Raw genomic sequence first — 144,179 nt, forward strand, 5'->3', positions numbered from 1 at the left:
CTTCTTTCTCTCCTCTCTTCTTTCCTTCACCATTCCCCTCCCATTTCTCCCTACTTCTCATCCTCTTCTCCTCCAACCTTCATACTTCCTTCCCCCCTCCTTTACTGTCTCCTCTCTCTCTCCTATCCTTTCTTCCCTCTCATCCCTCTTCAGATACAATTCAGGGGTAATGTCCGAGTAACTCCTCTCTCTAAATTTCCCTATCTACATTATATATAATAAGATTGATTTTCTATTACGTTAATACTTCTATTTATCTGACCTTCTCGGTATATACTTCTATAAATATTTATACGACCTGCGGTTATTCAATACTGTGTCACCTGTGTCATCAAATATTTTTCAATTCATGGCAACCACATACAGTAGACAGATTTTTTCCATGATAATCTATCCCTAACCTGTTGTTTCAAGACTTCTAATATTGCATTTATCACCATTATAAATTCATCCACCTTGCTGCTGGTCATCCTCTTCTTTACTTTCCTTCTACTTTTGAGCCTTTTTTCCAGAAAGCTAATTTTTCACATCATATGTCTGAGGTGGAATAATTTGACCTGTCATTTGTGCCTTTGATTTGTTTAGGAATCTATCAGGTAGCTTTCTTGGCTATCCATGGGATTCTTATGGGCCTTCTCCATCATCAATGGTAAAAGGTGTCAATACTCTTCCTATTTTGTTTCCTTAAAGTTCAACTTTTACTTTCATAGACTGTCATCGGAAATACCATAGCTTGCACAATCCTGATTGCTACAGGTATATATACATCACAGTATTTTAATTCCTTTTCCAAGGCCTTCATGGTGTTCTACCATGTGCTAGACTGTGGTATATTTCTTGATTGCTTCTTCCTTTACAGTTGATGGTTGATCATAAAAGGCACTAGCTGTCCATCACTTTCCTATCTTTATTGTCAATTCTAAAGCTGGTTGATCTACTTGTTATCATTACTTTGGTCTTCTTTAATTAATAGTTAAGCAAAATACATTGCTAATTTATCATCTACTTCAATCATATTCATTTTTGGTGGGGGGACTGGATTCATGAAGAGAAAATATTGGTATCATGTATGGGCAGTTTAAGAAATTATCAGTGTTTCATATGTCTAAATTTGCAGATTCTTCAAACATATTTGTTGATAAAAGGAGAATTAATCTCTACTGAATAAGTACTATATAGTGTCTGTGATTCTGTCAAATAATACATCTCTGAGCAACTTCTATGTAGGTCTCTGTTTGCTGATGTTCTGGTACCTATACACCTCATCTTGCTTGTACCCCAAAATGATTTTGTACTAAGATAGATTCAGTGTTTCACTTTACTTTCCAAGCAATATGAATTAGTTTGAATTTAACAGTTGCATTGCTATAGCTGAAATTCATATCAGAATAAATGGGGGGAAATGGGAACTATAAGAAACTAAATAGAATAAGGAAACAGAAGGAGAGATGACAAAAGAATAATGGATATACTATAAGTACATACTATAAGAACAAATGGATTTACAGAATCAGAGTCCCATTAGGATAGGTCCTGAATTCATGCAGTGGTTTGGATTCAGAATCCAATTCACAGATAGAATGATCTCAGAGTTGAAATGTTTAGCTAATGTCCCTGTAATATCATTTAAACCCTGTCCTTTATTGTAGTAATTTTTTGTGGTCTACCCCATCTTCCAATCTATGGAGAAATCATATTAATTTGGTGCAAAAGCACATACCAGACAAATAATTACCAGATTGTGACAGTTTTTAAAGTGTACTGGCATGTGCAAAGGGGCATGTGAGTGTGCATGTATGTGTGTAAAAAATCTGTTTCTTTATATTTCCAAGTTAACTCTTGGTTGTTTTGTTTAATGGTTTTGTTTAATGGTTTTAATCATGTATACAGGTTGAGGATTTTGTTAAGGTTGATTTTGCTAGAGTTACATATTTGGTTGCCAAGATTCAAATATCAGCAAAGAGATTTAAAAAATTGTAATGTTTTGCTGTTGAATAATGGTTATCTGGATGTTGGCAACCTTTACATAGAATACCCATTTTTAAAAGATACTGTGGATTTCTATATTCTTCCATAGCATCACACTTTCCATGGTGGAAGTAATATATTACATATATTATTTCCCAGTCTCTGAAATTAAATTTTTAAATACATGCTGTAATTAATTGTTGCACATAAAATAGTGCAGAGGTATTCAGTTCCTATTTTCATGAGGTAATTAATGTCTATAATAGGAGAAAATGTCAAAAACTGGTGACACCAGGAAATAAATAAAGTATGATAGTAGCATACTGCACTGGGAAAGATAAGGATTCTATTGACCAACTATTAAAGAGTAAGGTAATAGGAATCTTCTGCTTAGAAACTTGATTTTTAAAAAATCTGATAGAATTTCCACATCAAATCAACACTGAAATATATAAAAATTGAATTAAATTGAATGCTGACAAATATATACACATGTGCACAAACTTTTTAAAATTGATTTAAAAATCTGACTTGAATCAAATTAATGAAGCAGCAACATGTAGATATTTATCCCTAGTTTTTATCTGTGATATTTTTCTGGTATTACTTGCAGGAGAAGCAATTCATTGTGATAAATAAGTCTCTGACAATTATGTATCAATGGCATTTGGACCTATGTATTAATTTGAAAAATTCAACATTGATGAAACCTTCTTCAATTAAGAAATGTGAGGAAAAACTGTTCTTATGTATAGAATGGTCATTTGAAACTACAACAAAAAATATTTGTTAGACTTAATTTTGCATCTTATAATTAGGTACATTAAATCCAATTCTGCTTTAGAACATTAGACAACTACTTAATTCCAATGTCAGCATGATGGATTTTACAGTCTAGTGCTTTCTAATAATGCTTCTTCATAGGGTAATAATTTATTAGGACTCTTGAATTTGTAGCATTACATTCTCTAAGAAAAAAAAGGTTCCCTGTGACAATGGAAGTACCTTGGGGAAGTATAACAAGTAGAACAAGACAAGATACTTCAACATTTGTTGTTGTTGTTGTTGTTGTTGTTAATTGAGAAGTCGTATCCAACCCATCGCAACCCCATGGACAACGTTCCACCAGGTCTTCCTGTCATCTACCATCTTCTAGAGTCCATTTAAGCTCACACCTACTGCTTCAGTAACTCCATCCAGCCACCTCATTCTCTGTTGTCCCCTTCTTCTATTGCCCTCAATCTTTCCCAGCATTAGGCCCTTCTCCAGTGAGTCCTTCCTTCTCATTAAGTGGCCAAAGTATTTGAGCTTCACCTTCAGGATCTGGCCTTCTAAAGAGCAGTCGGGGTTGATCTCTTCTAGGACTGACCGGTTTGAACGTCTTGCAGTCCAAGGGACTCACAGGAGTCTTCTCCAGCACCATGGTTCAAAGGCCTCAATTCCTTGGCACTCAGTCTTTCTTATGGTCCAACTTTCACATCCATACATTGCAACTGGAAAAACCATGGCCTTGACTATACACACTTTTGTTGGCAGGGTGATGTCTCTGCTTTTTAGTGTGCTAGCTAGATTTGCCATAGCTTTCCTCCCCAAGAGCAAATGTCTTTTAATTTCTTGGCTGCAGTCCCCATCTGTGGTGATCTTGGAGCCCAGGGAAATAAAATCTGTCACTACCTCCATTTCTTCCCCATCTGTTTGCCAGGAATTGAGAGGGCTGAATGCCATGATTTTGGTTTTCTTAATGTTGAGTTTCAAGCCAACTTTTGCACTTTCCTTCTTCACCCGCATCAAGAGGTTCTTTAGTTCCTCTTCACTTTCTGCCATTAGAGTGGTATCATCTGCATATCTTAGGTTGTTCATATTTCTCCTGGCAATCTTAATTCCAACTTTTGATTCATCTAGCCCTGCTTTTCTCATGATGTGCTCTGCATATAAGTTAAATAGGCAGGGTGACAGTATACAGCCTTGCCGGGCTCCTTTCCCAATTTTGAACCAATCAGTGGTTCCGTGTCCAGTTCTCACTGTTGCTTCTTGACCTGCATATAAGTTTCTCAAAAGATAAATCAGATAGTCTGGTACTCCCATCTTTTTAAGAACTTGCCACAATTTGTTGTGATCCACATAATCAAAGGCTTTAGCATAGTCAATGAAGCAGAAGTAGATGTTTTTCTGGAACTCCCTAGCTTTCTCCATGATCCAGCGTATGTTGGCAATTTGATCTCTAGTTCCTCTGCCTCTGGTAGTTCTCGATCCACATACTGCTGGAGTCTAGCTTATAGGATTTTAAGCATAACTTTACTAGCATGTGAAATGAGTGCAATAGTGTGATAGTGTGAACATTCTTTGGCATTGTCTTTCTTTGGAATTGGAATATAAACTGACCTTTTCCAATCCTGTGGCCACTGTTGAGTTTTCCAAATTTGCTGGCAAATTGAGTGTAGCACTTTTACTGCATCGTCTTTTAAGATTTTGAATAGCTCAGCTGGAATACTGTCACCTCCACTAGCTTTGTTGTTGCTCAGATTTCCTAAGGCCCATTTCACTTCACATTCTAGGATGTCTGGCTCAAGGTCAGTGACCACTCCATCGTAGTTATCTGGGATGTTAAGCTCGTTCTTTTATAGTTCTTCTGTGTAGTTTTGCCACCTCTTTTTAATCTCCTCTGCCTCTGTTAGGTCCCTGCCATTTTGGTCCTTTATCATGCCCATCTTTGCATGAAATGTTCCCTTCATATCTCCAATTTTCTTGAAGAGATCTCTGGTTCTCCCTATTCTGTTTCTTCTATTTCTTTGCACTGTTCATTTAAGAAGGTATTCTTATCTCTTCTAGCTATTCTCTGGAATTCTGCATTCAATTGGGTGTATCTTTCTCTTTCTCCTTTGCCTTTCACTTCCCTTCTTTCCTCAGCTATTAGCAAAGCTTCCTCAGACAGCCATTTTGCTTTCTTGCATTTCTTTTTCTTTGGGATGGTTTTAGTTGCTACCTCTTGTACAATGTTGCGAACCTCCGTCCATAGTTCTTTAGGCACTCTGTCTATCAGATCTAATTCCTTAAATCTATTTGTCACCTCTACTGTATATTCATCAGGAATATGATTTAGTTCATACCGGAGTAGCCTAGTGCTTTTCCGTATTTTCTTGAATTTAAGCCTAAATTTTGCAACAAGAAGCTCATGATCTGAGCCACAGTCAGCTCCTGGTCTTGTTTTTACTGACTGTATAGAGCTTCTCCATCTTTGGCTGCAGAGCACTTGGTCAATCTGATTTCTGTGTTGACCATCTGGTGATGTCCACGTATAGAGCCGTCTCTTCAGTTGTTGGACAAAAGTGTTTGTTATGACCATCGTATGCTCTTGACAAAATTCTATCAGCCTGTGCCCTGCTTCATTTTGTACTCCAAGGCCAAACTTGCCTGTTATCCGGTTATCTTTTGGCTTCCTACTTTAGCATTCCAATCCCCCATAATGATAAGGACATCATTTTTTGGTGTTAATTCTATAAGGTGCTGTAGGGCTTCATAGAAGCAGTCAATTTCATCCTCTTCAGCACCAGTGGTTGGGGCATATATTTGGACTACTGTGATATTGAATGGTTTGCCTTGGATTCAAACTGAGATCATTCTGTCATTTTGGGGATTGTATCCCAGTATTGCTTTTCCTAGTCTTTTATTGATTATGAAGGCTACTCCATTTCTTCTGTGGGATTCTTACCCGCAGTAGTATACCTGATGGTCATCTGAGTTAAATTCACCAGGATATATACACACAGAAAGTTTTTCAGACAGACCGGTCTGATTGATTTTTTAATTCTTAAAACAAAGTATTCAGGATTCACCGTGGTGCTGGGGTAATCAAACAACCTAGAACAAAACATATATACATAGTAGAATCAATACATCAGGTATTCCCTCTCTTTCCCCCTCAAATAGCATAGTATATTTAAAATATCCAGTTCTAGCTTAAATTTATTCCACCTGAACCTGTTTTAAAGCTTTATAAATTTAAATACTGTAATCAAATTAACTTTAAATAAAAACTTATCAATTCAGATATCCCTTCCACATATATTCTAGTTGCTTAATTTTATCATGAATTTTATTTATTTCTTCTTCCACTAATCTCCCCTATTTAGAATAAAATGTTAATCTATCCTATACCTATCTAATCCATCAGTTAATCAATCTCTTTAAGCTGACAGAATAATATCAGACCTTAAATCATTTCAATCCATTAGACAGAATTCAAATTTCATCCAATTACTTATCATAAGTAATAACATCCATGTCATCAAACAAATACATCATCTTATTAAATTAACTTGATTAATTAATAATTCAATCCAAATCTAAAACATCTCTTCAATTTTCTTCATTCCATTACATAATAATTTTCATACAAAAAAACGTATCGTTCTAAAAAATACATTCTTAATTTTCTAGATTACTTTTAGCCCATTATATAGAAAATATCTCATTTTTAAACAAAAATATTGATCTATCCTATATATATCTAAATGTACATATTTATCTATCTATCCTATACATATCTAATCCATCAATTAATCAATCTCTTTAAGATGACGAATAGTATCAAACCTTAATTCATATCAATCCACTAAGCAGAATACAAATTTCATCCAATTAATTATCATAGCTAATAACATCCATATTATGAAACAAACAAGTCATCTTATTTGATTAACATTCAATTAATTATTAATTCAATCCAAGTCTAAAACATCTCTTTACTTCTAACTCATAATCTTAATCCTTAAATCAGTCCATAGTTCTAGATTGCCTTTAGTCCAATGCATGAAATTTTAAATTTCATTTTTCAATCTTATTCTAGCCTTCATCTTATGCCCAGCAGGTTTCCATAACAGAGCTTCTCTTCCAGATGATAAGTCTCTTTTTGTTGCTTGCAGTATCCTTTGATTCGATGAAAACCATCTTGGTTTCTTCATTGGCCCTCTGTTTCTCTTATCCATAAGTCCTCGTTGCTTCAAAAGTTCAAAACTCAGTCTTTGCTCTTCCTGGTCCTCAAAGCCATAAGTAGACTGTTTATAAGGCAAGATAAATTTTTCTTTATTCTCAGTTAAATCCTCTTCTTGTATAATCTGTTTTGTAGAGTAGTCAGATGTAATCTGAGAGTCAATTTTGGGGTTTACAGTAGAAATTCTGGCTCTTAATTCTATATTAAACTCTTTTATTGTAGTACTTATTTCTTCTTTGGCCTCATAGATCTTTTCCAGTATAAATTTACAGTTTAAATGTGATTGAGGCTTCTCCATTTTAACAATAGTTGAAAAGCAATCCTTTTTTTCTTTTTCTTTTTCTTTTAGTGGAGGCTACAGTTGAAGAGTATCCACCCACACAAATCTCACAGCTGGCTCAAATTATCTTGTCTTTTGAAAAATAGTTTGAAGGCCAAAATCATCTCCAAATAGTCAACAATTACAATATTAACTTTGACCAGTAGATGTCTTCAGTAAGCTAAAAAGTCTGTTTCAAATGCCATTTTTTCCCTTTTCTTTTCTTTTCTATTCTATTTCTTAAAGAAAGAGTGGAATAAGAAATATTCTCCCAATATAATACCGCTCCAAAAAAAGAAAAAAAACAAAGAACAATTTTTTCTGTACCTCAATGTAGATAGAGATAGAGTATAATCTTTAAAAGAATTTTTTTCTGTCCTTTTATAGAATGCCTTTGTTCCCACAATTACAAAAGCTGCTTTTTCCAGATGGAGAAATAATTCCAAGGACAAGCTTTTACAAGCAAAAACAGCATGGGGTGAAGAGAGGAACAAAAGGGGTCTCACCCAGATCATCCGCGGTGGGTCTATAATGCTTAGATGTCAGTGTGACTTTCGGCTGGTACAGCAGGGTGGTCAGCCATCTTGCAGGCTGATCTTTGCTCCGTCGGCCCTAAGGAGATAGCTGGAGACACGGGGGAAGCTGCTGCCCTCCCCTATCTACCAGCAAGCCTCCTCCTTGGTGGTTGCCCGTCCAGGGCAATTTTTGACCCCCTAGAGGGTCTACTGGTGAAGGAAACTCTGGACAACGCGGAGACAAGTCTCCAGGCACGACTGGCATCGCCGTGTTCCAGAACCAGAAGTCGGAGATCTTTAACACTTGTCAGCAAAAAGAAATCTGAATTTGTAATGTATCACAGTTGCGACTTGAACCTGCTTAATGCCCCTAGTTGGGGGGCTGCAAGGGAAAAGAGATTATATATAAAAAAGTAGAACTGCAATATAGCAATCAAAATGCCAAGGTGCAATCAATCAGACCGGTCTGTCTGAAAAACTTTCTGTATATACTCCCTTGACTCGGCTGACAAAAAGGGGAGGAGAGCCGGTGGCCTGGTTAATATACTGCATAGCATGTAGACTGCCCTGGTTCGAATCCCATAAAGGGTGTGGCTAGCTGATGAGGACAAATGAGTTTTGTCCTGTCACTCCAGTCTTGCCTGTTGCTATCTTGTTGTAATGTTCCCTGCCCCCCCCCCTCCTCTTTCCAGTCAACTGTCTTCCCTAGGGATCGCAGTTTCCCCATTTGTAAAATCATAATCTTGCTTTTGCACCATGAGGGGTGGCCATCTACTCTGTGGATTGCAACGTTGACTCTCCCACTTTCTAAGGGTCTGGTATGCCAGTAGGAGGTCTATGTGCCAGTTGATGGAGTTTTAAAAAGACGGCCACCCTTGGTGGTCTCATGAGATATGGCCTGTGCATTTTCCAGATCAAATGTATGGTCCAGGTTGGCCATATGGATCCACACTTGTGACAATTAATTGTCAAGATAGCAACAGGCAAGACTGGAGTGACAGGACTATGGATGAGGCAGTAACAGCTGCTATGGGAGGGGACGAGAAACTAACGATGTGTCAAGATTGGGTGTGGAAAATGGATGCACGGAAGCAGCTCAGAAGGAGAGACAAAAGGGGGGGAGAATAGTGATCAGGAAGATCTTAACAGCTGCTTCTTGCAGGATTGTGGAGAGAGAGCTACGGGCGAGACAACGGTGGCTGTAGGGGAAGATGACAGCCCTACAGGGTATTTGTAAGGCAGATTGAGAGATCGTTCCAAAATGAGAAAGGGGGGGAGAGATAGGGGGCAGAGACAGCTTGTCAGCCATCCCCCATGCACTCGCACGTGTGCTAGAAAAGTAATGGAGAATCTGGGCATAACCACCAGGTCCACCAACAGGCTGCCAGATGTGAATCAACTTAGCACGTTGCAGATTAATACAACTAATGGGCCGATTACGCGCTCAAGAAGCCGGGTGCAGAGACAGGTAGCTATATAGGCAATCTTCTAATCACCTAGCATTCCAACCTGATGATGTTGGCAGTCGGGCCAATGAAAGCTTGGTAACTCTTTTACTTACAAACTTGTTTGTATTAAACAAGTTTGTTTTATTTTTACCTTGGTGTTCGTTTTTTCTATATTTTATTGATATATATATCAGAGCACAGCCAACCCCCCATCCAATCAGAGCACAGCCAAACCCCTAACCAATCAGAACACACCTCCACCCAATCAGAATATAGCCAAGCTCTCACCCAATCAATTCATACCCCCACTGGCAGTTAAAAGGAAGAAACAGCTAAGACCATACATTGCTGCTCAAAGCACGAAGCTGAAAACACCAGCCTGAAGATGACGAATGGGACTTCGTCGAAACGTCGCCAAGACACTTCCAATTTTACGCGGGAGAAAACCCGAACAACCAAAGACCTACATACAAATACCCGCGAAAACCTCAGAAAACAAATATCAAACCTCTACAGGGAGGAAATCCACCATCTGACCAGGACCTATGAAAAACTTGAAGTCCAAAGAGCTTCCATTTTATGCGACCTCGCATTCCTACGCAACTGCCGAGATCAAAATCTAATCCCCACATGTTTCCAACTGAAATTCCACTCCAACTCTGCAGCCACCAAACGGATCCTGAAAAGAACAGAATTGGCCCTAATCAGAAATGAACTTCACACAAAAAGATTCCTCCTAGACCGAATTAACAAAGATCTCCTCACACTCCACCTCAAACTCAGCAACAAGATCCACCCCGCACTTTGGGACAAATCCAAACAACTCGCCGTCTGGAGAGCCGAAACACAGACCACCCTCAAGACAGATACACACACCAACAAACTCCGAAGACTACAAGAACGCCAGAAACAAACCCCTCCTCCCTCACAGCCACACATGAAACAAACAGTGCATAACATCTCAGATAGGATCCTCACCAAAGCCGAAACCAATGTCCTTTCCAAAGGATTCAACTTTGCAGTCGCTCCCAAACACATCCCCACTGAAACCATTATATGTGGAGTTGAAACCAGCCTGACCAAAATCAACCCCGACGACGCTAACAGAATCAGACTCGAAATCACCAACATCCTCTGCACCAGCAAGCCACCCAAAAGCAACTTACCCAAAGAGGAAAAGACAGCACTACGTAACCTGAAAGAAGACACCAGCATAATAATCCTACCAGCAGACAAGGGCAACGCCACGGTGGTTATGAACACATCTGACTACCAAACCAAATTAACCAACCTACTCCAAGACTCCACATACAAACCCCTAAATACAGATCCCACCACCTACCTGGAAAAAACCACCAGATCCAAAATAAAAGCCTCCCCCATTAGCGAAGAGATCCAGCAAAGAATCATTCCCAGAGAGAAATCATCCAGATGCCCCAAACTCTATGGTCTCCCCAAGATACACAAAGAAGGAACCCCACTCAGACCTATAGTCAGCTCCATAGGCTCACCTCTACAAAACCTAGCCAAATTTCTCGCCAAACAATTACAGCCCTATGCAGAATCCATCACCTCACACGTAAAAAACTCATTCCAGTTTATAGAGATCATAAAGAAACAAAACTTACAGCCCAGCGACCTACTAGTGAGCTTCGATGTCATATCCCTCTTCACCCAAGTGCCTATCAAAGAAGCCTTGACAGCTATCCAAAACAAATATAACCCCCCCAAACACATCTTAGATCTGACCAACCACTGCCTATCCAACACATACTTCATCTATAATGGACAAAAATACAAACAAACAGAAGGAGCACCCATGGGATCACCCCTCTCACCTGTCATTGCCAACCTCTACATGGAACACTTTGAAACCCAAGCTCTAGAAAAATCGGATCACAAACCCAAACTCTGGCTCAGATACGTAGACGACACCTTCATAATCTGGCCACATGGGAAAGAAAAACTGGACAACTTCCTCACACACCTCAACAGCCTACACCCCAAAATACAGTTCACCATGGAAACAGAAGCTAACAACCAACTTCCCTTCCTGGATGTCTTAGTCTACAAGAAATCCAATGGCTCCCTAGGACACACCATCTACCAGAAGAAAACACACACAAACCGCTATCTGCACGCTCTCTCACACCACCACCCAGCACAGATCAACTCTGTAGCCAAGACACTCATCTCCAGAACAAAACGCTTAGCTGACGAACAACACCTAAAACCCGAACTACACACTCTCACCAATGTACTAACATCCAATGGATTCCATAGAAATAAGATTACAAACCTAATCCAAAAAGAAACCCCCACTAAAATCCAAGACAAAGAACAAGAAAACGGCAAAGCCCTCCTCCCATACATAAAAGGCACCACAGACAGAATCAGTAAGATCCTCCATAAACACAACATCAAAACAGCATTCTGCACAAACAGAAAAATATCCACCATCCTTAGAAACCCCAAAGATAAAATTGAATTAGAAAATCAAGGAGTATACGAAATCCCATGCACCACTTGTCCCACCACATACATCGGACAAACCAACAGAAGAATAAGTGCACGCATTGAAGAACATAAGAACTCAGTCAAAAAAGAGGAACCAACATCTTCCCTGGTCCAACACCTTAAAGCCACAGGACATGAAATTGACTTTAAAAATACCAGAACCATTGCCAAAAGTGAACATTTTAATAACAGAATAATCAGAGAAGCCATCGAGATAGAAAAACGCCCACACAGCATGAACAAGCGAGATGATACCTCCCGCCTACCAGCCATTTGGAAACCCGCCCTTATTGACAAACGACTCCCTAACACAAAAAATGATACCAGACCCACATTCACAAAAACCACACAGGATGTCACCACCACACATCCACGCAAAAAACAAACCCAAAGCCACATCGATGACGAGGCACGACCACAAACCAGAAGCCAGACCACAGCTGCATCATTAGCCACTTTAAACCCCTCCAATCCATACATGAAGCAAACTGACACCCTCCATGAAGAGGAAGCACGACCACGAACGCGAAGCCAAAAATAGCAGGGCAGCCCAAAATCTTAAACCCCTCTGCAACTCAGACTAACCTGAGCACAACCAAACAGAACACTCCCCCAGCCAATCAGAGCACAGCCAACCCCCCAGCCAATCAGAGCACAGCCAGCCCCTAACCAATCAGAACACACCTCCACCCAATCAGAACACAGCCAAGCTCCCACCCAATCAGTTCATACCCCCACTGGCAGTTAAAAGGAAGAAACAGCTAAGACCACACATTGCTGCTCGAGGCACGAAGCTGAAAGCACCAGCCTGAAGATGACGAATGGGACTTCGTCGAAACGTCGCCAAGACACTTCCAATTTTACGTGGGAGAAAACCCGAACAACCAAAGACCTACATATATATATATATATATATATATATATATATATATATATATATATATATATATATGTAGGTCTTTGGTTATTCGTGTTTTCTCCTGCGTAAAATTGGAAGTGTCTTGGCGACGTTTCAATGAAGTCCCATTCGTCATCTTCAGGCTGGTGTTTTCAGCTTCGTGCTGAAAACACTTCATTGCTCCTCGAGGCACGAAGCTGAAAGCACCAGCCTGAAGATGACGAATGGGACTTCGTCGAAACGTCGCCAAGACACTTCCAATTTTACGTGGGAGAAAACCGGAACAACCAAAGACCTACATATATATATATATATATATATATATATATATGTAGGTCTTTGGTTATTCGTGTTTTCTCCTGCGTAAAATTGGAAGTGTCTTGGCGACGTTTCAATGAAGTCCCATTCGTCATCTTCAGGCTGGTGTTTTCAGCTTCGTGCTGAAAACACTTCATTGCTCCTCGAAGCACGAAGCTGAAAACACCAGCCTGAAGATGACGAATGGGACTTCGTCAAAACGTCGCCAAGACACTTCCAATTTAATGCGGGAGAAAACCCGAATAACCAAAGACCTACACACACACACACACACACACACACACACATATATATATATATATATATATATATATATATATATATATATATATATATATATACTCTTTCACACACACATATGCATAAAATCGGTCACTAGTTCTTGCTGAATAGATGACTTTAAGCAACATATATAATTACTTGTTGGTAGAAAACATTATTGCATTATATTCATTGGTAGCTTAAAGAGACTGATTTAATATCCATTCAAAAAACTTACAAGTGTTATAGGAACAAGAAAGCTGGATATAAAAATCAATTCATCATCCAATCCATTTGGACTGTGTCTTTTGATACCAATTCCTTTGTGAGAAGTTGGATTTGGATTGTCTTGCTGGCATAGTAACCACTCTGCATAATATCCATGTATAGCAAAACCTGAATGGCAGTCTCCAATAGCAGTGATTCTTTAGTAAAGCTCTATGATGATGGCTCTTGCACTCTAGGCCCTTTGAGGAAAGGTCCTACATCAGAGTTGAGCTCTATGGCAAATGTTGCCACCATTTTAAGATTATTAGAATAAATGACTGCTTCTTGAACATTGAATTGGATTTTGAAATGTATACAGTAATTGTATAATAGTAAAACATTTCTATGGATAAAGGAGGTCTTCTCCAGTACATATCATCCAGAGCATTTACACTGAGCAGTTCTCAAAACCTGACAAAAAGACCAAGCATTATTCCAATTGCAGATATGAATGCAGAGTGCCAATTGAAAATAAAATAGATGGGTTCTGCTATAGGCTGGACATACATACTTCCAATGGGAATTTATTGCTAGTCTTTGAAATTGTCTAATTGTAATTATTTATATATTATGTTATGATTTTTTTTATGTAGAAAGTAGTTTTGGCAGGATTTACACCTTGCAAGACAGAATAATTTAAAGAAACAATCTTCTTGAAAATTATTAAAAAGTGTCTTCAGTCACTTGTTCTCCTCAAGCAAACCTATCAACTTTCAGAAAAAAACTTGCAAAAGATAAAAACTTAAATCTCAAGTGTGCACTTTTCTCTACAAAAGGTACTTCTGTACAATTTCAACCTTTAGCTTCTGACAGTCAACAAATATTTATTGAACTGTTTTATACTTTTCTGACAGATTAGCCATTATGGTAGGTTCTTCTTCATGACTGAGTTAATGTACATTCTTTCAATGTGTGAGCAGAAAGGTATGCTGAATTTGTTCCTCTTGATCACAAGCTTGTAAGTGATGCTGTCATTTAATATAAGCCAGCAGCCAGTAGGAAAAAAAAGTGACAAATTGCTCTCCTTAATGGTAGGGTAAGCTTGAAAAAATGAGGGTGGCTACACAAAATGGGGGGTTTAACCAACTTTCACGTTGGTTGATAGGTCACTAATGTGGTGCTGCTCAATTACTCTGACTCTTTCTGTACACATTTCTATAGGTCTTCCAGAAGAATGCATTTAAAAAAAATAGCCTGGCTGACAAATTGGTGGAGCAGAGAAAGGATTTGCAATGAACCAGGAACAACTCTCCCAGTACATTATCCTGCTTCACATGATTAACAATGGGCCACTGGAAAAAATATTGATCTGAAAAATGATCTTGCAAAAGAACTGTGCTTCTTTTGTAAGCAAGTGTATTTTATGCTACCATAACCATTTCTCCTTTTTCTTTATACAATTTATTCAAAATGGGGGGGCATGCTTTGACTGTATGTGTTCCTTTTATACTTATTAGTCATATCAATAATGTATATTACATAACAAATGTTACAATTGGAAATAGTTCTGATTTTATACTACAGGAACTAGTTCAGTGATAAACCCTTGTTTATGAATGGCAGAAACTTTTGATTTTGAAACAGTGTTCCAAGACCATTCTAGTGGGAGTGATCAAAGGAACCATAATAGATTTAATGAGCCATTGGTAGAGCAAAATGAATTAACTAACAATAGCTAACAAAAAAAATCACTTTACAGGCCACAGTTCAACAAAGTATCCTCTTTTCTGAAAGCTGAAATATGGTAACCTTAATGTTATATCATCCAAAAATGCATTAAAATGAATTTAAAGTTTATAGGCTCAATGGTTCACTTGGCAAGATCTCTTCAGGCTTCATTGGGACTAGCAGCTCACTGATCCACTTCAGCTCATTTTTTACTTTGGTCAATGCCCAGGATAAAAGAAGACAGAGTACAATAAAATCACAGACAGTAATATAGCATTCTCAAATGCAAATAAAATATAACATCAAATTCACATTTGGGAGATTTAAATACCAGGTTAGGGACAGATTGTCTCAGACAAAATATGTGGGTTGCTAAGAATCAATATCATTTGATGGCTTTTAATCCATCAATCGTCATAAAATAATTAACCTAAAATCTATAAAACTGAACATACACACACATAGAGAACACTATGTATAGTGTAGTATAGTATAGTATAGTATAGTATAGTATAGTATAGTATAGTATAGTATAGTATAGTATAGTACAGTATAGTATAGTATAATATAGTATTCATACTATTATATGTTCAATAGTATACAATCCTCGAACTCCGGGAGGAATATAAATCAGCTGTTTATTGCTAAAAAAATTGAAACAATAAAAACAACTATTTACAATATTAAAACAAACTTAGCTTTCGCTGATCCACTGTCAGCATCTTCAGAATAAAGTGTTGGGGGTGGGGAGTTCTCTTATAAGCCTTGCTAACCTAGTTGCTTTCTCATTGACCATGTGATAGGGCCATTCGTCCTGACTGACCGTAATTGCCTTAATTGTCCTGCCTCCCCTTTTTTTGCAATCCAATTCCACCATCTTTTTCTCTCCCATCCTTGTCAATCTTCTGCTTCCTGGCATCGTTGTCATTAATATGCCTTCTAGCCGCTCTCCCGTACTCATTTTGGGTCGCACGTCCAGATCTGGTGTCATAGATGCCCTTTCACTGCTGTTCCCCTCTTTTCTATCCCATTTGTCTTCCTGTTGCTCCTGTCTGCCACTGTTTGTCCTTATGAGTCCTGTTTCCTCCAGTTTCCCTTCACATCTGGGTGTGTGCACACACAGCCCTGCCTTGTTCCTCTGTCCTGTCTGTCTACAATCAGCTGGGCTATCTGCCGGCTCACTCCTGGATTCACTCCCTCTCATCCTTGCCAATCCTATCCTTCCTAATGCATCTGCCGACTGTCTCCCCATGGTCATTCTGGGCTGGGTGCTCAGATCCGGCACTATCAGTGCCCCTACACTGCTTCCCCCTTCTATTTCTTACCCCATTGATCCACCTGCTGTTCTTGCCTTCTACTATCTGTCCCTCTGGGCCCTATTTCCTCTGGTCTTTCTTCATGCCTGGATGTGAGCATGCATAGACGCATCCTGTCCCTCTGCCTCATCCGCCTGCGCTCAGCTAGGCTACCTGCTGACTCATCTTCAGATTAACTCTCTCCCCTCTTTGTCAGTCTTATCCTTCCTGGTGCCATTGCCATCGATGTGCCCTCCACCCCAGGAAGGATAAGACTCAGCACAAATAATAGCAATATATATGTGGGTTACAATATATAGTGAGTCTAACTACAGGGGGTTGAATTTCCAAATAATCTATGCTCTTGATCCAAGTGACTTTATAGAATATTGATGAATGAATGCCCGGTGGCCTTTGCTTATTGTTTTCTAAAGACTTTCCCAGGGAATTTAAATTATAACTAAACCTCATTTCTTTCTAAATACTCTAAATATGAAAGCACTATAGTCCAGCCAATAGTAAAATAAGATAATGAGTTCTGTTTGCAAAACAGTGTAGTCTTTAGCTGAATATTAAATAATAAGATAAATTGAAATTATGAAATTGAAATTACTTATCAACAATTAATGTCTGAGTATACATTATAGGGCATATGCATTTGTATGTGATCTATTTCTATTACCATAAGAAATCTGTTATGTCTGTTAAAATTATAACTTTGGGTCTGTGCAAAAAAACAAAAAGAAAGTATGCTAGAGATTCCAGTGGTAGTACAAAGAGTTTTTGTTAATTATCTATCTTCCTGGATATGCCACGTATCAAAATGATGCACATTTTGCTAACACTTTATATAAAAATATGAATACTTCTCATCTTCTAAGACTAAAGATAAACAAGATATTTTTATATTCTTTGCCATTTTGCAGAAAATAAAATATAAATTTGTGCACATTTCTTTTACAATCTGGAAATAAAACTCTGTCTAAGTCAAGTAGGTTATTTTCTAATATTTACCTTGAAATTGCAACCAACAGATAAGTTGCAATATTTAAACAATTTTAATTTTATACTTGCAGATATAATAAAATATGAAAAGTGCCTCAATTTCTGTACTTTGGTCTATAAAGGAGTCTGTTTCCATAATAAAAGTGAGGATGAATTTTTAGAATATTTCTGGAAATAGATGCTTCATTTCTACGAATTTTGATACAGAACTCTCATATGAAGATTGCTCCATATTCCAAAGCAGCTCAGTGATATTTTATTAATTCATTCTTGTTGCAAAGAATGAATTAATAAAATTATCAGAATTATTTTTGATATCAAAACATACAATTGTATTTAGATTTCTATTTAAAACCACAGTTAAAATCTGTCACAAAGAATTCAGTTTTCTAATTAGAACTGCTCATTACAAGATGTACATCACAATTAGGATGATGCACATCTTGTTATCCCATCTTTGGGGGAAAATATCAAGATTCAATCTAATATTTTGACATAAAGGTACTGTAAGGTGACAATAATTCCATCTTCAAACTTTAATATGCCCATATAAAGAACTGAAAATACAAATATATCATATGTATTATGATAACAACTACTTATCCCATAAAAATGAAGTGTGTCCCTGAAGCAGCTTGGCTTTATTAAGAGCTGGTTAAAGAATGGAAGACAATAATTCTTTCATTTCTCTCTTAATGTTTTATTTGTGGACTGAGAATTGAAGAATAGGATGGAATAAGAAGATAATAAAATGGAAATTTTATTAAGAGGAAAAGTATTTTAATGGGAATGTATTAACAGGGACATCAATGGCTAGGAGCATAAAGCATTTCTCTTCTTTTTGTTTTGTCAGGCCATTCTAAAACTTGGAATATGAGTTGTTTGGCAACAGAAACAGATATTGATGAAATTTATGCTGTAAATATAGCAAAATGAGTTCTATTTATTCTGTAATAAGTTGGAACATAAAATGAGCCTTGCTGGATCAGATTAAAGGCTCATCTAATCCAGCATTCTGTTCCCAAAGTGTTCAACCAGATGCCAGTGGGAAGCACATAAGCATTGCATAAGTGCAATAAATATTTACTCAATCATTTTCTACTAGCAGCTGGAATGCAGAAGCATTCTGCCTCAGTTACTAGACATAATGTAATCATCAAGGCTATTAACCACTATTGTGACTAGTACATTTATTAACATTAAGGGGAGAATACAATGATTTGTTACTGTAAGAACAAATAATATAGCCAGAAGAGGCATATTACTGCAGTATCTCTGTCCTTTCCAAACTTAGTTTTAGCTAAATAATTTCTCAAGTTTGAGTTTTTAGGAAAGGAGTAGTATAGTTTAGAATAGAATAAGGAGGGATTATAGAGGGATGGATGGGATAGAGAGAGAGAAAGAGAGAACACTATCAGACATTTTGAGGATACAGTTCTGAATCTGAGTAATTATTTATCACACATTAGAACACAATACTCAATATTTATTTATTTATTTATTTATTTATTTATTTATTTGTACTTAGTATAAAAGTGAAAACTTATTTATTTGATTTTTATAGCCACCCATCTCAGCAAACGACTCTGGTTGCTGGTTCACAATTAAAATCTTAAAAACTTGCCTTTTTTCACAGGTTACTTAGAAATATAAACACCCATCATTTATATTTAGATCTTAGCATGTAAATTACTGTTTCAGACACAAAGACATAGAGTCTACTAAATGCCATACTAAGCTTCAGTTTTGTTTCATTTTCAATATTAGGCAAACCATTGTTATCTTTTATTTTTACTATTATATTGTTACTGTTTTAATATTTAGATTATTTGTAGTCTTCTCAGATGATTCTAAACGTAAAAATAAATATAGCAAGTACCTTCTGCTAGACAGTGTTAAGTGGAAGGTTTCAAATTATCTTTCATGCTTTATACATATTACTGCATTAAGTATTACATGTTGCAACTGCATAGAAAGAGTGTCATAAAGGTGCTATGGACAGATGATATTAAATAATCCTGACAAAATATTTGCATTGAATTTGCCAGTTATTTTAAAATTGCTTCACATTTTAGAGCTAACTGATAAACAATACAATGCATTTGCCTTGGAATCTCAGTAATGGCCATAGAACCAAAATCCGGTTACGTATCATTATTATCTTATACTTCTTTTATTAGAAAACCCTGAACTGGAATATCTCTGTGACAGTTAATACACGCACTCACCAAAACTGTAAAAATGTATAAAATGATGAAGCTTAGTTTTTGGAATCAATAATCTTGCTGACAAAAATAGTGACACTTGAAGCTTTTACAAATCGCGTTTCATAATATTACCATTTAAAATACTAACCTAAAAGTGACATTAATGATTCTAAAGCCCATTGCCCTTGTTTTATTAGTTTTGCAATGTTTTTTTATATTTAAATTAATGCAATTGGACTCGCGCTGCCTAAATATTCCTGTATTAAAGAACTTAGTGCCAATCTATCCCACAATGAAGATATGCCTGCTCTTGAATTTCTCTCTCCAGGCAAGAAGCTTTCAAAACACAGCTTCCTGTTTTGCATTTTATTCATTTCACACCAAGTGCATCTCATAATCTTTCCCATTATTTTGGATTAGAAGTGCTTGAACATCCTCATGAGGTTAGAATTTAGATGTGTATATATGACTTTGGACACAATACTTGCAAACAACAGCAACTGGAAATCTTACTCTCTGATTTTCATTGTAATAGGTTTGTGTCTCTGTGTGTGTGAGACGGGGAAGGGAGATACATAGATAGATTTTTCCTTTTTCTTGCAAAATATTTAACTGGGAAAATATTACATAGTACACATTAGATACAATCCTAATAATTATTTCACTAATATTATCCTGTATGTACTATTATAATATGCGATGATTTATAAATTATCTAAACTCCACATGAAGAGATACAACATTACAAAACTATAATATATATATATATTAATATCAATAGCGAAACAAAATATTTTTAATCTAAATTTAGGAAAAAGTAAAGCAAATTGTAATTTTTTTCAGTATTCTCATCTACACATTATATCTTAATTTAATATATCCTGTGATATTGAAAATTATTTCATCAAATATTTAATTATTGTCCACTGGTACAGTTCTGTGGTAGCTACTGTTCATGCAGATGTTAAGTGGATTTAGGATTTTTTATCAGAATCTAAAGAAATTTCATTCTAACAAATTATTATATTGTGAATTATTATGAATATTCCCCAAAATAATGAGCAATATACACTGCCCAAAACATATTTAATATCCGATTGGATTGTTGATCTTTATCTCCACATCAGAAGAAAATTTGCTAAAATTCTAGATAGTTAAATGAAAGAGATTCTATTAATTGTATTTTATATTAAAATAGAGTGTTAGCACTGTGTGTATATATCCCATTTGGATTGTAAGCTCTAATTTTGTCACATATTGAATGACAAAATTAGTTTATGTATTTATCTACACTCATTCTGAACAGTGTAGAAATAAAACACAAAAACCCTATGAATCTTATATTCAAATAAGAGGCAATTAAAAGAGGAGTAAAATCATTAAAATTAAAAAGGCGGGGGAGAACCTTCAGGTTACCAAGGTGTATAGTATAATATCAGATTTTTTAAAAGATATAAGATTAAAATATAAAATTTGATTTAATATTATAAAAAATTTAACTTACAAGATTATAAAAAATAATAATTTCAAAGAGACAAGAAATTCTAAGGCAATTTAACTCTATTAAAATTGTTTAATAAAAATGGAGGGAGGGCTCTTATAGCATTAGTCAGTCCCACGATTGCATGATCCTTTGTGGTCCCCATTCAAAACTGCAGAACCAAGTTTTGGCTCTTTTATGGAAGGCCAGAAGAGTGAGGGTCTGCCTTATCCCAGGGAGAAGGGTATTACCCGGGGAAAGAGCAACAGCAGATAAGGTTCTTTTCCTAAACCCCACTAGTTGGAATTCTTTAACTGATGGGACAACTTTTCCTGCCTGATCAAGTAGCATAGGCTTGATGGAGCAAAGCCAGTTCCATAAGCAGCCTGGTCGTTTACACTGTAGGCCATTATAGGTGATGACCAACAACTTGAATTGAACCTAGTGCAGTTCATGGAGTAAAGGTGTTATATGTGCCCTTTTGGGGCACCCAATATATTTCATGCATCTGCACTCTGCTCCAGCTGAAGCTTCTGGATACTTTTAAAGGGAATTCTTATGTAGAGTGCATATCATAGATCAGGGCTTTTCAACCAGTGGTACAGGTACCAGCTGTGGTACATTGGCATCTGGCAGGTGGTATGCGACCATCCTAGAAAAGTGGTAGTGGTGGAGGGGAATGAGCTGAACCGGTGGCAGCATCACACAAGCCTGAGCGAGAGATGGCTGGAGCTGCAGGGCTGCCAGGGCTTAGTGGAAGTGCTAGAATCAGCGCTTCTTCAGGACTGTCAGGGATCAATGGAAGCGCCAGGCTCCAGATGCAGTTGGGCGCTGATCCTGGCACTTCTGCTGAGCCCAGAAGAAGTGCCGATCAGCTGGAATGTTGCAGCATCTCCAGGGTCTTGTGATTTATATTCAGATGCTTGGCAACTGATTCATATTTATGATGGTGACAGTGTCCCAGGGTCATGTGAAGTGACCAAAACCTGCTGCAGCCACCCAGCAGATGGGGCAATAAAGACCAAACACCACCCACCCCACTCAACAGAAATGCTCACAACAGTGAAAACCTCGGACAGGAGGAAGAGCGCCGCCGGGTGGACAGGCAGGTGTCCTGCTCAGCTGTGGCTTGGGGACCACTTTTTTCAGTGCCACTTAACTTCAAACAGTCACTAAGCGAACTGTTGTAAGTCGAGGACTACCTGTACATTATCACTTTTTTCCTTTTTGGGGGGGGGGGTCATCAAGTTTTTGACACCTTGCTAGGCAACTGGTGGTACTCGGATATTGCCATATCCTAACAGTGGTACAATGGGTGAAAAGGTTGAAAAGCCCTGTCATAGATAACCAAGTAAACAAACAAATAAATGAATCAAGTCATAATTCACACTTAAAGCATAAACACTAAGCTTAAATTATCATATTTTGAACAAATTACATGAAACTCTCTTGACAAGTCTACAACACTGGGAAAGTTGGAAGGACAGAGGAATTTGTTTAGTGTATTGTATTATTATTACTACTACTACTACTACCACCACCACCACCACCACTACTACTACTACTACTACTACTACTATTATTATTATTATTATTATTATTATTATCAATCTTCGCACAGTCAGCCAGATGTTCAGACTGGATTTGGCATTTTGTCTACCTATCGAGTCCTTACCCAGGACCTGGGATAGGCAGATGTGGACGTTTGATGGCATTACAGGTATCGTCGCAGGATGGAAGCAGTTCCTAATAAGGCCGCCTTTTGCAATTGATTAATAGCAAATTTGTCAATGCCAATGGTGTTCAAGTGGTGCTCCAGTTGTTTTGGGATTGCACCCAAGGAGCCTATGACTATTGGTACTACCCTTGCTTGCTTTTGCCACAGTCTTTCTATTTCTATTTGTAGGTCTTTGTATTTTGTTATCTTCTCCAGTTCTTTCTCTATTATTATTATTATTATTATTATTATTATTATTATTATTATTATTATTGATCATTGCACAGTCAGCCAGATGTTCAGACTGGATTTGGCATTTTGTCTACCTATCAGTCCTTACCCAGGACCTGGGATAGGCAGATGTGGATGTTTGATGGTATTACTGATATCGTCGCAGGATGGAAGCAGTTCCTAATAAGGCCGCCTTTTGCAATTGACTAATAGCGAATTTGTCAATGCCAATGGTGTTCAAGTGGTGCTCCAGTTGTTTTGGGATTGCACCCAAGGAGCCTATTACTATTGGTACTACCCTTGCTTGCTTTTGCCACAGTCTTTCTATTTCTATTTGTAGGTCTTTGTATTTTGTTATCTTCTCCAGTTCTTTCTCTTCTATTCTGCTGTCTCCAGGCACTGCCACGTCCACTATCCAGACTTTTTTGTCTTTCTTATCGACAATTGTTAAGTCTGGGGTGTTATATTGCAGGTGCTTGTCTGTTTGAATTCTGAAGTCCCAGAGCAGTTTAATTTTATCATTTTCTATGACTTTCTCTATTTTATGATCCCACCAGTTTTTGCTTACAGGCAAATGATATTTTTTGCAGATCTTCCAATGCACCATTGTTGCTACTTTGTCATGCCGCTGCTTGTAGTCAGTCTGTGCAATCTTCTTGCAACAGCTTACCAGGTGGTCCACTGTTTCTTCAGCTTCTTTGCATAGGCGGCACTTACTGTCTGTTGCTGTCTTCTCAATTTTGACTTTATATGCATTTGTCCTTAAGGCTTGATCTTGTGCAGCCAGAATTAGTCCCTCGGTCTCTTTCTTCAATTTTCCTGCTCTTAGCCATTGCCAGGTCTTATTATCTGCTTTCCCAGCTATTTTTTTTAATGTATTGGCCATGTAGTGCTTTGTAGTGCTTTGCCTTCCCATGCCTCTATTCTCTTCTTCATTTGGTCTTTTTTGTAGGCCAGTTTGGTCTCTCCAGTAGTCAGTAAGCCTTTCTGATATACTAATTTTAGTGCATCTTCATCATTGTTCTTCAGATATTCTTCCAAAACTCAATGGAGGAAATACCATAAAGGCAATCAACACCTGGGCAATCCCAGTCATTAGGTACACAGCTGGAATAGTGGACTGGACTCAAGCAGAACTAAAAGCAATGGATAGGCAGACCAGAAAAATAATGACAATGAATCATCCACGCAGTGACATTGATAGACTTTATCTACCAAGGCAAATAGGTGGGCGTGGAATGCTACAAGTACATCAGATGGTTGAAGAGGAAAAAGTGGCTTTGGAAGAATATCTGAAGAACAATGATGAAGATGCACTGAAATTAGTAAATCAGGAAGGCTTACTGACTATTGGAGAGACCAAACTGGCCTACAAGAAAGACCAAATGAAGAACAGAATAGAGGCATGGGAAGACAAAGCACTACATGGCCAATACATGAAAAAAATAGCTGGGAAAGCAGATAATAATAAAACCTGGCAATGGCTAAGAGCAGGAAAATTGAAGAAAGAGACCGAGGGACTAATTCTGCCTGCACAAGACCAAGCCTTAAGGACAAATGCATATAAAGTCAAAATTGAGAAGACAGCAACAGACAGTAAGTGCCGCCTATGCAAAGAAGCTGAAGAAACAGTGGACCACTTGGTAAGCTGTTGCAAGAAGATTGCACAAACTGATTTCAAGCAGCGGCATGACAAAGTAGCAACAATGGTGCATTGGAAGATCTGCAAAAAATATCATTTGCCTGTAAGCAAAAACTGGTGGGATCATAAAATAGAGAAAGTCATAGAAAATGATAAAATTAAACTGCTCTGGGACTTCAGAATTCAAACAGACAAGCACCTGCAACATAACACCCCAGACTTAACAATTGTCGATAAGAAAGACAAAAAAGTCTGGATAGTGGACGTGGCAGTGCCTGGAGATAGCAGAATAGAAGAGAAAGAACTGGAGAAGATAACAAAATACAAAGACCTACAAATAGAAATAGAAAGACTATGGCAAAAGCAAGCACGGGTAGTACCAATAGTAATAGGCTCCTTGGGTGCAATCCCAAAACAACTGGAGCACCACTTGAACACCATTGGCATTGACAAATTCGCTATTAGTCAATTGCAAAAGGCGGCCTTATTAGGAACTGCTTCCATCCTGCGACGATATCTGTAATACCATCAAACATCCACATCTGCCTATCCCAAGTCCTGGGTAAGGACTCGAAAGGTAGACAAAATGCCAAATCCAGTCTGAACATCTGGCTGACTGTGTGGTGATCCATAATAATAATAATCTGGAGACAGCAGAATAGATGAGAAAGAACTGCAGAAGATAACAAAATACAAAGACCTACAAATAGAAATAGAAAGAATGTGGCAAAAGCAAGCAAGGGTAGTACCAATAGTAATAGGCTCCTTGGGTGCAATCCCAAAACAACTGGAGCACCACTTGAACACCATTGGCATTAACAAATTCACTTTTAGTCAATTGCAAAAGGCGGCCATACTAGGAACTGCTTCCATCCTGCGACGATATCTGTAGTACCATCAAACATCCACATCTGCCTATCCCAGGTTCTGGGTAAGGACTCGATAGGTAGAGAAAATGCCAAATCCAGTCTGAACATCTGGCTGACTGTGCAATGATCCATAATAATAATAATAATGATGATGATGATGATGATGATGATGATGTGGTGGTGGCGGTGATGGTGATGATGATGGTGATGGTGATGGTGATGGTGATGGTGATGATGGGACATTGGAGGTCTTCTAATCCAACCCCCTGCTCAGGCAGGAAACCCTATACAATTTCAGACAAATGGTTGTCCAGTCTTTTCTTAAAAACCTCCAGTGTTGGAGCATTCACAACTTCTGGAGGCTGGTTGTTCCACTGATTAATTGTTCTGTCAGGGAATTTCTCCTTAGTTTTAGGTTGCTTCTCTCTTTGATTAGTCTCCATCCATTGCTTCTTATCCTGCCTTCAGGTGCTTTGGAGTATAGCTTGACTCTTCTTTGTGGCAACCCCTGAGATACTGAAATACTGCTATCATGTCATCCCTAGTCATTCTCTTCATTAAACTAGACATATCCAATTCCAGCAACTGTTCTTTATATATTTTAGCCTCTAGTACACTAATCATTTTTGTTGCTCTTCTCTGTACTCTTTCTAGAGTTGCAGCATCTTTTTTACATTGTGGTGACAAAAACTGGATGCAGTATTCCAAGTGTGGCCTTGCAAAGGTGTTATAAAGTGGTATGATGATGATGACCCAAGAGGCAATAGCAAACAATCATGAAGAAACAAAAACATATCACAAAGAAATTAAGAATGATATTGGAGAAATGAGAGATGAAATTAAAAACATGAATGATAAGATAGGCAATATACAACAAACAATGATGGAAAATGAACAAAGAATCCAAAAATGAAACAAAAATGGAGCATGTTGATAGCAAAATAGAAAGGATGGTACAGAAATCTGAGCAGGTAAATAGGGAGTTGACCGAATCGATTGCTTTTTTGGAAATGAATAAAGCTTCGTTCTTTCTAAGTTTCCAAAATATTGTGGAGGAAAAGGGAGAAGATTTGGGATAGAAGATGGCGGAGATGTTGGCGGAGATATTAGGCAAGGAAAAACAGGAAGTAAGGAGAGACATAGACGAAATATATAGTGTATATACAAATTATGCACGAAGGCATAGATTGGCGAGAGACGTCCATATAAGGTTTACTAGCAGATCAATAAGGGATGAAATATATAAAAAAACAAGAAACGAACCAATAATATATAAGGGTAAAGAAGTAATTGTATTAAAACAAATACCATGTAGCATACGAAATCAGAGACGAGAATATCAATTTCTAATGACCCAATTAATTAAATATAAAGTTATGTTTCGATGGTTAATACCTGAAGGCATATTTCTAACTTGGCAGGAAAAAAAATATAAGATAGATACACTTGAGAAAGTGCAGGACTTTTATGAACCTTCCTTTACACAGGGAGAAGAATAAGAAAGTAGGGAAGAGTCGGAGAGTAAAAGTCAGGATGAAGAAGTATTAGAGGAAGTCGAACGAGAGAGAGAAATACAAAAGATACAAGAAAGAGAAAGGTTAGAAAGAGAAGGAGCAAAAGGAAGAGTAATAGAGACAAGAGGCATAAAGAAAATAGATCAAGTAAAAAATGGGAGACGCAATTAAACTCATAATAATAATAATAATAATAATAATAATAATAATAATAATAATAATAATAATAATAATAATAATAATAATAATAATAATAAAGTTGGAAGGGACCTTGGAGGTCATTTAGTCCAACCCCCTGCTCGGGCAGGAAACCCTACACCATTTCGGACAAGTGGCTGTCCAGTCTCTTCTTAAAAACTTCCAGTGTTGGAGCATTTACTGCTTCTGGAGGCAAGCTGTTCCACTGATTAATTGTTCTCACTGTCAGGAAGTTTCTCCTAGTTCTAGGTTGCTTCTCTCCTTGATTAGTTTCCACCTGTTGCTTCTTGTCCTGCCTTCAGGTGCTTTGGAAAATAGCTTAATTCCCTCTTCTTTATGGCAGCCCCTGAGATATTGGAATACTGCTATCATGTCCCCCCTTGTCCTTCTCTTCGTTAAAATAGACATACCCAATTCTCGGCAACTGCTATCATGTCCCCCCTCCTTATAGACATGCAACCGTTCCTTATATGTTTTAGCCTCCAGTCCCCTAATCATCTTTGTTGCTCTTCTCTGTACTCTTTCTAGAGTCTCAACATCTTTTTTACATCGTGGTGACCAAAACTGGATGCAGTATTCCAAGTGTGGCCTTACCAAGGCATTGAAGAGTGGTATTAATACTTCACGTGATCTTGATTCTATCCCTCTGTTAATGCAGCCTAGCACTCTGTTGGCCTTTTTGGCAGCTGCAGCACACTGCTGGCTCATATTTAGGTGATTGTCTACTAGGACTCTGAGGTCCCTCTCACAGTTACTACTATTGAGCATGGTGCCACCTATGCTGTACTTATGCATTTGGTTTTTCTTGCCTAAATGTAGAACCTTGCTTTTTTCACCATTGAATTTCATTTTGTTAGTTAGTGCCCAGTGTTCGAGTCTGTCCAGATGCTTCTGTATCTTAAGCCCGTCTTCTGGAGTGTTGGCTATTCCTGCCAGCTTGGTGTCGTCTGCAAATTTGATGAGTTCCCCATCTATCCCTTCATCCAAATTGTTGATGGAGATGTTGAAGAGTACTGGGCCCAGAACAGAGCCCTGGGGCACCCCACCACACACTTCCCTCCATATAGATGCAATTCCATTGAGGACCACTCGCTGAGTACGGCCAGTCAGCCAGCTACGGATCCATCTGGTGGTGGTTCTGTCTACCCCACATTTTTCTATCTTGTCAAGTAGTAGGTTGTGATCTACTTTATCAAATGCCTTACTGAAGTCCAAGTAAATTATGTCCACAGCATTCCTCTGATCCACTAATTTTGTCACTTGGTCAAAGAATGCAATAAGATTTGTCTGGCATGATCTATTTTTGACAAACCCATGTTGGCTTTTAGTAATGACTTTGTTTGCCCTTAGGTGTTCGTTGATTCATTGTTTGATTATCTTTTCCAGGATCTTCCCAGGTATTGAGGTCAGGCTGATAGGTCTGTAATTTCCTGGATCCATTTTTTTTCCTTTTTTGAGGATGGGAACTACATCAGCTCTTTTCCAGTCCTCTGGTAGTTCCCCTGTGTTCCAGGATCTTTGAAAAATATAGTTCAGTGGCTCCTATATCACATCTGCCAGTTCCTTGAGAACTCTGGGGTGTAATCCATCTGGTCCTGGCGATTTGAACTCATCTAGGCTGGACAGATGCTCACTAACCATTTTCTTGCCTATCTTAACTTGTGTTTCTGTTTTGTTTTTTATGGCACTATTTTTGATAGGTTGGTCTGTTTTTTCCCTTTGTGTAAAGACAGATGCAAAAAATGAATTAAATAGTTCTGCTTTCTCCCTGTTGCTTGTCACCTTCTTGCCACTTTCACCCACTAATGGACCAATCATTTCCTTCACTTTTTTCTTGTTTTTTACATGTTGAAAGAAGCTTTTTTTGTTATTTTTGACTTTGGTCGCAAGCCTTAGTTCATTTTGAGCCTTGGCTTTCTTCACTTCATCTTTGCAGGCTCGGGCTATTTGCTGATATTCTGACTTAGTTATGTTCCCCTCTTTCCACTTTCTATACTTGTCCTTTTTATCTTTCAATTTGTCAGAGAGTTCTTTATGCAGCCATGCTGGTTTCTTTTGAGAGCTGTTGTTTTTCCTCTTTGTTGGTATTGTGCTAGACTGTGCTTTTATTATCTTATTTTTCAAAATTTCCCAAGCTTCTTGAGTTGTTTTCCCCTTGAGGATTCTCATCCATGGAATCCTTCCCAAACCCTCTCTAAGTTTATTGAAATTAGCTCTCTTGAAGTCCAAGACTCTAGTTTGACTGTGTTCTATTGCTTGTGCTTCTATAATGTTGAATTCTAATATTGCATGATCACTTCCTCCCAGGGTTCCTATGGCTTCAACACCGTCTATCATTTCATCTCTGTTCGTGAGAATTAGATACAAAATGGCTAATCCCCTAGTTCCCTTCTCTACTTTTTGGGAGACAAAGTTGTCTGCTAGGTTTGCCAGGAACCTGTTTGATCTTCCACTTGGTGCGGAGTTTGTCTCCCAGTTGATGTCAGGGTAGTTAAAGTCCTCCATTACTATTGTGATGTGCTTCCTACATACCTTAGTTAGCTGACTAGCAAAAAGTTCATCTATTTCCTCTGTTTGGTTGGGTGGTCTGTAGTATACACCTATGGCAATGTCATCCCCCCCCTTTTATATTGACCCAAATGCATTCAAGACAGTTTTTATCATTGTTGTACTCTATTTCTGTGGAGATGTAGTTATTTCTTATAGAGAGAGCAACTCCACCTCCTCTTTTATTTGATCTCTTTCTTTTACATAATTTAAATCCCTCTAGCTGTGTGTTCCATGTGTGGGTTTCATCCCACCATGTTTCCCTAATGGCAACAATATCGTATCTGCCCTCATTAACCTGAATTTCTAGTTCACCCTGTTTGCTGTTCATACTCTGTGCATTGGTGTATAAACATTTGAGTCCTTTGTGGGTGGCCCTGTGTTTCCTTTCTACATAACCTGTGTGGTGCCTGAGTTCCCCTACGGGGACAGGGAGTTAATTGATACGGAACAACTCTGTCCCCGGCAATTTAAAAACTATAGGGCTATCAGTGCATGTAGCATAGATGTGTGTGTGGACAAGAATACCAACCTTGCTATCAAGCAAAATGAAGCCTCTAATAGCGAGTGCCACATAAAGTGCACTAACCAAATAGGTGGTAAGACAATAGGGGAGAGCACAAACGTTTAACAAATTAAGGAAATTGGATGCAGATGTGATATGTCTTCAGGAAGTTCATATAAAAAAGGATTATAGAAAATTACTAGAGAATGTAAAATTAGGAACACTATACACAACATTAGCACAAAACAAGAAAGGAGGAATTGCTATATATGTCAAAGAAAAAATAAAATCAAAATCAATATATTTGGATGAAGACGGGAGAATTTTAATATTGGAAATAGAATTAGAGCAAAAACAAATTTTATTAACGGCAGTATATGCACCAAATAATAATCAACAAGAATTTTTTAAAAAGGTACATAAGAAACTAGTGGATTTTGATTAGGAAAATATTTGTATGATTGGGGATCTAAATTCAATAGTTGATGTTAAGAAAGATTATAAGAGTAGTAAAAAGAACAAAAAGAAGAAATATATATTACCAAAATCGTTCTTTGACATGGTAACAGAATTCAATCTTTAGGATGTATGGAGAGAGACACACAGATCAGAGAAACATATACGTTCTATTCATATCCACATCAGTCTTGGTCTAGGATCGATATCGCCTGGGCAACAACAGACATACAAAAAGGGATAGAGGAAATTGAAATAGGGCTTAATGATTGGGCGGATCACAACCCAATAATAATAAAATGGAAAGGTCAGAAACAGAGAAAAAGATGGTCAATGAATCAAAGACTGTGTAAAGATAAACAATATATACAGATGCTAGAAAAGGAGTTAACATTATTTTTTCAGGTAAATAAAAAGGAAGAGACATCAATACAAAATTTGTGGGATACTACAAAAGCTTACATTAGGGGATTGACAACTGCATACAACTCTAAGAAAAACAAAGATAGGAGACTTCAACAAGGAAAATTACAAGAAGAATTTAAAAAAATAGAAAGTGATCTACACAAGGACCCACAAAATAAAAAGATAAAAGAAAAATGGAATATTATAAAACACAAGATTAACCTGACAACACAAAAAGAAGTGGCACAGAAAATCAGGATGGCAAAACAAAGTTACTTTGAAAATGCGAATAAAACTGGTCGATGGTTGGCTTATAAATTAAAAAAAGAAAAAGGAAAAAGAACAATACACAAACTACAAGATGACAGTGGAAAAGTACAATATAGACGGGAAGAAAAAAAAGAAAATAATACAAAATTTATTTTCAAAGCTATACCATCGGGAAGATATACCAGATGATAAAGTCAAACAATATATAGAGGCAGCAAAAATGGATAAAATTACTGAAGAACAAAAGGAAATGTTGAATAGACCAATAACTGCAACAGAATTAGAAATAGCATTGAAAAAAACCAAAAAAACAACAAATCACCAGGCCCAGATGGAATTCTGGTCGAGTTCTATAAAAATACACAAGAGTCACTACAATGGATAATATTGGAGATTTACAATGAGGTGTTGGAAGAGGCAAAGATACCGACAACCTGAAGTGAAGCAATCATCACCCTCATTCCTAAGGAAGACTCAGACCTACAACAAATTCAAAATTATAGACTGATTTCTTTACTGAATACAGATTATAAGACATTTACAATAATAGCAGAAAGGATTTAAAAAAGTTTGAATAACTACATTCACCCAGATCAAAATGGATTTTTACCAGGATGACAAATAAAAAGTAACATGAGGATAATACTGAATACTTTAGAATTTTATGAAGTTCATCCTGAAAGACAAGCTACACTGGTTTTTCTTGATGCCCAGAAGGTATTTGATAATTTGAATTGGAATTTTATTATAACACAATTGTACTATATGGATTTTGGGACAAAATTTGGAAAGATGGTTGAGAAAATATATACTAAACAAACAGCTAGGGTAATTATAAATGAGGAAATGACAGGAAAAATTGATATAACCAAAGGAGTAAGACAAGGATGCCCACTTTCCCCTCTTCTATTTATTTTATCATTAGAAATACTTCTTACAAAAATCAGAGAGGACCAAGAAATAAAGGGTTTAAAAATTAAAAAGGAAGAATATAAGATCCAGGCCTTTGCTGAGGATTTGGTATTTATTTTGGAAGATCCATTAGAAACTGGCTTTAAATTAATTAAAAAAATAGAAGAATTTGGTGAGGTAGCCGGACTTAAGATTAATAAGAATAAATGCAAATTAATAACAAAAAATCTTACAAAGGCACAAGAAAGGGAATTGTAAGGTAAAACAAATACAAGTATAACCAAGAAAATAAAATATTTAGGGATCTGGCTTACAGCAAAATGTTCCTCGATTAAGGAGGACAATTGTGATAAAATACTACACCAGATAAAAAAAGATTTAGAAAATTGGGAAAATTTGTAAATTTCATTTCTAGGGAGGATCGCTACGGTCAAAATGAATGTATTGCCAAAAATATTATTTCTGTTCCAGGTTATTCCAATAAAATTAGGGAAAACATTCTTTCAAGATTTAAATAAATTGATCACTAAATTTATATGGCAAAGGAAAAAACCCAGGATTAAATTAAAACTCTTGCAAGATACGAAAGATAAAGGGGGATTGGTGTTACCAGAGTGGGAAATATACTACCAAGCATCAAGCTTAACTTGGCTGAAAGATTGGATGGATTTGAAAAATACTACAGTTTTAACAATAGAAGGACATGACTTGCAAGCAGGGTGGCATGCATTTCTATGGGACGAAAAACATAAAATACACAGATATTTTCAAAGACACATAGTTAGGAATGCATTGCTACAGACTTGGGAAAAAATAAAACAAAAACATTATATAAGAATTCCAATGTGGTTATCCCCAACAGAAGCTCTGAAATACCCAAACCTATTGGATATAAATAAGATAATTAGATACAACGAATTAGTAAATGAACAGGGAAATTTGAAAACAAAACAAGAATTGGAACAAGACATTGACAGAGAGATTGATTGGTGGACATTTACACAAATTCAATCTAAATATACAGAGGACAAAAAATTATATGAAATCCAAAAAGAGCCGCAAGAATTAGATAAAATTATACATGGAACAGAAATAAAATTAATTAGCAATTTATACAAATACCTATTGAGATATAAAATGGAAGACGAGGTTGTCAAAGACACAATGATTAGATGGGCAAAAAAAATTGGATATAATATAGAATTGGAGAAAGGGGAAAAATATGGGAAATAAATATAAAATTGACTATATTGGTGGCATTCAAGGAAAACCAGTTGAAGATGTTTTACAGATGGCATCTTCCACCAGCAAAGCTTGCCGAGATGTTCCAGAATAATTCACCAACATGTTGGAAATGTAAAAAAAAATATGGAACATATTAGCATCTATGGTGGACATGCCCAGTTGCAAAAAAATACTGGTCTACAATAAGAAATTGGATCCAAGAAATAATAGACCAACCCATAGGCTGGAAACCAGAGATCTTTTTGTTGGATATTTTAAATAGAAAATATAGTAAAGAAATATGGTACTTAATTTTACATATAATAACGGCGGCAAGAATAGCCTATGCACAGTGCTGGAAAAATGAGAATATACCATCAGAGGAAGAAGTAATAAAAAAAATCCTGGATTGTGCTGAGATGGACAAATTAACAAAAGCGATAAAAGAAAAGGAAGACACAGAGTATTATATAGTATGGAACAAGGTGTATGTCTGGTTGGAGACTAGAAACAATAGAGGAGAATAAATATGAAAAGGTCAAAAGTGAAAATATGTGTATAATAATGTATAATAATAATCATATGAATTATTCTTAATAAGAAGTAGAACATGAAGGAAGAAAAATGTAAATAAGAAATAACGGGGCTATAAGGACAAATATTCTAAAGAAGAATAAGGGGGAAATGTAAATATTAGATTACCATTATGTAATTGCTGTAAAAAAAAGGAGTATATATATATATTGTGTGTATGTGTGTTATGTTTTGCTTTGTTCTGTTTTGTCTTGTTGGTTAAAAATAATTTTTTTTAAAAAAATCAGCAGTAAAACAAAAAAAAGGTGGTATTAATACTTTATGTGATCTTGATTCTGTCCCTCTGTTAATGCAGTCTGGCTTTTTTTGGCAGCTACAACACACAGCTGGCTCATAGGACTCCAAGATCCCTCTCACAGTTACTACTATTGAGCAAAATACAACTATACTGTATCTGTACATTTGGTTTTTCTTGCCTAAATGTAGAATTTTTTAATTTTTTCACCATTGAATTTCATTTTTTTATATAGTGCCCAATGTTCAAGTCTGTCAAAATCCTTCTGTATCTTATGGCTATCTTCTGGAGTTTTGGCTATTCCTGCAAGCTTGGTGTCATCTGCAAATTTGATGAGTTTTCCCCATCTATCTCCTCATCCAGATGATTGATGAAGATGTTGAAGAGCACTGTGTCCAGAGCAGATCCCTGGGGCACCCCACTGCATACTTCCCTCCATGTAGATGCAGTTCCATTGAGGACCACATGCTGAGTCCGGCCAGTCAGCCAGCTACGAATTCATTTGGTGGTCATCCTGTCTAACCCACATTTTTCTAACTTATCAAGTAGTAGGTTGTGGTCTACTTTATCAAATGCTTTACTGAAGTCCAAGTAAATTATATCCACAGCATTCCTCTAGTCCACTAATTTTGTCACCTGGTCAAAGAATGCAGTAAGATTTGTCTGATGATCTTTTTTTGACAAAGCCATGTTGGCTTTTGATAATGACTTTGTTTGCCCTTAGGTGTTCAGATTCATTGTTTGATTATTTTTTCCAGAATATTCCCATGTATTGAGTTCAGGCTGATAGGTCTGTAATTTCCTGGATTTATTTTTTTTTTAATTTTTTGAAGATGGGAACTACATCAGCTCTTTTCCAGTACTTTGGTAGTTCCTCAGTGCTGCAGGATCTTTGAAAGATATAGTTTGGTGGTTCTGAGATCACATCTGCCAGTTCCTCAGAAACTTGTGTGTAATCCATCTGGTCCTGGTGATTTTAACTTGTCTAAGGTATGTAGGTGCTCACTTACCATTTTCTTGCCTATTTTAACTTGTGTTTCTAATCTCTTTTTTACAGTACTGTTTTAAATAGGTTGGACTGTTTTTTCCCTTTTGGTAAAGATGGATGCAAAAAAGAATTTAAGTAGTTCTGCTTTCTCCCTGTTGCTTGTCACCTTCTTGCCACTTCTTTCTCTAATTAATGGACCAATAATAGTTCTAGGTTGCTTCTTTCTTTGATTAGTTTCCATCCATTGTTTCTTTTTTCTTTTTTTTTTTATTGAAAATTTTTAAAATTTTACAAAACAAATCCCCTCCCCAACCCCCCCCACCCTCCCATACCCTCCCCCAACTCCCCAAACCTCTCTAACCCTACCCTAGACCTCCCAGAGTTGGTTACAGGCTTATCCAAAATGTTTCAAAAAAAAAAAAAAAGAAAGAAAAGAAAAAGAAGAAAAAAAAAACTTAAAGCACCTATAAATCCTAAACAAATGTAAATACCTTAAGTTAAATAAATTATCTCTAAAAGATAATAGTAGTTAAAATCATTAAACACATTATAATATACTCTAAACATCTTCTAATCATACTTATAATATTATCCATCATTCTATATAAGTTCCTTCCAAAACACAATTTTAAACACAACTTTCTTTGAACATCTATACCTACAATATAAAATCTAATATGAATCATTAGCAAATCTGAATACATTTAATTAAACTAATTATACTCTCTCCAAAACTTTAAGCATTACTTAAAACTTAAAATGTTGAAATAAACAAATTATACTCCCTCCAAAACACAAATTTAAACATTACTTAAAACATAAAATATTAAGAACCCCTTATACACATTTAATCAAATTTCATCTTAAAAATAATAATACTGATATTATTATCATTTTTATAAACTCCCTCCAAAATACAAATTTAAACATTAATTAAAACTTAAAAAAATCCCTTATACACATTTAAGTCTTTAACAATAACTAAACATTTAAATCTTCACCAATAACAAATTCCATCCACAAGAAACACAATCTTTATCAGTCTCAATTGTCCATTTTCACTCTCCATCCGTTATCATATTATTATCAGTCTCAATTTTTAACACAATCTTTATCAGTCTCAGTTGTCCATTTTCACTCTCCATCCGTTATCATATTATTATTAGTCTCAGTTATCCATTTTCATTCTCAGTCTCCGTCTTTAAGCTTATCAAGCTCAAAAGATATGCTCTAAGCTCTGCCTTTAAGGATGCTGAATCTCCCAACGACTCAGAAACCAATACACATGGGGATTCCTTAAACTCCTCATTCTGATGGTTTTCTTTATATGTTGCGCAAGTTATCCTCCCCTTCCTCTCAGCTTGTTGAAACCCCTCAAGCTGAGATTTCCCATTTTCCATTTCAGACAACAATTCCACCTTTAAAGATTGCTCCAAAGGCTTTGTAAATCTTGCTTCTCCCGCAGGTTCAAGAGCCACTAAATGTGAGGCTTCCTTAATCTTCTTCTGTTGTTGTTTTTCTTTTCAATTATATGCTACACAAGTTATCTTTTGCTCCTCAATCTGAACGTGTTGAGACCTCTCCAACAAATGTTCCCCAATTTTAGGGTCCAAGGATTCCCCAATTTTCATAAATATAGGCTCTTCAAACTGTAATTCTACATTCTTTTCTTCCAAGGCTTTAAACTTAATAGATGGCGATAAACATACCCCCAGGACCGAAGTATAAAAATATTTTGCTTGAGCAACAGTGTTAAGTCTATAACATATCCCCAGGTAGTTGACCACCATTCCAATCGGAACATCCCATCTAAACGAAATTCGTCTCTTTTTAAGTTCATCTGCTAAGAAAACAAAGTCCTTTCTTCTTCTTAAGATTTTAGGTGGGATCTCCTTTAAGATTATGACGTCTTGTGAAGCAATTTGAAATCTCTTCTTATAAAAAGCTTGTATGATTTCATTGCGTAAAGATCTTTTTCCAAAATAAATTACCACATCTCTTGGCAAATTCTTTTGCACTGCCACCACGGAGTTGACTCTAAATAATTTTTCAATTTCACTAAATATTTCCTCCTTTCTTTTATTCAAAATCACGGCAAAGTCCTTTGCAACCATCTCTTTCAGATCTCCTTGCAAAGACTCTCCCAAGCCTCTTATTCTTAAGGCATATTCCATTTGACCATATTGAAGCATAAGAATCTCATTTTCCATTTCTTTTTCCATACTTTCAATTTTTCCCTCCATTAATTCCACTTTTTCAGCTACTTCTTCCACACGGGAATTCAACTTTTCAAGAACAGAAGCAACTCCTTTTAAAGCCAAAACTATATCTTGCCTCAAAGTCTTATTATTTTCCTCTAAAATCTTTTTCATTTCTGCCCTAATTTGAATTATAACATTTCCCATCATATCTTGCAAATCTGTCACAGTTGTTGGCTGGGCCACAGAGGAGGGTGGAACTATTGATTTAGAAGCTGTAGAGGTTCCTGGGCGCTTTGGAGCCATCTTAAAAAAAGGACTTACTCCTTCTTAAAAGTTACAAAAATTCCTTCAAAAAAAAGAAAAAGAAAGAAAAAGAAAAAATCAAGACTCCCTCAAAAGAAAAATCATTATGATAAAAAGAAAAAAGGGAGTTTAAAAAAAAGGGAGTTAAAATATCCATTCCAATCATTAAAAAGAAGAGGAAAGAAAAAGGGGAGGAGAAACATCAAAAAGCCTGCCTTTTAAAAGTCTTAAACACCAAAAGACCAGACTATTAAAAATACAAAAAAACAAAACTAAAAAGTTAAATAACAAAAATAATAATGCTTCTAAAATCCATCCAGTCATTAAAAGGGCAAAAAAAAGAAAGAAACCGATCAGCGTTCTAACTTCCCAACAAAGCAAAAACAAAAAGAAACGGCAGTCTGCCGATCGCCATTTTACTTTCCCCTTCAGCACAAAGTAAAAAGTAAAAGGAGAGAATATAAACATGAAAATAAATCTTTAAACTTAAAATGAATATAAAGTCAAAGAAAGCAAAAAAATAAATCCTCTAATCAACTCTGTCCGCTTCTAAAAAAAACTCACCAGATCACTTTAAGCGCGGAGGTGTTTGCAACGGCTTGTTTTGTCCCTAGGGACAAAAGCAGCTGGGAAGTGGAGACAGTCTGAACTCCGTGGGAGCACTCTGTCACCCCCCCAAAAAAAGGAAAGGGGGGGTGCATAAGAGGCTCTACCACTATTCAGACAACCCTCTACCCCCCCCTTTGCCCGGGAGGGGGATTTTGAACCGCTGAACAGCTGATGTCTGCTGTTCATAGCGGTTCATTACACTTACCCAGGAGGATGGCTACAAAGTAGCCGCCATCGCCGTGCAGATCCACCGGAAGTCTCCATCCATTGTTTCTTGTCCCGCAATATATATGTGTGTGTGTGTGTGTGTGTGTGTGTGTGTGTAGGTCTTTGGTTGTTCGAGTTTTCTCCCGCGTAAAATTGGAAGAGTCTTGGCGTCGTTTCGATGAAGTCCCATTCGTTATCTTCAGGCTGGTGTTTTCAGCTTCGTGCTTCAAGCAGCAATGTGTGGTCTTAGCTGTTTCTTCCTTTTAACTGCCAGTGGGGGTATGAACTGATTGGGTGGCAGCTTGGCTGTGTTCTGATTGGGTGGAAGTGTGTTCTGATTGGTTAGGGGCTTGGCTGTGCTCTGATTGGCTGGGGGGTTGGTTGTGCTCTGATTGGCTGGGGGGTTGGCTGTGCTCTGATTGGCTGGGGGAGTGTTCTGTTTGGTTGTGCTCAGGTTAGTCTGAGTTGCAGGGGGGTTTAAGATTTTGGGCTGCCTTGCTATTTTTTGGCTTCGCATTCGTGGTCGTGCCTCATCTTCATGGAGGGTGTCAGTTTGCTTCATGTATGGATTGGAGGGGTTTAAAGTGGCTAATGATGCAGCTGTGGTCTGGCTTCTGGTTTGTGGTTATGCCTCATCATCGGTGTGGCTTTGGGTTTGCTTTTTGCGTGGATGTGTGGTGGTGACATCCTGTGTGGTTTTTGTGAGTGTGGGTCTGGTATCATTTTTTGTGTTAGGGAGTCGTTTGTCAATAAGGGCGGGTTTCCAAATGGCTGGTAGGCGGGAGGTATCATCTCGCTTGTTCATGCTGTGTGGGCGTTTTTCTATCTCGATGGCTTCTCTGATTATTCTGTTATTAAAATGTTCACTTTTGGCAATGGTTCTGGTATTTTTAAAGTCAATTTCATGTCCTGTGGCTTTAAGGTGTTGGACCAGGGAAGATGTTGGTTCCTCTTTTTTGACTGAGTTCTTATGTTCTTCAATGCGTGCACTTATTCTTCTGTTGGTTTGTCCGATGTATGTGGTGGAACAAGTGGTGCATGGGATTTCGTATACTCCTTGATTTTCTAATTCAATTTTATCTTTGGGGTTTCTAAGGATGATGGATATTTTTCTGTTTGTGCAGAATGCTGTTTTGATGTTGTGTTTATGGAGGATCTTACTGATTCTGTCTGTGGTGCCTTTTATGTATGGGAGGAGGGCTTTGCCGTTTTCTTGTTCTTTGTCTTGGATTTTAGTGGGGGTTTCTTTTTGGATTAGGTTTGTAATCTTATTTCTTTGGAATCCATTGGATGTTAGTACACTGGTGAGAGTGTGTAGTTCGGTTTTTAGGTGTTGTTCATCAGCTAAGCATTTTGTTCTGGAGATGAGTGTCTTGGCTATATATATATTTCAAATTTAAAAACAGTAAGGAAAAAAATTAAGTAAATGAACTAGTTTATAAGCAGATCTGAATCTCAGTGATCTCATAGTATACAGTATGAGTTAATCAATCAGACTACTTTGTTGTGGGACAGCTATGGTCCAATTTAATGATTCTATATATATTTATATCTCTTTGTATGTAGGTCTTTGGTTGTTCGGGTTTTCTCCCGCGTAAAATTGGAAGTGTCTTGGCGACGTTTCGACGAAGTCCCACTCGTCATCTTCAGGCTGGTGTTTTCAGCTTCGTGCTTTGAGCAGCATCTCTTTGTATCTATATCATTTATATTTCTGTATAATACCTTCCTATCATCTCTTTATTCCCATCTCCATTTCTGTCTCTCTTCTTTTTCAATGAGAAACATTGCCTTTTGGAGGCAGTCCTGAATATCTTCTGCTTTTTTGAATCCTTATGGGAAATTCTGGTTTGATTTAGCAGATGATGAAACTAACAAGAGTTCTGCTTTTTTTCCTATTTTTTGTTGTTTGGAAGGAGATAAGCAGGCATCTACTGTGTCAAGCTGCTTGGTTTTTTTTAATTTCCTTTCTTTTCTTCTTTGTGTGAAGTAGAAAGGAGAAAGGAAATTTGTAATTCCAAATGAATGGAAATGGTGGTGTTGTACACTTACAATGAGTTCTAGTTATTGCAGCCTAGAAAGTATTCGTTTTGAACTAATCATCTCTTCTCCCCACTTCTCCTGTTTTTACCCTCTCTGTACAGTTAGAGCAGACCTGTCAAACTTGCAACATCATGTGACATCACGCAACGTATCGGAACTTTTTTCCCATTGCCGACAATGGGGTGGGCGTGGTTTAGTCGTGATGCATCCGGCCTGACACCCCTGAATTAAAGGAACTGGCAAAAGCACCTTACTGACAAATTTCTATAATACAATGCTAACATCTCAGCTTTTAGTTTGATTTGTAATCCAGAAAGAATGGCAGCTGGAAACCAAACAGCATCATAGTAAACACTGCTTTTATTTGCTTGTTTCATTTAGTAAAGGATCAGAGAAAAGCATTGAGAAGTCAATGGAGAAGAAAGGTGCACAAAAGATTCATTTCCTTTTTTTTTTTTTTTAGTGGAGGTGAAATGAAGGCATTTTTGTGAACCCAGGACCAGCCGTAGTTCTACTGATGCACAACAATTGATTTTTTTTTTTCTTTCAGTCTTATAGGTCACAGCTGTAGGAAGAGAAATAATTGGCTCAGAATGTTTTTAGTTTCAGTATTACAAGGTAGGCAACAGTGAAGGTGACAGGCAAGTCACTTCAAGTGGCTGTGGGGGTTGAGAAATGGAGATGTCTGAGAGTGCTTCAGTTTCTGCTTTTAAAGCAATTGTTTAATTACATTCAGTTTAGGTGGATTAGATAGTTACTGATATAAAGGCAAAGATATTATGATACATTATATTCAGATCACAACAATGGCTTTTAACATGATTTTGCTGAAATGATATCCTACAAATAATAAGCCAATTTTGCTTCCAGTAAGATTTATAAAGCAGCAAAAAAGAGTAGGCTCTGCAGTTGCAGGGTTTATATGGAGTGAAGAGAGTTAAGAGAGCTTCCAATTTTCACCTAATTATTTCTGTATTTCTTGTATAGGGAGGAACTATATGATATTATCCTTGAGAAAGTTAAGAGCAATTTATAGGAAAAGAAGGCAACTAGATCATAAAGGAAAAAAAATAATAAAAGAAGTTAGATGTAACAAAAGCCTAATCTGATCTCTAAAAAGATTTATCTTTTCCTGAATGCTGGATATGAGTTAAAATTAAAAACATTTAGTTCCAGTTCATTAAAACTAAAATCTTCACAGTGGCATGCATTTTGAACTGCTATCCTCATGGCTAATACATATGGCTTAATTTGTGGACTAAGTTGATTTTTCACCATCTTCTGATTTTGTAGTTCCTTGTTTGAACATATCCAAAAAACTCAAAGAGCCCCAGGCCTTTTTTATGGTTTCCAATAAAGCTTGTATCAAACTATAGATTTTAGAATTTTTTATTCTAACATAGCTATGACTTTCTTAATGAGTTCTTGAATTGTCTCTTCTTGTAGTTAAAAAGGACTATGAAAGTATCTTTTGGAGAATGTATATATTTGAGCAAAATATTGTGTTACATTTGATGGTCAAATGCAAAAAAATATGCAAGGCCTCTTTCCTCTCCATTTAATCTATGATGCCATAGTGCGGTTTTGATTTTAGGTAATTTCAACTGTAAAGCCAAAGATTAATAACAGCACACACACAACGCACTCCAAACTGTCAGGTATCCCTGCTTAGTGGGATGTTCTTAGTTTCAACAGGACAGATGAGATTGGAATTGCTATCAAAAGTAAAAAGTGAGCAGGATAGCTACTGGCTAAAAGAATAGAAGAAAAACATATTTATTTTCTTTGTTTCCTTTCCCTAACATTTTGTCATGGAACTGTCCTGCTATTTCTTTTCAAATATACAGAGACAAATATATTGTGTCCCCAGATATTTTATTTCTTTGTTAACTTCATTTGTTGCAAAATAAATAATAAAAGAAAAGAAGTATATTTACAACCATTTCAATGCTTTCTTGATGCTGATATAATTATACATCAGCCTGTCTCAGAAGAAATGTCTCCTGTGCATCCCAATGAAGAAATAAAATACAATGGCACCCTTCTTATTTAATATTAATAGAACATGAACAGTGTCACTTTTGAAGCTTGCACATTTGTTTCTTTGTTTCCATTCCCTGAAGGGTTTATTTATATGGAAAGAAGTTAAATGATACCACTAGATAGAAATCTGCTACATTTTTTCCTGTTTTTTTTCATGAATAAAGGATAAAGGGCTACTGGAGTCATGAATATCTTGTGATGCAATCCTGGATGATGAATTATTTCATACATTCTAAACTGAAAGGAAAAACTTATCATGTATTGCTTATGCAAGCAAAATAAATTGTAGATATACAGAAAGGGAATGTACATATATATTTGAAGACAATGTACATCAGGTTATAAAGCATGTTTTCCTGTTCTGTTGCCATTTTAGATTTCAAAAGGGAAAAATGTATTCAGATTAAATGTTTTCAAATACTGTAAACACAGTCATTTTTGGATAATATATGTTTTAGGATACCATTTCAGACAAACCAGAATGTAGTTTCTTACATAAAGTTGTTTCACAAATTTATACAAAACATCCAGTACAGACACATGATTATGTGAATACATGAGACCTTATGACATCTAACACTTAAGCAAAACTTAACTTAGTGGATTGTTAATTTTATGTGCCACTGAGGCAAAAGCTAGGAAATAGAAATTATTGGCTCCAAGCAATAATACAGGTGCTGATCGTTCTTCCTTGCCAATAGATTTTTCAAGGCATGTATAGTATCAGCATTACTCCATTTCTGGCAAACAAAGAGGTTAATGAAGCCATCAAGGCTTACAGGCTGGCATCTGACAGGTATTTTCAAGCTGGTAAGTTTCCCGTTTGGCACTTCAGTGCTCACGATTTAATGTCTTTTTTGCCTCCGATCTGTACTGACCTTGCCAGTGCAAACGTATTTTAGAACAGTAATAGCCTATTGAACCTGACAAAACAGAAATTATTTATCAGATGTTTAATAAAATGTACTGTTTCTTGAATGAATACAGTTTTAAAAGTTTTTTTAAAAAAACACTTTGAACCCTCCAGAATGGGATTCAAGTAGTCAAGTTCATTCTTCCTTACCGATGTTCAGTGTTCACCTGATCCTGTCTAAAATTGGTGATCATGGGTAGCTGCTAAATGGCAATTATACTTTGAGGCAGCAGTCACTGATTTAAATTAGTTTTTGAGAGCTTGGTTACATCAGCTGATGCAAATTTGCATTAAATAGCCATTAAGTGGAGAGATGTTTTCAATATGAAGAAAATAGAGATATATTCATATCTCTTAAGAGTGTTTTCTATATTCATAGATTGTTGTCTTTGGCTGAGGTTTTAAATTACAATCAAGAATTAACTGCATAGAATAATCACTGTTTACTCAAAGATTAACCTGGTTTTTAAAAATTATTAATCATTGTTCTGGTTTTTGATGCCTATATATTTGCTCTTATTTTTGCTGTAAGTTTCTACAACCATCTTGTTTTGAACTTAGGTTTTCTGCTGCCTTTTTCAAACATTCTGACCAAAATCTACATGGTGATATAATACAATGGCTTTATCCAAACAGAAGAAACATAGCAATGCTTGGGTCTTAAGAGCTGGTGGTATACCGCTACAATACATGATAGATAATTTCTGGCAGTCCTTTCCATCTTTCAGGGTTTGAGAAAGGATAGATGCCTCTCGTGTGATAGAATCAAACTTCAGTTTGCTGAGTTTTCTTAGAATCTAGGCAATGAAAGTGAGAAATGAGAAGTTGTACTTCTAAGGGGGAAAATATATGATATTAGGTATTTCAACTGACACTATGATTTACTTTTAGTTTACATTCATTTATCATATTAAAACCCAAAATGACTCAATAAGTCCTCCATGAAGATGATAAAGTATCTCTTCAGGATCCAGACTTGAAGCAGATAGTAATATATAGCCAAGCTAATACAGAAATGGTTGAGATGACTATTTGTCCCACTGAGGTCATAGCTGGAGATGAGGATATACTGGACTTTGTTACTGTTCTAGATCCAAGAGAGCATATTCACCAGAGACCGTTGGAACAAAGACATTATCATGCCTGCCTTTTGCTGGAATATAGCTAGCTAAATTTCTAAAAATAGGCCAAACAGCATGATTGGAAATGACAATCAGAAAGCTCCTTCAGATCTTTCTGCTTTGTTCCTTTGGTTTCTTTAAAACTAAACATATCAGAGCTTTCAACTCTTAGGCAAATTTGCAAAACACGGATATAGAGGAAGAAAAAACCTTATTACACTATTTAAACCTGTACCTGGCAGCCTGGCACATTTATATTTTTATCTAGATTGTCTTGTTCTCAAAACCCTTCTAAATAAGTCTTAACTACTTAATGACATTAATTTAACATATGTGTGTTCCTATTATATATGCACTCCCTTAGTTCTTAATTAACTACCCCTACTCCTACAGTATATGAATCAAAGGACATTACTTATGACATTCATGGGCATTTTACAATTCACTCTCAAGTTGAAAAGAAGATAGCTAACTGGCTGATTATTCTCAACCATATATTTATTTATTCACTTAACACATGTACATGGCTGCTCTTTCTAAGCAAATAACTTAGAATGGATGACTTACATAGCATAACAAACAAAAGCAGACATATCAAAATAGCAAAAGCAGTAAACAAATACAATTTTGATCTTGTTTCTCTCATCTGTTTTTGGCTGCAGACAAACCCTAGGATCATCTAGCTCTGTGTCCCACAGTGTTGATCCTCTTCAGTGCTCTTTTTCCAATTGGTGTGCCTTCAAAAATTTCAGTAAATTTGGCCCTGGTCACATCATTATCCTATAAATTCTAATGGGCATTAGCTTCTCAATCCATTTAAGGTTCACCAGTTAGAAACTGACAAGCCATATTCTATATCAAAGAGCCACCACAACTATATAATCCATTTTAACACCTAAAGGATCTCTAATTAACAACAGTATCCCCCTTCCTCATTTCTTTCTCCCCAGAATCCTCTCTGAGGTATTTTCACCTCTAATGACAGCCTGGCATCTGCTACTGATACCAGCCCAGCAGCAACCCTTCCTTGTCTGTCTTTGAGATCTATTAAGTACTAAATTGTCATCTATTTCCAACTATCAGCAAAGCAAAACACACATTTATTTGATGTTTGCATGTATGCAAATCATATGTGAACAGCCATATGATAACAATGGAAGAGAGTAGACTCATCACATTCATTTTTTGCTAATAGCATATCTAAAGACTGATTCTCTTAATTTTATAAATGTTTCATAAACCTGTTTTTAAAAAAAGAAAAGCATCAGAGCCTCAGTTCTTCTATCACTCTTAAGCTAATTGATTTTCATCAGCTATCTTTTTCTAGGCTCATCTTTCTGGTTTTGAATAGTTTTCTTTCTTTAGGGTTTTAATGCTGTATCCCCCTCTATCCTGCCAAAAAGATGCATAGTCACATGTACAAGCTATTTGAAACTGGAAGTATAAAGCTGATAAACAATCCAATAGCACGCTTTGAATTGGATCCTCTTCCAAGCAGGGTAATTTAGGATCAATGTTTTAGCAAAAATACTTTCAAATTAAGTATAGTAGTTTTCTCAAGAACACCTACAAATGAGAGAATTTTTTTTTAATTTATATTTCAAATATGAATTTGTACTTAAGAACAACATGCAAAATGAAATTGTAATTCTTTAAATTGGGCCTATCTCTAAATTTTGTGATACCTATTAAGAATAAAAATGTAATTATTATAGGAAAGCATAAACAAAATTCATCAAAATTATTATATGAAAGCATAAATAAAACATAAGAACACATTTTATTAGAGAAAATTGATTTTAAAATGTGTACAATATGCCCATTAGTTCCTGGAATCTAGGAATTCAATGGGGATTTGTCCTATATAGTTAATACTGAAGTTTTAAGTTGTATTCTTACATGTCCCTAGAAGCAAAACAGTATTACTTACATTTTATAAGGCTAGCACCAGTATAAGCATAAATGCAATTGCATTGTAAGAGCATTACATAATAGCTCAAGCCTGTAAACCTGAAGTGAGGAAAGCTAAAGCTCAAAATGAACTAAGGCTTGCGACAAAAGTCAAAAATAACAACAACAAAAGCTTTTTCAACATGTTAAAAAGAAGAAAAAAAAGTTAAGGAAATGATTGGTCTATTAATGGGAGAAAGTGGCAAGAAGGTGACAAGCAACAGGGAGAAAGCAGAACTACTTAACTCATTTTTTGCATCCATCTTCACACAAAGGGATAAACAGTCCAACCTATCAAAAACAGTATCGTAAAAAACAGATTAGAAACACAAGTTATGATAGGCAAGAAAATGATAAGTGAGCACCTGTCTACCATAGACGAGTTCAAATCAACAGGACCATATGGATTACACCCCAAGGTTCTGAAGGAACTTGCAAATGTGATCTCAAAACTACTGAACTATATCTTTCAAGATCCTGCAGCACTGGAGAACTACCAGAGGACTGGAAAAGAGCTGATGTAGTTCCCATCTTCAAAAAAGGAGAAAAAAATGGAATCAGGAAACTATAGACATATCAGCCTGACCTCAATATGTGGGAAGATTCTGGAAAAGATAATCAAGCAACGAATCAGTGAACACCTAGAGGCAAACAAAGTCATAATCAAAACCCAACATGGGTTTGTCAAAAACAGATCATGTCTGACAAATCTTATTGCATGTTTTTGACCAGGTGAAAAAATTAGTGGACCAGAGGAATGCTGTGAATATAATTTACTTGGACTTCAGTAAGGCATTTGATAAAGTAGACCACAACCTACTACTTGATAAGTTAGAAAAATGTGGGTTAGACAGGATCACCATCAGATGAATTTGTAGCTGGCTGACCGGCTGTACTCAGCATGCGGTCCTCAATGGAACTGCATCTACATGGAGGGAAGTATGCAATGGCGTGCTCCAGGGCTCTGCTCTGGGCACAGTGCTCTTCAACATCTTCATCAATGATCTAGATGAGATAGATGGGGAACTCATCAAATTTGCAGATGACACCAAGCTGGCAGGAATAGCCAAAACTCCAGAAGATAGCCATAAGATACAGAAGGATCTTGACAGATTTGAACATTGGGCACTATCTAACTAAATGAAACTCAAGATCATGTGAAGTGTTAATACAACTTTATAACACCTTGGTAAGGCTAAAACATATAAGGAACAGTTGCTGGAATTGGGTAAATCTAATCTAATGAAGAGAAGGACTAGGGGTGACATGATAGCAGTGTTCCAATATCTCAGGGGTTACCACAAAGAAGAGGGACTCAAGTATTCTCCAAAGCACCTGAAGGCAGGACAAGAAACAACAGATGGAAACTGATCAAACAGAGAAGCAACCTAGAACTAAGGAGAAATTTCCTGAAAGTTAGAACAATTAATCAGTGGAACAACCTGTATCCGGAAGCTGTGAATGCTCCAACACTGAAAGTCTTTAAGAAGGAATTGGAAAACCATTTGTCTGAAATGGTATAGGATTTCCTGCCATAGCAAGGTGTTGGACTTCCAACGTTATTATTATTATTATTGCTGTTGTTGTCATCATTGTTGTTGTTATCATTGTCATTGTTGTTGTTGTTAATCGCAAAGTCAGTCAGATGTTCAGACTGGATTTGGCATTTTTTTCTATCTATCAAGTCCTTACCAAGGACCTCAGATAGGTAGATGTGGATGTTTGAATTGATGGTATTACAGATGTCGTCACAGGATTTAAGCTGTTTCTAGTAAGACTGCCTTTTGCAATTGACTAATGGCAAAGTTGTCGATGCCAATGGTGTTCAAATGATGCTCCAGTTGTTTTGGGATTGCATCCAAGGCACCTATTACTATTGGTACTACCCTTGCTTTCTTTGCCACGGTTGTTGTATTTCTATTTGTAAGTCTTTGTATTTTGTTATCTTCTCCAGTTCTTTCTTGTGTATTCTGCTGTCTCCAGGCACTGCATATCCACTACCCAGACATTTTTGTCTGGACAATTGTTAAGTCTGAGGTGTTATGTGGCAAGTGCTTCTCTGTTTGAATTTTGAAGTCCGAGAGCAGTTTAATTTTATCATTTTCTATGACTTTCTTTATTTTATGGTCCCACCAGTTCTTGCTTGAAGGCAAATGATATTTCTTGCAGATCTTCCAATGAAGATTTGCTGCTACTTTGTCATGCTGCTACTTGTAATCAGTCTGTGCGATCTTCTTGCAGCAGCTTACCAGGTGGTCCACTATTTCTTCAGCTTCTTTTCATAGGCAGCACTTACTATCTGTTGCTGTCATCTTTCTTCAACTTTTCTGCTCTTAGACATTGCCTGGTCTTGTTATCATCTGCTTTCCAACCTTTCTTTAATGTATTGGCCATGTAGTGCTTTGCCTTCCCATGCCTCCATTCATTTGGTCTTTCTTGTAGACCAGTTTGGTATCTCCAGTAATCAGTAAGCCTTCCTGATATACTAACCTCAGTGCATCTTTATCACTGTCCTTCAGATATTTTTCCAAAGCCATTTTTTTTCTTCAACCATCTGATATACTTGCCACATTCCACTAGTAGATAGAGTCTGTCAATGTCACTGCATGGATAAAAAGCATGATTCATTGTCATTATTTTTCTGGTCTTCCTATCCATTGCTTTTAGTTCTGCTTGAGTCCAGTCCACTATTCCAGCTGTGTATATAATGACTGGAATTGACCAGGTGTTGATTGCCTTCATGGTATTTCCTCCATTGAGTTTGGACTTTATGATCTTCTTCACTCTCTTGATGTACTCACCTCTAATCTTTTTCTTGACTTCAGTGTGCTTCACGTTATCACCTTGAAGAATACCCAAGTATTTGTAGTAATCTTCCTCATTCAGACTCTTAATGTTATTTTCATGGTGCACCTTGATTCCTTCAGTTTTCACTATTTTTCCTTGTTTGATAGTAAGTGTGGCACATTTGCCCAAGCCAAACTCCATAACAATATCTTGGCTATATATACTGACAGTGTTGAGCATCGATTCTATTTCAGATGATGTTTTTCCATACAGCTTCAGATCATCCATGTAAAGGAGGTGGGATAGTCTGGTAGATGTTTTTGATGTTTGATAGCCATGTCCTGAGTTATTCAGTATTGCTGACAGAGGAAACAGTGCAATAACAAATAGTAATGGTGACAATGAATCTCCTTGAAATATTCCTCTCTTGATATTAACCTCTCCTAGTCTCTCACCATTGATCTGCAACTGTGTCTTCCATTGTGCCATTGATCTTTGCACAAATTTTCTGATGTTTCTTATAAGCTTAAATACTAAGCTTAAATTATCATATTTTGAACAGATTACATGAAACTCTCTTGACAAATCTACAACACTGGGAAAGTTGGAAGGACAGAGGAATTTGTTTAGTGTATTGTATTATTATTATTACTATTATTATCATTATTATTATAATTATTATTGATCATTGCACATTCAGCCAGATGTTCAGACTGGATTTGGCATTTTGTCAACCTATCGAGTCCTTACGCAGGACCTGGGATAGGCAGATGTGGATGTTTGATGGTATTACAGATATCGTCACAGGATGAAAGCAGTTCCTAATAAGGCCACCTTTTGCAATTGACTAATAGCGAATTTGTCAGTGCCAATGATGTTCAAGTGGTGCTCCAGTTGTTTTGGGATTGCACCCAAGGAGCCTATCAATATTGGTACTACCCTTGCTTGCTTTTGCCACAGTCTTTCTATTTCTATTTGTAGGTCTTTGTATTTTGTTATCTTCTCCAGTTCTTTCTCTTCTATTCTGCTATCTCCAGGCACTGCCACGTCCACTATCCAGACTTTTTTGTCTTTCTTATCGACAATTGTTAAGTCTGGGGTGTTATGTTGCAGGTGCTTGTCTGTTTGAATTCTGAAGTCCCAGAGCAGTTTAATTTTATCATTTTCTATGACTTTCTCTATTTTATGATCCCACCAGTTTTTGCTTACAGGCAAATGATATTTTTGCAGATCTTCCAATGTACCATTGTTGCTACTTTGTCATGCCACTGCTTGTAGTCAGTCTGTGCAATCTTCTTGCAACAGCTTACCAAGTGGTCCACTGTTTCTTCAGCTTCTTTGCATAGGCGGCACTTACTGTCTGTTGCTGTCTTCTCAATTTTGACTTTATATGCATTTGTCCTTAAGGCTTGGTCTTGTGCAGCCAGAATTAGTCCCTCTGTCTCTTTCTTCAATTTTCCTGCTCTTAGCCATTGCCAGGTTTTATTATTATCTGCTTTCCCAGCTATTTTTTTCATGTATTGGCCATGTAGTGCTTTGTCTTCCCATGCCTCTATTCTGTTCTTCAGATATTCTTCCAAAGACACTTTTTCTTCTTCAACCATCTGATGTACTTGTAGCATTCCACGCTCACCTATTTGCCTTGGTAGATAAAGTCTGTCAATGTCACTGCGTGGATGAAGGGCATGATTCATTGTCATTATTTTTCTGGTCTTCCTATCCATTGCTTTTAGTTCTGCTTGAGTCCAGTCCACTATTCCAACTCTGTACCTAATGACTGGAATTTCCCAGGTGTTGATTGCCTTTATGGTATTTCCTCCATTGAGTTTGGACTTTAAGATCTTCTTCACTCTCTTGATGTATTCACCTCTAATATTTTTCTTGACTTCAGTGTGCTTGATGTTGTCAGCTTGAAGGATACCCAAGTATTTGTAGTAATCTTCCTCATCCAGACTCTTAATGTTATTTTCGTGGGGCATCTGGATTCCTTCAGTTTTCACTTCTTTTCCTTGTTTGATAATAAGTGTGGCACATTTGTCCAAGCCAAACTCCATAACAATATCTTGGTTATATATACTGACAGTGTTGAGCAGCGATTCTATTTCAGGTGATGTTTTTCCATACAGCTTCAGATCATCCATGTAAAGGAGGTGGGATAGTCTGGTAGATGTTTTTGATGTTTGATAGCCATGTCCTGAGTTATTCAGTATTGTTGACAGACGAAATAACAAATAGTAATGGTGACAATGAATCTGCTTGAAATATTCCTCTCTTGATCTTAACCTCTCCCAGTCTCTCACCATTGATCTGCAACTGTGTCTTCCATTGTGCCATCGATCTTTGCACAAATTTTCTGATGTTTCTACTGACTCCTGTTATTTCTAGGCACTTGATTATCCAGTCATGTGGCAGAGAGTCAAATGCCTTTTTGTAGTCAATCCATGCCACATTCAGGTTGGTCTTCCTTTTCTTGCAGTTTTCCAGGATCATTTTGTCTATTAGAAGTTGATCTTTTGTTCCTCTGCTATTGGGGCGGTTTCCTTTCTGTTCAGGTGGAAAGAGATTGTTTTCAACTAGATGCTTTTGTACTGCATCAGCTACCACACCAGTTAGTAATTTGAAAGTTGTTGGTAAGCAGGTAATTGGCCTGTAGTAGCCTGGTGTTGCCCCTTTTGCTGGATTTTTCATTATTAGGTAGGTTTTCCCAGTTGTTAGCCACTTTTCAATTTCTCCTCCTTGTAGTATATTGTTGAACTGCTTGGCAATGAATGGGTGTATAACAGTTAGATGTTTCAACCAAAACCCATGCAGTTGATCTTCACCTGGTGCTGACCAATTTTTGATTTTCCTTGCTCTTTTTTCTACCATTTTTGTTGTTATTACTAGTTCTTTCATTTCAACTTCTGTTTTATTTGCATCCACCTCTTTTAACCAAGCCGCATCCTTGTTGTATTTCTTTGGGTTATCCCATATCTGCTTCCAGAACTGCACTGTTTCTTCCTTGTCAGGTACTGACTGATTCCTTGCAGTTTCTCCATTGATGGATTGGTAGAAACGTTTCTGATTGGATTGAAATTGGAGGTTCTGCCTATAGTTTGCAATTCGAGCTTCATATCTACTGATTTTCCTGGCTATAGCTATTATTTGTTGCTTTATTATTTCCAGTGCTTCCTTGATCTTCCTTGTTTCTAAGTGGTATTTCTTGATTAGGTATTCTTTGGTCTTCTTGTTCTTCAGCTTCTTTTCTTTCATCTCTTCTAGCTTGTTTGCATTTGATCTTAACTTGCTGATCTTATTTTCTAGTCTAAACTTCCATTTTTGTGGTGCACTGTTTGTTTGTTTTTCTTCTTTTTTGATTTTTCCTCCCAGGTATTCAGTTATAACTGCAGCTGTGCTGTACATTAGTTGGTTTGTTTCTTGCGGTGAATTGGTGCTTATACTTGATATTGCAGTATTTGCATCTTTTAATGCTTGTGCTAGCTGTTTCTTTGGAACAAGCTTCAATGCAGGCAGCCTTATTCTGTTGTTTTTTGCTGTTTTAGATGCTCAGTTATTCTTTCTTTCCATCTTTTATTTCTTTAGTTAGAGGGTTTTGTTCTTCCTGAGGAAGAGGTGCCTGGTTTCCAAATGAGAACAGTTGTATATCTCTGTTGGATTCCTTCACTGCCAACTCCCACTGGTTTGCTTCTACATTCTGAGTTACTTCTGGCAAGGCTTTGATTTCTTTGTCCTGGGTAAACTTTTGCAGTTTGTCCAATTCTGTTTCTGTGAATACTTTATTTTCGTGTTATAAATCGGCGTTGATCTGCTAGTCTCTGTTCTGTTATTTCTGATTCTAGATGTTCTGTTATTTCTGATTCTAGAACTGATGCATTCATTCCAGATATCCTCTTCTTGTTGGACTTGATCTGTAATAACATATTATTATTTCTTTGTTTTCAATCACTGTGTATTTGTGATGGGTAAACACCTTTTTTTCCAATAATTCTGCAGCTGGTGGCCCTGGTTACTCAGCCAACAGCCTTGAGTCTTGTAGCCCATTTTTCACCAGATATCCAGGAACTCCTACATCTAGTATGGACCTTATTAACCTGGGTGATATCTGAGCCAGTATGGCTTTCTGAAATTTACGTCTCACTATATTTTTTATAGGAGAGACACTCTTTGTCTGACCCCGCTGATGAGACTATCCAGTATGGTTGAAACTTTGGCATAGCTCTCATCTTCCTCAGAGCACACAAGCCCCACAACCACATCAAGGTAGTACCTCACTGGGGGAATAATAATAATAATAATAATAATAATAATAATAATAATAATATACATTAAGAAGATGTATTCTAGTCAACTGCTTCATTGTAATAATCAAATCAAAAGTACTGCAAGTACTTTAGATTAACTATCACTAGTAAAAATTGAAAATAGTCATCCAATATAGAAAGCAGTGTTATTTTAAATATATATTAATGTTTTGTCCTTAAGTTTTTTTTGTTTGTTTCTATTCTGTTAAATTAAAAGAGATTCCATTCTAAAAGATAAATTAAAAATTTTGTTCCTTACTAACATCAATTCAAATATGTCATTATAAAATTAAAGGTCTTCTAAATAGTAAAATGCCATCTCTTTGATACAAATATGCATTTTCCCTTAGAAGGGACATTAACACCTCTTGTGACCTCAAGCAAATTTGTCACAACATTACTTACCATTCTCATCACTGGCATGCCAATTTGTCAGCAATCTATTATGTTCTGCTGGTACACGGCTGCACATTTTTATTAGAAAGGATGACACAAGTCAGGACTGAATTGGCCTACAATTGTCTTTAAAGGTGACATAATTTTGCAAGTATCCAAATGTCTTTTCTAGAAAACAAGGTGGCTGCAAGTACAACAGAAGGTTAAAAGGCAATTTGTATGCTGAAGAGGTTAGCAATATGTCTTAGTCACCTTGCATGTCAGCCACAATTCTGTATACAATATAGGAGCAATGTGGACAAAATATAAAAGCAATTGTTTCAGTTAACACTATAGCTTCTGCATATTCATGTTTCCCTAATGAAATTAAGTCTGGTCCATGGAAGTTAATTTTTCAGAAACCATCAGCTTTGAAATTATATAGCATAGGGGTGGAAGAGAAATCAGAACTGAAAGTAGCCTTCTATATATATTTTGAATTCAAACAGATTTAATATGCAGAAATCATTTAGGACCAGTTCATGCCAGAGGAGCTGAAAAAAAATTAATATTTCATAGGCAAGATTTTGATCTATGATTTATCAGTCATTTGACAGCATTAAAGGTGAGTGAGTTCCTTCCTCCATTCAGAATTAATTGTTCTCCAGATAATTTATCCCCCATCCCATCACTGAAAGATATACTTGTCAACCCCAATGACCAGCTGTGTATATCATCTGCAGTGTAGGACTTTATTTCTTATACCTGAGAAAGTATTACAGTCTGACACAAGAAAACAACCATATTATTTTTATAATTTGTATAAGAGTTTAGCTTATTCATACATTTGCTTTGAACTTCCTTATTCTGCAATGGAGTTTATTTATTGATTTATTTAAAATGTCCATAGCACCAGAGGGCAGGATAAGAAACAATTGTTGGAAACTGACCAAAGAGAGAAGCAACCTGGAATTAAGGAGAAACTTTCTAACAGTAAGGACAATTAACCAGTGGAACAGCTTGCCTTCAGAAATAGTGGGCAGTATTGAATTTTCAATACTGAAAATTTTTAAGAAGAGACTGGGCAGTCACTTGTCTGAAATGGTATAGGTTTTCCTGAGCAGGGGTCTAGACTAGAAGATCTCCAAGGTCCCTTCCAGATCTATTCTATTCTATTTTATTTGTATACCTCCTGTCTTATAACCAACTCTAGGCAGCTCCCAATCAAAAGTTAAAACAACATATAAAACCATATTAAAATTATAAAACTAAATACATTATAAACATTAAAAGCAACAAAAACCTGACACCAAGTCAAACTTCTGATGTGCAGTCATCTAATTTTATGAAAGCACTTGGGGGGAAAGCCAGGTCCTCAAAGTTTTATGGAACCCTTGGAGATAACTGCCAAATTTCAAGGGGCAAAGTAATCCATAGGGCAGAGGCTGCCACAGAAAAGGCACACTTTTTAGATCTCATCACATGGCAATATTTAGGGACTAGGAGCATTGTAAGCCTTATCTGACCTTATCTCATGGAAAAGTAGTCCTGCACATAACCATAACAGAGTCATATTGCCTGAACAATTTTAATACTACTACTTTGTACCAATGATTACCATTAATATACATTTCTTCTACTATGTTTCTTCCACATATAACAAATGGAAGCAAAAGGAAACAACAAAAGTGTGCATCTAGCAATCCTACTGCACTTTGTAAAAACAAAATTTCTTTGGGGAAAAAAAGATTACAATATTTGAGTTCTGTTACTGCAAGTCTATATAAGCCCACTTACAAATTTGAATGTCAAAAGAAATTGAGAGAGTTCATGAAACTGCAAATATTTTACAAATGAGAAAGATACTTTCAAAATTTTGTCTATGAGGCAAAAACCTCTGCACCCTGCTTTCCTGAAATGATACCAACTGCATTAAATGCCAAAGCTATTATTTAATTGAAAGTAAAGATATGTTTATGTCTACTGTAACTGTAGAAATGGAATAACTGAATTTGTGGCACTTTTACTGTTCTTCACTAAAGGCACAAATAAAACAGAGTTTTCTCTAGTCTCTGTTAACATAGTTTTTAAGAATAGTTTGTTCATTTTGCTTCTGTAATCAGACAAATTATAGCCTAAGATATCAGGTTTGGTAGCCAACCAGCTACATGAACAGTGGGGGACAGAAAAGAATGAGAGTTTCTTGTATCTCTTTGTTACCATCTAATGATCATCTAGATTTTTGCAACCCAGATCTGGTAGCCCAGCTAGAAGCTAGTTTTCAGGCCACATAGCATTATTTAAAGCAATTGGGACTGGCCTGATTTTTTTTTTTCACTGCTATGAAAGAGACATTAGCCAAACCTTTACCTCCATTTAATTACCTGTGGCAAATCTAGGTCAACTGTGGTTATTCAAGTATCTAGGTAAAATACTGCTAATCATGTCTGAACTTTTCCTGAGTTATCAGTGAAGTTGTTCTCTTTCTGTGGAAAAGGAGGTTATATTGAAACCAAATAATTAAGGAATTGTTGTTGCTAAAATAATGTCAGGTGTAATTATCAGGAATGTATCTAGATAGTACTTTAAGTCTCTATAAAGTGAAATTTCAGTCACTGCAATAGACTGAAGTTGTGCAAAGAGCTGAATCATTACAAATAACTTTGTTAAAGGAAATATCTTGAAAGTTGCAATTATTATGGATGCTATTTAAAACTTATAATTGAAGCAGACAATTCATTATTCCAAATTCAGACAACATGAAAGATATGCAGCTCAGTTCTGAATGTTTTTCTTTTGTTGAGCACTATTTCTGCAATAAAACTCATTTTGAATTCAATTCATATTTAAGCTTAAAGACTATACTTGAATATGACCTCATTAGTATGTTATGAAGTATTTCCATTGAGTTATTTCTCTAATGTTTGTAAATTGATTTTGTGAAATTGGAGCAACATAATTTTGCTATCATGTAACTGGATTTTAAACTTTCTAGCTTTGGTCACTGAATAACAATTCTCCAGCATGATTGGATGGAGAACCCACGGATGGGTTGTCTTAATCTATCTGCTCCAATTAGACTAAGTCTGAAATTTAGTACCGCCCCCTCTGTGCCAACTGCACCCCAGTTTTAGACTTAGTCTCTTTGCCCCAAGACGCGTTTTGTCTTCGCTCCTGGAGCAGAAGACTGTTTAATTCTATTTAATTACTTAGCTCAGGCTATTATTATTATTTCTTATTTTATTATTGATTCAGAATCGATTATATCTAGAAGAAAGATCAATTATCCCAGTCTGAAGCCTATTCAGGCTGACAGACTCACAATCCTCTCCCTCTAGGGGGGGGGAAACTTTTCCCTTCTTTGTTTTCCCTCAGTTAGGGACAGCAAGATCAAACCTTTGATTTAGGTCGTTTTCAGAGCCTCATCAAGCCTGGAGGGAGCCTTCCCAGGTCCCTCGGCCCCAGCAGAGAGCAGCAGGTGAGAATTTGGGCGCGGCCCAATTTTCTGAGCCGGGAGGGCCAGTCAGGCCTTGGACGACAGCTTTTCCAGCCGGCCTAATCACATGCCACCAGCTGCTTTAGGAGCCCAGGCGATTCACCCGAACGAGGGCTCGTTGCAGCTTAGACCCTAGGCCTCAAGGCCTTCTTCCAACGGCCGTTTTTTAGGGCGCGAAATTGGCGGCCGCCATTTTGAATTGCCTCCCGGCGGCCATTTTGGGTGTGGCTGAAGCCCCCAGCGGCCATTTTGTATGTGGTTGAGGCCCTCGGCGGCCATTTTGTGAGTGGCGGAAGTCACTGGTGGCCATTTTGTGGGTGACTGAAGTCACCGGTGGCCATTTTGTGTGGGGCTGAAGCCTTGGCGGCCATTTTGTGAGTGGCGGAAGTCACTGGTGGCCATTTTGTGGGTGGCTGAAGTCACCGGTGGCCATTTTGTGTGGGGCTGAAGCCTTGGCGGCCATTTTGAGTGTGCCTGAAGTCACTGGCGGCCATTTTGTGGGTGGCTGAAGTCACCGGTGGCCATTTTGTGTGGGGCTGAAGCCTCGGCGGCCATTTTGAGTGTGCCTGAAGTCATCAGCGGCCATTTTGTGTGTGACTGAAGCCCTCGGAGGCCTTTTTGTGCGTGGCAAAAGCCCTTGGCGGCCATTTTGTGTGTGGCTGAGGCCCAGACTGCCTGGAACTTTCTTCTGAAGGCAGTATTACATCATCGGTGGCAGGATCGTCGAGAGAGCAGGTTCGACCGGGGAGGGCCTGATCAATCCTAAGTGATCGGGGTGCCCATTAACTCCCCGCCCACCCCCTTTTGGGCTGAAGTATCTCTGTAGACTCCCTTGGTGAATTACAGTGCCAAGGGGGGGCATTTTGCCAAGGTTGAGACCAGAGCAACTCATCATGGCAGAGAAAGGCAGCGAGCCGGCCAAGAGGAGTCGCCAATCAGAGGCAAGTGGTAAGAGCACCACCAAGCGAGCCCGGCCAAGCAGGGAACCACAGAGGGAGGAAGGGTGCCAAAGACTGAAAGCGGCCTCCCCAGTTCTGACAGGCATGATGGGAAGGTCTATATTTGAGCCCCTTTCTTCGCACAGTGCCTCAGCCCCAGGGGCCTGGTCTCCCCCCAGGGGAATTCCTGAGTCAGATTCAAACCTAACAGTGGCTTCAGGGAGGGGTATAACCGGTCAGGACACCTCAGGGCCCCAGGCCACATTCACTCCCACTGCAGCAGGACTTCGCCCTCCTGAGAACCAGGCCCTGAACCCAAACCTCCTCCAGTCCATGATAGCCCAGGCTGTGGCTCAATTTATGGCCTCCAACAGCCCACAGCCACCCCCACAGGCCACACATCATTCACAATCTCCAGATTGGATGGATGATCCCGCATCGGATTTGGAATCTACAGGAGCTGAACAAGCTGGCCTAATTTTGTCTGAGGACGAGGGCATCGCCCCATCCGAACCCACCCCTCCTGTCGGTCTCTTTGACCATTCCAATTCCCTGCTTCTCAAGGCCTGCACCACTGCAAACCTCGCCCAAGAACAGGAGAACCCACCAATATCCCAGGGTCCCCATGCCATATACACTGAGCCCTCTGTCTCACAGAATCATATTCCCTGCCCTCCCCTTTTTATAAATATAGTCCAGAAACAATGGGAAAAACTAGGATCCCCCTTAAGCCCTGGTGCGGTAGAGAGAACATTGTTCAATGTTGCTCCTTCCCAGTATCTAGCCGATGCCTCCTTACACACGATCAGATACACTGCCCGGACCATCGCGGCAGACATTTCAGCACGAAGGCTCCTTTGGCTCAGAAACTGGCGAGCAGACACCAAGGCCAAGTGGCGTCTGGCCTCTAAACCTTATACAGGTGGACAACTCTTTGGTAAGGCGCTAGAGCCATACCTAACCGAAGGTAAGGATAAACGCAAGACCTTGGTTAATACATCAAGGAGGGGAGATAGACGCTGGGGGAACTTGTCGCAGAGTAACTACAGAAGGCAGCCCTTTCGGCCAGCGCCAGCCTGGGACTGGGCCCAGGCTCCTCGCCCCTCCTTTCAGAGACAGGAACGACAACAAGATCGTTCAGCATACAGAGGCAGATCACAGTTCCAGACCAAGCGGTCCTTTCGAGGCGCAGGGAGCCGCTCCTTTAAGCGAGGCAAGTGAACCTGCAGCCTCACCTCCCATAGGAGGCCGGCTGGCCCTCTATTCCAGCATTTGGATGGCCACTACTACTGACGCATGGGTGTTAGACACCGTCTCCCAAGGTCTGAGACTAGAATTTTGTTCCCATCCACCTGACAGATTCCGCTCTTGTCCTATTTCAACGAACAGGACCAGAGCTGAACTTATATCAGAGGCAATAGCTCATTTATTGCAAATACAAGCAATTGAACCAGTACCACAAGACCAAGAAGGACGAGGGTTTTACTCAAACCTTTTTGTCATTTTCAAGACTTCAGGGGGCTGGAGGGCGATCTTGGACTTAAAAGGTCTAAACCTCTACTTGAGATATAAAAAATTTAAGATGCAATCACTTCAATCAATCCTGGCTGGCATCAGGCAAGGTGGCTTTCTTACCTCCATAGACCTGACTGAGGCATATTTGCACATCTCAATTTTTCCTGGACACCGCAAATTCCTCAGATTCAGTTATGCCCGACGCCACTACCAGTACAGAGCCCTTCCATTTGGCCTCTCATCTGCACCGAGAGTATTTACAAAGGTACTGGCAGTGATTGCAGCCCACCTTAGACAAATTCCCATCAGAGTTCAATGCTATCTAGATGACATTCTAATTCAGTCATCATCATGGCAAGGTGCCCAAGCAGACCTCGCCCTAGCCATCAAGGTTTTGCAGGAGCACGGTTTTTCTGTGAATTTCCAGAAAAGTCATACTGTACCAACAACTCGGCTCCTCCATTTGGGCGCAGTTATAGACACAGGCAACTGCACGGTCTACCTATCTCAGGACCGACGGAACTCTATCCAGACTCTTGTATGTCGGATCCGAAGGGACAGAGTAGTCACATTGGCATCCCTTTCACAACTACTAGGGAAGATGGTGTCCTGCGTGCAAATTGTGCCATGGGCACGTCTCCATGCCAGAGAATTACAGTGGCTTCTCCTTCCATTTCAGAGACTTCATACCAGCACATCCCACCAGAAGGTCCGAGTTCCACGGTCGGTGTTGAACTCCCTTCGTTGGTGGGACTCTCTGGCACTGTCACGGGGAGCAGAATTCAAAGAGCCAGACAGGATCACCATCACCACAGACGCAAGCCTATTTGGGTGGGGGGCACACCTCCACACACACTGGGCCCAAGGTCAGTGGTCCAGGCAAGATCTAAAGAACAATATAAACTGGCTGGAACTAAGAGCCATACACATGGCCCTAAAGAGATTCAGCAGCTTAGTACAGGGCCAGCACGTCCTGGTCTTAACCGACAACATCACAGCCAAGGCCCATATCAACAGACGGGGGGAACAAGGTCCAAGCCTCTCATGCAGGAGGCCAGATTGCTGGGGTCTTGGGCGGAACTGAATCTTGCCTCCATCAGGGCGGAGCACATATCAGGAGTGGCCAATTAGCAGGCGGACTCATTGAGCAGAGCCACCGTGGACCATTCCGAATGGCAGCTGGATCCGAAGATCTTCAGAGAGATCGTGGACAGGTTTGGTTCCCCAACCCTAGATCTGTTTGCCTCCCCAGCCAACTCACAGCTTCCCAGATTCCTTTCCAGGTTCCCGTCTCCATCAGCGGAAGGAACAGATGCACTCCGCAGCCCCTGGCCCAGGGAACTGCTCTATGCCTCTCCTCCCCTGCCCCTTCTACCTGCCACGATCAGGAAGATCCTTCGCGAACAAGCAGAGATCCTCCTGGTCGCTCCGCATTGGCCGAGACGATCTTGGTTCACCGACCTGATGGAGCTCTCCGCATCCCCTCCATGGAGGATTCCAGCCAATCGGATCTCCCTCATTCAGGGGGAGTTACATCATCCGGACCCTCAATGGCTCCAGTTAACCGTCTGGCACTTGAGAGGCAGGCCTTAGGCCTAGACTCATATTCGTCAAGGGTCATAGCCATGATCCAGCAATCCAGGCGACCCTCGACGAATAGAATATACGATGCCACGTGGAAGAGCTTCTGTAATTGGTGTTTAGCTCACAAAATTGAACCCTTACAGGCTGCAGTGCCAGTTATCTTGGAGTTCCTGATGGACGGTTTGGACAAAGGGCTTTCCACAAGCACCATCCGTAGGCAGGTAGCAGCACTCGCCACGGTTATTTCCTGTGGCAAGGAACCCTTAACACAGCACCCTATGATACGCTCCTTCCTAAAAGGAGCTAACAATGCCAGACCACCAGCGGTACATAGATATCCCTCCTGGAACCTTCATCAGATTTTACAGGCTCTTGTCTCACCACCCTTTGAGCCAATTGATACTTGTTTGCTCAAACTATTATCAATGAAGGTGGCATTTCTGGTTGCTGTAGCTTCAGCCAGAAGAATCTCTGAGCTGGCTGCCCTGTCAGTGAGAAAGGACCTGTGTATCTTCCATAGGGACAGGGTTACTCTCAGGTTAGATCCCTCTTTCGTGCCCAAGGTCAACTCCTTGTATCATAGATCACAGGACATAGTTTTGCCGGATTTCTGTCCGAACCCATCTAATGACATAGAGGCTCAGTGGAACAGATTGGATGTTCGCAGGGCCTTATATTGCTATATACAGAGAACCTCATCCTTCCGCAAGAGTGAGGCTCTGTTTGTGTCATTTCACCCTTCGTCGTTAGGACAGAAGGTTTCCTCACCCACTATAGGCAGGTGGATTAGAGCTTGTATTTCTCTGGCATACCAGACTCAGTCACTACAAGCTCCCAGCCATATCACGGCCCATTCCACCAGGGGCGCAGCCACTACAGCAGCCTGGTCTACCCAGGCATCCATAGAGGAAGTTTGTAGGGCAGCAACATGGGCATCGCCCTTCCTCCTTTGTCCGTCACTACAAGATGGATATATATGCATCTTCTACGGCTTCATTTGGCCGCAAGGTCCTAGAACACGCATTAACATTGGGTGGGAACCAGGCCCAATCTAATTCCCCACCCTAGGGACACAGGGCTTTGGTATGTCCCATCCGTGGGTTCTCCATCCAATCATGCTGGAGAAAGGGGCGTTGTCTTACCTGAACGCCTTTTCTCAGCATGATGATGGAGAATCCACTCCCTCCCATTAGGTCAGTTGGCCTGGTCCCCATTTGTTCAGACGCGTCGGACTAAAGTCTGGGTATCGCCTTCGCCTAAAACTGGGGTGCAGTTGGCACAGAGGGGGCGGTACTAAATTTCAGACTTAGTCTAATTGGAGCAGATAAATTAAGACAACCCATCCATGGATTCTCCATCATCATGCTGAGAAAAGGCGTTCAGGTAAGACAACGCCCCTTTCTATTTTGGTTAAAACAACATAATTGTCAACACTATTCTTACTCTGCTTTTTTTATGGGACATAGTTCAATTCTGAAAATAGAGTGGTTTTCATTGGTCCTGTTAAATCTATCTCAGTATATAATCTGATAGGAGGATTATGGGGAATTCAAAATACAGCATTTTAACAAAACCTTGATCAGCTTTATAAAGTCCACCCTATTTGGAACAAGCCCTAAACAAATTGATAGACTTAAGACAATTTCTTCAATTTATTGCAGACTGATCCTCCATTGCCCTGTGATATTCTTTTATAAACATTCATTTTCATCTGCAAAAAGAAAGCTAAGAAGAAAATAGCATCCATTTCTTATAAAAACATTTCTTTAATAACTATCCAGGAATGCTGTGTGCAAACTGCTGGGTGTTTTGTTTTGTTTTTTTAATAATCATTCTCAAAGGATCATCAGAGCCTGAGGGAGAATCTATAACTACACCTGTTCATGTCTTTGATTGTATGTCACCAACAGTCCCCACACATTTAGGCTCTGCTTTTCTGAGTGTCAAAGTGGCACCTGGGAGCTCTTTGGTTAGAAAAGAGGCTTATAATTTTCACCATTTCTTTTCAAATGCTTTTCTTTTGCAGGGTTAATTCCCAAGAAACATCAGCCTCTTCTTGTTTATTTTTCATCTTACATGTTTTGCATTAGAATATACTTATTAATATGTCTAATCTGCTTGAAAACAGGACAGGCAGACAGATATCAGCATTGCTTTGAAGCCTCTGAACTTCACTCACTGTTATTTATCATTGATTGCTCACAAATATCATACCCCAACTTGGATATTCACAAGATTGAGGTAAAGAGAACACCAGTTTTATCACATGCATCTTGATGCCTCGCCATATACAGCACAAATTATGATTTGCATAATCAGGTCCATAACAATATTTTGACATTATCATGGCTTCTAGTGTATATCTACAACATTCACAAGAACTTTCCAATGACTCTCAGAGTCTGTTCTAGCTAAGAGTCTATATGTGCCAAGATACCAAATGTATTTTCACATGCAAATTACTTGAAAGCTGTAACAACACTTTCTGTGATTGGCAGGCAGTATCAAGACTGTGCACCCAGCTAAATTTTATAAACAGCTGTAACACATTTTGATCATGGTAAATAATTTCTTCTACTTACTACAGCCTTTCATTTGTTTAATTTTCTATTTTCTATGCTTTTATATTGAAGTACAAAAATAGATGAATATAGTTGTAAAACAATACATACAATACACTTATGCATAAAGTGTTTAAAAATACCTTCACCAATCCAAATATAGTTTACTATGGGCTCCTTTTTTATTATTAAAAGTTTTATAAATTTATTACAATATAACCCCACCCCACCCCTTCCCCCCCCCACTTCCCAGAGCTGATTACAGGGTAAAACAAAAGAATAAACAAATATAATCCAACTAACATAAACCAACTATACTATCAATCAAAACTATAAGACACTTTAACTCCTTATCAGTACAAATATTAACAAATTAAGTCAAAAATAATAATATAATTAAAACTATTAATAATTGTCTAAAATCTACTCAAAAGCAAGATCATACTTTTCAATTTCATATTTCTTCTGAATATAATCAATCCATCTTCTCCAAACCATAATATATCTTTCTTGTGAATGGTCCTTCTGAATGTACTTTATAAATAGTACTTCGAACATTGAAATGGAGTAGACTCTATTTGACTTAAAAATTAGTTAGAAACAAAATTACTTACGAACATAAACAATGTACAGGCAGGAAGGGGATCTACACCACCTAATGATCCATAAACCCTCAATTTGGGCTTGGAGAGCAGAGAAAAAAGGAGGAATTAGTTTCTAGCTATTCTAAAAGTAACCATATAAATCAAAATCTGTAGTCATTTTTTTGCCTAATTTATAAGAAAAGTCACTTCCTGTGGATCTGTGTGTGCATGTGTGTTTGTGCATGTGTTTAGTCAATTAATAAACAATCTTAGCAAATATTACTATAAACATAGACTGTATGGAAATGATTTCTTGTTTCCCAAAAACAAACAAAATTAAAAAATCAGATTTTATTATAAATAAAATTGGGCAACTACATAAATCCAAAAGATATGGCAATAACTAAAACAAGAATTTATAGTGTTTCTAATTCAGTTGTTTTTAGTTTGTTGTTGTTGTACTGAGTTTGTAAATATTTAACAAAAATAAGTTCTATTTATATGTTTGTTTTATTGATTGCATTGCAAATTTTTTATTATTGTGAGCCTTCCTGATTTGTTCAGAGTCAGGTGGTGTACAAGTTTACTAAATTATTATTATTTTGGTTAACTGTATAGCTAGCCAAGTGTTGTAGTTGGCATTATTGTCCACCTATTGAGTACTTCCCAAGGACATAGGAGAGACAGATGTTATTGTCTGAATATGTTAAAAGTATCAGTGCAGGACATAAGCTATTCCAAATAAAGCCACCTTTTGCAATTGATAGTGATTTTGTCAATGCTATTTCAAATGGTGTCATTGAAAGATTGTGTATCTTAAATACTTCATCTGTGTCCATTTGTGAATCTGTATATCTGTCTGCATATAACTGTAGGCAAGGACTTAGGTTGACTGTAGTAATTATCAAATTTATTTACTAAATATCAGAGAAACTGATAGGGAATATAAGAATAGTCAAAGTTTCTCAGGGTTAGTCCATTAATCCTTACAGACTTGTTGCCCAGTTTGCTAGATCATCAGAACTACAGAAATGATAGAGCTAGTTTTTTATTGTTTTGGGCTGTTTGTAGTAAACATGAAATCAGACATAAGATCTCAGTTCAAAGAACATAATAAATTTAAGTAATGCAATAAAATTGTATTAGGAAATGGGAGCAAAAGTGTCTGGTTAACAACTATGAAAATACTGTAAGCTCCAAACTCTGCCTCAGACTGACAATAAGCCGTGAAACATTTTAAACCAAAAAGAAAACAAGTCCAGTTGTTATGATTCAACTTTTAGTTTGCCCAAGTATGTATATTTCCCTTTATCAGCACTGGAAAATTCACTTTAATGCTACTGTTTACCAGATGATCATCTATTTACAAGCTGAACACAAACCCAGAACTATAGCTTTTGTGTTGCATGCAAAGATCTTCTGGCTTCCTCATGTACATGTGGGAAAGATTTAAGTTAAATCTCGTAAAGCTCTTAGATGAACCAGAACCTAATTTGGTTAAAGTATTCTATCTTGTAATAGTTTTAATGCATTGTGAAATTTATGAAAAAGGGTATATTGCCAACAACTATACAGTAGTACATATAAAAGAAGATGTATATGTATGCAATGTGCAAATTGCAACCATATAGTTGATTGTGTTTTGCCCACACCACTACATCTCTGAATGGATATGTATAAGCAAAGAGAACTGTCTTGGATTTATATATATATATATATATATATATATATATATATATATATATATATATAATTTCTACAAAATATTATTTCTACTTCTACAAAGTATTATTAAAAATGTTGGATTTTTTTATAACGCTTAATATTTGATTTTCAATTTTTTGTGACTGAAACATGCTACTAATTTGCACAATTGCTTCATGATAATTTAGGAAGAGATATTATAGCAAATGAGGAATAAATAATTTCCAATTTATTGAACACATAATTTATGTGTATGAAAATTATAAACTTCAGATGCTTTTCTTGTGATTCATTAAAATAAAAGTTGTTTCTGAATAGAAAATACAGAATCTACAGAATCTCAGAGACTTAAAATGTTTTCTTCTGCTAAAAATAAAAGAAAAAGAAACCTGATTAAATGAAATTAATTAACAATTATCCCTAATCATCTAGCCATTTTAAAAGAAAAGAAATATAAGATTAATTTTCAAACAAGAATTAAATTTAAATATATTTCTTTAAAAACTTTTTAGACAAATAATATCACTATTGCTATGTGCTTAAGGATGATTGAGTTTATATTATTTCCCAGCCATGCATTTAACAATGTTGTCTGTTCCCATTTTGACTTTTAAGAATTAGGCAGGGCAGAAGGGAAATACCCAAACCAAATAAAATGACTCAGTGAAGTAACTGTATTCCACTGCAGTGGATACAAACAATCTGAACAGAAGATAAAAACAATTCATTAACTCAGCTATTGGTAATGGCATGCGAGAATAGGGAGACAGGGCAACACTATGCAACCAGGGTAAGAGTGAGATAAAAGGTAGATTAGCCTGCAGCAGGAGGGTGGGTGAAGAAAGAAATTCAGAAGAGACTCTGAATTTCTTTTGGGTTACATTGGGAACAGGATAAAAGAAATATTTTCAAACTTGCAAGATTCTGTTAATGAAATCTTATAATAAAGTAAAATTAGCTTATTTGGTCATGTTTCCTATCTGGTGTATCTCGTAAGGCTGGAACTATCTGAAGAGAAATTCTGAAGACAGAGCTTCTTTAAGTATTTCCAACAAAACTTTTTGCTATATGATTGAAATAAATGATTTACTTTTTCAAATAAACTATTGGCTAAATATCCAAGGATTGGCCCAAGAAAGTCGGACCCAATTTCATTGTACCAAAATCTATGTGGTCACCTGGACTTATAAACTTGATGGCATATAATCAAAGAAACAAACAAAGCTGCTTTGTTTGTTTGAATAATATTTTGAAGATAATATTCTGGCAAACTAATTATTACCAAATCTGATCCAATGCTATTTAACTGCTACAATACAGATAGAAAAGTATTTAATATGAAAAATATGTTTCTTTCATACTTTCTTACACTTTCTTCCCAAGAATGTCTTTGGAGAAAAATGAGACAAGGAAAGAGACAAAAGAGACAATATTTCACTTCCTTCAAATGATGCTCTCTGATTGTTGGTCAACTCTCAACATTTGTTATACACTTTCACTCTAGTCTTCACTTATTTATCACATTCACCTAGGAAGAAAATCAAGTTCTGTAGTTACTGATTGTTTGTGTATTATGAATGTTTTGCAAGATTCTATTTTATTGTTGTCTTTTCACTATGTTCTGAAGTAATTTTTTTATTTCTGTTTCCCTGTCATTTGTGGTATCAAAAAGTACTATTAGTATCTATGATGAAGCTGATGCTGTTTTCATACTAGGGGCTTTTGTTTATGATAGTTTAGCCCCATCCAATAGTTGATGCTTATCATCTTTCTCTTTGTGTGCTTTCAACATTTGCCTAATCCCATTTTTATCTTGATTCAGTTTATTTCAAACTTTGCAATCATTGTTTCTTTCACAAACTAAAAAGGCTATCTATACCTAGTTCTAAGTTGGTAGGAGATGAATAGGTTAACCTGAATTGACAATAGTTTTCCTTTTTAATATATGGCTGACAGAAAAATGGAGCCATGCAATCTTTTTCCATCATTGCTATTGTTTATCATATTTTATAAACAATATATTTGTATATTCAAAAAACAATTGCTCATGCTGACAAAGTTTATTTTCCCAAGAACATGAATTCCAAAGTATAATTTGTCTGATAGTATCATTCAATATCACTTATTGTAAAAACTGTACAATGCCACAAATTGCCTGCCTCATCTCAGAGAATCCATACTCCAGAGCACATAGTTAAAAACGTTAATTATAAGTCATATCACAGAAACGATAATTTCTGTACCACCCTGGATATCTATTGTTCTTTAATCAGAATCTTAACAACTATGGACTTTTGTGCACTAGAGTTATGAGTGAAAGAAACAAGCAATGTTTTCTGGAAGCAAGTTCCAAAAGTAACATGACTCCATGGGAGGTAGAAGAAGAGTTTTAACACCGTGCTTTTATGAGATACACTTGAAGAGCTAATCTAAATTGTTCATGCCAAAATGATCCTGGCAATGATTAAAGAGACAGTAATATTCATCTTATCAAGACATAGCTTTCTAAAATTGCACACTGGTACCATAGCCCTAAGCAAAGTGAGCCAAGGGCACCTTGTCTGGTGGAACCTAAGGATGTAAAAGCATATATTTATCTGGTTGGGATGCATGGCTTAAGGCCTCCTAAGGCTAAAATGTTCTGGAAAAAAGAAAAGATAAATTAATGTACCACAACCATTTTTTGTGGGGCAACAGATGATTTCACCATAGACTTAGGTAGGAAGCTTGAATAATAACTGGGAATGTTCTTTAATAATATGCTCTTACAACCATTTATGTAGCAATACTAAATTCTGCCCCAAAGTTGTATCAGTAAGTACATTATATTGAATCTTCTTAAGTCAGATATTGGATGGAAGATACTGAAGGCTAGATAAATTACATAAATATATCATATTTATTCCCTTTTCTAAAAAGTTGTTTTTATAGCTGTGTGTGTTTGTGGAGGTATTGGGGGGAAGAACTGTGTTAAAACTAACAGCAAATATTACTGTATGTCAATGGTCCAGTTGGCATTTCCAGAAAAATAAACTCCTGGGACATGATTTTACCAAGAATATAACACTTTACTGGAAAATTACATTGGCACAGAAGAAAATGAAACCAGCTCTGGTTTTGCTGCTCGAAGGCTTGTTTAATTAAATGATAGACTCCCTCAGTCCCACCCACTAGGTGTTTTCATTGTCCAATAGTAATAGTTCTTCTTGTTATGGAAACAATCCACTTCTCCTTCCAGCAGCTGGCCTTGACTTTCAGTTGCCTAGACATCACCTCTCCCAGCATTGTATTCCATTGTCAAGATATGAGCAAAAGAGAAAATGGAGGTGAAAAGGCAAATCAGTCTTGACACTGTAGCATGTAGAATGTTAAGACCTCATTATATCCAGGAGAAAAAAAGAAAGAAAAGACACCATTATTTTCCACGAATCTCAGTAGGGACCTTGTATATTAAGAGTTATAAACCGCTATTATGTTTACCAGTTTAACGTCTCCCATGTGTTGTGATGCATTAATGGAATAGAACATGCATCTAAATGATTGGACCAAACCAACAAAACTTTGTATTACAATGTTTAATAGTGTATGCAAGCATCATATACTTGAAGGATATTTTTTTTGAAATTTGGTTATTTGTTTACTGTATAATAATAAAATAACCATAAGATACAGAAGGCTGCCCTACAGTTAGGAATTAATTTACATGGCAGATGGATGCCAACAGTAGCTATACTTTGGAATGGAAGTATTGAACACATCTTTGTGATTGATCTTTTCACATACATGGATAAAAATTAATTTTGGTGGTGCTGAACTGAAAAGCTACTATGACAACAAGAAATATGATCAAAAATATATCAGTTGGATCAAATAGCTTATTATCAGATACCTTGTGTCTAATGTGATGGTAGCGAATAAGTCTGAGGAAATCATGTCTAGCTTTAGGAGCTGGAAGATACACAAAAAACTGGTTATGGAGTTCGCCTTGTCTTACTTTAAGAATATTTATAGCAGAAAGGAATAAAAGATATATATTTGTCACAGTTCTGCAGAATTGCATCTTTTCACAGAATCAGGATTTCACAGCACTGGCATGGAGCTTGCAGGGTTTTTTAGCTCAACTCACTACCCTGGTCAGGAATTCTCAGGTGCCAGCAGAGTTTTCTTTCTATGTATGCACAAAGATTTAGGCTGTCTCACATTGCTATGGATGCCTTCATGAGTTTAACACTTGCTGTTGGCCTTTTCAAAGCTTGATTATCAAATGATTTGGGGGTATGTTCTGCATTTTTGTTGATATCTCAGGTTACAATTAATGATTGGGATTAATGATACAGGTGGGGAAACAGGAAGGAAAGAATAAGATATTTAATTCTGTTTTTATTCTATATCTATCTATCTATCTATCTATCTATCTATCTATCTATCTATCTATCTATCTATCTATCTATCTATCTATCCATTTATTTGAATTTTATTATTTTGATAAATAACTCAAGGCAGTGAACCTACATACTTTTTCATTCTATTTTTCCCACAACAAGTGAGGTGGATTGGGCTGAGAGAGAGTGATTTGTGACAAAGTCACCCAGCTGGCTTTCAAAGCTGAAGTGGGACTGGAACTCACAGTCTCTGGGTTTTTAATTGGTGCCTTAACCACTGGATGAAACTGACTCTTCAGCTTTTAATTGTAGTATTTGTCTGTAGTTTTAAAAATTAAACATTTCATGAACCATCTGTCAAATATATTAATGCTTTTATCAAATCTGTCTAAATAAAGCTGCCAGTGCATAGGAGGAAAAGAAATTCCCTTTCTTTGCTGATCAAATGAAGAAATATAAGTGTTTGTCCTTGATTAACATTCACAGAAAATCAACCAACTTAAAAGTGCCAACTTGTGTCAGCACATTTTGTGTAATCATGCATTTCGGTGTAACAGCAATTCCGTTTAATGAGAAGCCCTTCAAAATAAACGGGTGTTCTTTCGGAAGCTATAGGTTATTGCTGAAGGTAGTAATTTCTGAAAATCAAAGTACACAAGGAAGTCGAAGAAGAAATGAATGTGAACATAAGCATGTTTGTCAGATTTGATGCTACTTAATAATGCATTTATGATTAGAACACTATATACTGTTAAAGCATTCAGGGTTACATAAAAGGTTCAGGACCAAAAATTTATTACTATAAACAAAGGATATGATTTGCAATCTGCTGAGTGTATCCCGAGTTATTCTGCATTTTTTTCATTTCATTTATTTGTAATGTTGTGTTTGCACTGATGAAGCAAGCTGAGTCTCTGTAAATAAAATGAATGGAAAACAAATATGGCAAGATTCAACCAGAAATAGCGCATTATCTTCATCTTTCCAGCTACATTTGTCTGCTGAAGCTATTGTTTTGTTTTTCTTTTAAGACAAGCTTCAACTAGTATATTTTTTTTTATTTTACAGAGATGGAAATTTATTATATTTTAACACAATAAAAAGCAAGTAGGCAAAGAGCAAATCCCAACAAGTTTTTATAGCACTTCTTTGTAGAACAATCAGTGACTTTCACAGTCCCCACCTAGATCTTTTCTGAGTTATTTTAATTGGTTTTAGATGAAGGTAATTATAGTAGGTATCTAATTAGTATGCATTTTACTAAAGGCAATCCTTGCAATTGTATAACATATCTTTTAATAAGAAATTGTACATGTTCAAGTAACAATTTTATATAAATCTCAGCATTTATCCTAATTTAGCACTGAGTAAAAAAGTAAGATTTTTAGCATACTCTTGTGATCCCAAATGCAATTATAATGATTCAAAGATAATTTAAAATAAAGAAAATAAAAAAGGAATCTTTTTTGTTTTTTTCTGCTTGCCCTTCATGATATGGGAGATATAGGATTCTAAACTCAGAACTTATAATCATATTTGATCCCTGCATAGAACTTTGCAATCTTGGCTTCTCTCTAGAATATTTGGGCAATTAGCCCAGAAGAAGGCCAAATCAATAGTAAAAGAGAGAATCGGGGACACTGATCACCAAAATGCACCCCTGAATTCTATCACCAAACATTAGACAGTTGAAAACTTAATTTAATTAATTTAACGTAATTTAATGCTAAATACAGATGGGCTGATAAAGGACATTATTGTATCTAGCCTCCTGCCAGTATTTGACCCACTTCCGTTTGCCTACCGACCAAATCGCTCTATTTCTTCCATTCTCCATCTGAGAGGAGAAGCACTTAGAGGAAAGAAATACTCATGTGCGTTTGTTGTTTGTCAATTTCAGTTCAGTGTTTAACACAATCATTCCCCAGCATCTAGTAGACAAGCTGGGCCTTTTAGGCTTAAACACTCCTTTGTGCAACTGGGTTCTTGATTTGCTTACCAACAGGCCCCAATATGTGCGAGTTGGAACAAATACCTCTAACACCATTTTCTTGAGCACAGGTTCTCCTCAGGGCTACGTCTTAAATCCACTACTGTTCACCCTGTTGACCCATGACTGTTGTGCTAGGTTTGCTACCAACCATATTGTGAAGTTCACAGATGATACAACAGTAGTGGGCCTTATTCAGGATGACAAGGTGGAAGCTTACTTCAAGGAGGTTGAAGGGTTGGTGAACTGGTGTAAGGAAAACAGCCTAGTTTTAAATAACAGAAAAACCAAAGAGATCATTGTCAATTTCAGAAAAGGCAGGCACAGACACATTTCTCTGTGCATTAATGATTCATCTGTGGAGATGGTTACCAGCATCAAATTCCTGGGTGTGTAGCTAACGAATAGGCTGGCTTGGTCGCTCAACAGTGAGAAACTGGTGAAGCGGGCACAGCAGCGCCTGCATTTTCTGCATTGCATGAGAAAAGCACATCTTTCTTCCCTTGTCCTGACCACTTTCTACAGGGGGATGATCAAGAGCATCCTGTCATACAGCATCACAGTCTGGTTTGGAAGCATCAGTGCTCCAGACAGGAAAGCGGTGCAGAGAGTGGTGAGAATGGCCAAAAAGATCATTGGCAGTTCCCTCCTCCCATCCTGGAAATAGCACAGAAGCATTGTTTGAGCAGGGTCCATAAGATTATCTGGGACACTACACATCCTCTTCACGGCCTGTTTTCCTTGTTACCTTCCGGGTAGAGGCTTCGTGGTATCCGTAGCAGAACATCCAGATTCAGCCATAGTTTCATTCCATACAGCAATAACCTTGTGAACTCTCAAGCTCCTCCTTCCATTATATATTCAAGATGGACAGTGTTGTGTCCTGAGCCTGCAAAAGCAGGCTTGGGACGTTGCAATGGTCCAGGGCTGTCGCAAGCTGCCTGGGACCAGACTGAGTGGCGCCGGCCTGTGTGCATGTGCAAGGCGCGGAAGCGCACCAGTTTGTTACCTCTTTCCCAGGGATTCTATTAAAGGAGGCAGAGAGGCCTGCAAGCCTCTGAGTTGTGTCGGAGAGAGCTGATGAGAATAAAGGCTGTTAGAATCAACAGAATGTGTGCTCTTCTTTTGCCATTGACTCGAGGACTCAACACTGGCGATGAAGGTGAGATAGCTTACAAGATTAAGGAAGAAGACTTGTAAGGCATACCCAAGAGTCCTGGAGAGAGGAAGATGGCGTTAAATTCAGCATCTGGCCTGCCAGTACAGCGTTGCTGGAGGTAAGCTGGCTGATAGACCCCTTCCTAGAATAAGAAGCAAGGATGGCGAAGATAGGGAGATTGTCTGAATTCGACGTTACTCACCCAGAAAGATGGGAGTCATATGTCGCTAGAGTAGAAAATTACTTTAGAGTGAATCAAGTTAGAGAAGATGGCTTGAAGGCCGCTACTTTGCTTTGTGTCTGTGGTCAAGATGCATTTGAAATTGCAGATAATTTGGCAGCTCCTGCTCCTCTTGAGTCTGTTACTTATACAGACTTAAAGAAGTTATTGAAGGAACATTTCCAGCCCAAGTTGTCTGTTATTGCATGGAGACACACGTTTGAACAGAGGGATCAAAGAGCTGGTGAATCGGCCAAAGAATACATTACAGCCTTGAGAAGAGCAGCTAAGCCCTGTGAATTTACAGATTTAGAAGAAAGGCTGAGAGACCGTTTTGTATGCGGGCTAAGGAACAGAGACTTGCAACAGAGACTCTTTGCAAAAGAAGACATTTCCTTCCAAGATGCCTTGAGAGAGGTTACTGCAGAGGAGGCAGCAGGTGGGGCCTGTACTGTCATGGGTTTTGTCTGGATGGCCTGAGAGTTGTCCAGGTACTGAGTTCCAGAGTTTCTGGCTCAAGAAGCATGAGTTATCCACTTTTCAGGGTTGCCTGTTATGGGGCAGCAGAGTAGTTATTCCTACCTCATTGAGACCTAGAGTCTTAGTTTCCCTCCATGAGGGTCATCCTGGCATTGTCAGGATGAAAGCGCTTGCATGCAGCCATTTATGGTGGCCAGGATTAGACAGGGAAATAGAGGCCCAAGTGCATGATACTAGCCTCATCCGTTCTTGCATGGCATAGTGCCTTGTTTCTGCGCCCTGTGGCATGGCAGTGAGAGAGCTGTTTAAATTGATTCTCTGTATCTGTCTTCATGCAAAAGGAAAAAAAATAGCACAACCTATGAAAAACAAAACCATAAGAGACAGACTAGGAATATAAATTAAAATAGGCAAGAAAATGGTAAGAGAACACATGTCCATCCTAGACAAGTTCAAATCACTAGGACCAGATACATTACATCCCAGAATTTTGAAGGACTGGTCTCAAAACCATTGATCATATCTTTCAAAGCTCCTGGAGTGCAGGAGAACTACCAGAGGACTAAAAATGAGCTGATCTTTAAAAAAGGGGGGGAGGGATTAGATCCAGGAAACTATACCAATCAACCTTACATCAATACCAGGGAAGATCCTGAAAAAGATAATCAAGCAACAGTTATGTGAACACCTAGAACAGGGGTAGGCAACCCAAAACACTTAAAGAGCCACTTGGACCCGTTTCCCACCAAAAACAAAACACTGGGAGCCGCAAAACTCTTTTGATATCTAAAATGAAGATAACACTGCATATATCCTTTTTTACCTTTATTATAGGTGTGTGTGTTTTTTTGTGTGTGTGTGTGTGTATATATATGTATATGTGTATGTATGTATGTATGTGTGTGTATATATATATACACATACATACATACACATACACATACACACACACACAGGTAAAAAAGGATATATGCAGTGTTATCTTCATTTTAGATATCAAAAGGGTCTATCTCTCTCTGTCTCTCTCTCTCCCTCCCTCTCTATCTGCCCTTGGTCTGCCACTCCTCTTCCCTCGCTCTCTTTCTTTCTCTCTCTCTCTTTCCTCTCTCTCTCTCTCTCTCTCTCTCCCTCTCTCTCTCTCTTTCTCTCTCTCTCTTTCTCCCCCCCCCTCCCATCTGCTGAACACCTGGCAAGCTTCAAGCTGTTGTCCAACAAGATCAGGGGTAGGCAACCTCGTCTCTTCTATGACTCATGGACTTCAACTCCCAGAATTCCTGAATCAGCCTAGCTGGGCTAGCTAGCTCTCTCCTGCCCTTCCTGCTTCCTGCTTCCTGCAGAGATGCAGCAAAGGGAGGAGCTCTGCCCAGTAAGCTTTTCAGCTCCTCGGAGAACACTGTGAGCGCACTCTCTTTTACACATACACACATAAAGACACAAACACAAACACACACACACACACACACACACAGAGAGAGAAAGAGAGAGAGAGAGAGAGAGAAGCAGGGAAGCACAATTGCCTCTCTCTGTCTCTGTCTCTCTCAGCAAAGCTAGGAGCCACAGGGGAAGGCTCAAAGAGCCGCATGCGGCTCCGAAGCCGCAGGTTGCCGACCTGTGACCTAGAAGCAAACAGTTATATCCAGAAGCCAACACTGGTTTGTCAAAAACAGATCATGCCAGACAAATCTTACTTCATTCTTTGAGAAAGTGACTAAATTAATGGACCAGCGAAAAGCTGTGGATATAGTATACTTGGATTTTATTAAGGCATTGAACAAAGTAGGCCACAACCTACTTCTTAGTAAGTTAGAAAAATGTGGGATAGACAGCACCACCATCAGATGGATTTGTAGCTGGAGGACAAACTGAACTCAATGTGTAGTCTTAATGGAACTACATCTACAGGGAGGGAAGTAAGCAGTGGGGTACCCCAAGGTTCTGCCATAGGCCTACTATTTCTTCAATATCTTCATAAATAATTTAGATGAGGGAATACAAGGGGAACTCATAAAATCTGTAGCTGGCAGGAATAGCAACACCACAGAAGATAGGCTCAAGATTCAGAAGGATCTTGACAGAATTGAATACTGGGCCCTATCAAACAAAATAAAATTCAATATAGAGAAAAGTAAGGTTTTACACTTAGGCAAGAAAAACCAAACCAAAACCACCAGAATAGGTAGAACCTAGACAAATAGCAGGAACTGTGATTTGAAATCCTAGTGGACAATCACTTAAATATGAGCCAGCAGTTTGATCCAGCTGCCAAAAAAAAGCTAATGCAATCCTAGGTTGCATTAACAGAGGGATAATATCAAGATCATATGAAGTTTTAGTATGGTGTAATAATTCTTTAGCAAGACCACACTTGGAAAATTGCATCCAGTTTCGGTCTCCACAATATAAAAAAAGATGTTGAGACTCTGGAAAAAGAGTAGAGAAAAGCAATAAAGATTATTAGGAAGCCGCAGGCTAGTGAAAAGAAGGACTAGGGCAGTGGTGGGATTCAAATATGTGAACAACTGGTTCTCTATATGGATGCCGCTTCTGGAAGTCCATTCTGGGCCTCAGCAACAAAAAATTAGTTACCAGTTTTGCCGAGGTGGTGCGAATCTGCTGAATCCTACCACTGGACTAGGGTTACATGATACTAGTGTTCTAATATTTGAGGGGCTGTCACAAAGAAGAGAGGTAGGGGCATTGTCTTACCTGAACGCCTTTTCTCAGCATGATGATGGAGAATCCACGGATGGATTGTCTTAATCTATCTGCTCCAATTAGACTAAGTCTGAAATTTAGTACCGCCCCCTCTGTGCCAACTGCACCCCAGTTTTAGGCTAAGGCGATACCCAGACTTTAGTCCGACGCGTCTGATCAATATGGGAACCAGGCCAACTGACCTTATGGGAGGGAGTGGATTCTCCATCATCATGCTGAGAAAAGGCGTTCAGGTAAGACAACACCCCTTTCTCCAGCATGATTGGATGGAGAACCCATGGATGGGACATACCAAAGCCCTGTGTCCCTAGGGGGGGGGGGAATTAGATTGGGCCTGGGTCCCATCCAATGTTAATGCGTGTTCTAGAACCTTGTGGCCAAATGAAGCCATAGAAGAGGCATATATATCCATCTTGTAGTGAGGGACAAAGGAAGAGGGCGATGCCCATGTTGCTGCTCTACAATTTTCCTCTATGGAGGCCTGGGTAGACCAGGCAGCTGTAGTAGCTGCGCCCCGGGTGGAATGGGCCGTGATATGCTTAGGAGCTTGCAGTGACTGAGTCTGGTATGCCAGAGAAATACAAGCTCTAATCCACCTGCCTATTGTGGGTGAAGAGACCTTTTGTCCTAGTGACGAAGGGTGAAAGGACACAAACAGAGCCTCTGTTTTGCGGAAGGATGAGGTTCTCTGTATATAACAGTATAAAGCCCTGTGCACATTCAATTTGTCCCACTGAACCTCTATGTCATTAGATGGGTTAGGACAGAAGTCCGGCAAAACTATTTCCTGAGATCTATGATACAAGGAATTAACCTTGGGCATAAAGGAGGGGTCTAGCCTAAGGGTTACCCTGTCCTTATGGAAAGTACACAGGTCCTTCCTCACTGAAAGAGCAGCCAGTTCAGAGATCCTTCTGGCTGAAGCTACAGCAACAAGAAATGCCACCTTCATCGATAACTGTTTGAACAAACAAGTGTCAATAGGTTCAAAGGGTGGCGAAACAAGAGCCTGTAAAACCTGATGAAGATCCCACGAGGGGTATCTATGTACAGTTGTTGGTCTGGCATTGTTAGCTCCCTTTAGAAAGGAGCGTATCATAGGGTGAGGTGTTAAGGATTCATTGCCGCAGGAAATAACTGTGGCAAGTGCTGCTACCTGCCTGCAGATGGTACTTGTGGAAACCCCTTGTCCAGACCATCCATCAGGAACTCCAAGATAACTGGCACTGAAACCGCCAAAAGGTCAATTTTGTGAACCGAACACCAATTAGAGAAGCTTTTCCACGTGGCATCGTATATTCTATTCGTCGAGGGTCGCCTGGATTGCTGAATCATAGCTATGACCCTTGACGAATTTGAGTCTCGGCCTAAGGCCTGCCTCTCAAGTGCCAGACGGTTAACTGGAGCCATTGAGGGTCCGGATGGCGTAGTTCCCCCTGAATGAGGGAGATGCGATTTGCTGGGATCCTCCATGGAGGGGATGCGGAGAGCTCCATCAGGTCGGCAAACCAAGAGCGTCTCGGCCAATGCGGCCGTTCGTGAAGGATCTACCTGGCAGGAAGAAGCGGCAGGGGAGGGAAGGTATAGAGCAGTTCCCTGGGCCAGGGACTGCAGAGGGCATCTATTCCCTCCGCTGATGGAGACAGGAACCTGGAAAGGAATCTGGGAAGTTGTGAGTTGGTTGGGGAGGCAAAAATGTCTAAGGTTGAGGAACCAAACCTGTCCACGACCTCTCTGAACACCTTTGGATCCAGCTGCCATTCGGAATGGTCCACAGTGGCTCTGCTCAGTGAGTCCGCCTGCTGGTTGGTCACTCCGGATATGTGCTCCGCCCTGATGGAGGCAAGATTCAGTTCCGCCCAGGACCCCAGCAATTTGGCCTCCTGCATGAGACGCCTGGACCTTGCCCACTCTTGTCTGTTGACATGGGCCTTGGCTGTAATGTTGTCGGTTAAAATCAGGACATGTTGGCCTTGTACTATATCGCTGAATTTCTTTAGGGCCATATGTGTGGCTTTGAATCCCAGCCAGTTTATATTGTTCTTTAGATCCTGCTTGGACGACCGACCTTGAGCCCAGTGCATGTGGAGGTGTGCCCCCCACCCAAACAGGTTTGCGTCTGTGGTAATGGTAATCCTGTCTGGTTCTTTGAATTCTGCTCCCCGTGACAGAGCCGGGGAGTCCCACCATCGAAGGGAGTTCAACACCAACCATGGAACTTGGACCTTCTGGTGGGATGTGCTGGTGTGAAGTCTCTGAAATGGAAGGAGAAGCCACTGTAATTCTCTGGCATGGAGACGTGCCCATGGCACAATTTGCACGCAGGACACCATCTTCCCCAGAAGCTGTGATAGGGAGGCCAATGTGACTACTCTGTCCTTTCGGATCCAACGTACAAGCGTCTGAATAGAGTTCCGTCGGTCCTGAGATAAGTAGACCATACAATTGTCTGTGTCTATAACAGCGCCCAAATGGAGGAGCCGGGTTGTTGGTACGGTATGACTTTTCTGGAAATTAACAGAAAACCCGTGCTCCTGAAAGACCTTGATGGCTAGGGCGAGGTCTGACTGAGCGTTTTGGAATGATGATGACTGAATTAGTATGTCATCTAAATAGCATTGAATTCTGATTGGAATTTGTCTAAGGTGGGCTGCGAGCACTAACAGTACCTTTGTAAATACTCTCGGTGCAGATGAGAGGCCAAATGGTAGTGGCGTTGGGCATAACTGAATCTGAGGAATTTGCGGTGGTCAGGAAAAATAGGAATGTACAAATATGCCTCAGTCAGGTCTATTGAGGTAAGAAAGTCACCTTGCCTGATGCTAGCCAGGATTGATTGAAGTGATTGCATCTTAAACTTCTTATACCTCAAGTAAAGGTTTAGACCTTTCAAGTCTAAGATTGCCCTCCAGTCCCCCGAAGTCTTAGGGATGACGAAGAGGTTTGAGTAAAACCCTCGTCCTTCTTGGTCTTGTGGTACTGGTTCAATTGCTTGTATTTGTAATAAATGAGCTATGGCCTCTGACATAAGATCAGCTCTGGACCTGCTCGTTGGAATAGGGCAAGAGCGGAATTTGTCAGGTGGTTGAGAACAAAATTCTAGTCTCAGACCTTGGGTGACAGTGTCTAACACCCATGCATCTGTAGTGGTGGCTGCCCAAGTGCTGGAATAAAGGGCCAGCCAGCCTCCTATGGGAGATGAGACTGCGAGATCACTTGCCTCGTTTAAAGGAACGGTCCCCCACACCTTGAAAGGGCCGCTTGGCCTGGATCTGTGGTCTGCTTCTGTATGCTAAATGATCTTGTTGTCGTTCTTGTCTCTGAAAGGAATACCGAGATGCCTGGGCCCAGTCCCAGGATGGAGCTGGCCGAAAGGGCTGCCTCCTGTAATTGCTCTGTGACATGCTATTCCCCGAGCGTTTATCTCCTTTCTTTGATGAGTTAACCAGAGTTTTACGTTTGTCCTTACCTTCAGTTAAGTATGGTTCTAGTGCCTTACCAAAGAGATGTCCACCTGTGTAAGGTTTAGAGGCCAGACGCCACTTGACCTTGATGTCTGCTCGCCAATTCCTGAGCCAAAGGAGCCTTAGTGCTGAGATGCCTGCAGCGATGGTCTGGGCAGTGTATCTAGCCATGTGCAGAGAAGCATTGGCTAGATACTGGGACGTAGCCACTAACTTATCCAGATTTTGGTGAGCTCTGAGCTGGTCCGGAGGAATCATGTCCTGGAGCTCATGTAACCAGAGGACTGACGCCCTGGCGAAGAAGGCCATGGATGTTGCCGCCTTTGTTGCCCAGGCTGATGCCAGATGGGACCTACGTAATGCGGACTCAATCTTTTTATCCTCTGCCCTAAGTGCCTCATTTATATCCCCAGGAATGTTAGCATTGGGAAACAATGAGTTCAATGGCTCATCAATCTCAGGAATCTCCAATAGGGAGGTCAGAGAAGGGGCAACATTAAATAATGTCTTCTCTACGGCACTAGGAGAGGGATCCTAAATTCTCCCATTGTTTTTGAACCATATTGAGAAAAAGGGGAGGGCAGGGGATATGGTTCTGAGAGACTGAGGGCTCGGTATATATGGCGTGGGGACCCTTGGATGTTGTAGGTGGGGTCTCCTGCTCTTGAGGGAGGTTTGCAGTTGTGCAGGCCTTGATTAGCAGGGAATTAAAAAGTGAATGGTCAAAGAGACCGACAGGAGGGGTGGGGTCAGATGAAGTGATACCTTCGTCCTCTGACATAATCAGGCCCGATGGTTCAGCCCCTGTTGATTCTAGATCTGATGAAGGTTCATCCATGATATCTGGAGATTGGGAATGATACATGGATTGTGGGGGTGGCTGCTGGGTGTTGGAAGCCATGAATTGAGCCACAGCCTGGGCTATCATGGACTGAAGGTAGTCCGGATTTAGAGTCTGGTTCTCAGGGGAGCGAAGCCCTGCTGCAGTGGGGGTGAATGTGGCCTGAGGGCCCAAATTAAGGGTATCCTGGCTAGTCAAGCCTGTCCCTGGAGCCGCTTTTGTGGCTGATTCTGGTTGGGAAATTCCCCTGGGGGGAGACCAGGCCCCTGGGGCTGAGGCACAATGTGAGGAAAGGGGTTCAAAAATGGACCTTCCCGTTGTGCCTGTCTGACCTGGGGAGGTTGCCCTCAGTCTGTGGGAGTTCTCTTCCCTCAACTGTGGATTAGTGGTTTCCCTGCTTGACTTGGCTCGCTTGGAATTATTCTTTCCACTTGCCTCAGTAGTTTTCCTCTTGGCCGGCTCGTTGGTAGACTTCTCTGCCATGATGAATCTGCTTTGGGCTCAACCTCAGCAAAAACGCCCCCCCTCTGCGTTGTAAGCTTACTAAGGGAGCCCAGCAGAGATGATCCGGCCTGGTGAGGGGGGTGGGCAATGGGGGGTTCATAGGCAGTGCGTCTTTCCGGAATGAGCTTGCCCTCCCCAATCCAATCAGTCTTGTCTGGTGATAAGGTTCGTCAAATTTAGAGGGCTCTGCCTCAGATTGTCAGAAACTGCCTTGGAATGTTCCTGCAGGCAGTCTGGGCCTCAGTAAGCTTCAAAATGGCGGCCGTGAGGTAATTCAAGATGGTGGCCGCAGCTCTGCGCGCCAAAAAAGTCCGTTAGAAGAAGGCCTTGAGGCCTGAGGCCTAAACTGCGATGAGCCCTCATTCTGGAGAATCACTTGGGCTCCTAATGCAGCAGATGGCACTTAACTGAGTCAGCTGGGAAGCGCTGAGGCTGGCCGAGGCCAATAATGCGTCCAGGCTTTGGAAATCAAGTTCGTTCCAGAACCTTCTCTTTCCCTTTGCGATATTTTGCTGAGGCCGAGGGACCTAGAAAAGGCTCCCTCCAGGCCTGGTGAACTTCGTCACCGCTTGCGGAGCCCCCCAGTCAATCGGCAAGGCTTACCCTTGCCTCCGGAGCCGCGGGCAGTCAGCGAGCGAAGATCAGGACCTCCAACGATCAGCTGACAGCGGGGGAATCCTCAGGGCAGCGGCTGGCATTTCGGAGCTTCTGAAGCTGAGGAACGGCCCCCTGGGTAGGAGGCTTACCTTATCTCTGGTAATTTCAAAAACGAGCTTGCTTAAGGAAAGTTTTCCTAAGAAGAGAGGGGTTCCCTTGAAGGGAAGGGTCTGTAGATGCCCAGCCTGTCAGCCTGGCCAGGCAGTAGCTGAGAATGGATTTGACCACTGGATAATTCTTATATTTATATTGTCAAATCACAATTAATGAAATTGAGGATTTAGAACTAAGCTAACAGAAATACACAGTCTTCTGCTCCAGGAGCGAAGAAAGAACGTGTCTTAGAGCAAAGAGACTAAGTCTAAAACTTGGCACAGAGGGGGCGGTACTAAATTTCAGACTTAGTCTAATTGGAGCAGATAGATTAAGACAACCCATCCGTGGGTTCTCCATCCAATCATGCTATTTTCCAAAGCACCAGGAAGCAATGGATGGAAATTAATCAAGGAGAGAATCAACCTAGAACTAAGGAGAAATTTTCTGACAGTGAGAAAAATTAACCAGTTGCCTTCAGAAGTTGTGGATGCTCCATCACTGGAGGTGTTTAAGAAGAGACTGGACAGTTATTTGTCCAGAATTCAATATGGTCTCCTGCTTGTACGGGGTGTTGGATTAGAAGACCTCCAAGATCCTTTCCAACTCTGTTATTCTGTTATTCCTGTTTGACCCAGGCAATGACCAATCCAGTATATGTTTCTCTATATGGATCTTGCCATATTGTTTATGGGAGAAATACTTTTTTTCTACCTCCTCTGATGACATCTGTTCAGTATATTTAACTTCTGGACCAGCTTTCATTTTCTTCAGAGGGTACAGCCCACAAACAATGATTCATTACATAGTCATCCATGTATTTATATTGGTTATGGAAACTGACAGTTTTTATTTATTATTTCTTTTTTAAAAGTGTTTAAAAGCTACAGTGCATTCAGAAAGTATTCAGACCTCCTTTTGTCAAAATTTTGTCAATTTTGCTGTTCTGCAGCCTGATTCTACAGTTTTTGAAATTCATTTTTTTCTCATTAATCTACACTCAGTACCCCATAATGACAAAATGAAAACAGAAGTTTAGAAATATCTGTAAATTTATTAAAAAGAAAAAACTGAAATATCACATTGGTATAAGTATTCAGACCCTTTGCAACAACACTTGAAATTTAGCTTTGGTGCCTCCCATTTCTCTTGATCTTTGCTGGCATGTTTCTACACCTTGATTGGAGTCAACGTGTGATAAATTAAACTGATTGGACATGATTTGGAAAGGCACACGACTCTCTATAGTGATGCCTCACTGTTGACAATGCATATTGTAACAAAGCAAAAGCCATGAGGCAGTGGTGGGATTCTGCCAGTTCGCACTAGTTCAGCAGAACCGATAGCTAATGTAGCCTAGAACAGACTTCCAGAAGCGACATCCATACATAGAACTGGTTGTTCACATATTTGATTCCCACCACTGCCATGAGGTCAAAGGAACTGCCTGAAGAGCTCAGGGACAGGATTATTGCAAAGCACAGATCTGGAGAAGGGTACAGTAAAATTTCTGCTGCACTGAAGGTTCCTAAGAGCATAGTGGCTTCCATAATTCTTAAATGGAAGAAGTTTGACACAATCAGGATTCTTTCAAGATCTGGTCACCCTGTCAAACTGAGCAATTTGGGGAGAAGGGCCTTTGTAAGAAAGGTGACCAAGAACCAATGGTCACTCTGACTGAGCTCCATAGCTCCTGTGTGGAGATGGGATAGAGTTCCAAAAGGACAACCATCACTGCAGCCTTCCACCAATCTGGCCTTTATGGTAGAGTGGCTAGATGGAAGCCTCTCCTCAGTCACATGAAAGCCTGCTTTGAGTTCGCAGAAAAGCACCTGAAGGATTCTGGGGTATGAGACAAAAGATTCTCATGTGTGATGAAACCAAGACTGAACTGTTTGGCCTCAATTCTAAATGTTATATCTGGAGGAAACCAGGCACTACACATCACCTGCCAATATTATCCCAGCAGTGAAGCATGGCAATGGCAGCATCATGCTGTGGGGGTGTTTTTCAGCACCAGGGACTGGGAGACTGGTCAGGATTGAGGGAAAACTGAATGGAGCAAAGTACAGGAATATCCTCAATGAAAACCTGTTCCACTCAGGACCTCAGGACTGGGCCAAAGGTTCACTTTCCAACATGACAACATTCCTAAGAACACAAGCAAGACAACACAGGAGTGGCTTAGGGCCAACTCTGTGAATGTCCTAGAGTGGCCCAGCCAGAACCCTGACTTGATCCTTATTGAACATCTCTGGATGGACTTCAAAATGCTCTCCACTGACAGTTGCCATCCAATCTGACTGAGCTTGATAGGATGTGCAAGAAACCATGGCAGAAAATCCCCCAATCCAGGTGTGCAAAGGTTGTTATGTCATACACAAAAGGACTCGAGGCTGTAATTGCTACTAAAGGTGCTTCAACAAAGTCTGAATACTTATGCCAATGTGATATTTCAATTTTTTTCTTTTTAATAGATTTACAGACATTTCTAAAATTCTGTTTTCATTTTATTACTATGGGGTACTGAGTGTAGATTAATGAGAAAAAATGAATTTGAATAACTGTAGAATCAGGCTGCATAATAACAAATTGACAAAAGGGAGGGGTCTGAATACTTTCTGAATGCACTGTACATATGTGGAATAGAAAATAGAAAGATAGACTAATTACTTGGCATATCACGAACATTAGATAAAAATAAAGTGTTTAAAGGACAGCTTCTGCTTAACATAACTGTCAAGGTATTACTTTGAAAGTATAGTTGGCTGATCAGAATTTTAGTTGGCACTTTTTAAAAGCATTGGGCTTAAATATTATCATTTAATGAAACATCAAGAATTAATTTGCATAATCCTCAAGCAAAATATTGTTCTTTATTGAAAAGAGCCATCAGTATTCCTTTTTCACAGCTTGTATTAATTCAGCTTCAAAAAGAGGATGTTTATGACATCTAGATAAGCAAATACAAATACAGTTGTTAATCACTTTGTAATTACAGAAAGCCTTTCCTTAAAGTCATAGCATAAATAGCTCATGTGTATTTAATTCACATTCAGTTGTTAGTTTATATGTTCCTTGTTTGACCTTTGTAAAGGAAAGTTACAATGTTATTCTAGAACAAATGTACCGAAGGCAATAATGGAATATGTCATCTCAGGTCTGAAAAAGAAACCTGATACTGATCAGAATCTGACTTATTTAATGGCTTTTTAATTCTTGCTATTTAGGAGTGGAGTAAAATTAAGGAGAGGAAATTGGAAGCCACATTTCTTTGGAAATTTTCAGGGAGATCATTTTTCCTGGTCATCAATACAGGTTTGTTTTCTTGGGTTGACTTCATAGTTCATATTCATATTGTAAGTATACCGCTTTTACCTTTTTCTTGGGAATATTACAGAAACTCTATTATGCTCCCTTAAAGAAGAAAAGGAAGGGAAAGGCCATACTTTTTTCTCCCATGGAAAAAGATAAATTCCAAACCAAGAGCCAGGATTTGCTTCAGCGTCACTGATTGCCTGATATTTACTGTAGTGAAAGAATAACATGTTATCTGCACTTTAGCTATTAAGATTCAATAGCTTTACAGATTTTAAAACATTTACAGGGCATATTTTTTAAAGTGAGATCTGCAGAAATTCAGGCAGAAAGTTCCATGCAATGTGGAATAAATAGACTATACTTACTTTGATATTTTTTACCGGAGTGCAATCTATAGTTTTGGAGCCAATAGCCTATCAAAGCACTAGGCAGTCTTAAACATTTTTTTCCTTAGTTGTAGCATTTTGGTATAATAGAATTGTAGCACTAATATTCTTTTTAAAATAATAAAAAATCCCTTTCAATTAATAGCTAATTATTGTTTTTAGGTTATGGACATGTTACAGCAGGAAGGAAATAAATTAAGAAAGTATTAATTAAAGAGGTGCTAATGATGTTGATAGGAACCACAAAGAGGATTTAAAAAAAGGCAAAATACAAAAGGTCTTTAGGGATCCTACATATGAGCAAATAGAGAAAAGAAGTCTACACATTCCCATCTCCTGATTTCAGAGAACTATTCCTCTTTTTTTCTATCAATTGGATTTTTTTTTCATGCCTTTAGAGAGACTGCACTATGGTTATTATCCCAGGCTAGATTGTTATGGTATACAAAAATTCTCTAAATAGGAAAACAACAAATGGATAGCCTACAGAACGGTCACAACATTTTCTAAGAATGCCTCTATTAAATCTGAATGAACAATATTTAGCCATTGCATAATGAACGACTCATCTGAAAGGAGCATCAGTTAATCTTAATGTGTTCTTTCTATGTGATCACATTTTAAAATACAAACCATTAAACCATCTTTTAAAAATAAAATGTGATATACACATTTTCACCACTGACTGAATGTACTTTAAAGATTGAATGGCAAGAGTGTTATTTGCAACCTTATTCTCAAAATATGGATGCTCAGGGGAAAAGCATTGATGTCCATATGCTCAAGAGAGGTGCTGAGTCAGATAACAGTGTATTCAAATAGTATTGATTAAATCTTCTTAAGCAATTCACAAGGTATGAAGCAGAAGTAATTTGTGAAGGAAATGTTTTAGTTTATAAAAATGTATTAAATGGCATTAGCTCTACTGGAGAATGTTCTAGACTGTTAATAACTTTATACATATTCATGGTATATTTGATTCCAAAGATACTGATGCACAAGCTCCTTTAGGTTTTAATTAGAAATGACTTAATTATCACCTTTTTTGAAAAAAAGCATAAAGTCTCAATGCAATTTCTTGGCAGGAATGGAAAGATAAATTGCCACTATGGTCTTCAAGAGCTTGTCTCCCAATTTTTCAAGCAAGTCATAATCTTGGCATTTCCTAGTGATTGCCATTCCAAGTAATAACCAGGTTTTTGTAAGATCCTGCTTATGTTTTTTTTTTTTTTCAAATCACCAAGGATGGATCTGGATGTATGTTCTGAAAAATCTTGTTTGCTTTCTAAATTTTCATAATATTGGTATATGTGTATGCACAAATATATACTTTAGTATTAGTAGGAAGAACAAATAAAATATGAATCTATTCTTAGTAAGTTTGTAAACAAGGACTCTGAGTTAAATGCTGGGTTATAGCAGAAAATTTATTGTAAACAGAATAGACATCTTAAAAATGAGAAGATGGACTTAGTATAACAATTCCCTCATGGGAGGTCTTGTAGAACAGAAAAGTTGATACACTATACTGTTTGCCATCAAACTCATAATTATCTGTTCCAAGTAATGTTGTCATTCCTTTTTTTAAATAACATTTAATTAAGTTGTAAAGTAAAATACAAAGCAAATAGTAGGACACAATGGGGAGGAAAAAGGGAGAAGAAAGGGAGGGAAAGGAAGGAAAAATAAAAAAAAGATTGACTTCCAACTTCCCCTGTTTCAGTAGAATAAAGCATCAAGCCTCAAATTTTACTTTTTCACAATAATAAAAACTAGCCATTTCTGTAACAACAAATCAATCTATTCAGTGAAACCCAAAATCAGTTTCATTTTTTTTTCTACCTCAAGCACAAAGTCCAGAAGCGGTCTCCATGTAGAAATGAAGATACTTGTATTCTTTTCTTTAATAAAAACAGTCAATTTAACCATCTCTGCCAGCTCCATTAACTTCTGTACCCATTTGTCCATAGTGGGAATTGAAATGTTCTTCCATTTTTGTGCATACAATAGTCTTGCTGCCATTGACATATACAGGATAAAAGTTCCGATTTTTTTTTCCAAATCTTTTTCCATTAAACCCAAAAGAAAGGTTTCTGGTTTCATGTTTATTTTTATTTTAAGAATTTTCTGTATCAAAATGTGAATCCTTCTCCAATATTTCTTTGCTTTATCACATGTCCACCATAAATGATAAAAAGTCCTTCTTTACATTTACATTTCGAGCATTAATTTGAAATACCTTTACACATTCTAGACAGCTTATCTGGTATTAAATACCAATGATCTTGCAGAAGTTTTTTTTTTTTTTAAGTTGTAATTTAATGTAAATTTTAAACTTTAAACTTTTCATCCACATATTCTCCCATCATTTCAGCATCACATTATAATCAAAATTCCTTGGCCATTGTTTCATACAATGTTTTACATGTTCACTTTCCAAATTCAATTTCAATAGCATTTTATAAGCTTTAGCAATAATATGTTTGTCACTGCCACACAATAATGTTTCGGATTCATTTTTAATGAAGTCAAACCCCTAATATTACTACTACTACTACTACTACTAATAATAATAATAATAATAATAATAATAATAATTAAAAAAATTGGAAGGGACCTTGGAGGTCATCAAGTCCAACCCCCTGCTCAGGCAGGTAACCCTATACCATTTCGGACTTTTTATCTAGTTTAATCTTTCTTTCATTTGTTGATATGTAAACCAATGACAAACATAATCCTCTGATTCTAACACTTCCCTCGATTTAAGAACAGGATCACCTGAGTTGAAAAGTATTATTTTACTGTAGGCCCACCAGTCTTGTTTCACAACCGTTTCTTTTCTTAAAAAAGCTGTGGGGATACCCAAAGAGGCAACTTTATGGAGAAACTTGTTTTATACTTGTTCCATTCTCGTAATATGGCACGTCTGATGAAGTGATTATTAAAATCAACATTAACTTTTACTTTATCATACCATAAATAACCGTGCCACCCAAACCTTAGTTCATGACATTCCAAATCAAGTAGCCTCTTATTTTGGAGATTCACCCATTCTTTTAACTAGGCGAGGCAACATGCATCAAAATACAGTTGTCATTCCTGATATGCATGCCCTATTCCTATATTTAGCCAACAAAATCATAGTTCCGCTTTTTTTGTTTTTTGTGGCAGAGGTTCAAGTTATTTTTTGACTCCTGGTGACAGCTTTGACCTATTCCTGCGGTTTTGTTGGCAAGGTTCAGAAGTGGTTTGTCATTCTCTTCTTCCTAGGGCTAAGAAGAGCTGACTGGCTACCCAGCTAGCTTTGCACCCAAAGTGGGACTCATGGTCTCCTGGATTCTATACCAGCACCTTAACTACTATGCCAAACAAGTTTTCCTAAGTTCTACAACTTACCCTTAAAACACTAGTGGGTTTATGTCCCAAACTGAAAAAAAGATCTCTTCTTTTTGTCTCATTAGATTTTGGGAGTTTGTCCTAAATTCCTGTCAAAATATCTTCTTTATCATAACTGTTTTTTTTATAACTATAGACCTGACAGTTTTTCTATCCCAGTTGTTTAACTATTTTCTAACTTAAGATATATATACCTAGATATTTCATTGTTAGGATTATATTGTTATTTACTGACTGTTTTTAAAGTATAGGTTTATGACCCTACTGTATTTTGTTGTCTTAGGATATGAATAATTATTATTAATCCTTGTTCACTGAACAGCAAAAGTCTTATGTCTTGTTATGTATGGACACATTTATTAGAGCATTAGCTTTTTAATGGATCACAGTCCAAATGATGCATGTATAGTCTTGATAATTTGACTGTAAGAATAGCCCCATGAGATAAAACCAAGGTCCTGCTTACTATACATTTTTGTTTCTCACATTAATAACCAGATGCCTGTGTAGTGTTCCCAGAATCTCCGAGAATGCTCTCTCTCTCTCTCTCTCTCTCTCTCTCTCTCTGTGTGTGTAGATGGATGGATAGAGGATAGATAGATAGATAGATAGATAGATAGGTAGGTAGGTAGGTAGGTAGGTAGGTAGATAGATAGATAGATAGATAGATAGATAGATAGATAGATAGATAGATAGATAGATAGATAGATAGATAGATAGATAGATAGATAATATTAATGTAAATGTCACCTTGCCAATATTTCAGAGGTGGTTTGCCAATGCCATCTTCCTAGGATTTAGGAAGATAATTTCCAGTGGAGATAGTGGTTCAATCATCAGTACCTGAATTTAAGCCTGCTTGAGATAAACACATGTCCATCATCTGACAAAAAAAATAAAAAATAAAATAAAATAACTTTTAAATGGCAGGTTCAGTGGACCTCTGTCTTTTTTTTTTTTTTTTTGCTGTCAGTTTTCTACATTTCTATGATGACTAGCTCAAAGCCACTCAGCTGACCATGTTTAGGGACATATTAGAATTCATGGTCTTCCTGCTTTCAGTTCATTTCAGTTCATGCCATTTCCTTCTCCAGTGGATCACATTTTGACAGAACTCTCTGCTATGACCTGTCTGTTTTGGGTGGCCCTGATAGCATAGTTCATAGCTTCATTGAGTTACGCAAACCCCTTCACATGACAAGGTAGTAATCCATGAAGGAGAAAGAAAAAAATACATTTCCTGAAAAAAAAATCCACTTAAAATATATCCATAGTCTGTAAATAATCTTAGAAATGATTTAATATTAGGTTTTATATTGAACTACCTTTTAGTATATTTTAGATTTATTTTGCCACTCTAAAGCATTACCTATTTCTAGTTCTTCAAAGATGCAGTTATGAAATTGGATTAAATCATGGGAATGAAGAAAATATATGTAGTCTTGTTTGGGCACTAAATTGCTCAGATGAAGATGACAATATATTTGGACAACTACTGCAGATATCTACCACTGAGTAGCAAATGAAAGAAAAAATTATGGCTGAGGCTATAGTAATTTGATATAGAGAATAACATTTATTCATTCCTATCTTCACAAATACATCACCTTTATTTTCAACTTATTCCGATTGTTGTATCACTGTTTCCAAACAAGGACTTTTTTGCTTGTAGTTGTATAGTGTGTGGCTGTATAATGCAGGCATTCATTGGAGTATCCCTTACCTTGTGGCAAATAAGGTACAACATAAATTAAGTTTAATTTTTCCTGATGTTCTCCTGCTATGATTTCTATGGTAATTATTTTTTCTTAAAATTATCCATTCAGCTGTAACTCTATTCTATCAGAAAATGTTTAGTGATGATTTTATGTCTCAGACTTTTATCAAACAACACCTCAGTTTACTAAGAACAGGTGCAAATTTGCTAATCTAATACAAAGATATTCTTTCCACTCTTATTCAATAACATAAACAATGTTGTTTATTTTAAAAATCTGCCTGTCAAGTTAATAAATTATTCAAAGGTAGATTAAGATATAGTATTCTCCCTCGCTCCCTCTCCCCCCCCCTCTCTCTGATTCAAATTGGCTTTTCTGTTTGCAAGTACTTCTACAGCCCCAGATACATAAGTGATTATTTACTCTGATCTGAATAACTTCCCACTGTGTAACAGGCAACTTAGAAAGTCAGCATAGTTATCCAACAAAACTGTATCCAACTGGCACTAGATCTTTTGCCATTTCTGAAAGCTTCATGTCATTGTTCATTTCATGTAGAACATGCCAGCTCTTATTCCAATTTAATTTCCCACTAGCCAAATTAATATAAGATACATGTTTTAATTCTATTTATATTTATAAGGCATACTTCCTGGACAGCTGTTGTGATCATTTAGTAAGTATGTTACTTCTGTCTCTCATATTGTAATAAGGTAAAAGTTTATTCCTTTATGCAATTAATTTTCTGTAAACATATTATCATATGAACTTTCCTCTGCTAGTGGTATAAATGCCAGTTCTGTGCAATAAGAATGAAGCTACTGAGTTTCTGTAAAGTACAAAGGGTTGAATTTGATAATGGAAGATAAAGATTTCTAGATATTGTAGCTACTGCTCATTACAAGGCTTAAGAGCTTACGGAATTATCTAACAGAAGGTTCCAGAGATTCATGTCTCTCTGTTTCAAAAGCAAAATAAGCAATCTTGTACTGCTTGTCAAATATGCATAAGTATTGTTTATTTCAGTGACAAAGTCTAAGGTCTTAAATCAGAGACTAGGACAAACTTGAAACCAAAACATCCTTGCACAGAATCACAATTGTTACACATTATGAACAATATCATAGTAAAGTTAATTTATCCTTTCGTAGCTTCTAGCCTTCTTCCCATTACCAAATATTATTTAGTTGGTCATAGCTATTAGAAGAAAGGCACAATATTTGATGTAAAAGGGAAAATTTAACCAGTTAAATCCAGAATTGGAAAGGAACACAATATTGCTATTATAAGTAGCATTTATTGGTGATAAGACACATATGTGGTAAGGAGCCAGTTGGGTCTAGTGTTTAAGGTGCTGGTCTGGAAATTAGAAGATGAATTCTAGTCCCATCTTAGGCATGAAAGCCACCTGGATGACTTTGGGCCAGTTACTCTCTGTCAGTCCAAATATCCTAAAGGGGTTATAGGGAAAATAGAAGGAGGAAGGAGTTTTATGTGTGTTCACTGTCTAAAACTAATAAAAACATGAATAAATAAATAACAATAGTTTTTATGTCAGTTCATAATTATATTTTATTCTATTTTTAAGACTTTCATAAAACTTCATGAAACATTTGTTTCTAAGAATGTCTGTGTAAACGTATTTTATCATAAATTAATACTTATTATACCAATTGTTATGTCTTGAGGTCAAGAGCTATACTAAATGTTCAGAGAAGTACAAAATAATAACTGTTGTCTTCACCACCAATGCCCTTTCCCTCCTTTGCATTACCTAGCAGCAGCTGTGTTTATGTATAAAATTTATTTCAGCAAACTACAAAATTTGATTCCAATAGTGATAATATATCTGTTAACTAATTTGTTCCTCTGGGTTGCTATTCCTGCAATACACTAATATGGCCATAGTCTCTGAAAATTTAGACTAGAAATATTAGCTTCCATTCCTCACTCAGAGACATCTCAAGCAGGTTTTTCTAAACTCATCTCAACTTTTAGTGGGAAAAAAAGTCACAAATAGGATATTAAAATTTTAGTAAAAAAAAAAGGAGTCTCATCATTTTAAAGCTCCTATTTGTTGTCATGTTCAAGATATCCAGCTTCCCTATGCTTTAATTTAAGCAAATAAAATCTTGTTTTATTGCCTTGGTAGGAAATATTACTTTTTGACTGAAGCAACTATATATTTTTTTCATTGATGATGGATTTACTGCCAACATGGCTGACTGAATGAGATAATGTGAACTTTACACCAACTTAAGGTAAGATTCTCTTTATAGTTAAGTGATAACTACATCATTTGATCCTTGCAAAATCACATAAAATACTATTGTATTTTTGGAAAACTAATTTGCTTATTAATTGCAAGTTACAAAAGCATGTTTAATAATCCCCTTATATGGCCAAAACATGTGGAAGCAATCCATTGTTCCTGACATTAAACTTTACCTAATATGTGTGAATGTTACTACTTGGTTAGCATTATGAATTAATTTAATTATGAAGTAATGTTTAACAAAGATTCCTAAATCCTGATATTGATTCATTTTAAATAGTGCATAAACAATCCTTGACCCATTGACACCTTTATATAAGTCTCATGGAAACGACTAGTACTTATCACTAGTAAGATGGGCACAGAATTGCCCTGTTCTCATACTAAAAGGTAAAAACCCCAATAAACTTCATTTTGATATAATCATCAGAAAGCATCATAATGCAAAATGGCAGGCTGAAATCAAACTGTTGATTGAAGCAGGAAGTGATAAATGTGCCAGCTGTTCAGATCTATGCTGAACCTTTCTTGAACCACTAGATGCAATTAAATTATTGTGCTCATTTCAAGTAGTAACTTTTCGCCTGCCATTAAATAACAAAACACTGCCAGTTATGTAATTTACATTTCAGCATCATGAAATTAATCATTTTGATTTTTTTGCTTCTTTGACCCTTTGTCTTAGGTTTAAAACATGGTGCAAGTATATTGGGAAATTGTATTTCTTTTCTTTCTTATCTGGAGTATATAATATAGTAATACATCTGTAAAAGGTGAGGTTTAGGTCATGACTCCCTCACCAAATATGTTTGGATCACAAATATCTATGTTTAGTTCCACTAACTTGAAGCTCAGACTTTCTATCCCCAAACAGAAGTGATCATTCAAAATCCACCTTAACGCAGTTTTCTTTCAATTAGGCTTATTCGACTTATTTTCATTATTAAAACTCAAATGCATGTATAATGTATAAGCTTAAATACAAAGTTCAATATGTTCTTTTTTAAATAGAACTGCCTATAAAGATTAGAAGGAGATGAAGACTGACATATCTTACAGCATGCCATCAGAAATCTTTCAATTATATTGTTATTTAGTTTTTGCTTGCTTGCCTGTTCCCATATGCCTTCATTTTACTTGGGCTTTGTTGCCTAATTATTTTCATTCAAATGAACTATTTTAAAAGCATTGACATATTCAGCATAGGAATATTTTGTCTTATCCAATATTTCATAGAGTTCTATTGCACTGATATTCATTCATTTGCATTATTCCCAAGTGACAGGAGACTGAATATATTTTGCTGCCTGGACCTACAGATAATCTTTCCCATATTGGTGCATTATATTCAAACCTAAATTATTTTTACAAACAATTCCATCATTACTTAAAAATCAATAGATATTGACAAATAAAATTAATGAAATAGCCCATGTGTATTTTTGTATGCTAATCAGAATCACTTCAAAATTCAGAATGAGATGACAAGAAATATTTTTCTAGTAGAGTTACATTTTATCATCATGTTACACCAACTCAAATATCATCTGTATATATCATCTGATTACAGAAGAGATAGTTATAGCTTACTTATGTGATGGAGCATCTAACTTTCTGAAGAACATCATTTGTCATGTCTATTTGGAACTAAGTAATAATAACAAGATGTTATTTACATTAATGTAGTTTGATAAAACTATGTTTTGTTCATCCTGACGAAGGAACAACAGTCTATAAACAAGAGGATTTCTAAATCACACATAAAAATGATGATATGTTGCATTAAAATAATGATGTGTCCACTATTAAGGCTATATACTGCTCTGGATTATATAATTTTCAAATTTCCCAAACCATTATTAAAATGATTGATTTTAACAGATTTTTGTCACCTATTTAAGTCTAGAGAGGGTTCTGAATTCATGCTCCTCCTTGTACATAGAAAACATTAAATTAATTGTATATTTAGTATATTTACTATAACTATTGTATAAGAATGATTTTAAAAACATTTATATAGACAACATAACTTCCTGTAATTCACTTAAAGTCATAAATATGAGACCACCCTTGCAACTTAAGTCTAATAAATTATTGAAGAGACCACATATCTCCCATGCTTTCTATCCCACCAGTAAGATCAGACAGAGTTGGTGTTCTTTATATTTCAATAATGCCTTTTAATTCAATCCAAGAGCTGTGTCTTTTTTGTCATTGTATCTATCTCTGGAATGAGATCCTTCCAGAGATCCTCTCACTCTAACAATATCTTTACAAATAGGGCTATTCTCCCAGCGCTTTGAATTAGCCTTCAGTCAGTGGATCCTTATATTTTGGGATTGGCAATTTATCCAGATGAGTTAAACAAAATAATTATTTATGAATTTGGAGATTAAGAAAAGATGTGGATTAAATGAAGGAATCGCAAAATTTCCAAAATATATAAGAGGAAGGGGGGGACAATAAAATTACAATTATCTATTAAAAAGATCAGAAGTTATTTATATATTTTAACTTTGTTCTTTTTACTATTCTTGCAAATTTTTTACCCTTTTCCCTTTATTTTCATTTGCTTTTTATTATATGAAATTCATAATAAATATAAATAAAAAGAGAAAAAAGCAAATGTTTGTAAATAACTGTGCAATATTTCATGTAATAAGAAATATTTGAGATGGAATCTGTCTCGTTTTTACTTTTAAATTTGCTACTCATTGAAAGATAGCTTTAATTTCATGTAATGGAAGTAGAGCATTTTTTATTCGAATAAAAACTTACTTTTGAACTAGTGAGAAAGGCTAAACAAAAGGCCTCCAATAGAATGGTTGGAAGAATCATGATCACATTTTTGAGATAAAACTGGAGTGAAATAATACTACTTTTTCCCATACAAAAGAGATTTGTGTGGAAAGAGAAGAACTGAACAAATGCTATAAATTTTAGCACCCAAGACACAATGTCTAAAAGTCTGTGAGAATGTTGGAAAAAAAATGAGGCTGGTGAATATGTTGCAACTGGAAAAAGGGGCGTTGTCTTACCTGAACGCCTTTTCTCAGCATGATGATGGAGAATCCACGGGTGGGTTGTCTTAATCTATCTGCTCCAATTAGACTAAGTCTGAAATTTAGTACCGCCCCCTCTGTGCCAATTGCACCCCAGTTTTAGGCTAAGGCGATACTCAGACTTTAGTCCGACGCGTCTGAACAATATGGGAACCAGGCCAACTGACCTAATGGGAAGGAGTGGATTCTCCATCATCATGCTGAGAAAAGGCATTCAGGTAAGACAACGCCCCTTTCTCCAGCATGATTGGATGGAGAACCCACGGATGGGACATACCAAAGCCCTGTGTCCCTAGGGTGGGGAATTAGATTGGGCCTGGGTCCCATCCAACGTTAATGCGTGTTCTAAAACCTTGTGGCCAAATGAAGCCATAGAAGATGCATATACATCCCTCTTGTAGTGACAGACAAAGGAAGAGGGCGATGCCCATGTTGTTGCTCTACAAATTCCCTCTATGGAGGCCTGAGTAGACCAGGCAGCTGTAGTAGCTGCGCCCCGGTTGAATGGGCCGTGATATGCCTGGGATCTCGCAGTGACTGAGACTGGTATGCCAGAGAAATACAAACTCTAATCCACCTGCGTATTGTGGTTGAAGAAACCCTCTGACCTAGTGATGAAGGGTGATAGGACACAAACAGAGCCTCTGTTCTGTGGAAAGATGAGGTTCTCTGTATATTACAATATAAGCCCTGCGCACATCCAATTTGTTCCACTGAACCTCCATGTCATTAGATGGGTTAGGACAGAAGTCCGGCAAAACTATTTCCTAAGATCTAGGATACAAGGACTTGACCTTAGGCACGAAGGAGGGGCCTAGCCTAAGGGTTACTCTGTCCTTATGGAACACAGGTCCTTCCTCACTGAAGAGTAGCCAGTTCAGATATCCTTCTCGCTGAAGTTACAGCAACAAGAAATTCCACCTTCATCGATAACTGTTTAAACAAACCAGTGTCAATAGTTCAAAGGGTGCGAAACAAGAGCCTATAAACCTGATGAAGATCCCACGAGGGGTATCTATGTACAGTTGATGGTCTGACGTTGTTAGCTCCTTTTAGGAAGGAGCGTATCATAGGGTAATGTGTTAAGGATTCATTGCCACAGGAAATAACTGTGGCAAGTGCTGCTACCTGCCTGCGGATGGTGCTTGTGGAAAGCCCTTTGTCTAGACCATCCCTCAGGAACTCCAAGATAACTGGCATTGAAACCGCCAAAAGGTCAATTTTTCGAACTGAACACCAATTACAGGAGTCTCTCCATGTGGCATCGTATATTCTATTCGTCGAGGGTCGCCTGGATTGCTGAATCATAGCTATGACCCTTGACGAATATGAGTCTCAGCCTAAGGCCTGCCTCTCAAGTGCCAGACGGTTAACTGGAGTCATTGAGGGTCTGGATGGCGTAGTTCCCCCTGAATGTGGGAGATGCGATTTGCTGGGATCCTCCATGGAGATGATGCGGAGAGCTCCATCAGGTCGGCGACCAAGAGCGTCTCGGCCAATGCGGCGCAACCAGGAGGACCTTGAAGAATCTTCCTGATCGTGGCAGGAAGAAATGGCAGAGGAGGGAAGGCATAGAGCAGTTCCCTGGGCCAGGGACTGCGGAGCGAATCTGTTCCCTCTGCTGATGGAGGTGGGAACCCAGAAAGGAATCTGGGAAGTTGTGAGTTGGTGGGGGAGGCAAAAGGTCTAAGGTTGGGGAACCAAACCTGTCCACGATCTCTCTGAACACCTTCGGATCCAGCTGCCATTCGGAATGGTCCATGGTTGCTCAGTTCAGTGAGTCCGCCTGCTGGTTGGTCACTCCGGATATGTGCTCCGCCCTGATGGAGGCAAGATTCAGTTCCACCCAGGACCCCAGCAATTTGGCCTCCTGCATGAGAGGCCTGGGCCTTGTCCCCCCTTGTCTGTTGACGTGGGCCTTGGCTGTAATGTTGTTGGTTAAAATCAGGACATGTTGGCCCTGTACTATATCAGTGAATCCCTTTAGGGTCATATGTATGGCTCTGAGTTCCAGCCAGTTTATATTGTTCTTTAGGTCCTGTTTGGACCACCGACCTTGAGCCCAGTGCGTGTGGAGGTGTGCCCCCCACCCAAACAGGCTTGCATCTGTGGTAATGGTAATCCTGTCTGGTTCTAATACTGCTCCCCGTGACAGCGCCGGGGAGTCCCACCATTGAAGGGAGTTCAAGTCTCTGAAATGGAAGGAGAAGCCATGTAATTCTCTGGCGTGGAGGCGTGCCCATGGCACAATTTGCACGCAGGACACCGTCTTCCCCAGTAGCTGTGATAGGGAAGCCAATGTGACTACTCTGGCCCTTTGGATCTGACGTACAAGAGTCTGAATAGAGTTCCTTCGGTCCTGAAATAGGTAGACCGTACAATTGTCCATGTCTATAACAGCGCCCAAATGGAGGAGCCGGGTTGTTGTATGACTTTTCTGGAAATTAACAGAAAACCCTTGATGGCTAGGGCGAGGTCTGACTGAGCGTTTCGGAGTGATGATGACTGAATTAGTATGTCATCTAAATAGCATTGAATTCTGATTGGAATTTGTCTAAGGTGGGCTGCGAGCACTGCCAGTACCTTGTAAATACCCTTGGTGTCGATGAGAGGCCAAATGGTAGGGTTCTGTACTGGTAGTGGGCATAGCTGAATCTGAGGAATTTGCGGTGGTTAGGAAACATGTCTCAGTTAGGTCTATTGAGGTAAGAAAGTCCCCTTGCCTGATGCTGACCAGGATTGATTGAAGTGGTTGCATCTTAAACTTCTTATACCTCAAGTAAGGTTTAGATCTTTCAAGTCTAAGATTGCCCTCCAGCCCCCCAAGTCTTAGGGATGACGAAGAGGTTTGAGTAAAACCTTCGTCCTTCTTGGTCTTGTGTACTGGTTCAATTGCTCGTATTTGTAATAAATGAGCTATGGCCTCTGACATAAAGTCAGCCCTGGACCTGATCGTTGGGATAGGGCAAGAGCAGAATTTGTCAGGTGGTTGAGAACAAAATTCTAGTCTCAAACCTTGCGTGACAGTGTCTAACACCCATGCATCTGTAGTGATGGCTGTCCAAGTGCTGGAATAAGGGGCGAGCTGGCTTCCTATGGGAAGTGAGACTGTGAGATCACTTGCCTCGTTTAGAGGAACGGCCCCTCGGCCTTGAAGGGGCCGCTTGGCCTGGATCTGTGGTCTACTTCTGCATGCTGAACGATCCTGCTGTCGTTCTTGTCTCTGAAAGGAATAGAGGGATGCCTGGGCCCAGTCCCAGGATGGAGCTGGTCGAAAGGCAGCCTCCTGTAACTGCTCTGTGACATGAGTTAACCAGAGTTTTACGTTTGTCCTTACCTTCAGTTAAGTATGGTTCTAGTGCCTTACCAAAGAGATGTCCACCTGTGTAAGGTTTAGAGGCCAGACGCCACTTGGTCTTGGTGTCTGCTCGCCAATTCCTTGCCTTCGTGCTGAGATGTCTGCAGCGATGGTCTGGCAGTGTATCTAGCCATGTGCAGAGAAGTGTTGGCTAGGTACTGGGATGTAGCCACTAACTTACCCAGATTTTGGTGAGCTCTGAGCTGGTCCGGAGGGATCCTTTCCTGGAGCTCACGTAACCCAAGGGCTGAAGCCCTGGCGAAGAAGGCCATGGACGTTGCCGTCTTTATTGCCCAGGCTGATGCCAGATGGGAACTACGCAATGCGGAGTCAATCTTTTTATCCTCCGCCCTAAGTGCCTCATTTATGTCCCCAGGGATGTTAGCATTGGGAAACAATGAGTTCAAGGCTCATCAATCTCAGGAATCTCCAATAGGGAGGCCAGAGAACGGGCAACATTGAATAATGTTCCCTCTACTGCACCGGGGCTTAAGAAGGATCCTAAGTTCTCCCATTGTTCTTGAACTATATTCAGAAAAAGGGGAGGGCAGGGAATATTGTTCTGCGAGACTGAGGGCTCGGTGTATATGGCGTGGGGACCCTTGGACGTTGTAGGTGGGGTCTCCTGTTCTTGGGGGAGGTTTGCAGTAGTGCAGGCCCTGAGTAGCAGGGAATTAAAGAATGAATGGTCAAAGAGACCGACAGGAGGGGTGGGGTCAGAGGGAGTGATGCCCTCGTCCTCAAACAAAATCAGGCCAGATTGTTCAGCCCCTGTAGATTCCAAATCCGATGAGGGATCCTCCATCAAATCTGGAGATTGTGGATGATACGTGGCCTGGGGGGGTGGCTGTGGGGTGTTGGAGGCCATAAACTGAGCCACAGCCTGGGCTATCGTGGACTGAAGGAGGTCCGGGTTCAAGGCCTGGTTCTCAGGAGGGCGAAGCCCTGCTGCAGTGGGGGTGAACGTGGCCTGGGGTCCTGGGGTGTCCTGGTTGGTTGTGCCCCTCCCTGGGTCCACTCTTGTGGTTAAATCTAATTGGGGAATTCCCCTGGGGGAAGACCAGGCCCCTGGGGCTGAGGCACAATGTGAGGAAACAGGTTCAAAAATGGACCTTCCCATCATGCCTGTCAGATCTGGGGAGGCCGCTCTCAGTCTTCGGGACTCTTCCTCCCTATGTGGCTCCCTGCTTGGCCGGGCTCGCTTGGTGGTGTTCTTTCCACTTGCCTCTGTTTGGCGTTTCCTCTTGGACGGCTCGCTGATTTTCTCTGCCATGATGAGTTGCTCTGGGCTCAACCTTGGCAAAACGCCCCCCCTCGGCGCTGTAACTCACCAAGGAGCCTGCAGAGATGATTCAGCCCTTGAGGGGGGTGGGCGGGGAATTAATGGGCACCGCGTCCCTTGGGAGCGAACAGGCCCTCCCCAGTTCAATGCTGTAGTCTCAAAGCCTCTGTCACCGGTGATGAACACTGCCTTCAGGAGAAACTCCAGGCAGTCTGGGCCTCAGTCACACACAAAATGGCCGCCGTAAGTCAATTCAAAATGGCGGCCGCAGAATTCGCGCCCAAAAAATGGCAGTTAGAAGAAGGCCTTGAGGCCTGAGGCCTAAGCTGCGATGAGCCCTCATTCCGAGGAATCGCTTGGGCTCCTAACGCAGTGAATGGATTCAAAAAAAAAAAGGCCATTAGAAGAAGAAGGCCTTGAGGCCTGAGGCCTAAGCTGCGATGAGCCCTCGTTCCGAGGAATCGCTTGGGCTCCTAACGCAGCGAATGGATTCAAAAAAAAAAAGGCCATTAGAAGAAGAAGGCCTTGAGGCCTGTGGCCTAAGCTGCGATGAGCCCTCATTCCGAGGAATCACTTGGGCTCCTAATGCAGCGAATGGATTACAATTAGGTGAGCTGAGAGAGGCTGAGGAGGCCGAGGCCTAGTAAGGCCTCCAGGCTCTGAAAATTGGATCAGTGCCAAAAACTTTCTCCTGCTGCTGGGGCGGTCTGCTGAGGCCAAGGGACCTAGAAAAGGCTCCCTCCAGGCCTGATGAGCCTCGTTGTCCCTTGCGGAGCCCCCCAGTCAATTGGCAAGCTTACCCCTGCCTCTAAGGCCTCCAGGCTCTGGTTAGAAGAATGGAGCCTCTGATGCAGAGGAACGGCCCCTGGTAGGAGATTTCTCTTGCTTCTGGGAATCCAATTTTCAAGCTGATTGTGAAGCTGAAAGGCTCTCAAAGGGAGAAAGGGAAAGTTCCCCCCCCCCAAAGGGAGGTTTTGTCAGCCTGTCAGCCTGCTAGGCTACAGGTTGGGATGAAATAAAATAGGAATACACAGTCTTCTGCTCCAGGAGCGAAGAAAAAACGCGTCTTAGAGCAAAGAGACTAAGTCTAAAACTGGGGTGCAGTTGGCACAGAGGGGGCGGTACTCAATTTCAGACTTAGTCTAATTGGAGCAGATAGATTAAGACAACCCATCCGTGGGTTCTCCATCCAATCATGCTGGAGAACTTGAAAGTGCTTTGATGTATAATGTGTTTGTGAAGTCTTCATCTATGCTTGATGATTGAATAATGTTATTGTTAATGTAAAAACAGTGGGATTCATTTTTTACATCCAACTGGAAAGATATTGGGTCAATGTGTGATGTCCCCTTCTTCAATATATTAATGGCTAAAAATATAAGAAATGCCTCTAACATTGCAATCCATCAGTTGGGGATATGAACAAGTATGTTCTTTTATATGTGGACAAGTATGTGAACAAGTATGCAATCTTATTGGCTAAGAACCTCAGTTACCTGAAGTAAATATTGAATATTTTGCACAATGTAGGAAAGAATATGGATGTTCAAGATCAAGGTTGGTATGTCTGACAAATAAAACGGAATGAATGGTTGCAAGTTATATATAAATGATAAACAATTAGAGCAAGCAGATGAATTTGTGTACCTTGGCATAATGTTTACTAAAGATTGAAAAACAGATGGAGAAATTTTAAAATGTTCAACTGCAGTTTGAAAAATAACAGGTATTACATTGTCTGTTGTGAAGGATAAGTGGGAATGGCTGTACTTACGATGCTGCTATGACTTACTTTGGTACATGGAAATGAGAGTTAGATATATCACGAAAAAAATCTCATAAAAGTAAATTGAATGCCATGGAAATAAATTACATAAGCAGTGAGCATAGTTAAACAAGAAAAATATGAAAATGAATGGAGATTATTGTATTCATAAAGAAAATATTACAAACAATTCACAGAAAAGCAGCTAATGGTGTGAGTGTGTGTGTGTGTGTGTGTCTGCATGTGTGTATTTGTGTGCATGTCTGTATGATTTTAAAAATCTAAATGGAATAAAATTTGCTATCATCTTTTCACCCATCCATAAAACTGCAATTGGGACAACTGATCATAGGTTTCGCTTTGTTTGATAATAGAGATGAATTCAAGGAATTAAATGAGTGATGAAGGTACTTTAAAAAAATAAAACTTTGTCTTTTTTTCATGCATAGTTTGCCCTTGTTTAAGGACCCCACTTGAAATTGGCTATTTAATTATAAAGCAAAGCGATCACTAAAATTTTACAATATTATTACTATATTGCAGAGTAACTAAATGAAAATTACTTGCAATGCAATGTTCTACCCTTCAACACACATATAGAGAGGTAGAACTCCATAGAGTACTTTGAATTTGAGACAGATGACTTCATAAATGATTTACAAACTACATAATTCAAATCATTTCATTGTATAAAATAGTGCAGACCTAATAGAAAACTACTTTATATTGAGTTAATTGTAATTAGCTTAATATTGTCTATATTTAAATATATATTGGTTAAATATAATAGTCAAAAATAATAGAGCAGTGATAAGAAGAGTATATATAAAATTAACATAAATTTAAAAATTAAGAAAAAAGTCCATATATTATTCAAGTATAATTAAAAATTAGTTTAATCCAACATGTTATTAAATCTTGAGCATATAATTGTATGGTTAAATGGGCACAAAACTTTGATGAATCAGTTCCATTAGATACTTGGGAGACTATTTGGGTGAGGAATGTTAAATTCACACAAGCCCAAAACTTACGGGAAAACTTTTATAAAATGTTTTATAGATGGCATCTTGATCCACAAAAAATGTCTCGTATGTATCTAAACTTGCAGCCTAAATGTTGGAGATGTGGTTGCTTGGATGCTACTTATTATCATATTTGGTGGTCATGTAAAAATATAAAAGCTTTTTGGATTAAGATATGGTGGAATATTCAAAGAATTTTTAAAAGAAGGATAAAATTTACTCCACAATTGTTTTTGCTGGGTATTATTTCTGATTGTGACAGTAAAGAAACTATATTAATGTTAAATTTAATTACAGCGGCTAGGTTGTTAGTAGGGCAATGTTGGAAGAAGGAATCTTTGCCTACTTTGCAAGAATGGTTTCTTAAAGTTTCCTACTTAGCGGAAATGGCAAAGATTTCGGCTTTCTTGAAAGATCAATCGCAAGAGAAGTACCACTTGGTATGGAAAAGATGGATAAATTTTATACAATATAAATATGATATAAAAATATTATTTAGTTTTTGAATAATTTATATTTAAAGTTTAAGATTTTTTTTCTTTTTTTTTCTCCTTTTTCTTGTTTCTTTTCTTTTTCTCTTTTTGTTTTCTAAATATGGCTGTTAAAGTATTTTATAATTTGTTTAATTATTGTAATCAAATTTGTATATGGTTTATTTGTGTTTAAAACTTTTTCTTTTAAATTTTAATTAAGCCTGTATTCGGCTCTGGGAAGGTTGGGGGAGGGCTGGGGTGGGTTGGGAGGGTCTGGGGAAGGGAATTTTTTTGTAAAATTTTAAAAATTTTCAATAAAAAAAAATCTTGAGCATATAAAAATACATTCTTCTTACTATTAGGATAGTTTCACAAATTAAGAAATCACGCATTAATAAAGAACACATCTCTTGAATCTATTCTTTGATATCAGGACTATAAATTTCTGTCCTCTTTAATGAGAAATAAAATTTCTTTGCCAAATTCAAAGTTTTATATAAAAAACTCAAAGTTCTTTATAAAATGTCAAATTTTGAAAATATAATTAACAATCACATTGATATCTTTATGTACATTTTTTCAAAAAATGTATATTATCAGGTAAAATTATTACAATGTTATTACATATTAACTTATGTAAAATAACATATGTACAGTTATTAATACTTATTTTTCAGAAGCAGAAAAGTTCCTTTTTGATGTAGTAAGATAGATTATTATTTCAAAATATGGTAAGTGGGAATTTTAGAACTGAAGTGATATATATATATATATATATATATATATATATATATATATATATATATATATATATATATATATATCTCCAGGCGCCTAATGGACCCAGATCGGTTCCAGGAGGAGCTTGGGGAAATACCTGACTCCCTTGTCCACAACTCATCCGGGTCCCTGGTTGCGGTCTGGAATGAGGCGGCGTCCGGGGCCCTGGATCGAATTGCGCCTCTGCGACCTCTCTGTGGTAGTGGTCCCCAGAGGGCGCCTTGGTTTACTGCGGAGCTCCAGGAGATGAAGCACCACAAGAGACGTCTAGAGCGATGTTGGAGGGCCAGTAACTCTGAATCTGACCGATCACTATTAAGAGCCTATCTTAGGACTTATTTAGTGGCAATAAGGGCGGCAAAGTGTTCACTTTTCCGCACTTATTGCATCCACAGAATCTTGCCCAGCCACCTTCTTTAGGGTGATCCGCTCCCTTCTTAAAGTGGAGGAGGTGGAGGAACCCTTGCAGGGGAGAGCTGAGGAGTTTGTTCAGTTTCTTTTGGACAAAATCGCTCAGATTCAGAGGGACCTGGACTCCGACTGGGCAGTGCCAGCCGAGATGCCGGGGGCTGGTCTTAGTCATGTTATCTGGAGCGAGTTTGAGCCTGTGACCCCTGATGAAGTGGACACGGCCGTGAGGGCGATGAATGCCGCCACCTGTTTATTGGACCCATGCCCCTCCTGGCTGGTTTCTGCCAGTAGGGAGGTGACACGAGGCTGGCTCCAGGTGATAATCAACGCCTCCTTGATGGAGGGGTCTTTCCCGCAACCTTTGAAGGAAGCGGTGGTGAGGCCCCTCCTCAAGAAGCCTTCCCTGGACCCAGCTGTTTTGAAGAACTTTCGTCCCGTCTCCAACCTCCCCTTTGTGGGGAAGGTTGTAGAGAAGGTGGTGGCGTCCCAACTCTTGCGATCCTTGGATGAAACGAATTATCTGGACCCTTTTCAATCTGGTTTCAGGCCCGGCTATAGCACTGAGACTGTTTTGGTTGCACTGACTGATGACCTCTGGCAAGCCCGGGATAGGGGTTATTCCTCTATCTTGGTGCTTCTTGACCTCTCAGTGGCTTTCAATACCATCGACCATGGTATCCTTCTGCGTCGTCTTGGGGAGGTGGGGGTGGGCAGCACCATATTGCGGTGGTTCTCCTCCTACCTCTCTGACAGGTCGCAGTCGATGTTGGCGGGCGGACAGAGATTGACCCCTAGGCGCCTCAATTATGGGGTGCCTCAGGGCTCGGTCCTGTCCCCCCTCCTTTTTAACATTTACATGAAACTGCTGGGTGAGATCATTCAGTGACACGGGGTGAGTATCATCAGTATGCGGATGATACCCAATTGTATATCCCCACCCCGTGTCCTTTCAGTGAAGCAGTCGACGTGATGTGCTGGTGCCTGGAAGATGTGAGGGTCTGGATGGGGGTGAACAGGATTAGACTCAACCCTGACAAGACTGAGTGGCTCTGGGTCTTGCCCCCCAAGGGTCTTCCTGATGGTCTATCATTGGTCCTGGGGGGGGTAAACTTACCTCCCTCAGTGCAGGCACGCAACTTGGGTGTCCTCCTGGACTCACAGCTAAATTTGGACCACATCTATCGGCTGTGGCCAGGGGGACCTTTGCCCAGGTTCGCCTGATGCACCAGTTTCGACCTTATTTGGACCGGGAGGCTCTACTCACGGTTGCTCATGCCCTTGTCACCTCAAGACTGGATTACTGTAATGCGCTCTACATGGGGCTACCCTTGAAGAGCGTTCGGAGGCTGCAGTTGGTTCAGAATGCAGCTGCGAAAGCGATTGTGGGTGCACCACATGTCACCTATCCTCCACGAGCTGCACTGGCTTCCTGTGGATCTCCGGACGCAATTCAAGGTGTTGGTTATCACCTTTAAAGCCCTTCATGGCTTAGGACCAGGTTACTTACAGGACCGCATACTGCTGCATAGTTCCCAGAGACCAGTGAGGTCCGGTCGGCCAGACAATGTCGGCTGGCAGGCCCTCAGGGAAGGGCCTTTTCTGTGGTGGCTCTGACGTGGTGGAATCAACTTCCCCCCGAGATTCGAACTACTCCCACCTTGCCGGCCTTCAAGAAAGCCATTAAAACTCTCCTGGTCCGGCAGGCCTGGGTTTGATGTCCCCGGGCGGGGGGCAGGACACGATTGGGACATGCTGTATGAATGCACTCATTTTTACTGTTATATTTATTGTTTTAATTTTGTACGCCGCCCTGAGTCCCTAGGGATTGGGCGGCATATAAATTTATATATATATATATATAAATTGAATTGAGCAGAAAGATCTATTTACTCTAATTGGCATTGTTTTCAACCAATTTTTATAGCTTTCCATATATTTAAGGATGTTAAATGCAAAGCATGTGGTTTGCAAATAAATAACTGGCCTTCCTCTGTGAAATGAATATGAAAAATGTGATTATTTAACAAAACCTATGCTTTGGTTCTCCATATATTTATATTTTGTTTCCTAAGATTGTACAAATTGGAGATGGGCATAAAGCACAATATTCATTACATAACTTATCTCAATGATTTAGAAGTAGTTTTATTTTCCCTTGAGATTTGTTTGTCAGTGTTCCAGTTCCAAACTTGGAAGCCAAATCTAAACCTTGAAAAACTGAATCTATGTCTCTTTGAAAAATGGGAACAAGCTCTTTTTATATATTTATCAGCTACTTATTAGTTAATTTATTACCAGATTTAGTTGAAGTATTGAGGATTCTTTGTGCTGAAATACAGATGAGTGCAAGAGGTTGTGTGCTAGGCATTTTACATTAACTTTTGTAAATGGAAGCAACTGATAGATATTTCATGCAAGGTAGGAATCATTCACCATCATCCCAGACCATTACAAAAGCAAAAATGGTGAAGTATAGTAATGTTCCAACTGGTCCCATTAAGCATTTCTACCAGCTTTCTGGAAAAAGCTATAAAAATAAGGAGAACCAACTCCTTGCAGAAACAGCTTTGAAGGCAGTGGTGGGATTCAGCCAGTTCACACCAGTTCAGCAGAACCAGTAGCTACTGTTTTGTTGCCCAGGCCCAGAATGGACCTCCGGAAGTGGCATCCACACAAAGAACCACATATTTGAATCCCACCACTGTTTGAAGGGATGCTTTATTTGAATTATTAAAAAAAATGGCCTTGAAAGCTTAAACACAAATTAAATAGTATATATATATATATATATATATATAGTATATATATACATACATATATAGAATAAAAGCATATTCTGAGACAATACTCTTGCTAAGTTCCATTTGTGAACTGACTCCATTTTGAAGAAGTTAGTGGGTGGATAAAATAGTGCTGAAGGGCAGATTAGGGAGTAAACATAAGCAAAATGGGTGGGGGTTTATTATGAGGCAGAACAGGGAAATGAAATCTAAGAGAGATAGCTCAGTGGAACAGAGGCATGTGAGATACAAAATATAAAAGAAAGAAGCCAGGCAAGTTACTACATCCCTACAGAAATAAAGCACAACAATAACTATCTTGAATGCATTTGGGTCAATATAAAAGAGGAAAAACTGAAATTGCCATAGGTGTATAGTATAGGCCACCCAAACAAACAGAGGAAATAGATAAACTTTTTCCTAGTCAGTTAATTAAGGTACGTAGGAAGCACATCACAATACAAATGGAAGACTTTAATTACCCTGACATCAACTGGAGACAACTCTGCACCAAATGGAAAATCAAACAGAATCCTGCAAACCTAGCAAACAACTTTGTCTTCCAAAAAGTAGAAAAGGGAACTAGGGGATCAGCTATATTGGGCTTAATTCTCACTAATATAGATAAAATGATAGCAGGTGTTGAAGCCACAGGAACCTTGGGAGGAATAATCATGCAATATTGGAATTCAACATTATGGGAGCACAAGAACATAGTCAAACTAGAGTCTTGGACTTTAAGACAGCTAATTTCAATAAACTTAGAGCTTGGGAAGGATTCCATGGATGAGAATCCTCAAGGGGAAAACAACTCAAGAAGCTTGGGAAATTTTGAAAAGTGAAATTTTAAAAGCCCAGTCTAGCACAATACCAATGAAGAAGAAAAAAAAGCATCTCTCAAAAGAAACCAGCATGGCTGCATAAAGAAATCTCTAATAAATTGAAAGACAAAAAGGATAAGTATGAAAAGTGGAAAGAGGGGCACATAACTAAGGCAGAATATCAGCAAATACCCTGAGCCTGCAAACATAAAGTGAGGAAAGCTAAGGCTCAAAATGAACTAAGGCTTGCAACAAAAGTCAAAAGTAACAAAAACAGTTCTTTCAACATGTAAAAAACAAGAAAAAAGTTAAGGAAATTATTGGTCCTTTGGTCCATTGGGAGAAAGTGGCAAGAAGGTGACAAGCAACTGGGAGAAAGCAGAACTGCTTAACTTGTTTTTGCATCCGTCTTTACACAAAGAGAAAAAACAGTCCAACCTATCAAAAACAGTACCGTAAAAAACATTTTACAAACACAAGTTAAGATAGGCAAGAAAATGGTAATCCTTCTATTAATACTAATATAAGTTTCTCAAATTTCAGCTAAGTTGCTTTTATCAATAAAACTTGAATATAAAAAGTATTTTGAGGTTAATGATCCATGTTATATGTCAATGAGGCATAATAGCACATTGTGATGGATAGATTAAATATGTTTGCTTGTCATTTTGTAGTAAAATGTGCAATATGATATCTGAATTGTTAAATTTTCTCCTGTGAAACCCATCTCCACCAGGCACTAGGAAGTAATATTTACTTTTATTCAAGCATTAAGTGTTCAAACAAGATGCTGTTATCTCTAGTCATTTCCATAAATTAGTAGACACGTGGCAGCCAGTAAAACATTGACAAAAATAAACTGATGAACAGAAGGTTGCTGAAAATCCATAAGTGTTTGATGGGTGTCCTGAAGTTTTTTTTTTGCACAGTGTATAAAAGCATAAAGATGTTGTTCATCATGCTAAACATTTTTGGTTCAATTATTCCATATTAATGCATTTTTGCAACAAAAATGTTATATTTGTTTTATAGAAGAAAGGTTTTCTGCAACAAATAAATTCAAATATTATAGATTTTAGATTAGATTCTTCTGCAGCATTTATTAGAAGAAAAAGAGAATTTGGATAAAGTTTCAGATACCAGAAAAGAATCTGGTATTTGTTTTCACGAAAAATCAAGGCACTAGTAAAAAAGATGTCTCAAATGTCAAAGGGTTTTGATAAATGAAAAATAGTATTTTCAAATTGAAGATGCAGCTGCATCAATTCTAGGTGTCAGAAAAACTAATGTTAAAAAGAGGGAACAACAAAAGTCCTTCCTCTTTACTTCTTACAAAAACTTTTGGGATGAAATTTGAAGGAGACTCCAGGCTGAAATTGTCCACAAAACTTGCAGCCTGGAATATTTGCAGTGCCTACTTCAGGTTGCCCACTTTTGATTCAATCCATGGCAAATTGCACAGTAAATCCAAACTGTATCCAATCTACAAACATTTTCAGCTCTTCAGTAGATGATTCTGTGAAGTTTTTCATAGGCCTAAGATGCAGCTCTGTGTTCCTGTCATAGCTCTCAATAGCATTTGCCTGTGCATACTCTGAAGGTCTCTCTCTTTCTCCCCCCCCCACTCTCTCTCTCTCTCTCTCTCTCTCTCTCTCTCTCTCTCTCTCTCTCTCTCTCTCTCTCTCTCTCTCTGTCCCTCTGTCCCTCTGTGTGTGTGTGTGTTTGTGTGTGAAGACACCACATGGATATCTCATAAAAATAACAATAACATCTGATAATATTTTACTGAGCTGTACCTTCTCCTAATATCTTTATCCATAAATGCTACAGAAAAGAATTGGTCACCATTTGATTTTGGGAACAAAATCAATTAAAGAGAGCCAGTATGGTATAGCAATTAAGCTGTTAAGTTGATACTGGGGAACTTAAGTTCAAGTCAACCCTCAACTACAGAAGTTAACTGATTCACTTCAAAATGGTCACATTTTCACAATTTGCATTGAGGGATATTGTACAGGGTGGGAGGAAAGAAGGGAACTCTAATAGCATATATGTAGGATAATAAACTAATAGAAAAATAAGCAAACAAATAAAGTTGTGCAGCTGCAACAATAGTTTATCATATAATGAGCCCCTCTCAGTCTTTCTTGGCACTGGAAAAGCAGTGATGGTAGCTGAACAAATGTTTTTTTCAACTGCCTTTCTGGCCACTCATACCCATTGCTAAATTGTAATCACTACATAATAAACCAGGCATGTCAAACTGCCAGCCCACAGTCCGGATGCGTCACGATGAAACCATGCCTATCCCATTGCCGGCAATGGGGGGAAAGTTGCAATACATCGCATGACGTCATGTGACGTCGCAAGTTTGACATGCCTGTATTAAACTGTATTTCAGTAGCAAAACTTTTTTGTCTATATTCAGTGGCATTTCATAAAATGTTTATTTGAGCCTCCATCTTATTATATTCTGAGCCATGGTCCATGTTGAATTTTATGCCCGTCCTCTCTGTAACACCAGCCCTATTTAGCATTCATACTACTCTCTCTTTCTGCTAATGTAATAATCAGTACATATCAAGTAGAATGGTTAACAAAGAGATTAGTCTATTATAATATGTACAGAAAACTTGACCATACTATAATATCAATCCTTAACTTGTAAGCCCATGGTCATTAAATACTAAAATGCAAAAGAGTAATAATGCAAAAAGGTTTGCTGCATTAGTTGTGTGAAATAGCTATGGTGGATTAATCACGTGTTTCCAACAAATCCCCAGTGCTGCAGAATCTGGCCACCTGCTCTGTAATCACAGTCTGTTTATCCTTAAGCAGACACTAGAGTGTCAGAATGGCCAGGAAACCTATAGATTATCTCTATAGAAAGAGCATCAAAGGAGTATGTGTCCAATGGTATCCACCTCTCCTGAGCCACAGGAACAAAGTCTTTCAGTCAATGGTATCTTTTTATGCTTGCTGTGCAGGACAGCCGATGGAAGCGCAAGTGAGAATGCTTTCTGGGGGTTTTCCGTCTCAAACTGGCTAAGATAACTGGCAGGAGTAACAATATATCTAATACAGTCTGGAGCCAGAAACAACAGAACTTTCCCTAAGTCTGCTTACCTCCCAATGTCCTCTATCCTTTGTCACAAGGTTTGTTTTGCTTGGTCATAGTCCAACTTGAGTACTGAGGCTGGAGAGAAGCCTAGTTTGTCAAGGTTGGACTCAACTGCCTTGATCCATGATGATAAAAATTTGTCTTGGAGGATTAATGGAGCAAGGCCTTGTGGAAAGAAATTAAGCTTTAGCCAAAGGTTTAAAGAAGCTATACATATTCTTGCTTTGACTTTTATCAATCTGGTCTCCAGGCCCAGAAGTGTTGGAGACATAAAGCGGCATCTGGAGAATTGTTCTAATAAATTTGGATTGAACTCTTTCCAATGGTGTGAAACATGAAGCTGAGTTCCGAGCAAGGTCCCATAAAGAAGCTGTGCTAGTGACTGGGCCTGAAAGAGCTTAATTGCAGCAGTAACATAGTATCCTCCCTTTGTGTGGAAAAAATTGAGAATAGCATTTGCTGATCTTTGACTAGAGGCAGCCGCCTATTCATCATGTGTTTTTTCTTGAATTGGTGGCATGGATGACCACCCCTAGGTTAAGTAGGTTAAGTGATTATCTGCTCTATCTCATGACCATTAAGATACCATGAACAGAGTTTTAGCCTTTTTGCAAAAGCCATAACCTTTCTTCTCTGGTAATTTATATTCAGTTTATCACAATTACAGTACTGGATGAGGGCTCGCAGGGCTCTTTGAAGAACTATAGGTGTCCTGAAGAGGATTACAGATAATCTGCATAGAGAAGCAGGGCAATGCTTCAATCACCTATTTTTGGGAGGTGGTCGTTTGGTTTATTTAACCATTGTACCATGTCATTAATATAGAAGTTGAAAAGCAAGGAGGCCAAAATGCACCCATGTTTAACCCCCTTTTGAGTTTTGACCGACCTCGAGAGGGACCCTTTTGTACATTGTATATGTCAAGGTAAAAGTTTTCTTGACTTCTGCACAGTCCTCATCAAACCATGGTTTGGAGGCAATGTGGAGCCTCTTAGCTGAGAAGTTAGGGTCACGTGCTAGTAGTGGTTGTAGCTTACGAACTAGATTTTTATATAGTTCTAGTAAACCTTGAATAGTTGGCTGATATAAAGGCTAAATGGAGTTTTTGAAAGTTGTACTTTGATAGGGCTTTCCTTACCTTCTGGTCAAGTTGTTGGGTCCATTTGACCTGACATCTTGCTAGATCTGCTGGAAAAATTGCAGGAGTAAATCATTCCCCAGATGGCATCTACCAGATAAAAGACTTCAATGTATACACAATGGTAAATGATCACTTTCTAGGTATGGTAGAATTTCAAAATTTTCTATATAATGTAGTAAATCCATATAAGTTAGGATAAATGTAAACTCACCAGGGTAGTTGCCAGCCCATGAGCCATTGGATATGAAAAACTTAAGTCTATTCACCATCTTTGCAAGACAGTTGTTAATTGCGAAGTTGTGTCCGACCCATCGCGACCCCATGGACAACATTCCTCCAGGTCTTCCTGTCCTCTACCATCCTCTGGAGTCCATTTAAGTTCACAACTACTGCTTCAGTGACTCCATCCAGCCATCTCATTCTCTGTCGTCCCCTTCGTCTATTGCCCTCAATCTTTCCCAGCATTAGGCCCTTCTCCAGTGAATCCTTCCTTCTCATTAGGTGGCCAAAGTATTTGAGTTTCAACTTCAGGATCTGGCCTTCTAAAGAGCAGTCGGGGTTGATCTCTTCTAGGACTGACCGGTTTGAACGCCTTGCAGTCCAAGGGACTCGCAGGAGTCTTCTCCAGCACCATAGTTCAAAGGCCTCAATTCTTTTGCGCTCAGCCTTTCTTATGGTCCAACTTTCACAGCCATACATTGCAACTGGGAAAACCATGGCCTGGACTATACATACTTTTGTTGGCAGGGTGATGTCTCTGCTTTTTAGTATGCTGTCTAGATTTGCCATAGCTTTCCTCCCCAGGAGCAAGCGTCTTTTAATTTCTTGGCTGCAGTCCCCATCTGAGGTGATCTTGGAGCCCAGAAAAATAAAATCTGTCACTACCTCCATTTCTTCCCCATCTATTTGCCAGGAATTGAGAGGGCCGGATGCCATGATTTTGGTTTTCTTAATGTTGAGTTTCAAGCCAACTTTTGCACTCTCCTTCTTCACCAGCATCAAGAGGCTCTTTAGTTCCTCTTCACTTTCTGCCATTAGAGTGGTATCATCTGCATATCTTAGGTTGTTGATATTTCTCCTGGCAATCTTAATTCCAACTTTTGATTCATCTAGCTCTGCCTTTCTCATGATGTGCTCTGCATATAAGTTAAATAGGCAGGGCGACAGTATACAGCCTTGCCGGACTCCTTTTCCAATTTTGAACCAATCAGAGGTTCCGTGTCCAGTTCTCACTGTTGCTTCTTGACCCGCATATAGGTTTCTCAAGAGACAAATGAGATGGTCTGGTACTCCCATCTCTTTAAGAACTTGCCACAATTTGTTGTGATCCACACAATCAAAGGCTTTTGCATAGTCAATGAAGCAGAAGTAGATGTTTTTCTGGAACTCCCTAGCTTTCTCCATGATCCAGCGTATGTTGGCAATTTGATCTCTAGTTCCTCTGCCTCTTCGAAATCCTGCCTGTACTTCTGGTAGTTCTCGATCCACATACTGCTGGAGTCTAGCTTGTAGGATTTTAAGCATAACTTTACTAGCATGTGAAATGAGTGCAATGGTGTGATAGTTTGAACATTCTTTGGCATTGCCTTTCTTTGGAATTGAAATGTAAACTGACCTTTTCCAATCCTGTGGCCACTGTTGAGTTTTCCAAATTTGCTGGCAAATTGAGTATAGCACTTTTACTGCATCGTCTTTTAAGATTTTGAATAGCTCAGCTGGAATACTGTCACCTCCACTAGCTTTGTTGTTGCTCAGATTTTCTAAGGCCCATTTCACTTCACATTCTAGGATGTCTGGTTCGAGGTCAGTGACCATCTCATTGTGGTTATCTGGGATGTTAAGTTCATTCTTGTATAGTTCTTCTGTGTAGTTTTGCCATCTCTTCTTAATCTCTTCTGCCTCTGTTAGGTCTCTGCCATTTTGGTCCTTTATCATGCCCATCTTTGCATGAAATGTTCCCTTCATATCTCCAATTTTCTTGAAGAGATCTCTGGTCCTTCCTATTCTGTTGTTTTCTTCTATTTCTTTGCACTGTTCATTTAAGAAGGCATTCTTATCTCTTCTAGCTACTCTCTGGAATTCTGCATTCAATTGGGTGTATCTTTCTCTTTCTCCCTTGCCTTTCACTTCCCTTCTTTCCTCAGCTATTTGCAAAGCTTCCTCAGACAGCCATTTTGCTTTCTTGCATTTCTTTTTCTTTGGGATGGTTTTAGTTGCTACCTCTTGTACAATGTTGCGAACTTCCATCCATAGTTCTTCAGGCACTCTGTCTATCAGATCTAATTCCTTAAATCTATTTGTCACCTCTACTGTATATTCATCAGGAATATGATTTAGTTCATACCTGAGTGGCCTAGTGCTTTTCCCTACTTTTTTCAATTTAAGCCTAAATTTTGCAACAAGAAGCTCATGATCTGAGTCACAGTCAGCTCCTGGTCTTGTTTTTACTGACTGTATACAGCTTCTCCATCTTTGGCTGCACAGCACATAGTTAATCTGATTTCTATGTTGACCGTCTGGTGATGTCCATGTGTAGAGCCGTCTCTTGGGTTGTTGGAAAAGAGTGTTTGTTATGACCATCGTATTCTCTTGACAAAATTCTATTAGCCTGTGCCCTGCTTCATTTTGTACTCCAAGGCCAAACTTGCCTGTTATTCCGGTTATCTTTTGGCTTCCTACCTTAGCATTCCAATCCCCCATGATGATAAGGACATCATTTTTGGGTGTTAATTCTATAAGGTGCTGTAGGGCTTCATAAAACTGGTCAATTTCATCCTCTTCAGCACCAGTGGTTGGGGCGTAGATTTGGACTATTGTGATATTGAATGGTTTGCCTTGGATTTGAATTGAGATCATTCTGTCATTTTGTGGATTGTATCCCAGTATTGCTTTTCCTATTCTTTTATTGACTATGAAGGCTACTCCATTTCTTCTGAGGGATTCTTGCCCACAGTAGTATACCTGATGGTCATCTGAGTTAAATTCACCCATTCCTGTCCATTTTAGTTCGCTGATTCCTAAGATGTCGATGTTCAGTCTTGTCATCTCTTTTTTGACTACGTCTAGCTTGCCTTGATTCATGGATCTTACATTCCAGGTTCCTATGGAGAAAAAATCTTTACAGCATCGGACTTTCCTTTCACCACCAGATATATCCACAGCTGAGCGTCCTTTCGGCTTTGGCCCAGTCGCTTCATTCTTTCTGGCGCTACTAGTACTAGCCCTCTGCTCTTCCCCAGTAGCATATTGGACACCTTCCGACCTGAGGGGCTCATCTTCCAGCGTCATATCTTTTTGCCTTTTAGTACTGTCCATGAGGTTTTCATGAGAAAGATACTGGAGTGGTTTGCCATTTCCTTCTCCAGTGGATCACATTTTGTCAGAACTCTCTGCTATAACCTGTCCGTCTTGGGTGGCCCTGCACGGCATAGTTTATAGCTTCATTGAGTTACGCAAGCCCCTTCGCCACGACAAGGCAGTAATCCATAAAGGGATTACTTTATGCAAATCCATAATTTGCAAATTATGCAAATCCATAATTTGCAAATTATGCTAGCCTCTGCAAGACAGAGGCTAGCATAATTTGCAAATCTTTAGAGATTTGTGTGAGGGAGGTGCTGGTTAATATGGGAACCTCCAATGGTGGGTATAGATGATATTTCATAATTAGCTTGTAATCATCTAGTCCCAATCTAGCATTAAAGTCTCCCCCTAATAGGACCCTGGCATTTGGGCGATCGCTCAGAGGCGGCACAGGAGTTCATGGCTTCCATGGCAACCATGGGCCTGACCCAGGTAATTAAGGATCCGACCCATAGGGGTGGTCACACACTCGACCTTGCATTTCTCTCGGGGCAATGGAGACATGATCTGGAATTAAGGGGAATAGAGATCTCGCCCTTGTCATGGACAGATCATTTCCTATTGAGGCTGGACTTCAGAGCATCACTCCCCCATCGAAGGGAGAGGGAACCGACTAGGTGGTTCCACCCCAGGCGCCTAATGGACCCAGATCGGTTCCAGGAGGAGCTTGGGGAAATACCTGACTCCCTTGTCCACAACTCATCCGGGTCCCTGGTTGCGGCCTGGAATGAGGCGGCGTCCGGGGCCCTGGATCAAATTGCGCCTTTGCGACCTCTCTGTGGTGGTGGTCCCCGGAGGGCGCCTTGGTTTACTGAGCTCTGGGAGATGAAGCGCCACAAGAGACATCTAGAGCGACGTTGGAGGGCCAGTAACTCTGAATCTGACCGATCACTATTAAGAGCCTATCTTAGGACTTATTTAGTGGCGATAAGAGCGGCAAAGTGTGTTCACTTTTCCACACTTATTGCGTCCGCAGAATCTCGCCCGGCCGCCTTGTTTAGGGTGACCCACTCCCTTCTTAAAGTGGAGGAGGCGGAGGAACCCTTGCAGGGGAGAGCTGAGGAGTTTGTTCAGTTTCTTTCGGACAAAATCGCTCAGATTCAGAGGAACCTGGACTCTGACTGGGCAGTGCCAGCCGAGTTGCCAGGGGCTGGTCTTAGTCATATTATCTGGAGCGAGTTTGAGCCTGTGACCCCTGATGAAGTGGACAAGGCCGTGAGGGCAATGAATGCCGCCACCTGTTTATTGGACCCGTGCCCCTCCTGGCTGGTTTCTGCCAGTAGGGAGGTGACACGAGGCTGGCTCCAGGCGATAATCAATGCTTCCTTGATGGAGGGGTCTTTCCCGCAACCTTTAAAGGAAGCGGTGGTGAGGCCCCTCCTCAAGAAGCCTTCCCTGGACCCAGCTGTTTTGAAGAACTTTCGTCCCGTCTCCAACCTCCCCTTTGTGGGGAAGGTTGTAGAGAAGGTGGTGGCGTCTCAACTCTTGCGATCCTTGGATGAAACCAATTATCTGGACCCTTTTCAATCTGGTTTCAGGCCCGGCTACAGCACTGAGACTGCTTTGGTCGCACTGACTGATGACCTCTGGTGAGCCCGGGATAGGGGTTATTCCTCTATCCTGGTGCTTCTTGACTTCTCAGCGGCTTTCGATACCATCGACCATGGTATCCTTCTGTGTCGTCTCAGAGAGGTGGGGGTGGGAGGCACCGTATTGCGGTGATTCTCCTCCTACCTCTCTGACAGGTCGCAGTCGATGTTGGCGGGCGGACAGAGATCGACCCCTAGGCGCCTCGATCATGGGGTGCCTCAGGGCTCAGTCCTGTCCCCCCTCCTTTTTAACATCTACATGAAACTGCTGGGTGAGATCATTCGGCGACACGGGGTGAGGTATCATCAGTACGCGGATGATACCCAATTATATATCTCCACCCCGTGTCCTTTCAGTGAAGCAGTCGACGTGATGTGCCGGTGCCTGGAAGATGTGAGGGTCTGGATGGGGGTGAACAGGCTTAGACTCAACCCTGACAAGACCGAGTGGCTCTGGGTCTTGCCTCCCAAAGGCCAACTGGATGGTCCATCTTTAGTCCTGGGGGGGCAAATTTACCTCCTTCAGTGCAGGCACGCAACTTGGGTGTCCTCCTGGACTCACAGCTAAATCTGGAACAACATCTATCGGCTGTGGCCAGGGGGACCTTTGCACAGGTTCGCCTAGTGCACCAGTTGCGGCCTTATTTGGACCGGAAGGCTTTACTCACAGTCACTCATGCCCTTGTCACCTCAAGACTGGATTACTGTAACGCGCTCTACATGGGGCTACCCTTGAAGAGCGTTCGGAGGCTGCAGTTGGTTCGGAACGCAGCCGCGAGAGCGATTGTGGGTGCGCCAAGGTACGCCCACGTGTCACCTATCCTCCGCGAGCTGCACTGGCTTCCTGTGGGTCTCCAGACGCAATTCAAGGTGTTGGTTATCACCTTTAAAGCCCTTCATGCCATAGGGCCAGGTTATTTACAGGACCGCATTCTACCGCACAGCTCCCAGAGACCGGTGAGGTCCCATAGATTGGGCCTCCTTCAGGTCCCGTCCGCCAGACAATGTCGGCTGGTGGGCCCTCGGGGAAGGGCCTTTTCTGTGGTGGCTCCGACCTGGTGGAATCAACTTCCCCCCGAGGTTCGAACTGCTCCCACCCTGCCGGCCTTTAAGAAGGCCGTTAAAACCCTCCTGTTCTGGCAGGCCTGGGGCTGATGTCCCCGGGGGGGGCGGAATATGATCAGACTCGCGGTATGACTGCTTTATTTTATTGTTTTATCTTTGTTTTAACTTGTACACCGCCCTGAGTCCTTTGGGATTGGGTGGCATATAAACACTGAAAATAAATAAATAAATAAGGCCTCTAATTTGATACCACCCAGCTACATTCCATGACATAATGTTTAGAGTGTTTTTCTTACACTGGTCTTCCTAATGTCAGTTTGTGTTCTTAGTAGGAGTGCTTGTTGGAAGATAATTATGATGAGTGGTATTGCCACTGACTATGAACTAGGTCTATAAAGTCAATCAATATATGAACTTGCTTAAACTCATATCTGCGGCATATTTACCAACATTTTTGTTCAGATTTGGGTAAAAGCTTCAGTTGAAGAGAAAACTACATTGTGGAACTTTTCAAATTCCTTCTTGTAACAGCATAGGTCACTGTTGCACCTATATTTGTTGAATTAGCTTGCATATGAGTGTGTTTTAAATCTATTAGTAATATATTGAGGGAAGTCAACCTCCCAGAGAAGGAAATATTAAAAGGGCAGAAAAAATATATTTCCTCAAAAGGATTTTAAAAGCAGAAGCTAACCCTGTCCCCAAATCTCTCTGTCCGAAGCAGAAGCCAGCTCTGTACAAATGCAGATGAAAACTATCAGAAAGGCCCCAGCTAGGAGATCAAGAAGACAAAGACCTAAAATCTGCATATCCCACCTGAAATGCCACATAATAGGACTAACCCATCACCATCAAGAATACCAGAGAGGCACACCTAAACTCAGGTCAGAATACGTGACACAGGAAATAGCCTCAAAGTTCATGCCACAGGAACAGGAAACTATTCCAAACAAAAGGCTTTCAGAGGGTATAAAAACCTATTCCACATGTGCTCAGCCCTTTTTCTTTTTGTCTCCTCTCTGCTGCCAGAACCATCTTTCTGTCTGGCTCTTCAATAAACTGCAACCTTCTTTCTAAAGCAGTCGCCATATTGTTTATTTATCTCCAGCTTGGATGAAGACTTTTCTTTCAACAATTTGATAAATCCTGCTCCCAGATTCTTGATTCAAAAGACTTTTAAACATTACATCATGTACATACTCTTTGTATGTGGAAACAGGTGACTGCACGTAGATCAGATGTACTACACAATCAGAAATATGAGGAAATTAATATTAGATCCAAATATTTGATACTCTTTGCCCAACGTCACGGTTAGAAAACAAACAAGGTACAAATCTCCCTCAGCCTTAGTTTAAGCTAATAAATATTCTGTTGGAGAAATATTGGCACAAGCTTGGCAATTTTGTAATGCCATTATTTTATGAAAATTGTAATAATTGTAATAATCGTATAAGTTTCCAAATTATGTCTTCTGATTTAGCCTATAATTTATGCAGAAATGGTATTATTTCTAGGCTATACTTGGTATATATCAGATTACAACCACAGGTATCTAATCTTAAGGAGGGTTTTTATAAAAATTATATTCTACATGAATAGTTCAATAGTTGAATTGTAAGTCATTTTACATTAAACAGGATGACATTTAATCCATGAAATTAGAAAAAGCAAGAAAGCTATAATGTTATTATTTCAGAATGTGGTGTAGTTAATATTCTCATAACAAATTTCACAAATTGCTGAAGAAATAGGATAGAACATTTGATACCTTTTGTACAGAAATATTTTTACATAGTATGCGCAATCATCTTGCATTCTGAAATCTTCAGATTGCTATTTGTAATAACAATTTTCTCTAATTATAAACAAATTAAAGTAGTAACAAATTTTATAATAAGACAGCAGAATAGGAAAAAAAAAGAATTAGAGAAAATCACAAAGTACAAAAACCTGCAAATAGAAGTCAAAGGAACATGACAAAAGAAAGAAAAGATAACATCAATAGTGAGGCTTCCGTGCAATCCCAAAACACCTGGTGCACCACCTGACCATCATCAGTATTGATAAAATCACTATCAGTCAATTGCAAAAGGCAGCTTTACTTGGAAATGCTTGTATCTTGCAAGGATGCATTTAACACCATCAAGCAACAACATCTGCCTATCTCAGGTTCTTGAAAAGAAATTGATAGGTGAATAAAAATCAGATCTAAACTTCTGGCTGACAGTGCAACAAACCATAATACTGTAGAAACTGATTTTTTTTTAAGAAGAAGCTGGTAAGCCATCTATCTGTGATACTTCAATGGGTATCATTGTCTATTGCAGACATTAGGCTTAGACAATTTTTATTAGGCTGGCCTCCCTATCGCTTGTGCTGCAGCCTGCCACAACCAGGAGAGGGAATAGTGGGGTAAGAGAGCCTGTTGTAAAAGAGGGAAAAGGGGGAGCCAGCACAAACAGGAAGCAGAGGTGTAAATAGTTTCATCTGGCCACTTCAAGCATTTTTGGCACCCAGGACCTGGGAATGGGATGTTAACTGCTTCTCAAAGTGTCCTGTTCTCAAAACATCCAATTACCATCCTATTGGACACTGAGGGCTAAAGGTTTGGAACAATGTAGCAATTTCTGTGGCTTTTCTTCAGATCTAGCCTTGCTTTCACTGCCTCCAGTTGTTTCTAGTAAAAGAGTCTTGAAACCTTCACATGGAGTCAAGCACTATTCTTTCCTAGAGAGCCAGCTTTGGCAGGACTGACAATTTTTTTGGTCCCTTTCCACAATCCTATATTCAATAAAACAAGTAAATATACGAATACAGTCCCTAACTTCTTTCAATTACTTCCTAGGAAGTTCTTTGCAATATATAAATAATAGGCATGAGTAAAAATATCTAAATATTTTTGACTGGTTTAAGCATGTTTTTTTTCTCCAAAAATTTCAGAACAAAGTCAGAATAGCTAAAACGTATTTCCATTTTTCCTTTGCTCATACAGATTGAATACTGTTTCTCTATACTCACATATTCATACTGTATTCAGCATCTGCTATATATGATTTAAAGATTATCCATGGTAGATTAATATTAAAATTCCTTATAATATACTGCCACCAATATTAAAATGATATAGGAATTCTAGACTTTAAAAATACATTATGGTTCTAAAGATAAATCTCAGAAATGTTTTGAAATTCAGCTCTTCTGGCAAACTTCTCCTTGACCTCTTCCTAGCTTTTCATTTTTTTCTGCGATATAATTAACCTCTGAAGATGGTGACAAGCTTGAGAAATAGTTAGGTTATTAGTGAGCATAATTATTCTCCATTATAAATGTAAAAGATCGTATTCACCAAGAACTTCTGTTCAAACTCCAAAGAGTAAACCTCTAAATCTAAATTCTGTCATTTATTCATGCAACTAACAGATGAACTGAATAACTTGATTTGATAGAATAATATCATCAGGCAAACAAGCAATTGAAGCATCTTATTAGCAAAAGAAAAAAAAAGGAAAAAAAAAGAAGAAAGCTGATTTCCTGATGTATAGTTTCTATTCAACCAGTTAATTCACAGATGTCTCATTTTCACTACCTCCAAACATAAAAACATTAGCATGTAGTCAAAGATTTGAAAATTATTTTATTTCAAGATTGCCATAATTTTTGATGATTAAAAGCAACTGTCATGAAAGAATTGATAAAAGCATAAGCACAAAATGAACAGGCTTTATCTTTAATAGGTAAAAGGCAATTGTGCAACAACTGGTAGTGTTTAAATAGTACATGAAAATATTTAATGGTTCTTAAATGTTATAAACTTTGGTTTACTGTCTTTACAAGTTCTAGAAGCCATAAAATTATCTTTATTAGCTTATACTATACTATTATCAATTACCTTTGCTTATTCAACAAATGAAGAACAACTTAGCAGAGAATAGACAAATAATGATTTTAGTCAAAGGATAGACAGTGTTATTTGAACACAAAAATAACATATATATGTTGGTCATGGTACAGGAGATTTGAGCATTAGGTATGAAGTAAAAGGATTATCTCTATATAATGCAGCAAAATGTTAATAATCTTACAATTAATTCTCAACTTCCTTAAATTTACTCATCTAAATCAGAGGCTTTAGTTTAAATTGCTATTGCTGTTAGTTTAGTTTTGGTAGATTTAAAACAATGGTTAAATATATAATATTATTAACAAAATTAGACAGATTTTTCTCTCTTTAAACAATGGCATAAAATTATGTCTTTATTATTTTGTGGTTTGTCAGTAACTATGAAGGATAGTCTCATGTCTTCTGAGACAAAAGAAAAACAAATATTTTGAATTTCTGTGTTTTACACATTTCTCAATCTGATCTAAATTAATACCATCTCATGTTGAATAGATTGCAGGATAAATTAGCTAATATTAAGGCATCTAAGTAAGTTATGCATTAGTAATTTTAAATAATACTGTTTATTTAATTTTTCCCCTCATCTCATCTTATGTCATCTCATTTCATCTTTTTTTTGAAATAGTAAACTTATTAAAAATTACAGTAACAATAAAAACTAATACAAAAAAAGAAAAAAAGCAACAAAAATAGAAAGAAAAAATAGAAAATAGAAAAGAAATAAAAATAAGAATGGTATATACTAAAAATAGTAAAGAAATAAAAAATATATAAATGACTCTCCCTCTCATAACAAGTTTTGTTTTTAAAATGCTTTTTGGGATTTTAATTATTTTTATGGTTTTGGAATTGTATACTGCCCAGTCATTCATTGATTGATTGAACGGATGGATGGATAGATGAATAAATGAAAGAATGAATGAAATTTATAATAATAATAATAATAATAAAGTTGGAAGGGACCTTGGAGGTCATCTAGTCCAACCCCCTGCTCAGGCAGGAAACCCTATACCATTTCGGACAAATGGCTGTCCAGTCTCTTCTTAAAAACTTCCAGTGTTGGAGCATTCACCACTTCTGGAGGCAGATTGTTCCCCTGGTTAATTGTTCTCACTGTTGTTAGAGAATTGTTTCATTCTCTTTTTATAAACTAAGGACCATCTTTCCACCCCAGAATCCTCCACCATCAGGACTGCCTTCTATCTTAATCAAATCCAAGAAAAATAAGGGGATCACCACAAAAACCACGTTGACATAGGGGAGGGGGGGGCTGGCATTAGCATCTCCCGACGAGTTTAAGTCTCTCCAACTGGGAATTTATAATTTCTGTATCTTATCTCCTTCTCTTAAAATACAACAAATTATCTCTTCTTCCAATATTCAATTTTATATATCTTCCTTTTACTTTTAACAATCTTAAGTCCCTTCAATAATGTCATAGAACAGATGTCCCCAGCCCCTGGGCCACAGACCAGTACTGTTGGCTGCTCTTTGGGAACCAGGCTGTATAAGTGATGGGCAAGTGCATGAAGCTTCATTTGTGTATACACAGGATCTAGGTTGTGTGCGAAACAGTCCCTCCCCCCCCCAGCTGTCAATGTCGATGCCGATGTTGCTGGTCCACGGAGCTAGAAAGGTTGGGGACCGCTGTCCTAGAACTTTGCTTTCATTTTTTTTCTTTATTTCTTCTTCCAAAATTTTCAAAACTCATTTGTAAATCCAATATAGGAAAATATCGGAAATATAGAAAAAAAGTTCTTTCTGGGGTTTGTTATTTGTGTATCCATTTTACTTATTTAAGACAACAGCCACTTTGTTTTGTATAACTAATGCAGAATCTTTTTCTATATCATTCTTATAGCTTGTTACTTTTAAATCCAGTTTCACATCAGTCTCAGTCTTGTTTGGTAAAACTTGTTCCTCTTTCATTTTAAACATGGTCTAGCTATAGAAGCAGACTCTTAAAACCAAGTTCCGGGTCCATTGTACACAAATATTCTTTAACATTTTGTTCCATTCTGGATTAGTAAATTAATTTGAAATGTTCTTTTCCATTAATTGTAACTCTTTCATCCTTCTGGTAGTCTCTAATATCTAATCTTCAAAGCCTCATCCTATATTTTTTTAAGAGAATTAAAAAAAAGCATTTCCCATTGATTCTTATAATTAACTTCAAAATCTTATTTCAAATCCATCTGCACTCTTAGACCATTTGTAACTTTCTAGAATCAAAGTTGTAATTACCCCTTGGCTATTTATTCTAAAAGACTTTTTTTAAGTCCTTAAACTTGTACTTAAAAGTTATTTGGTAATGATTTCAGGAAACTAACCCAGTGCTATGAAACTTGTTGATCCAAAGGTTTCTAATAGCTGAAAGCAGTTAACAAGTAATTTCTGAAAGTGATTCAAAAAGCAATTATGCAAACCCAGTGTCATTTTAAAAACACCAACTACAGTTTGACCAAGATGGCTATTTCCTCATCTCCCAGAACTATAATTATTAACCAATGAATTCCAAAATCTTATTTCAAATCCATTAGTCCATTCCTGACTTTCCAAAATCAAAATTCTAGACAGCTGTTTTCTGTTTATTCCAAAAGAAAGAGAAATACAAGTCCTTACACTTCTTTTGCTAAGAATTGAAGGAAACTCACCCAATGCTGTGAAACATGTTTATCTAAAGGTTCATAATAGCTGAAAGTTATTAGAAAAGGAAGTATGAGAACCCTATCCCCTTTTGAAGGCACCAACTGTAGTTTGAGCAAATGGATGGCTATTCCCTTATCTCCCAAAACTCTAAACCCAAGGGAGATTGCTATCACTGAAGGAGAAACTGCCTGGAGTACTTGTGGTCAGTTTCAAGTCCTTTCCTTGTCCAGAGAAGAATTATGAAGAACTGGTCTACTCAGTTACTGTTCATTTTGCCACAATTTTTGGCTTCACTTTTAACAGAGCCATCTTCAGTTTGCCATTTCTTTCCCATGACTCCTTCCTTTCATTTCTCTCTTCTGTGATATTGATTAGATTCTGAACCATTATTGTCAATTGTAAACTGACTTTTACAATTGTAATTATCCACAGATTATAAGGTTTTACATAGTTATAAATCCAGATAAGGTCTATATAAAATAAGAAAGTTGAAAAAAAAAGGAGTTTGCCCTCTAACTTAAAGTGCTGTGGCAAGATGGGTAGCAAACAAATTTAATAGACAGACCGACAAATTATTCCTTCAAAATTATTTTCTTAATGTCTTTGATTTTTTTCTGGTTAGAAGCAAACTCTCACAACTTTTTTCAAATGTCAGCCTCTCTATAGGTAACCTCTTAATTCATGGCTTCCCATCATTTTTCTCCCTGGGAATTCTCAAGTAGTTGGCTTCATGTTGTGTCAGACTTCGTACCTGACCTGACAATAAATCTTCTCTAGAAACTTGACCTGTGCTCAGCAGCTAACTGCTTCAAGGACATAGCACAGCTAGATAAATAATTTTATTGCAAGTGCAAAAGAAATCATATATGATCACAACTGTAAAGCAGAAGAATCAAGAGAGCTTTCTCTATATGTACTGTAACAGATCCAGGCTTTAAAGCCTAGGCCATGTTCTTGTGCATTCTGAATCAATGGATTTTTACCTAGTCTTTTCTTGGTCATGAATTTCTTTTCAGCTACTGGGGAATCATTCAAAAATAAAGAATGTAAGATTCACTCCTAGCAAGTTTGTATTCTGAGCATGTGGTTTTAATAATTCTGAAATGTAACTTTAATTTCATAATATTAAGGCATGGATTGCACTGTATTAATAGGATAGTATTTTTTTCTCCCTCTAAAATGCTATACATGTCACATGCTAGTTCGCATACTAGAAAACATCATGGGGTTTATTCTAGATTTTTTGGGGGGGGAGAACTCTGTTATTTTTATCCCTACTTGGAACATTTTTTCTTTGTGGTTGGATGTTCTGACTTTAAGGAGCTCTTAAAGTTAAAATGTTTTGCTTATCAGAGAAGTAAATGTAAATGAGTTTGGAGATAGGTCTCTCCTCTGGCAATCTCCTGTGTTCCAACCCATGTTTTTTCCAATTCCTTATCCTTTAGAGAGATGGACCTATAGCTACCAGCAGCTACCCGCAGAAGAAAATAAGTTTGGAAATGTGTCTTTGTGAAGCTTTGCTAATTTGTTGTTGAATCCAAGATCTAGTAATAAAGGCAGACAATGTATAAATATAAACTGCATATACAGCAAAGTCTTGCATGTCACTGAAAACCTTTTAGGAATTTCTTTTTTTTAAATAATTTTTTTATTTTTCCAAACTCTCCCCCATACATATACTGTGATATTTATCAGATGTTAATATACATTCTTTTTACATTCATATATAAGATACTTTTCATAAAATGAAATAAATACATACACATGACCTTTGGTATTGCTCGCCCATTTACCCTTTCACTGTATCCACACTTCTTCTCTACCTTCTTTCTCCCTTTCTTTTCTTCCCTACTTCCCTCTTCTTCCTCTCCTCTTCTCTTTCCTTCACCACTCTCCTCCCCTTTCTCCCCACTTCTCCTCTTCTCCTCCAACCTTCCAACTTCCTTCTCCCCTCCTTTCTTTCCTACTCTTTCTCCCCTACTCTTTTCTCTCTCCTCTTCTTTCTTCCCTCTCATCCCTCTTCAGATACAATTCAGGGGTAATGTCCGAGCAACTCCTCTCTCCCAATTTTCCTATCTGTATTATATACAATAAGATTAATTTTCTCTTACATTAATACTTTTATTTATCTAACCTTCTCAGTATATACTTCTATAAATATTTATACAACCTCCAGTTATTCAATACTGTGTTGCCTGGGTCTCCCTCCTCTTCTGCTCCTTCTTCTTCCATCTAAATTGATGTTAACTATCTTTTAACCGTATTCTCTTTTCAGCCAATCATAAAAAGTTCTCCAGATTTCATAGTAGTCTGACTCTGTCTTATCTTTAATTGTCATTGTTAGTCTGTTCATTTCTGCACATTCCAGTATTTTCCCAATCACCTCTCCCTCTGGGGGGGGGGGCTTTCAGTGCTTTTCCATTTTGTGCAAACACAATCCTGGCTGCCGTAATTATATGAATAATTAAATATGTTTTCTCTTTATTGTATTTCCCTGGTAGAATACCCAACAGAAATATTTCTGGTCTTAGTTCTATACGTTGTTGTATCATCTTTTCTATCCATGTTCTAATTATATTCCAATAACTTTTAGCTTCTACACACATCCACCACATATGGTAGAAGTAACCTGGTATCTGATGACATTTCCAACATTTCATAGACCTGTCCTTAAACATTTTAGCTAATCTTTCTGTAAAACATTTTGTACATATTTTCTTTATACGCAGTCGCCATTGTCAATTTATAGTTTCTTTCCCATAGCTGCTGCCATCTATCTAATTCAATTGTGTATCCAAAATTCTTTGTCCATTTGTCTCTTTCACTTGTTCCTCCTCTAACTCCATATGTAGTAGATAACTGTACATTTTTTAATCCATTTTTCTTCCGTTCCTGTGAGTATTTCATCTAACTCTGTTGTCCCCAAATTAACACCATCTATTTAACATCTTTTTCATATCTAGATTGTATTTGCGTTCTCATGTACCAATCCATCTTTATTCTTTTTAGAAATTTCTTGATGTCTTTTTGTTTGGATATAGATTCAGTTGTGTTAAAGCTGGAAATGTTAAGATTTTTATATATATATATACATATTAGTTTCATATGTCTTTTGCATTCCTTTGAGAGCTCCAGGTTGCAACAAGTCTTAACAATCTAAGAGCTCAAACAAAATTTCAAATCATAAAATGAAAAAAAAAATCCTGACTCACTTTTCTGTGCTTAATTTTATGGAATTTGTGGATATGTCTGAAGGATGTAACATGACCATCTTTACTGTATCTGCTTCTCTGTAAAAAAAAAGACAAAGAAAATTTTCAAAGAAATAATCTGTTATTTGTGTCTTTTGAAAGAAAATATAATAATTAACAGAAGTTACAGACCCTAGAGCTAATTGCAGGTCTATAAGATCTGGACTGCAAAGACCTAAAAGAATACTAAATAGAAGCAAAGAGATACAGGAAATTTTCTGTTGTCTTATCCATTACTCTTTCAGAGTTAGATATACAGTATGAACAACATCTTAGGAACAACAAGTAACTGTGATCTGACAATGGATAATGAAGCATTAGGGGCCTTTAGGTGGCCAGTCAGCTCATATGAGGGACTTATGATGAATGCATTAACTGTATGTATGTGACACAGCATGAAGTGGCTGGAGCATCAAGGGATTGAGAAGAAGACAAACACTGACTTGATTAAACAATGTTGCTACAGAAAGCCTAAGTATGGAAAAATAGTAAATAGGATAATAGGGTCAAATGTGGAAGTTAGGAAATAGAAACAAATATGCAGAGAAGTAGGAAATGACTAGGATAAATTTATACTTGTAAAAACATCCTTCAGAAGATAGCAACCACTTCAACCATCTCCATTGCCAGTTCTAAAGCTAGTTGTTCAACCTGTTGTTATTAGTTTGGTAAAATACTACTTGAGGAAATATAATAAATTCTAATTACACTGCAAGAAATGTATCAAACGAATGGATTTTCATCCATAAAATATCAGCTAGATTTTAAAAGTAAAATTAGACAAACTGATCACAAGCAAGATCATAGTAGTACTCTTTGATACCCTGAACTGTTTGGTCTATAATTCCTACATTCTGGTTTTGGCTCTGGAAATGAATAAAACAGGGACTACTGTTCTCATTTTCTGCTTTGGAGTATATTGTATATACTGTAATTTGGCTAGTCATTATGAGAAAGGACACTAGACAGGCCTAGAGTAACACTAGAATAAATAAACTCAAATATATTCTGAAGCATGTTTTTACAAGTATAAATTTATCCTAGTCATTTTCTACTTCTGTATTTATTTCTATTTCCTAACTTCCAAGTTTAACCTTATTATCCTATTTACTAATTAATAGCATTTTTATTTAACTTTGTGTATTGACTCTTAAACTTTATTTCCCTTCTCAGATTTCTGTTTGAGAATGCAATCAAATCTTTATGAAACAAATTATTTCACAGTCTCTGTCAAGAATGATGGTTATCTTTTTAGCGCTGCTGAATTCACTTCAGCCACTCTTTGCTCTTTCATTTTCATTCACCTCTTCTTCTATCCACATTTTTCAGTTAATCTGCTCCTGCAGATTCCTTTTCTTGCTAGATCTGCAGGATTGAATCACTTGAGAAAAAGTTTCAGTCTGCCAAGCTGTAGCTTTTCTATACTTAGGCTTTCTATAGCAACACTGATTTTCCTTTAATCAGATCAGTGTTTGCCTTTCTCTCAATCCCTTGATGCTCCAGCCACTTCATGCTGGGTCTCACCATCATCTTTACATTCAAGTCTTCTTTCTTTCTTTCACTAAAAATGGTAACCTCTAGACATACAAACATACTGAATGCCAGCATCAGCCACAGTTCTTCATTTTATTTTGTTCAGTTTGGTTTGGATCCATGGCAAGTAGGGCTGAACCCAAGCAGTCTTATTGAAATGTGCTTCTTTTTCAGCCGTAGAAAATAGAACTTTAGCAAAACAAAAAACAGTATAGAACATTTTTAATATGCTACAAACTTCTGTGGAATAAGTTTTCTAACATGAAGTGCAAAGCATCTAATGTAGAATCATTTTGTTCTCAAAGCATCCTAAACTATCTTGAAAACAACTGACAAGTAATAACATTACTTGCACAGATACTAGCTATGTTGACAGATAGCTAAATATGCATAAATATGCATAAATATGCATCTATTGGGCTATTTGGGAACCAGGTGTGTTGGTATAAATCCAACCTGCTTTATTGTTCATTGTGCAGAGCAAATTTCTGCTCCAGCAGTTTTATGTTTGGATTTTTAATAATCCAGCATAAATTTGCTGGTATATGTAGGGACATTTCAAAATATACCAGGTGAATACTGGCTTTTTCTTTCTTTTCATGAACAAAACTGTGGGCTGTTTTTATAGTTCTTTCTTTGCAGTGCTTCCTTGAGTGACCAAGTGGCCAAAAACTGGCCCTTAATCACTTGATCATTCCAGGTAGTGGTGTAAAGGAGAAACAGTATTTACAAAAATCGTATTATCATGCAGGGAATTTTTGATATGAAAAAAGACCAATATAGGGCAGTCCTCAACTTACAACCATATGTTCAGGGAACATTCAAAGTTACAACGGCACTAAAAAAGGACTTATGACTGTTTTTCACACTTATGACCATTGCAGTATCCCTAGGGTCACATAATCAAAATGTGGATGCTTAGCAACTGGTTCATATTTATGACTGCTGAAATGGCCCAGGATCATGTGATCACTTTTTATGACCTTCTGACAAGCAAAGTCAATGGGGAAGCCAGACTCACTTAAGAATTGTGTTACTAAATAAGTGTAGTGATTCACTTAACAACTGTGGCAAGAAAGGTTGTAAAATGGGACAAACAATTGTATCACTTAGCAACAGAAATTTTGGGCTCAAATTTGCAATTGCAAAAGTTAGTTAGATTTTTTTTTCTAGGAAAAGAAGAATACTAAGAGGATCTAATGTCTGCTAATGCTCATGCTATCAAGGACCCATTAGGAAAATAAGATTCAAACTTCTCCTAATTCATGGGCCTTAAAAAAAATCATCTTTGCAAACAGTGTAATCAATAAATTAAAATATTAATATAGCCTGACTGGAAATTTTGCTAGTTATTCTGTGGAACAGAAAGATGTAATTTAAAACAATATATAAAATATAAAATATTTTCTAGTTTCAAAAATTTAGCAAGTCCTAATTATAAAACTAATTATTCTTCTACAAATTCTATTTATACCTTTAGAACCCTTTTTCTAAATTGAAACGGGTTTTCATAAGTTTAAATCTGGATTTGAAGAAAGGAAAACATGCTTTTCTTTTTGCAGAAAAGAGAGAATCTTTTCAATATCAGTGGAAATAAAAATGTGAAAAAATGAATGGCACCAAAACCTGTTCAGATTTTACTGGAAAATTGGAGTATATTATTTTTATTTCCTATTTATAAGTTTGTAATTATAATTTGGAAACAAATCATTAGAAAAAAGTACAGTAACAAAACTATTTAAAACATTTTTTTAAAAAAAACTAAAGTTGACATACTCATCTTCAGAACTGAAGTTACCAATAAAAACAAAAAGTGTTAGTACATAGCTACACATAAGGTGACAAGCATATTTAAGTAAGATAACAGGATATTTTGTTTAAAAACCAGTACAACAACTGTTTGAAACTATTTTATCTTAACTTAAAGAGTACAGATCCAAGAAATACATGAAATATTCAGAGATAAATATATATATAAATATAAAGATGGAAGAATAATGTTGTTGAAACACTAAAATTATCTACATACAAAAAATTGTTTTTTGTAGTCTGAGGGAAAAAAACTTTTGATAGTTGAGATTAAGAAGGATGAAAGAAAATGGAAGATGAAGTAGTAAAACATATCAGAAAACAATCTATGGGCAATGCTGCAGGTGTTCAGTTCCACCAGGACAATCAAAGATGACAGAAAAATTGGAGAAAGACTAAATGATTTATTGGTACTTGTTTTCACTCTAAGAATGAACCTATTCCAGATTACTTTTAACAGCCAATGAAACAAAGTACAGCCCCATGTTTATACTTTAAAAGGAAAGAAAAACTCCAGGACTATGGTGGAGGGATCAAAAAAAGATTTATAGAACAATTCATAACTACAATAGCAATACATCAAAAAGACAAATGCTGGTTCCCTGATATGAGGGGAGGGAGGGAGGGAGGGAGGGAGGAAGGAAGGAAGGAAGGAAGGAAGGAAGGAAGGAAGGAAGGAAGGAAGGAAGGAAGGAAGGAAGGAAGGAAGGAAGGAAGAAAACAGGCTTGAAAACCTAAAAATAGTTGTACCTAAATATGAAGAGCATAGCATCCAACTAAAAATATCTGCAATTTATTATTGTAAAAAATATAGCAGTGATTAAAAGCCAAATGAGATAAATCTCTTCTGAGAAGTTTTATTTATTTTCATTTATTTGTATCCTGCCTTTATCATTTTTATAAATAACTCAAAGCAGAAAACATATCTAACATTTCTTTCTTTTCCTATTTTCCCCACATCAACCCTTTGAGGTGGGTTGGGCTGAGAGAGAGTGACTGGCCCAAACTCATCCAACTGCCTAATGCAGGACAACAACCCTCAGTGATCCAGTTACTAGACTAATGCTAGAAATATTTAAAATATAATATTTTCAATTTATACAAACATAATATGGAAAATAAGAATATTCACTTCCATTAACTCGTAATACAAATGATAATATAACCTCTATTATCTCAAATATATCTGTCAGGCAAGGTTTGGAATGTGAAACCCAGCATAACAGGAGAGTTTTTGATGGTTTCATCCAATAAGACTAATCTAATATAGGAATTTGATATATATATGAACAAGCCAATCACTGATTCCATTCCACTTATTTAGTTATGGTTAAAGTTGCTTATGCGGGGAAAACAACTAAAGCCTGCCAGAAAATTTAATGATTAAGCAGGGATATAAACTTAGATATAGCTATAACAGTAAAAAAACACAAGGGCCACACAGTAAATTAACGCCAAGCCTAGAAACAGAAACAGATCTTAAGGAATATTTGGAATCCAAGGAGAATAGGACTATCTCCAAAGGAATGATGCTTCACAGGGCAGGAGTTAAAGTAGAGAAGACATGTTTCCCAGGCCTACAAGTCTATGAAGTTTAATTGAGGAAACACTGAGTACATCCACTCTCCTGAGTGTACCAGGTAGGCAATTGGAGAAGGCAGTCCTGCAAATCAGGTCCTATGTCATGAAAAACTTTATAGGTGATGGCCTTGAACTACACCCATAAGCCAAATGGTAACCAAGATAGTTCATATAGCATGTATGGGATCAGAAGTTACTGCTTATTCTGCTGCATTTTGGATCAGCCCTAGCTTCCATATGTAGCTTCTATATCAGCCCCATGTAGAGTACAATGCAATAATCCAGTTGTAAGATGACTAGAGCATAAGTAGCTGCTTGAAGAACTTTCTAGCTGAGGATCAGACCCATAGGATGAACCTATGCAAAGGACACCCTGGCTGCAATTACAATCTGCTCATTGGAAGCAATTATGAATGGGAATTGCAATCTCCAAGCCTAATGGTGGGAGTGCAAATGTCCCAGGCCACAGGCCACATTCAATCAGGATTGTCGGGATTGAGCCAAAATCTCTTCTTCCACATTAAGTCCTAAATAGCTTTCAATCAGTATTAGAATATTGATAGCTTCACCTGTGGAGATGGGTATCATCTGCGTATTGATGATACAAACTGATCCAGAACTGTTTCATATAGTTGTTAAACAGGAGAAGACCCTGAGGCATCCCAGCATGTGGACCACTATTCCAAGATTTCCTAGACTGCATCTGTCTGACAAGTTGTCAGACATTTGGAGGTTTCTTTTTCCCCTAGAGCTCATCAACACTTTATAAACATAGAACATTGTAAATATATTTGTGCTATGCCCATAATTATATTTGTAAGATCAGAGTGCAGTACAAATATAGGTAAAAATTCTTTGAATGAATATATAAACTTCTTACACAGAAGTTAGCAGGACACATCTTCTGCTCTGTAAGTTCAGAAAAGAAAATATTTTCACCACTATGCCTATAATTGTTCATTGACAAATTAATGTACTGCATAGGTATATAATAGTTTACAGAAGATCCAGGACAAAGTGAAATATGTTTATTTATTTACATTTTTATATTTATTCTACTAAACAGCAAAATTTAAAAAACTTCTGTGTACAGGAATGTCTTTACAAGAGAAAAAATAAATTCTACCTTACAGTTTTCAAGCACCTCCTCTCTTACAGGAATCATAGAAATCAGATAAAATAGTTCATATACAACGATTAGTAAGATTGTTGCCTCTTAAGGAGCCTCATTGTGAAAATCTGTAGCAAGTTTAACTGTGTTTTGTTCAGTGGTGTTATTGCTCCAAAATCTTGCTAAAAAAAAATCATCTGGACAATGAATACACTGAACTAAAATCATTAACTGAATTGAACAAATACATTTCAGATATGTTTACTTTCTTAAAAATGGATAATTCAATTGGAAATTTAAGAAACCAATTTGACAATAGAGCTTATTAAGATCTGGAAATGGGGATAATTTAAATGGTGCCTTCATTTTTTTAAGGGGAAAGTTATTTTGTCAGTGACATCATGTATAAATAATATGTGCTAATACTGTTTTATAAATAACCATTCAAACTGAATGACACCCCTACACCCACAACACTTAAAGGCCAATAAATTATGCTTTTTAGAAAACATAATGTTTCCTTGGGTTCATTTGGCAGACAACTGCCTTATTTTTTATTTCTTTTCAAATAGGTGCTTCACTATTTCATTCCTTCTCTTTTATCATTAGAAATCTACAGCTTTAAAACAATTTTCTCCTAGAAAATGCAAATATGATCCTTTGTAGTAAGAAGCTATATTATATATGCAGCATGTAACTTTGAAAACTTTAGTTAGAGTAGCAAAGCAAGCTGTCAGACATTTCAGTAATTGAATTTCCTTGAGAACTGCCTTAGTTTGTCAGCTCTGACTTTGCTGTCAAAAGAAAAGAAAATAGCCAGGGAATTCATCTGAGATAACACCAGGGGTATTTTGATAATGACAAGACACAAACATTAAGTGTTTTCTCAGGAGATATTCTGTACTTGAGTTGCCCACCCCAAGTTCAGTTTAGCCTTGAGTCATTAGTATCTGGTGCAGAGTTCTAAGAAATTGTTAATGACCTATCAAACAATGATTCAAAGGAGTCTTTTCCTCCATATTAAGATGCAAAATACTGTTTTGTAAAAGCCCAATATACTTTTTGTCAATTACTTCATAAATGCTATTCATCTTTTTATAGCTTCCTCACTTGGGATGCATGAAAAATATTCAATAGTTAATTAGCCAAAAGGAAGTCCAATTTGTGAAGGGGAGGGGAGGGATCCAAATGAAAAAGAAAAAAAGTAGCAATAAAATTAATAGCATACTCTCTGGTTTTTATTTTACCGAGAAAATATTAATCAGATCCCACTGGAACTATACTTTTGACTAGCATTCTTTTTTTTGTCTCCATAATCAGCTTCAAAAATATTCTGTTTTAGATTTTCCCCTTTGGCCTTTGCTTTTCTCCAAAGGATGTGAATGTATGACACATAGCTCCCCTATCCCTGCATAGTAAGAATTCTAGCATTGGCACTGAAGGTTTTAATTTCCTTCAGAAATAACACAACTGGAATCTTCTGATATTTTCATAATGCTTTGTTCTATTTGAAAATATAAAAAAAGAACAATTGGTCTCATAAAGGACTTAAAATAAAAACTTGCATCAAAGATGTGGGAACTCATAACATTCATTTAAATTCATCTAAAGTCCTGTACCTTTATTCCCAAATTATCTGAGTGTCTCAAAGGAAGCTGTTTCTTTCCCCTTCTGTTAGTTGAAGAGGATCGTATCACAAAGACTGCAGAAACCAGGCCATGCAGAAAAACAGTGCAGACATTAAGAAATACTAATATTCTTTTGACAATCCTAGACTACACAGCAATTTCTCATCCAAAAACTTAACAATAACACACACACCCCCCAAGAATGGAATCAATAGAAGTAAATAAATTAGACCAGCTTGAATATTATTCAGAATTCTGTGTAATATCATCCTTAGTGTCACCCATCCCATTGCTGAGCAATTAACTTTGCCTTTCTTTATGTCTAATATCAGAGAAGAGCAGGATTGGATGTTACTATTTTTTTCTTTGTATGGATAACTTTGAGGAATATATGGATAACCTTAAGGAAAATACAGAGGAGATGCTGACTAGGAGTCCATCAGACAATACTGTAGATGCCGGTCTCAGTTAATGGTTAAAGATACAACTTAGGAAAGACCTGCCCTAATGGATTTAGCAGTTCAAAATGTTAAAGCAGTTCAAAGTTAGTGGTAGCCTTATAATAAAATAAATTTAGCTCATTGCTTTCTGTCTAGTTTACCCAAGAGGGATGACATCCTTTGGAGATGGATTTTTCCTGTGACTCTAAGAGTTTGGAAATCTGGCTTTTGCTTCTGGGATGCTGTTTCAGTGACATGGAATTGTACACCTATGTGTACAATTTACTATTAACTAGAAAAAAAATCTTATTCTGTATCCACTAATGAATCAAATTCATAAAGTTATTAAGAAAATAATATGAGCCCATTTTATGAACATTACAGATAGCTGCTTTCAGAAAATATAAATAGACCCTCTGTAATTCATGTTATAAACATTTTAAGGGAATACCAAAAGATTAAGACACAGACAGATATGTAAGTCTCATTATATTCTAAATACTGTGTTTCCCCCAAAATAAGACCTATCCTGAAAATAAGACCTAGTTTTATTTTTATGTGTGCGCTTAATATAAGCCTCTGTTAAGACCCACCCACTCCATCCCACCATCTGATTGTATGAGGTAGGACGAGGCACACTTGTAAAAATAAAGCTATGGTGGGGGAGCTACACCATGTGCTCAGCACCCATTTACCTCAGGGCCTCCGCAGCCAGGTCTCCCATGTCCCGATACCTGTTTCACCTCATGGCTGCAGTACCAGCAGCCCCTCCACTTCTTCTGGTTGCTGGTGGCCACTTGCGGCAGGACACCATGTGACCAGTCGTCCGCACGTGCTACAGCACAATGCACCACATAGCATCCTGTTGCAAGTGGCAGCACTGGCTTGATGTGCCATGCAGCATCCTATCATGAGCAGTGGCACCAGTGCGATGTGCCACATGGCTTTCTGCCGCAAGTGGCGACACCAGCATGACATGCCATATGGCTTTCTGCCATGAGGGGCGGTAACAGTATGACATGCACATGCCATGATTGGCCACAGAAGAAGTCATGTGGCAGCATGACAAGTGTCAGAATGTGGGAGGCCTGGCTGCGGCAATGCTTAGACTGCGGATAAGACATTCCCCTAAAATAAGATGTAGTGCCTCTTTTCAAGACAAAAAAATATATAAAACTGGGTCTTATTTTGGGGAAAACATGGTAATTGAACAATGGAACAAGTGAAATATAATTTGTAGATAACCTTTCACACGAACACATAACAGTGTGAATATTACATACATCAATTATTGATGATACTAATAGTAATAAAGAGTCAAAGTAGTTTTCTTGAGTCAAATTAAACTGCAATCATATTTATCAGTAAACAAGTTCACTTGAACTTAGTAAATATGGACTCTAAGTACAATGATAGGACTATGTTGTGGGCTGTATACAATATTTCAGATTCAGTTCTAAAAAGTGCTTCAGAACACAGAGGTGTGAACTATACACCTGTATGCAAGTGTTCAAGGAGCAATGTCCTTTTCTGGGATTGTGCAGAAGCATCAAAGAGAAGATATATGCTTCTGGAAAAAGTTGTTCTACAATGTCATAGACAGATGCTATATTTCCATCCCAAAATCATCCGAAGCACTTTTGGGAATCAAATCTAAAGTGATGTTGAGCCCCATATATAGCATATGTATGTCAAGGCAAAATACAAAGTCTAACCTTCAGCTAAATAAATGAGCAAAAATATCTCTCTTTTTTTTGCAGGATTTGCACTTTAGAGATTAATATTACTTAGTAATTAACTTAGAGAAATATTTATAGATATACAATCCAATTTTTCAAAAGGACAATTAAAAATATAGGGCAAATTAGATGTTCAGTGAATGCATGCATCTGAATGATTATTAAATGCATATGGGCAGAAAGAAAAATTTCTATAAGAGTAGAATATAACTTATTATAAATCAGTTAAGTGGTTTTAAAAAAAGAAAAATTGGAAAAGTTTAAAGAGCATTTAGATTATTTAAATAACTTTTATAGATAGCTATGTATGTATGTAAGGGGCTGGGGCTGGCTTTCTATAGTAAAAAATGAAAAAAGCAACTTAAAGCACCATACCATTCTAACTTTTGACAGGAAGGTGTCAGACACTGTCAATAGCTCCAGAAACCAGAAATCGTAGTTGAAGTTGTGGACTTCAAATCCCAGAATTTCCCAACCAACATGGCTGGCTAAGGACTTCTGGAGGTGAAGTTCATTAGTCTTAAAGTTGCCACATTTTGAGACTCCTGGCCTAAACCATTGGTCCTATCTGATGTCTCTACTTTTCACCATTATAAAAAAAATCTGTTTTACTGTTTAGTTGCATATTATTATAAATCTTTATTGATTTGCTAAATAAATGCAATAAGATCAATAGTAACTCTTACAATCTGAACAAGAATATAGACTTAGTGGTAGAGATAGGTCTGATTCACACAGACCACTCTCTAATGTGTTTTGTTGAGATTATGGGTTACAAGAATTCTAGCAAATCTGTTATTGAACCAATATACTACCATAAAAGTATTGGTAAAAAAATTATGATTTTCTTTCAATAAACTTTCAATAATCCAGCAAGGATGGGTTTCTTCAGTGAAAATGAGGATGTGGCTTATTATTTACATAATACTAATCTGAATCTTCATGAACCTGGAAATCAACTTTTTTAATAATATGAAAAATAGTTATAGTATAATAAGATAAGCAGAAATTTAAAAACAAAGGCAAAAGTTACTGGAGAGAAAATTTTGTGGTACAAAATAGACAATATTTTCAGGGTAGATCAAATATCAGAAAAGTGAATTACTTTTTATCATGGGGATCTCACTATAATTACTACATTTCCTTACTTTGAACCTCTCATTTATAGTGTGTATAGGAGAGAAAATTTGTAAGAAAAAATAAAAAGTACTTTTGTCTACAAAACTATAGACATCTGGTACAATATCATATTTGATATGTGCCAAATAGCTGACACCATTTATAACTTGTGCAACTTCTGTATCATTGGAAGCCCTGAATGCTCCTCAAGAGCAGTCTTTGATGCCCAAAGACACAGCAAAATCCAACTGAATTCAATCATTTTCTTGCTTATATCTAATGGACAGAATCTTGCCAAACTAAAGCTATAGCTTTCTAATTTACTAGATACATTCTGAAAGACTCTAGCATTGAATTTACTGATTCCTCCCTGAGAAATATCTGTGTTGCCAAAACTCTTTCCACCAATTCTCCAAATGCACATTCCATCACACAGTACCATGTAGAGCATGTTGCAGTAGTCCAAATGGGAGAACAGGAAGCATGGTCCAGGAATGGAAGCATCTGGCACACAACCTGAAGGTATGTAAAGTTATAAATAACATTAATATTGTCAAACTCCAAAGATCTTTAATCTTGCTTTCACATTTTGTTTTCAGCTTGTGTAATTGACACAAAATGAAAAACATATTTTACATAAAGAACTGTAAATCTAGATACTACTAAAATCCAGGTTATACCAAACATATAATTCTGAATATATGAAGGTTAACTCAGTACATATAACTGATCAGAAGGTTATGTCTTATTAAAAGACCAGATGTGATAATAAGAAATTAGATGATTTGGCTACCAGGCTAATTCTATAAACTACTGAAATTTATCATCCCATATATGTGTATTTCCAAGGATAAAATAAATTGTACTTAAGTATTTTAAAGAAGAAGAACTGAATTTGATTATGTGAATTAGTATTTAAAGGAGTCTGGTTTTGTTATTAAAATATATTTGCCTTATGAATAGGGTTGCCTACTCATAACTCATGGTCATATTCAACTGTTACAGATAGGTTTGTTTTAGCTTTTTGATTTAAGATTTCTTTTACTAATTAGCTTTACAATTAAATGACAAAAATAAATGTATGCTTTCCAAGTTTATGCAAATCATAACAGAAAGAGCGTTAAAATGGATTTAGTAAGCCTCCTTCCTCAGATAATTGGACTTTCCTGATGAAGACTCCTTTGTTGATAATGGAAGTGCCAAGAAAGCACTAGAGCAGAAGGATGAAGAACTTGATTAACACAATAAAGAATAAAATAAATAAATATAATTTATTTGGCCTTGAACATGTTGGATTGAAGAACACATTATTTTCAGACAATTCTGTTGTTATTCTGTCTTTAAAATTATTTTCAATATATGTTACATAGAACAATATCCTGTATGCAAACTGATTCAGACCTACTGTTAACCTGAATGAAATGGAAGCTTTTCCTTTATTAATGAAAAGGGTCTCTACTGGCATTATAATCTCCTATTTGGGATTAAGGAAGCAAAACACCTTCAAGAAAGCTAGCATGTGCAGCTGATTAAAGAAGGTTGGAATATTGCTCTTTGCATCAACTAACTCCATAGTGACCTTATTGTTTCAGAAAAGTAACAATAAGTAGATCAACTCTTTTTAACTATTCTAATCATTCAGTTAGAAATATGTTTCAGAAGTTAACGCAGACTGATAGTGATAATAATAAAATCCTGCAATAAAAACATCCTGCTTCTCAAATAAGTTAAATGCATTGAAAGACACAATTACTTCTTAGCAGTGGTGGGATTCAAATCCCTGAAAAACTGGTTTTCTGCGTGGATGCAGCCCTGGGCCTCCAAGGCCTAGAACGGACTTCCAGAAATGGCATCTCTGCAGTTCCAGCAGGCTGTTCTAGGCCCAGGAGGCCTTTTCCAGGGGTGCACTCAGCCAGTTCTCCGAACTCAACAAAATTTAGCTACCAATTAAGCCAAACCAGTGCAAACCGGCTGAATCCCATCACTGCTTCTAAGTTATTACAGTCACACTTTAATAACTAAGAAGCAGTGATGGGATTCAGCCGGTATTAAGCTATTATAACATTTGTTTAGCAATGTGTGAATATAGTCACTTAAACCATGGTTTAAGGCTTGTAGTGGTTTATGCAAACAATGACTTAGCATTAGGCCTGAGCCCAGTCAATATGTAATGCAAGCAGACAAATGAGATTAACTTGCATTTTTCTTTCTAATTATGAAGAGGATATGGGTATCTTGATAAGGGGGTGTAGCATTATATTGATTAATTAAGAAGAAGCAGCAGTTAGGCTCTATGAATTGCAGATTTTCCAGATCTCTATATAGAGGCCACTCCAATTTACATTCCAGTAATTAAATCTCAATTTCCTGTGACTTCATATTTATGGCCATATTTTTTTTGGTCATACTGTAGAAGAGGTTTGTCTTTGCATTATTGTATTATTGTGTTTGTTTATGTCCCAGTCTAGTGTACACTTATTTTATCTGTTTGGTTTATGTAGCCAAGGTCAGTTAAATTCTATATTTCAACTTGGCACATCAGTAGAGCAAATTGCAAAGTTAGCTAATATGCTAGAAATTTGCTAGCTTGATGTCTGGTTGGTTGTTCGTCAATCGATTTCGATGAAGACCTTGACATCTTGTGGGTTATGGGCCATCAACGATGTGTCCATAGGTGGCTAATAAGACCGATGTTAGCACGGAATGTTCTGCCACATACTGAGCAAAGAAATGTAGACATGTTACTTCAGCATTTACAGTTCTGGCTTTGTGGAGTGCTCGCTTCTCTTGTGCCAAGATTGTCCTTCTGTGTTCATATGTCTGGCAACCCTGGTACACCAAGGTGCGTCATGTCGGTCAATCATGCACCAGAAGTTCCCAAGAGATGGTGTTAATATCCAGGGACTTAAGAGAGGCTTTCAACGTGTCTTTGTATCGCTTCTTTTGTCCCCTGTGCGATTGCTTTCCTTGAGACAGCTCACCATAGACGAGCTGTTTAGGGATGTGATGATCTGGCAACCTTACAACATGGCCTGCCCAGCGCATCTGGGCTTTCATCAACAGAGTGTAAACTGATGATAGGC

Source organism: Crotalus tigris, unplaced genomic scaffold, assembly GCF_016545835.1.
Source record: "Crotalus tigris isolate CLP2741 ecotype Arizona unplaced genomic scaffold, ASM1654583v1 scf7180000023675.2660513, whole genome shotgun sequence".
Classification (NCBI taxonomy): Eukaryota; Metazoa; Chordata; class Lepidosauria; order Squamata; family Viperidae; genus Crotalus; species Crotalus tigris.